Genomic DNA, 144,179 nt, shown 5'->3' on the forward strand with positions numbered 1-144,179 from the left:
AGAAACACATATATCACTCCAAAGAAAACCATCAATCTTAGAAGCTGCAACATCGAGCTGTTGCCTCCCCATGTGAATCAATTAAGGATTCGAAAAGAATACCTCCTGTAACAAAGGGGTTTCACGGTGGAGATAGGCTCTGTTTGCTGCAACTAGACCTATTCAGCTGAGTGGAAAAAACTCATGAATCTGTCCAAAGTAAACCATCTTTGCTACATGCCGCAGCATCCCTCATGTTGTTTTCCTTTGAAAATCAATTGAGATTTTGAAAGGAATACTGCCTGCTTCTCAAGTGTTTTAAGGTAGAAATAGGTTCTGTTTCCTCCAAACAGGCCTAGTCAGACACCCTGAATAAACACATAAATCTCTGCAAATAATCCATCTCTGTTTGAAGCAGAAGCATCTAGCGCATTGTTTCCCTGTGAGAATTCAGTTAGTTGTGAGAGCAATACTTTCTGCAACTTAGGTGTTTCAAGGTGAAGGTACGGTCCTCTCCTCCAATTAGGCCTATTCAGCCGACTTGAAGAAACACATATATCTCACAATAAACCAACTACATTAGAAGTTGTAGCAGTTAGCATATTGTTTCTGTGTGAGAAACGAATTACATTTTTATAGTGCTGTTCCTAGAACTTACATGTTTCAAGGTGGACATAAGCTCAGTTAGCTCCAAATAGGCCTATTTGTCTCAGCTGAAGAATAACATGGATCTCTCAAAGGAAAACCATCGGTATTAGAGGAATGAGAGTCTAGCTTATTGTTCATTTTTGAGAATTGAGTTAGTTTTTCGAGGAATACTTCCTGCAAATCACAGTTTGCAAGGTGGAGAAAGGCTCATTTCTTTCAAAAATGGCCTACCGAGCTCACTTGTACAAATGCTACCTACCTGTCCAAAGGAAACGAGCGATGTCAACGGCTGTAGCATCCTGCACATTGTTCCCCTCTGAGAGTTTCGTTCATTTTGGAATGGAAAACTTGGTGCACTGTGCATTTTTCAAGTTGTTGATAGGCTCTCTTTCTTATAAATGTGCCTATTCATGAGAATTGAAGTAACTCATGGATCTCTCCAAAGACAACCATCTGTGTTAGAAGCAGAATCATGTAGAACATGGTTTGCCTTTGGGAAGTGTGTTACTTTTTGAACTAATACTTGCTGCAACTTAGGTGTTTAAAGGTGGGGATAGTTACCGTTTGCTGCATGTAGCCATGTTCTGCTAAGTTGTAGAAACACGTGTATCTCTCGACATGAAATCTTCTGTGTTATAAGTGGTAGCATGTAGCACATTGTTGTCCAGTTAAAATTGTGTTAGTTTTTAAAAGGAATACTTAATGAAAATCTTAGTGTTCTAGAGGGAGAAAGGCTCATTTCATTGCAAAATGCCCAATTGCGCTTAGGGAAGTAATGCATGTATCCCTCCAAAAAAAACACCAGTCTGTGTTCGAGGCTGCAGCATCTTGCAACTGGTTTCCCTGTGTGAGTTCACTTAGTTTTTGATCGAATTCTTTCTGGAATATGGGTTTCTCAAGGTTGTGATAGGCTCTCTAAATTGCAAAGAGGCTTATGCAGCTGAGTTGAGGAAACACATGTATCTCTCTAAAGACAGCCATCTATGTTAAAAGCAGTAGCATGTAGATCATTGTTTCCCTGGGAGAACTGAGTTAAATTTTAAAAGGAATGCTTCAAGAAAATCATAGTTTCCAAGGTGGAGAAAGGCTCATTTAGTTCCAAATAGGCCTATTCACCGGAGTTGAAGGAAAACATGGACCTCTGCAAAGAAAACCATCCCTGTTAGAAACATTGGCATGAGAAACATTGCATCCACACCAGAATGGAGTTAGTTGTTGAAAGGAATACTTCCTGCAATATAGGTGTTTCAGGTTGGGGATAGGATGTGTTAGCTCCAAAAAGGCCTATTCAGCTAACATGAAGGAAAACATAAATTACTTCAAAGTAAAAATCTTTGGTTAGAAACTGAAACATGTTGCAGATTGTGCCTTGTGACAGTTAATTTATCTTTTCAAAGAACTACTTCCTGCAACGTATATGTTTCAAGGAGAAAATAAGCTCTGTTTGCCTCAAATAGGCATGTTCAACTAAGATGAAGAAACACATAGATCTGGCAAAGGAAAACCATCTGAGTTCCAAGCATGAGCATCTAAATCATTGCTACCTTGCTGAATTTCCTTAGTTTTTGACAACAATTCATCCTCTAAATCATGGATTTAAACAGGGAGAAAGGCTCTGTGTCATCCAGATAGGCCTTTTCAGCTAATTTGAAAGAACACATGTATACCTAGGTAGAAAATCATGTTTGTAAGAAGCACGAGTATTAGGATCTTGTGGCATAGTGAGAATTGAGTTCGTTTTTCAAAGGAATACTTCCTGAATATCACAGTTTTCATGGTGCGGAGAGCTCACGTTTTTCCAAGTAGAGCTATTCAGCTGAGCTGAAGGAACACATGTATCTGTCCAAGGACAATCAACTGTGTTAGAAGGACTGGCATGTAGAACCTTCTTTCCAAGTGATAATTTAGTTTATTTTTGATAGGAAAACTTCCTGGAAATCATAGTTTTAAAGGTGGAGAAAGGCTTATTTTATTCCACATGGTCTGTTCAACTGAGTTGAAAAAACACTTGTATCACTCCAAAAAATCATCTATGTTAGATGTTACAGCATCCTGCACATTGTTTCCCACGGAGTTGTGTTAGTCTTTGAAAGGAATACTTCTTGCAGCATGGGTTTTCCAAGGTCGGGATAGTCTCTGTGTGCTTCCCATTGGCCAGTTTAGTTAAGGTGAGGAAAGACATGTATCCCTTGGAAGGAAATCTTCAGTGTTAGAAGCAGGAGCTTCAACCACATTTTTTCCCTGTACGAAATTGTGTAAGTTTTGGAAGGGAATAGTTCCCTAAAATCATAATTTTCAATGTTTAGAAAGGCTCATTTTGTTCCATATAGGCCTAAACAGTTGAGTTGAAGAAACACAAGTATCTCTCAAAAGACACCCATGTGTTTAGGACAGGAGTATCTAGAGCATTGTTTCCTTTTAGAATTGACTTAGTTTTTCAATGTATACTTCCTGCAACTTAGGGGGTTCAAGTTGGACATAGTCTCTTTTTCTGCCCACTAGGCCAAGTGAGCTTCAATGAAGAAACACATGTCTCGCTCCAAGAAAACGTTTTGTTAGAAGCAGGAGGCTCCAGAACACTGTTTCCCTGTGAGAATTGAGTTAATGTACCAAGGAATACTGTCTGAAAATCATACTTTTCATTGTGGAGAAATGGTCACGTTGTTGCAAAAAGGCCTATTGAGCTGAGTTGGAGAAACACATGTATCTCTCCACAGACACCCATGTGTCCTTGAAGCAGGATGATCGGGAGCCCTGATTTCCTTGAGAATTGTGGTAGGTTTTCAAGGAATGCTTCCTACCAATTTGGAGTTTCAAGGTCGAGATAGGCTCTGCTTCCTCCAATTAGGCCTCTTCAGTGAATTTCAAGACACACATTTATCTCTCGGAGGACAACCATCTGTGTATGAATCAGAAGCAGATAGCATATTGGGGCATAGTGAGAATTGAGTTAAGTTTGAAAGAAACCCTTCCTGAAAATCGATGTTTTCAAGTGGTCTGTAGGTTCTGCTTATTCCAAATAGGCCATGTCAGCTAAGGTAAGGATACAAATGTATCTCTCGACAGGAAGACATTGGTGTTTGAAGCAGGAGCTTCAAGCACATTGTTTCCAGGGTATAATTCATTGAGTTTTTGAAAGGAAAGCTACCTGAAAATCCTAATTCACAAGATGGAGAAAGGCTCATTTTGTGCCAAATAGCAGTCTTCAGGTGATTTGGAGAAACACATGTGTCTCACCAAGACAACCTGGTGTGTAAGAAGCAGTAGCATCAAGAACATTGTTTTCAAGAGATAAGTGTGTTAGTTTTTGAAGGAATACATCATGCAAATCATCGTTCTCCAGGTGCATATGAGCTAAGATTGCTTCTGATAGCCCTACTCAGCACACCTGAAGAAACACATATATCACTCCAAAGAAAACCATCAATCTTAGAAGCTGCAACATCGAGCTGTTGCCTCCCCATGTGAATCAATTAAGGATTCGAAAAGAATACCTCCTGTAACAAAGGGGTTTCACGGTGGAGATAGGCTCTGTTTGCTGCAACTAGACCTATTCAGCTGAGTGGAAAAAACTCATGAATCTGTCCAAAGTAAACCATCTTTGCTACATGCCGCAGCATCCCTCATGTTGTTTTCCTTTGAAAATCAATTGAGATTTTGAAAGGAATACTGCCTGCTTCTCAAGTGTTTTAAGGTAGAAATAGGTTCTGTTTCCTCCAAACAGGCCTAGTCAGACACCCTGAATAAACACATAAATCTCTGCAAATAATCCATCTCTGTTTGAAGCAGAAGCATCTAGCGCATTGTTTCCCTGTGAGAATTCAGTTAGTTGTGAGAGCAATACTTTCTGCAACTTAGGTGTTTCAAGGTGAAGGTACGGTCCTCTCCTCCAATTAGGCCTATTCAGCCGACTTGAAGAAACACATATATCTCACAATAAACCAACTACATTAGAAGTTGTAGCAGTTAGCATATTGTTTCTGTGTGAGAAACGAATTACATTTTTATAGTGCTGTTCCTAGAACTTACATGTTTCAAGGTGGACATAAGCTCAGTTAGCTCCAAATAGGCCTATTTGTCTCAGCTGAAGAATAACATGGATCTCTCAAAGGAAAACCATCGGTATTAGAGGAATGAGAGTCTAGCTTATTGTTCATTTTTGAGAATTGAGTTAGTTTTTCGAGGAATACTTCCTGCAAATCACAGTTTGCAAGGTGGAGAAAGGCTCATTTCTTTCAAAAATGGCCTACCGAGCTCACTTGTACAAATGCTACCTACCTGTCCAAAGGAAACGAGCGATGTCAACGGCTGTAGCATCCTGCACATTGTTCCCCTCTGAGAGTTTCGTTCATTTTGGAATGGAAAACTTGGTGCACTGTGCATTTTTCAAGTTGTTGATAGGCTCTCTTTCTTATAAATGTGCCTATTCATGAGAATTGAAGTAACTCATGGATCTCTCCAAAGACAACCATCTGTGTTAGAAGCAGAATCATGTAGAACATGGTTTGCCTTTGGGAAGTGTGTTACTTTTTGAACTAATACTTGCTGCAACTTAGGTGTTTAAAGGTGGGGATAGTTACCGTTTGCTGCATGTAGCCATGTTCTGCTAAGTTGTAGAAACACGTGTATCTCTCGACATGAAATCTTCTGTGTTATAAGTGGTAGCATGTAGCACATTGTTGTCCAGTTAAAATTGTGTTAGTTTTTAAAAGGAATACTTAATGAAAATCTTAGTGTTCTAGAGGGAGAAAGGCTCATTTCATTGCAAAATGCCCAATTGCGCTTAGGGAAGTAATGCATGTATCCCTCCAAAAAAAACACCAGTCTGTGTTCGAGGCTGCAGCATCTTGCAACTGGTTTCCCTGTGTGAGTTCACTTAGTTTTTGATCGAATTCTTTCTGGAATATGGGTTTCTCAAGGTTGTGATAGGCTCTCTAAATTGCAAAGAGGCTTATGCAGCTGAGTTGAGGAAACACATGTATCTCTCTAAAGACAGCCATCTATGTTAAAAGCAGTAGCATGTAGATCATTGTTTCCCTGGGAGAACTGAGTTAAATTTTAAAAGGAATGCTTCAAGAAAATCATAGTTTCCAAGGTGGAGAAAGGCTCATTTAGTTCCAAATAGGCCTATTCACCGGAGTTGAAGGAAAACATGGACCTCTGCAAAGAAAACCATCCCTGTTAGAAACATTGGCATGAGAAACATTGCATCCACACCAGAATGGAGTTAGTTGTTGAAAGGAATACTTCCTGCAATATAGGTGTTTCAGGTTGGGGATAGGATGTGTTAGCTCCAAAAAGGCCTATTCAGCTAACATGAAGGAAAACATAAATTACTTCAAAGTAAAAATCTTTGGTTAGAAACTGAAACATGTTGCAGATTGTGCCTTGTGACAGTTAATTTATCTTTTCAAAGAACTACTTCTTGCAACGTATATGTTTCAAGGAGAAAATAAGCTCTGTTTGCCTCAAATAGGCATGTTCAACTAAGATGAAGAAACACATAGATCTGGCAAAGGAAAACCATCTGAGTTCCAACCATGAGCATCTAAATCATTGCTACCTTGCTGAATTTCCTTAGTTTTTGACAACAATTCATCCTCTAAATCATGGATTTAAACAGGGAGAAAGGCTCTGTGTCATCCAGATAGGCCTTTTCAGCTAATTTGAAAGAACACATGTATACCTAGGTAGAAAATCATGTTTGTAAGAAGCACGAGTATTAGGATCTTGTGGCATAGTGAGAATTGAGTTCGTTTTTCAAAGGAATACTTCCTGAATATCACAGTTTTCATGGTGCGGAGAGCTCACGTTTTTCCAAGTAGAGCTATTCAGCTGAGCTGAAGGAACACATGTATCTGTCCAAGGACAATCAACTGTGTTAGAAGGACTGGCATGTAGAACCTTCTTTCCAAGTGATAATTTAGTTTATTTTTGATAGGAAAACTTCCTGGAAATCATAGTTTTAAAGGTGGAGAAAGGCTTATTTTATTCCACATGGTCTGTTCAACTGAGTTGAAAAAACACTTGTATCACTCCAAAAAATCATCTATGTTAGATGTTACAGCATCCTGCACATTGTTTCCCACGGAGTTGTGTTAGTCTTTGAAAGGAATACTTCTTGCAGCATGGGTTTTCCAAGGTCGGGATAGTCTCTGTGTGCTTCCCATTGGCCAGTTTAGTTAAGGTGAGGAAAGACATGCATCCCTTGGAAGGAAATCTTCAGTGTTAGAAGCAGGAGCTTCAACCACATTTTTTCCCTGTACGAAATTGTGTAAGTTTTGGAAGGGAATAGTTCCCTAAAATCATAATTTTCAATGTTTAGAAAGGCTCATTTTGTTCCATATAGGCCTAAACAGTTGAGTTGAAGAAACACAAGTATCTCTCAAAAGACACCCATGTGTTTAGGACAGGAGTATCTAGAGCATTGTTTCCTTTTAGAATTGACTTAGTTTTTCAATGTATACTTCCTGCAACTTAGGGGGTTCAAGTTGGACATAGTCTCTTTTTCTGCCCACTAGGCCAAGTGAGCTTCAATGAAGAAACACATGTCTCGCTCCAAGAAAACGTTTTGTTAGAAGCAGGAGGCTCCAGAACACTGTTTCCCTGTGAGAATTGAGTTAATGTACCAAGGAATACTGTCTGAAAATCATACTTTTCATTGTGGAGAAATGGTCACGTTGTTGCAAAAAGGCCTATTGAGCTGAGTTGGAGAAACACATGTATCTCTCCACAGACACCCATGTGTCCTTGAAGCAGGATGATCGGGAGCCCTGATTTCCTTGAGAATTGTGGTAGGTTTTCAAGGAATGCTTCCTACCAATTTGGAGTTTCAAGGTCGAGATAGGCTCTGCTTCCTCCAATTAGGCCTCTTCAGTGAATTTCAAGACACACATTTATCTCTTGGAGGACAACCATCTGTGTATGAATCAGAAGCAGATAGCACATTGGGGCATAGTGAGAATTGAGTTAAGTTTGAAAGAAACCCTTCCTGAAAATCGATGTTTTCAAGTGGTCTGTAGGTTCTGCTTATTCCAAATAGGCCATGTCAGCTAAGGTAAGGATACAAATGTATCTCTCGACAGGAAGACATAGGTGTTTGAAGCAGGAGCTTCAAGCACATTGTTTCCAGGGTATAATTCATTGAGTTTTTGAAAGGAAAGCTACCTGAAAATCATAATTCACAAGATGGAGAAAGGCTCATTTTGTGCCAAATAGCAGTCTTCAGGTGATTTGGAGAAACACATGTGTCTCACCAAGACAACCTGGTGTGTAAGAAGCAGTAGCATCAAGAACATTGTTTTCAAGAGATAAGTGTGTTAGTTTTTGAAGGAATACATCATGCAAATCATCGTTCTCCAGGTGCATATGAGCTAAGATTGCTTCTGATAGCCCTACTCAGCACACCTGAAGAAACACATATATCACTCCAAAGAAAACCATCAATCTTAGAAGCTGCAACATCGAGCTGTTGCCTCCCCATGTGAATCAATTAAGGATTCGAAAAGAATACCTCCTGTAACAAAGGGGTTTCACGGTGGAGATAGGCTCTGTTTGCTGCAACTAGACCTATTCAGCTGAGTGGAAAAAACTCATGAATCTGTCCAAAGTAAACCATCTTTGCTACATGCCGCAGCATCCCTCATGTTGTTTTCCTTTGAAAATCAATTGAGATTTTGAAAGGAATACTGCCTGCTTCTCAAGTGTTTTAAGGTAGAAATAGGTTCTGTTTCCTCCAAACAGGCCTAGTCAGACACCCTGAATAAACACATAAATCTCTGCAAATAATCCATCTCTGTTTGAAGCAGAAGCATCTAGCGCATTGTTTCCCTGTGAGAATTCAGTTAGTTGTGAGAGCAATACTTTCTGCAACTTAGGTGTTTCAAGGTGAAGGTACGGTCCTCTCCTCCAATTAGGCCTATTCAGCCGACTTGAAGAAACACATATATCTCACAATAAACCAACTACATTAGAAGTTGTAGCAGTTAGCATATTGTTTCTGTGTGAGAAACGAATTACATTTTTATAGTGCTGTTCCTAGAACTTACATGTTTCAAGGTGGACATAAGCTCAGTTAGCTCCAAATAGGCCTATTTGTCTCAGCTGAAGAATAACATGGATCTCTCAAAGGAAAACCATCGGTATTAGAGGAATGAGAGTCTAGCTTATTGTTCATTTTTGAGAATTGAGTTAGTTTTTCGAGGAATACTTCCTGCAAATCACAGTTTGCAAGGTGGAGAAAGGCTCATTTCTTTCAAAAATGGCCTACCGAGCTCACTTGTACAAATGCTACCTACCTGTCCAAAGGAAACGAGCGATGTCAACGGCTGTAGCATCCTGCACATTGTTCCCCTCTGAGAGTTTCGTTCATTTTGGAATGGAAAACTTGGTGCACTGTGCATTTTTCAAGTTGTTGATAGGCTCTCTTTCTTATAAATGTGCCTATTCATGAGAATTGAAGTAACTCATGGATCTCTCCAAAGACAACCATCTGTGTTAGAAGCAGAATCATGTAGAACATGGTTTGCCTTTGGGAAGTGTGTTACTTTTTGAACTAATACTTGCTGCAACTTAGGTGTTTAAAGGTGGGGATAGTTACCGTTTGCTGCATGTAGCCATGTTCTGCTAAGTTGTAGAAACACGTGTATCTCTCGACATGAAATCTTCTGTGTTATAAGTGGTAGCATGTAGCACATTGTTGTCCAGTTAAAATTGTGTTAGTTTTTAAAAGGAATACTTAATGAAAATCTTAGTGTTCTAGAGGGAGAAAGGCTCATTTCATTGCAAAATGCCCAATTGCGCTTAGGGAAGTAATGCATGTATCCCTCCAAAAAAAACACCAGTCTGTGTTCGAGGCTGCAGCATCTTGCAACTGGTTTCCCTGTGTGAGTTCACTTAGTTTTTGATCGAATTCTTTCTGGAATATGGGTTTCTCAAGGTTGTGATAGGCTCTCTAAATTGCAAAGAGGCTTATGCAGCTGAGTTGAGGAAACACATGTATCTCTCTAAAGACAGCCATCTATGTTAAAAGCAGTAGCATGTAGATCATTGTTTCCCTGGGAGAACTGAGTTAAATTTTAAAAGGAATGCTTCAAGAAAATCATAGTTTCCAAGGTGGAGAAAGGCTCATTTAGTTCCAAATAGGCCTATTCACCGGAGTTGAAGGAAAACATGGACCTCTGCAAAGAAAACCATCCCTGTTAGAAACATTGGCATGAGAAACATTGCATCCACACCAGAATGGAGTTAGTTGTTGAAAGGAATACTTCCTGCAATATAGGTGTTTCAGGTTGGGGATAGGATGTGTTAGCTCCAAAAAGGCCTATTCAGCTAACATGAAGGAAAACATAAATTACTTCAAAGTAAAAATCTTTGGTTAGAAACTGAAACATGTTGCAGATTGTGCCTTGTGACAGTTAATTTATCTTTTCAAAGAACTACTTCCTGCAACGTATATGTTTCAAGGAGAAAATAAGCTCTGTTTGCCTCAAATAGGCATGTTCAACTAAGATGAAGAAACACATAGATCTGGCAAAGGAAAACCATCTGAGTTCCAAGCATGAGCATCTAAATCATTGCTACCTTGCTGAATTTCCTTAGTTTTTGACAACAATTCATCCTCTAAATCATGGATTTAAACAGGGAGAAAGGCTCTGTGTCATCCAGATAGGCCTTTTCAGCTAATTTGAAAGAACACATGTATACCTAGGTAGAAAATCATGTTTGTAAGAAGCACGAGTATTAGGATCTTGTGGCATAGTGAGAATTGAGTTCGTTTTTCAAAGGAATACTTCCTGAATATCACAGTTTTCATGGTGCGGAGAGCTCACGTTTTTCCAAGTAGAGCTATTCAGCTGAGCTGAAGGAACACATGTATCTGTCCAAGGACAATCAACTGTGTTAGAAGGACTGGCATGTAGAACCTTCTTTCCAAGTGATAATTTAGTTTATTTTTGATAGGAAAACTTCCTGGAAATCATAGTTTTAAAGGTGGAGAAAGGCTTATTTTATTCCACATGGTCTGTTCAACTGAGTTGAAAAAACACTTGTATCACTCCAAAAAATCATCTATGTTAGATGTTACAGCATCCTGCACATTGTTTCCCACGGAGTTGTGTTAGTCTTTGAAAGGAATACTTCTTGCAGCATGGGTTTTCCAAGGTCGGGATAGTCTCTGTGTGCTTCCCATTGGCCAGTTTAGTTAAGGTGAGGAAAGACATGCATCCCTTGGAAGGAAATCTTCAGTGTTAGAAGCAGGAGCTTCAACCACATTTTTTCCCTGTACGAAATTGTGTAAGTTTTGGAAGGGAATAGTTCCCTAAAATCATAATTTTCAATGTTTAGAAAGGCTCATTTTGTTCCATATAGGCCTAAACAGTTGAGTTGAAGAAACACAAGTATCTCTCAAAAGACACCCATGTGTTTAGGACAGGAGTATCTAGAGCATTGTTTCCTTTTAGAATTGACTTAGTTTTTCAATGTATACTTCCTGCAACTTAGGGGGTTCAAGTTGGACATAGTCTCTTTTTCTGCCCACTAGGCCAAGTGAGCTTCAATGAAGAAACACATGTCTCGCTCCAAGAAAACGTTTTGTTAGAAGCAGGAGGCTCCAGAACACTGTTTCCCTGTGAGAATTGAGTTAATGTACCAAGGAATACTGTCTGAAAATCATACTTTTCATTGTGGAGAAATGGTCACGTTGTTGCAAAAAGGCCTATTGAGCTGAGTTGGAGAAACACATGTATCTCTCCACAGACACCCATGTGTCCTTGAAGCAGGATGATCGGGAGCCCTGATTTCCTTGAGAATTGTGGTAGGTTTTCAAGGAATGCTTCCTACCAATTTGGAGTTTCAAGGTCGAGATAGGCTCTGCTTCCTCCAATTAGGCCTCTTCAGTGAATTTCAAGACACACATTTATCTCTTGGAGGACAACCATCTGTGTATGAATCAGAAGCAGATAGCACATTGGGGCATAGTGAGAATTGAGTTAAGTTTGAAAGAAACCCTTCCTGAAAATCGATGTTTTCAAGTGGTCTGTAGGTTCTGCTTATTCCAAATAGGCCATGTCAGCTAAGGTAAGGATACAAATGTATCTCTCGACAGGAAGACATAGGTGTTTGAAGCAGGAGCTTCAAGCACATTGTTTCCAGGGTATAATTCATTGAGTTTTTGAAAGGAAAGCTACCTGAAAATCATAATTCACAAGATGGAGAAAGGCTCATTTTGTGCCAAATAGCAGTCTTCAGGTGATTTGGAGAAACACATGTGTCTCACCAAGACAACCTGGTGTGTAAGAAGCAGTAGCATCAAGAACATTGTTTTCAAGAGATAAGTGTGTTAGTTTTTGAAGGAATACATCATGCAAATCATCGTTCTCCAGGTGCATATGAGCTAAGATTGCTTCTGATAGCCCTACTCAGCACACCTGAAGAAACACATATATCACTCCAAAGAAAACCATCAATCTTAGAAGCTGCAACATCGAGCTGTTGCCTCCCCATGTGAATCAATTAAGGATTCGAAAAGAATACCTCCTGTAACAAAGGGGTTTCACGGTGGAGATAGGCTCTGTTTGCTGCAACTAGACCTATTCAGCTGAGTGGAAAAAACTCATGAATCTGTCCAAAGTAAACCATCTTTGCTACATGCCGCAGCATCCCTCATGTTGTTTTCCTTTGAAAATCAATTGAGATTTTGAAAGGAATACTGCCTGCTTCTCAAGTGTTTTAAGGTAGAAATAGGTTCTGTTTCCTCCAAACAGGCCTAGTCAGACACCCTGAATAAACACATAAATCTCTGCAAATAATCCATCTCTGTTTGAAGCAGAAGCATCTAGCGCATTGTTTCCCTGTGAGAATTCAGTTAGTTGTGAGAGCAATACTTTCTGCAACTTAGGTGTTTCAAGGTGAAGGTACGGTCCTCTCCTCCAATTAGGCCTATTCAGCCGACTTGAAGAAACACATATATCTCACAATAAACCAACTACATTAGAAGTTGTAGCAGTTAGCATATTGTTTCTGTGTGAGAAACGAATTACATTTTTATAGTGCTGTTCCTAGAACTTACATGTTTCAAGGTGGACATAAGCTCAGTTAGCTCCAAATAGGCCTATTTGTCTCAGCTGAAGAATAACATGGATCTCTCAAAGGAAAACCATCGGTATTAGAGGAATGAGAGTCTAGCTTATTGTTCATTTTTGAGAATTGAGTTAGTTTTTCGAGGAATACTTCCTGCAAATCACAGTTTGCAAGGTGGAGAAAGGCTCATTTCTTTCAAAAATGGCCTACCGAGCTCACTTGTACAAATGCTACCTACCTGTCCAAAGGAAACGAGCGATGTCAACGGCTGTAGCATCCTGCACATTGTTCCCCTCTGAGAGTTTCGTTCATTTTGGAATGGAAAACTTGGTGCACTGTGCATTTTTCAAGTTGTTGATAGGCTCTCTTTCTTATAAATGTGCCTATTCATGAGAATTGAAGTAACTCATGGATCTCTCCAAAGACAACCATCTGTGTTAGAAGCAGAATCATGTAGAACATGGTTTGCCTTTGGGAAGTGTGTTACTTTTTGAACTAATACTTGCTGCAACTTAGGTGTTTAAAGGTGGGGATAGTTACCGTTTGCTGCATGTAGCCATGTTCTGCTAAGTTGTAGAAACACGTGTATCTCTCGACATGAAATCTTCTGTGTTATAAGTGGTAGCATGTAGCACATTGTTGTCCAGTTAAAATTGTGTTAGTTTTTAAAAGGAATACTTAATGAAAATCTTAGTGTTCTAGAGGGAGAAAGGCTCATTTCATTGCAAAATGCCCAATTGCGCTTAGGGAAGTAATGCATGTATCCCTCCAAAAAAAACACCAGTCTGTGTTCGAGGCTGCAGCATCTTGCAACTGGTTTCCCTGTGTGAGTTCACTTAGTTTTTGATCGAATTCTTTCTGGAATATGGGTTTCTCAAGGTTGTGATAGGCTCTCTAAATTGCAAAGAGGCTTATGCAGCTGAGTTGAGGAAACACATGTATCTCTCTAAAGACAGCCATCTATGTTAAAAGCAGTAGCATGTAGATCATTGTTTCCCTGGGAGAACTGAGTTAAATTTTAAAAGGAATGCTTCAAGAAAATCATAGTTTCCAAGGTGGAGAAAGGCTCATTTAGTTCCAAATAGGCCTATTCACCGGAGTTGAAGGAAAACATGGACCTCTGCAAAGAAAACCATCCCTGTTAGAAACATTGGCATGAGAAACATTGCATCCACACCAGAATGGAGTTAGTTGTTGAAAGGAATACTTCCTGCAATATAGGTGTTTCAGGTTGGGGATAGGATGTGTTAGCTCCAAAAAGGCCTATTCAGCTAACATGAAGGAAAACATAAATTACTTCAAAGTAAAAATCTTTGGTTAGAAACTGAAACATGTTGCAGATTGTGCCTTGTGACAGTTAATTTATCTTTTCAAAGAACTACTTCCTGCAACGTATATGTTTCAAGGAGAAAATAAGCTCTGTTTGCCTCAAATAGGCATGTTCAACTAAGATGAAGAAACACATAGATCTGGCAAAGGAAAACCATCTGAGTTCCAAGCATGAGCATCTAAATCATTGCTACCTTGCTGAATTTCCTTAGTTTTTGACAACAATTCATCCTCTAAATCATGGATTTAAACAGGGAGAAAGGCTCTGTGTCATCCAGATAGGCCTTTTCAGCTAATTTGAAAGAACACATGTATACCTAGGTAGAAAATCATGTTTGTAAGAAGCACGAGTATTAGGATCTTGTGGCATAGTGAGAATTGAGTTCGTTTTTCAAAGGAATACTTCCTGAATATCACAGTTTTCATGGTGCGGAGAGCTCACGTTTTTCCAAGTAGAGCTATTCAGCTGAGCTGAAGGAACACATGTATCTGTCCAAGGACAATCAACTGTGTTAGAAGGACTGGCATGTAGAACCTTCTTTCCAAGTGATAATTTAGTTTATTTTTGATAGGAAAACTTCCTGGAAATCATAGTTTTAAAGGTGGAGAAAGGCTTATTTTATTCCACATGGTCTGTTCAACTGAGTTGAAAAAACACTTGTATCACTCCAAAAAATCATCTATGTTAGATGTTACAGCATCCTGCACATTGTTTCCCACGGAGTTGTGTTAGTCTTTGAAAGGAATACTTCTTGCAGCATGGGTTTTCCAAGGTCGGGATAGTCTCTGTGTGCTTCCCATTGGCCAGTTTAGTTAAGGTGAGGAAAGACATGCATCCCTTGGAAGGAAATCTTCAGTGTTAGAAGCAGGAGCTTCAACCACATTTTTTCCCTGTACGAAATTGTGTAAGTTTTGGAAGGGAATAGTTCCCTAAAATCATAATTTTCAATGTTTAGAAAGGCTCATTTTGTTCCATATAGGCCTAAACAGTTGAGTTGAAGAAACACAAGTATCTCTCAAAAGACACCCATGTGTTTAGGACAGGAGTATCTAGAGCATTGTTTCCTTTTAGAATTGACTTAGTTTTTCAATGTATACTTCCTGCAACTTAGGGGGTTCAAGTTGGACATAGTCTCTTTTTCTGCCCACTAGGCCAAGTGAGCTTCAATGAAGAAACACATGTCTCGCTCCAAGAAAACGTTTTGTTAGAAGCAGGAGGCTCCAGAACACTGTTTCCCTGTGAGAATTGAGTTAATGTACCAAGGAATACTGTCTGAAAATCATACTTTTCATTGTGGAGAAATGGTCACGTTGTTGCAAAAAGGCCTATTGAGCTGAGTTGGAGAAACACATGTATCTCTCCACAGACACCCATGTGTCCTTGAAGCAGGATGATCGGGAGCCCTGATTTCCTTGAGAATTGTGGTAGGTTTTCAAGGAATGCTTCCTACCAATTTGGAGTTTCAAGGTCGAGATAGGCTCTGCTTCCTCCAATTAGGCCTCTTCAGTGAATTTCAAGACACACATTTATCTCTTGGAGGACAACCATCTGTGTATGAATCAGAAGCAGATAGCACATTGGGGCATAGTGAGAATTGAGTTAAGTTTGAAAGAAACCCTTCCTGAAAATCGATGTTTTCAAGTGGTCTGTAGGTTCTGCTTATTCCAAATAGGCCATGTCAGCTAAGGTAAGGATACAAATGTATCTCTCGACAGGAAGACATAGGTGTTTGAAGCAGGAGCTTCAAGCACATTGTTTCCAGGGTATAATTCATTGAGTTTTTGAAAGGAAAGCTACCTGAAAATCATAATTCACAAGATGGAGAAAGGCTCATTTTGTGCCAAATAGCAGTCTTCAGGTGATTTGGAGAAACACATGTGTCTCACCAAGACAACCTGGTGTGTAAGAAGCAGTAGCATCAAGAACATTGTTTTCAAGAGATAAGTGTGTTAGTTTTTGAAGGAATACATCATGCAAATCATCGTTCTCCAGGTGCATATGAGCTAAGATTGCTTCTGATAGCCCTACTCAGCACACCTGAAGAAACACATATATCACTCCAAAGAAAACCATCAATCTTAGAAGCTGCAACATCGAGCTGTTGGCTCCCCATGTGAATCAATTAAGGATTCGAAAAGAATACCTCCTGTAACAAAGGGGTTTCACGGTGGAGATAGGCTCTGTTTGCTGCAACTAGACCTATTCAGCTGAGTGGAAAAAACTCATGAATCTGTCCAAAGTAAACCATCTTTGCTACATGCCGCAGCATCCCTCATGTTGTTTTCCTTTGAAAATCAATTGAGATTTTGAAAGGAATACTGCCTGCTTCTCAAGTGTTTTAAGGTAGAAATAGGTTCTGTTTCCTCCAAACAGGCCTAGTCAGACACCCTGAATAAACACATAAATCTCTGCAAATAATCCATCTCTGTTTGAAGCAGAAGCATCTAGCGCATTGTTTCCCTGTGAGAATTCAGTTAGTTGTGAGAGCAATACTTTCTGCAACTTAGGTGTTTCAAGGTGAAGGTACGGTCCTCTCCTCCAATTAGGCCTATTCAGCCGACTTGAAGAAACACATATATCTCACAATAAACCAACTACATTAGAAGTTGTAGCAGTTAGCATATTGTTTCTGTGTGAGAATCGAATTACATTTTTATAGGGCTGTTCCTAGAACTTACATGTTTCAAGGTGGACATAAGCTCAGTTAGCTCCAAATAGGCCTATTTGTCTCAGCTGAAGAATAACATGGATCTCTCAAAGGAAAACCATCGGTATTAGAGGAATGAGAGTCTAGCTTATTGTTCATTTTTGAGAATTGAGTTAGTTTTTCGAGGAATACTTCCTGCAAATCACAGTTTGCAAGGTGGAGAAAGGCTCATTTCTTTCAAAAATGGCCTACCGAGCTCACTTGTAGAAATGCTACCTACCTGTCCAAAGGAAACGAGCGATGTCAACGGCTGTAGCATCCTGCACATTGTTCCCCTCTGAGAGTTTCGTTCATTTTGGAATGGAAGACTTGGTGCACTGTGCATTTTTCAAGTTGTTGATAGGCTCTCTTTCTTATAAATGTGCCTATTCATGCGAACTGAAGTAACTCATGGATCTCTCCAAAGACAACCATCTGTGTTAGAAGCAGAATCATGTAGAACATGGTTTGCCTTTGGGAAGTGTGTTACTTTTTGAACTAATACTTGCTGCAACTTAGGTGTTTAAAGGTGGGGATAGTTACCGTTTGCTGCATGTAGCCATGTTCTGCTAAGTTGAAGAAACACGTGTATCTCTCGACATGAAATCTTCTGTGTTATAAGTGGTAGCATGTAGCACATTGTTGTCCAGTTAAAATTGTGTTAGTTTTTAAAAGGAATACTTAATGAAAATCTTAGTGTTCTAGAGGGAGAAAGGCTCATTTCATTGCAAAATGCCCAATTGCGCTTAGGGAAATAATGCATGTATCCCTCCAAAAAAAAAAACCAGTCTGTGTTCGAGGCTGCAGCATCTTGCAACTGGTTTCCCTGTGTGAGTTCACTAGTTTTTGATCGAATTCTTTCTGGAATATGGGTTTCTCAAGGTTGTGATAGGCTCTCTAAATTCCAAAGAGGCTTATGCAGCTGAGTAGAGGAAACACATGTATCTCTCTAAAGACAGCCATCTATGTTAAAAGCAGTAGCATGTAGATCATTGTTTCCCTGGGAGAACTGAGTTAAATTTTAAAAGGAATGCTTCAAGAAAATCATAGTTTCCAAGGTGGAGAAAGGCTCATTTAGTTCCAAATAGGCCTATTCACCGGAGTTGAAGGAAAACATGGACCTCTGCAAAGAAAACCATCCCTGTTAGAAACATTGGCATGAGAAACATTGCATCCACACCAGAATGGAGTTAGTTGTTGAAAGGAATACTTCCTGCAATATAGGTGTTTCAGGTTGGGGATAGGATGTGTTAGCTCCAAAAAGGCCTATTCAGCTAACATGAAGGAAAACATAAATTACTTCAAAGTAAAAATCTTTGGTTAGAAACTGAAACATGTTGCAGATTGTGCCTTGTGACAGTTAATTTATCTTTTCAAAGAACTACTTCCTGCAACGTATATGTTTCAAGGAGAAAATAAGCTCTGTTTGCCTCAAATAGGCATGTTCAACTAAGATGAAGAAACACATAGAACTGGCAAAGGAAAACCATCTGAGTTCCAAGCATGAGCATCTAAATCATTGCTACCTTGTTGAATTTCCTTAGTTTTTGACAACAATTCATCCTCTAAATCATGGATTTAAACAGGGAGAAAGGCTCTGTGTCATCCAGATAGGCCTTTTCAGCTCATTTGAAAGAACACATGTATACCTAGGTAGAAAATCATGTTTGTAAGAAGCACGAGTATTAGGATCTTGTGGCCTAGTGAGAATTGAGTTCGTTTTTCAAAGGAATACTTCCTGAATATCACAGTTTTCATGGTGCGGAGAGCTCACGTTTTTCCAAGTAGAGCTATTCAGCTGAGCTGAAGGAACACATGTATCTGTCCAAGGACAATCAACTGTGTTAGAAGGACTGGCATGTAGAACCTTCTTTCCAAGTGATAATTTAGTTTATTTTTGATAGGAAAACTTCCTGGAAATCATAGTTTTAAAGGTGGAGACAGGCTTATTTTATTCCACATGGTCTGTTCAACCGAGTTGAAAAAACACTTGTATCACTCCAAAAAATCATCTATGTTAGATGTTACAGCATCCTGCACATTGTTTCCCACGGAGTTGTGTTAGTCTTTGAAAGGAATACTTCTTGCAGCATGGGTTTTCCAAGGTCGGGATAGTCTCTGTGTTCTTCCCATTGGCCAGTTTAGTCAAGGTGAGGAAAGACATGTATCCCTTGGAAGGAAATCTTCAGTGTTAGAAGCAGGAGCTTCAACCACATTTTTTCCCTGTACGAAATTGTGTAAGTTTTGGAAGGGAATAGTTCCCTAAAATCATAATTTTCAATGTTTAGAAAGGCTCATTTTGTTCCATATAGGCCTAAACAGTTGAGTTGAAGAAACACAAGTATCTCTCAAAAGACACCCATGTGTTTAGGACAGGAGTATCTAGAGCATTGTTTCCTTTTAGAATTGACTTAGTTTTTCAATGTATACTTCCTGCAACTTAGGGGGTTCAAGTTGGACATAGTCTCTTTTTCTGCCCACTAGGCCAAGTGAGCTTCAATGAAGAAACACATGTCTCGCTCCAAGAAAACGTTTTGTTAGAAGCAGGAGGCTCCAGAACACTGTTTCCCTGTGAGAATTGAGTTAATGTACCAAGGAATACTGTCTGAAAATCATACTTTTCATTGTGGAGAAATGGTCACGTTGTTGCAAAAAGGCCTATTGAGCTGAGTTGGAGAAACACATGTATCTCTCCACAGACACCCATGTGTCCTTGAAGCAGGATGATCGGGAGCCCTGATTTCCTTGAGAATTGTGGTAGGTTTTCAAGGAATGCTTCCTACCAATTTGGAGTTTCAAGGTCGAGATAGGCTCTGCTTCCTCCAATTAGGCCTCTTCAGTGAATTTCAAGACACACATTTATCTCTCGGAGGACAACCATCTGTGTATGAATCAGAAGCAGATAGCACATTGGGGCATAGTGAGAATTGAGTTAAGTTTGAAAGAAACCCTTCCTGAAAATCGATGTTTTCAAGTGGTCTGTAGGTTCTGCTTATTCCAAATAGGCCATGTCAGCTAAGGTAAGGATACAAATGTATCTCTCGACAGGAAGACATTGGTGTTTGAAGCAGGAGCTTCAAGCACATTGTTTCCAGGGTATAATTCATTGAGTTTTTGAAAGGAAAGCTACCTGAAAATCATAATTCACAAGATGGAGAAAGGCTCATTTTGTGCCAAATAGCAGTCTTCAGGTGATTTGGAGAAACACATGTGTCTCACCAAGACAACCTGGTGTGTAAGAAGCAGTAGCATCAAGAACATTGTTTTCAAGAGATAAGTGTGTTAGTTTTTGAAGGAATACATCATGCAAATCATCGTTCTCCAGGTGCATATGAGCTAAGATTGCTTCTAATAGCCCTACTCAGCACACCTGAAGAAACACATATATCACTCCAAAGAAAACCATCAATCTTAGAAGCTGCAACATCGAGCTGTTGCCTCCCCATGTGAATCAATTAAGGATTCGAAAAGAATACCTCCTGTAACAAAGGGGTTTCACGGTGGAGATAGGCTCTGTTTGCTGCAACTAGACCTATTCAGCTGAGTGGAAAAAACTCATGAATCTGTCCAAAGTAAACCATCTTTGCTACATGCCGCAGCATCCCTCATGTTGTTTTCCTTTGAAAATCAATTGAGATTTTGAAAGGAATACTGCCTGCTTCTCAAGTGTTTTAAGGTAGAAATAGGTTCTGTTTCCTCCAAACAGGCCTAGTCAGACACCCTGAATAAACACATAAATCTCTGCAAATAATCCATCTCTGTTTGAAGCAGAAGCATCTAGCGCATTGTTTCCCTGTGAGAATTCAGTTAGTTGTGAGAGCAATACTTTCTGCAACTTAGGTGTTTCAAGGTGAAGGTACGGTCCTCTCCTCCAATTAGGCCTATTCAGCCGACTTGAAGAAACACATATATCTCACAATAAACCAACTACATTAGAAGTTGTAGCAGTTAGCATATTGTTTCTGTGTGAGAAACGAATTACATTTTTATAGTGCTGTTCCTAGAACTTACATGTTTCAAGGTGGACATAAGCTCAGTTAGCTCCAAATAGGCCTATTTGTCTCAGCTGAAGAATAACATGGATCTCTCAAAGGAAAACCATCGGTATTAGAGGAATGAGAGTCTAGCTTATTGTTCATTTTTGAGAATTGAGTTAGTTTTTCGAGGAATACTTCCTGCAAATCACAGTTTGCAAGGTGGAGAAAGGCTCATTTCTTTCAAAAATGGCCTACCGAGCTCACTTGTACAAATGCTACCTACCTGTCCAAAGGAAACGAGCGATGTCAACGGCTGTAGCATCCTGCACATTGTTCCCCTCTGAGAGTTTCGTTCATTTTGGAATGGAAAACTTGGTGCACTGTGCATTTTTCAAGTTGTTGATAGGCTCTCTTTCTTATAAATGTGCCTATTCATGAGAATTGAAGTAACTCATGGATCTCTCCAAAGACAACCATCTGTGTTAGAAGCAGAATCATGTAGAACATGGTTTGCCTTTGGGAAGTGTGTTACTTTTTGAACTAATACTTGCTGCAACTTAGGTGTTTAAAGGTGGGGATAGTTACCGTTTGCTGCATGTAGCCATGTTCTGCTAAGTTGAAGAAACACGTGTATCTCTCGACATGAAATCTTCTGTGTTATAAGTGGTAGCATGTAGCACATTGTTGTCCAGTTAAAATTGTGTTAGTTTTTAAAAGGAATACTTAATGAAAATCTTAGTGTTCTAGAGGGAGAAAGGCTCATTTCATTGCAAAATGCCCAATTGCGCTTAGGGAAGTAATGCATGTATCCCTCCAAAAAAAACACCAGTCTGTGTTCGAGGCTGCAGCATCTTGCAACTGGTTTCCCTGTGTGAGTTCACTTAGTTTTTGATCGAATTCTTTCTGGAATATGGGTTTCTCAAGGTTGTGATAGGCTCTCTAAATTGCAAAGAGGCTTATGCAGCTGAGTTGAGGAAACACATGTATCTCTCTAAAGACAGCCATCTATGTTAAAAGCAGTAGCATGTAGATCATTGTTTCCCTGGGAGAACTGAGTTAAATTTTAAAAGGAATGCTTCAAGAAAATCATAGTTTCCAAGGTGGAGAAAGGCTCATTTAGTTCCAAATAGGCCTATTCACCGGAGTTGAAGGAAAACATGGACCTCTGCAAAGAAAACCATCCCTGTTAGAAACATTGGCATGAGAAACATTGCATCCACACCAGAATGGAGTTAGTTGTTGAAAGGAATACTTCCTGCAATATAGGTGTTTCAGGTTGGGGATAGGATGTGTTAGCTCCAAAAAGGCCTATTCAGCTAACATGAAGGAAAACATAAATTACTTCAAAGTAAAAATCTTTGGTTAGAAACTGAAACATGTTGCAGATTGTGCCTTGTGACAGTTAATTTATCTTTTCAAAGAACTACTTCCTGCAACGTATATGTTTCAAGGAGAAAATAAGCTCTGTTTGCCTCAAATAGGCATGTTCAACTAAGATGAAGAAACACATAGATCTGGCAAAGGAAAACCATCTGAGTTCCAAGCATGAGCATCTAAATCATTGCTACCTTGCTAAATTTCCTTAGTTTTTGACAACAATTCATCCTCTAAATCATGGATTTAAACAGGGAGAAAGGCTCTGTGTCATCCAGATAGGCCTTTTCAGCTCATTTGAAAGAACACATGTATACCTAGGTAGAAAATCATGTTTGTAAGAAGCACGAGTATTAGGATCTTGTGGCCTAGTGAGAATTGAGTTCGTTTTCCAAAGGAATACTTCCTGAATATCACAGTTTTCATGGTGCGGAGAGCTCACGTTTTTCCAAGTAGAGCTATTCAGCTGAGCTGAAGGAACACATGTATCTGTCCAAGGACAATCAACTGTGTTAGAAGGACTGGCATGTAGAACCTTCTTTCCAAGTGATAATTTAGTTTATTTTTGATAGGAAAACTTCCTGGAAATCATAGTTTTAAAGGTGGAGAAAGGCTTATTTTATTCCACATGGTCTGTTCAACTGAGTTGAAAAAACACTTGTATCACTCCAAAAAATCATCTATGTTAGATGTTACAGCATCCTGCACATTGTTTCCCACGGAGTTGTGTTAGTCTTTGAAAGGAATACTTCTTGCAGCATGGGTTTTCCAAGGTCGGGATAGTCTCTGTGTGCTTCCCATTGGCCAGTTTAGTTAAGGTGAGGAAAGACATGTATCCCTTGGAAGGAAATCTTCAGTGTTAGAAGCAGGAGCTTCAACCACATTTTTTCCCTGTACGAAATTGTGTAAGTTTTGGAAGGGAATAGTTCCCTAAAATCATAATTTTCAATGTTTAGAAAGGCTCATTTTGTTCCATATAGGCCTAAACAGTTGAGTTGAAGAAACACAAGTATCTCTCAAAAGACACCCATGTGTTTAGGACAGGAGTATCTAGAGCATTGTTTCCTTTTAGAATTGACTTAGTTTTTCAATGTATACTTCCTGCAACTTAGGGGGTTCAAGTTGGACATAGTCTCTTTTTCTGCCCACTAGGCCAAGTGAGCTTCAATGAAGAAACACATGTCTCGCTCCAAGAAAACGTTTTGTTAGAAGCAGGAGGCTCCAGAACACTGTTTCCCTGTGAGAATTGAGTTAATGTACCAAGGAATACTGTCTGAAAATCATACTTTTCATTGTGGAGAAATGGTCACGTTGTTGCAAAAAGGCCTATTGAGCTGAGTTGGAGAAACACATGTATCTCTCCACAGACACCCATGTGTCCTTGAAGCAGGATGATCGGGAGCCCTGATTTCCTTGAGAATTGTGGTAGGTTTTCAAGGAATGCTTCCTACCAATTTGGAGTTTCAAGGTCGAGATAGGCTCTGCTTCCTCCAATTAGGCCTCTTCAGTGAATTTCAAGACACACATTTATCTCTCGGAGGACAACCATCTGTGTATGAATCAGAAGCAGATAGCACATTGGGGCATAGTGAGAATTGAGTTAAGTTTGAAAGAAACCCTTCCTGAAAATCGATGTTTTCAAGTGGTCTGTAGGTTCTGCTTATTCCAAATAGGCCATGTCAGCTAAGGTAAGGATACAAATGTATCTCTCGACAGGAAGACATTGGTGTTTGAAGCAGGAGCTTCAAGCACATTGTTTCCAGGGTATAATTCATTGAGTTTTTGAAAGGAAAGCTACCTGAAAATCATAATTCACAAGATGGAGAAAGGCTCATTTTGTGCCAAATAGCAGTCTTCAGGTGATTTGGAGAAACACATGTGTCTCACCAAGACAACCTGGTGTGTAAGAAGCAGTAGCATCAAGAACATTGTTTTCAAGAGATAAGTGTGTTAGTTTTTGAAGGAATACATCATGCAAATCATCGTTCTCCAGGTGCATATGAGCTAAGATTGCTTCTAATAGCCCTACTCAGCACACCTGAAGAAACACATATATCACTCCAAAGAAAACCATCAATCTTAGAAGCTGCAACATCGAGCTGTTGGCTCCCCATGTGAATCAATTAAGGATTCGAAAAGAATACCTCCTGTAACAAAGGGGTTTCACGGTGGAGATAGGCTCTGTTTGCTGCAACTAGACCTATTCAGCTGAGTGGAAAAAACTCATGAATCTGTCCAAAGTAAACCATCTTTGCTACATGCCGCAGCATCCCTCATGTTGTTTTCCTTTGAAAATCAATTGAGATTTTGAAAGGAATACTGCCTGCTTCTCAAGTGTTTTAAGGTAGAAATAGGTTCTGTTTCCTCCAAACAGGCCTAGTCAGACACCCTGAATAAACACATAAATCTCTGCAAATAATCCATCTCTGTTTGAAGCAGAAGCATCTAGCGCATTGTTTCCCTGTGAGAATTCAGTTAGTTGTGAGAGCAATACTTTCTGCAACTTAGGTGTTTCAAGGTGAAGGTACGGTCCTCTCCTCCAATTAGGCCTATTCAGCCGACTTGAAGAAACACATATATCTCACAATAAACCAACTACATTAGAAGTTGTAGCAGTTAGCATATTGTTTCTGTGTGAGAAACGAATTACATTTTTATAGTGCTGTTCCTAGAACTTACATGTTTCAAGGTGGACATAAGCTCAGTTAGCTCCAAATAGGCCTATTTGTCTCAGCTGAAGAATAACATGGATCTCTCAAAGGAAAACCATCGGTATTAGAGGAATGAGAGTCTAGCTTATTGTTCATTTTTGAGAATTGAGTTAGTTTTTCGAGGAATACTTCCTGCAAATCACAGTTTGCAAGGTGGACAAAGGCTCATTTCTTTCAAAAATGGCCTACCGAGCTCACTTGTACAAATGCTACCTACCTGTCCAAAGGAAACGAGCGATGTCAACGGCTGTAGCATCCTGCACATTGTTCCCCTCTGAGAGTTTCGTTCATTTTGGAATGGAAAACTTGGTGCACTGTGCATTTTTCAAGTTGTTGATAGGCTCTCTTTCTTATAAATGTGCCTATTCATGAGAATTGAAGTAACTCATGGATCTCTCCAAAGACAACCATCTGTGTTAGAAGCAGAATCATGTAGAACATGGTTTGCCTTTGGGAAGTGTGTTACTTTTTGAACTAATACTTGCTGCAACTTAGGTGTTTAAAGGTGGGGATAGTTACCGTTTGCTGCATGTAGCCATGTTCTGCTAAGTTGAAGAAACACGTGTATCTCTCGACATGAAATCTTCTGTGTTATAAGTGTTAGCATGTAGCACATTGTTGTCCAGTTAAAATTGTGTTAGTTTTTAAAAGGAATACTTAATGAAAATCTTCGTGTTCTAGAGGGAGAAAGGCTCATTTCATTGCAAAATGCCCAATTGCGCTTAGGGAAGTAATGCATGTATCCCTCCAAAAAAAAAACCAGTCTGTGTTCGAGGCTGCAGCATCTTGCAACTGGTTTCCCTGTGTGAGTTCACTTAGTTTTTGATCGAATTCTTTCTGGAATATGGGTTTCTCAAGGTTGTGATAGGCTCTCTAAATTGCAAAGAGGCTTATGCAGCTGAGTTGAGGAAACACATGTATCTCTCTAAAGACAGCCATCTATGTTAAAAGCAGTAGCATGTAGATCATTGTTTCCCTGGGAGAACTGAGTTAAATTTTAAAAGGAATGCTTCAAGAAAATCATAGTTTCCAAGGTGGAGAAAGGCTCATTTAGTTCCAAATAGGCCTATTCACCGGAGTTGAAGGAAAACATGGACCTCTGCAAAGAAAACCATCCCTGTTAGAAACATTGGCATGAGAAACATTGCATCCACACCAGAATGGAGTTAGTTGTTGAAAGGAATACTTCCTGCAATATAGGTGTTTCAGGTTGGGGATAGGATGTGTTAGCTCCAAAAAGGCCTATTCAGCTAACATGAAGGAAAACATAAATTACTTCAAAGTAAAAATCTTTGGTTAGAAACTGAAACATGTTGCAGATTGTGCCTTGTGACAGTTCATTTATCTTTTCAAAGAACTACTTCCTGCAACGTATATGTTTCAAGGAGAAAATAAGCTCTGTTTGCCTCAAATAGGCATGTTCAACTAAGATGAAGAAACACATAGATCTGGCAAAGGAAAACCATCTGAGTTCCAAGCATGAGCATCTAAATCATTGCTACCTTGCTGAATTTCCTTAGTTTTTGACAACAATTCATCCTCTAAATCATGGATTTAAACAGGGAGAAAGGCTCTGTGTCATCCAGATAGGCCTTTTCAGCTAATTTGAAAGAACACATGTATACCTAGGTAGAAAATCATGTTTGTAAGAAGCACGAGTATTAGGATCTTGTGGCCTAGTGAGAATTGAGTTCGTTTTCCAAAGGAATACTTCCTGAATATCACAGTTTTCATGGTGCGGAGAGCTCACGTTTTTCCAAGTAGAGCTATTCAGCTGAGCTGAAGGAACACATGTATCTGTCCAAGGACAATCAACTGTGTTAGAAGGACTGGCATGTAGAACCTTCTTTCCAAGTGATAATTTAGTTTATTTTTGATAGGAAAACTTCCTGGAAATCATAGTTTTAAAGGTGGAGAAAGGCTTATTTTATTCCACATGGTCTGTTCAACTGAGTTGAAAAAACACTTGTATCACTCCAAAAAATCATCTATGTTAGATGTTACAGCATCCTGCACATTGTTTCCCACGGAGTTGTGTTAGTCTTTGAAAGGAATACTTCTTGCAGCATGGGTTTTCCAAGGTCGGGATAGTCTCTGTGTGCTTCCCATTGGCCAGTTTAGTTAAGGTGAGGAAAGACATGTATCCCTTGGAAGGAAATCTTCAGTGTTAGAAGCAGGAGCTTCAACCACATTTTTTCCCTGTACGAAATTGTGTAAGTTTTGGAAGGGAATAGTTCCCTAAAATCATAATTTTCAATGTTTAGAAAGGCTCATTTTGTTCCATATAGGCCTAAACAGTTGAGTTGAAGAAACACAAGTATCTCTCAAAAGACACCCATGTGTTTAGGACAGGAGTATCTAGAGCATTGTTTCCTTTTAGAATTGACTTAGTTTTTCAATGTATACTTCCTGCAACTTAGGGGGTTCAAGTTGGACATAGTCTCTTTTTCTGCCCACTAGGCCAAGTGAGCTTCAATGAAGAAACACATGTCTCGCTCCAAGAAAACGTTTTGTTAGAAGCAGGAGGCTCCAGAACACTGTTTCCCTGTGAGAATTGAGTTAATGTACCAAGGAATACTGTCTGAAAATCATACTTTTCATTGTGGAGAAATGGTCACGTTGTTGCAAAAAGGCCTATTGAGCTGAGTTGGAGAAACGCATGTATCTCTCCACAGACACCCATGTGTCCTTGAAGCAGGATGATCGGGAGCCCTGATTTCCTTGAGAATTGTGGTAGGTTTTCAAGGAATGCTTCCTACCAATTTGGAGTTTCAAGGTCGAGATAGGCTCTGCTTCCTCCAATTAGGCCTCTTCAGTGAATTTCAAGACACACATTTATCTCTCGGAGGACAACCATCTGTGTATGAATCAGAAGCAGATAGCACATTGGGGCATAGTGAGAATTGAGTTAAGTTTGAAAGAAACCCTTCCTGAAAATCGATGTTTTCAAGTGGTCTGTAGGTTCTGCTTATTCCAAATAGGCCATGTCAGCTAAGGTAAGGATACAAATGTATCTCTCGACAGGAAGACATTGGTGTTTGAAGCAGGAGCTTCAAGCACATTGTTTCCAGGGTATAATTCATTGAGTTTTTGAAAGGAAAGCTACCTGAAAATCATAATTCACAAGATGGAGAAAGGCTCATTTTGTGCCAAATAGCAGTCTTCAGGTGATTTGGAGAAACACATGTGTCTCACCAAGACAACCTGGTGTGTAAGAAGCAGTAGCATCAAGAACATTGTTTTCAAGAGATAAGTGTGTTAGTTTTTGAAGGAATACATCATGCAAATCATCGTTCTCCAGGTGCATATGAGCTAAGATTGCTTCTAATAGCCCTACTCAGCACACCTGAAGAAACACATATATCACTCCAAAGAAAACCATCAATCTTAGAAGCTGCAACATCGAGCTGTTGCCTCCCCATGTGAATCAATTAAGGATTCGAAAAGAATACCTCCTGTAACAAAGGGGTTTCACGGTGGAGATAGGCTCTGTTTGCTGCAACTAGACCTATTCAGCTGAGTGGAAAAAACTCATGAATCTGTCCAAAGTAAACCATCTTTGCTACATGCCGCAGCATCCCTCATGTTGTTTTCCTTTGAAAATCAATTGAGATTTTGAAAGGAATACTGCCTGCTTCTCAAGTGTTTTAAGGTAGAAATAGGTTCTGTTTCCTCCAAACAGGCCTAGTCAGACACCCTGAATAAACACATAAATCTCTGCAAATAATCCATCTCTGTTTGAAGCAGAAGCATCTAGCGCATTGTTTCCCTGTGAGAATTCAGTTAGTTGTGAGAGCAATACTTTCTGCAACTTAGGTGTTTCAAGGTGAAGGTACGGTCCTCTCCTCCAATTAGGCCTATTCAGCCGACTTGAAGAAACACATATATCTCACAATAAACCAACTACATTAGAAGTTGTAGCAGTTAGCATATTGTTTCTGTGTGAGAAACGAATTACATTTTTATAGTGCTGTTCCTAGAACTTACATGTTTCAAGGTGGACATAAGCTCAGTTAGCTCCAAATAGGCCTATTTGTCTCAGCTGAAGAATAACATGGATCTCTCAAAGGAAAACCATCGGTATTAGAGGAATGAGAGTCTAGCTTATTGTTCATTTTTGAGAATTGAGTTAGTTTTTCGAGGAATACTTCCTGCAAATCACAGTTTGCAAGGTGGAGAAAGGCTCATTTCTTTCAAAAATGGCCTACCGAGCTCACTTGTACAAATGCTACCTACCTGTCCAAAGGAAACGAGCGATGTCAACGGCTGTAGCATCCTGCACATTGTTCCCCTCTGAGAGTTTCGTTCATTTTGGAATGGAAAACTTGGTGCACTGTGCATTTTTCAAGTTGTTGATAGGCTCTCTTTCTTATAAATGTGCCTATTCATGAGAATTGAAGTAACTCATGGATCTCTCCAAAGACAACCATCTGTGTTAGAAGCAGAATCATGTAGAACATGGTTTGCCTTTGGGAAGTGTGTTACTTTTTGAACTAATACTTGCTGCAACTTAGGTGTTTAAAGGTGGGGATAGTTACCGTTTGCTGCATGTAGCCATGTTCTGCTAAGTTGAAGAAACACGTGTATCTCTCGACATGAAATCTTCTGTGTTATAAGTGGTAGCATGTAGCACATTGTTGTCCAGTTAAAATTGTGTTAGTTTTTAAAAGGAATACTTAATGAAAATCTTAGTGTTCTAGAGGGAGAAAGGCTCATTTCATTGCAAAATGCCCAATTGCGCTTAGGGAAGTAATGCATGTATCCCTCCAAAAAAAACACCAGTCTGTGTTCGAGGCTGCAGCATCTTGCAACTGGTTTCCCTGTGTGAGTTCACTTAGTTTTTGATCGAATTCTTTCTGGAATATGGGTTTCTCAAGGTTGTGATAGGCTCTCTAAATTGCAAAGAGGCTTATGCAGCTGAGTTGAGGAAACACATGTATCTCTCTAAAGACAGCCATCTATGTTAAAAGCAGTAGCATGTAGATCATTGTTTCCCTGGGAGAACTGAGTTAAATTTTAAAAGGAATGCTTCAAGAAAATCATAGTTTCCAAGGTGGAGAAAGGCTCATTTAGTTCCAAATAGGCCTATTCACCGGAGTTGAAGGAAAACATGGACCTCTGCAAAGAAAACCATCCCTGTTAGAAACATTGGCATGAGAAACATTGCATCCACACCAGAATGGAGTTAGTTGTTGAAAGGAATACTTCCTGCAATATAGGTGTTTCAGGTTGGGGATAGGATGTGTTAGCTCCAAAAAGGCCTATTCAGCTAACATGAAGGAAAACATAAATTACTTCAAAGTAAAAATCTTTGGTTAGAAACTGAAACATGTTGCAGATTGTGCCTTGTGACAGTTAATTTATCTTTTCAAAGAACTACTTCCTGCAACGTATATGTTTCAAGGAGAAAATAAGCTCTGTTTGCCTCAAATAGGCATGTTCAACTAAGATGAAGAAACACATAGATCTGGCAAAGGAAAACCATCTGAGTTCCAAGCATGAGCATCTAAATCATTGCTACCTTGCTAAATTTCCTTAGTTTTTGACAACAATTCATCCTCTAAATCATGGATTTAAACAGGGAGAAAGGCTCTGTGTCATCCAGATAGGCCTTTTCAGCTCATTTGAAAGAACACATGTATACCTAGGTAGAAAATCATGTTTGTAAGAAGCACGAGTATTAGGATCTTGTGGCCTAGTGAGAATTGAGTTCGTTTTCCAAAGGAATACTTCCTGAATATCACAGTTTTCATGGTGCGGAGAGCTCACGTTTTTCCAAGTAGAGCTATTCAGCTGAGCTGAAGGAACACATGTATCTGTCCAAGGACAATCAACTGTGTTAGAAGGACTGGCATGTAGAACCTTCTTTCCAAGTGATAATTTAGTTTATTTTTGATAGGAAAACTTCCTGGAAATCATAGTTTTAAAGGTGGAGAAAGGCTTATTTTATTCCACATGGTCTGTTCAACTGAGTTGAAAAAACACTTGTATCACTCCAAAAAATCATCTATGTTAGATGTTACAGCATCCTGCACATTGTTTCCCACGGAGTTGTGTTAGTCTTTGAAAGGAATACTTCTTGCAGCATGGGTTTTCCAAGGTCGGGATAGTCTCTGTGTGCTTCCCATTGGCCAGTTTAGTTAAGGTGAGGAAAGACATGTATCCCTTGGAAGGAAATCTTCAGTGTTAGAAGCAGGAGCTTCAACCACATTTTTTCCCTGTACGAAATTGTGTAAGTTTTGGAAGGGAATAGTTCCCTAAAATCATAATTTTCAATGTTTAGAAAGGCTCATTTTGTTCCATATAGGCCTAAACAGTTGAGTTGAAGAAACACAAGTATCTCTCAAAAGACACCCATGTGTTTAGGACAGGAGTATCTAGAGCATTGTTTCCTTTTAGAATTGACTTAGTTTTTCAATGTATACTTCCTGCAACTTAGGGGGTTCAAGTTGGACATAGTCTCTTTTTCTGCCCACTAGGCCAAGTGAGCTTCAATGAAGAAACACATGTCTCGCTCCAAGAAAACGTTTTGTTAGAAGCAGGAGGCTCCAGAACACTGTTTCCCTGTGAGAATTGAGTTAATGTACCAAGGAATACTGTCTGAAAATCATACTTTTCATTGTGGAGAAATGGTCACGTTGTTGCAAAAAGGCCTATTGAGCTGAGTTGGAGAAACACATGTATCTCTCCACAGACACCCATGTGTCCTTGAAGCAGGATGATCGGGAGCCCTGATTTCCTTGAGAATTGTGGTAGGTTTTCAAGGAATGCTTCCTACCAATTTGGAGTTTCAAGGTCGAGATAGGCTCTGCTTCCTCCAATTAGGCCTCTTCAGTGAATTTCAAGACACACATTTATCTCTCGGAGGACAACCATCTGTGTATGAATCAGAAGCAGATAGCACATTGGGGCATAGTGAGAATTGAGTTAAGTTTGAAAGAAACCCTTCCTGAAAATCGATGTTTTCAAGTGGTCTGTAGGTTCTGCTTATTCCAAATAGGCCATGTCAGCTAAGGTAAGGATACAAATGTATCTCTCGACAGGAAGACATTGGTGTTTGAAGCAGGAGCTTCAAGCACATTGTTTCCAGGGTATAATTCATTGAGTTTTTGAAAGGAAAGCTACCTGAAAATCATAATTCACAAGATGGAGAAAGGCTCATTTTGTGCCAAATAGCAGTCTTCAGGTGATTTGGAGAAACACATGTGTCTCACCAAGACAACCTGGTGTGTAAGAAGCAGTAGCATCAAGAACATTGTTTTCAAGAGATAAGTGTGTTAGTTTTTGAAGGAATACATCATGCAAATCATCGTTCTCCAGGTGCATATGAGCTAAGATTGCTTCTAATAGCCCTACTCAGCACACCTGAAGAAACACATATATCACTCCAAAGAAAACCATCAATCTTAGAAGCTGCAACATCGAGCTGTTGGCTCCCCATGTGAATCAATTAAGGATTCGAAAAGAATACCTCCTGTAACAAAGGGGTTTCACGGTGGAGATAGGCTCTGTTTGCTGCAACTAGACCTATTCAGCTGAGTGGAAAAAACTCATGAATCTGTCCAAAGTAAACCATCTTTGCTACATGCCGCAGCATCCCTCATGTTGTTTTCCTTTGAAAATCAATTGAGATTTTGAAAGGAATACTGCCTGCTTCTCAAGTGTTTTAAGGTAGAAATAGGTTCTGTTTCCTCCAAACAGGCCTAGTCAGACACCCTGAATAAACACATAAATCTCTGCAAATAATCCATCTCTGTTTGAAGCAGAAGCATCTAGCGCATTGTTTCCCTGTGAGAATTCAGTTAGTTGTGAGAGCAATACTTTCTGCAACTTAGGTGTTTCAAGGTGAAGGTACGGTCCTCTCCTCCAATTAGGCCTATTCAGCCGACTTGAAGAAACACATATATCTCACAATAAACCAACTACATTAGAAGTTGTAGCAGTTAGCATATTGTTTCTGTGTGAGAAACGAATTACATTTTTATAGTGCTGTTCCTAGAACTTACATGTTTCAAGGTGGACATAAGCTCAGTTAGCTCCAAATAGGCCTATTTGTCTCAGCTGAAGAATAACATGGATCTCTCAAAGGAAAACCATCGGTATTAGAGGAATGAGAGTCTAGCTTATTGTTCATTTTTGAGAATTGAGTTAGTTTTTCGAGGAATACTTCCTGCAAATCACAGTTTGCAAGGTGGACAAAGGCTCATTTCTTTCAAAAATGGCCTACCGAGCTCACTTGTACAAATGCTACCTACCTGTCCAAAGGAAACGAGCGATGTCAACGGCTGTAGCATCCTGCACATTGTTCCCCTCTGAGAGTTTCGTTCATTTTGGAATGGAAAACTTGGTGCACTGTGCATTTTTCAAGTTGTTGATAGGCTCTCTTTCTTATAAATGTGCCTATTCATGAGAATTGAAGTAACTCATGGATCTCTCCAAAGACAACCATCTGTGTTAGAAGCAGAATCATGTAGAACATGGTTTGCCTTTGGGAAGTGTGTTACTTTTTGAACTAATACTTGCTGCAACTTAGGTGTTTAAAGGTGGGGATAGTTACCGTTTGCTGCATGTAGCCATGTTCTGCTAAGTTGAAGAAACACGTGTATCTCTCGACATGAAATCTTCTGTGTTATAAGTGTTAGCATGTAGCACATTGTTGTCCAGTTAAAATTGTGTTAGTTTTTAAAAGGAATACTTAATGAAAATCTTCGTGTTCTAGAGGGAGAAAGGCTCATTTCATTGCAAAATGCCCAATTGCGCTTAGGGAAGTAATGCATGTATCCCTCCAAAAAAAAAAACCAGTCTGTGTTCGAGGCTGCAGCATCTTGCAACTGGTTTCCCTGTGTGAGTTCACTTAGTTTTTGATCGAATTCTTTCTGGAATATGGGTTTCTCAAGGTTGTGATAGGCTCTCTAAATTGCAAAGAGGCTTATGCAGCTGAGTTGAGGAAACACATGTATCTCTCTAAAGACAGCCATCTATGTTAAAAGCAGTAGCATGTAGATCATTGTTTCCCTGGGAGAACTGAGTTAAATTTTAAAAGGAATGCTTCAAGAAAATCATAGTTTCCAAGGTGGAGAAAGGCTCATTTAGTTCCAAATAGGCCTATTCACCGGAGTTGAAGGAAAACATGGACCTCTGCAAAGAAAACCATCCCTGTTAGAAACATTGGCATGAGAAACATTGCATCCACACCAGAATGGAGTTAGTTGTTGAAAGGAATACTTCCTGCAATATAGGTGTTTCAGGTTGGGGATAGGATGTGTTAGCTCCAAAAAGGCCTATTCAGCTAACATGAAGGAAAACATAAATTACTTCAAAGTAAAAATCTTTGGTTAGAAACTGAAACATGTTGCAGATTGTGCCTTGTGACAGTTCATTTATCTTTTCAAAGAACTACTTCCTGCAACGTATATGTTTCAAGGAGAAAATAAGCTCTGTTTGCCTCAAATAGGCATGTTCAACTAAGATGAAGAAACACATAGATCTGGCAAAGGAAAACCATCTGAGTTCCAAGCATGAGCATCTAAATCATTGCTACCTTGCTGAATTTCCTTAGTTTTTGACAACAATTCATCCTCTAAATCATGGATTTAAACAGGGAGAAAGGCTCTGTGTCATCCAGATAGGCCTTTTCAGCTAATTTGAAAGAACACATGTATACCTAGGTAGAAAATCATGTTTGTAAGAAGCACGAGTATTAGGATCTTGTGGCCTAGTGAGAATTGAGTTCGTTTTCCAAAGGAATACTTCCTGAATATCACAGTTTTCATGGTGCGGAGAGCTCACGTTTTTCCAAGTAGAGCTATTCAGCTGAGCTGAAGGAACACATGTATCTGTCCAAGGACAATCAACTGTGTTAGAAGGACTGGCATGTAGAACCTTCTTTCCAAGTGATAATTTAGTTTATTTTTGATAGGAAAACTTCCTGGAAATCATAGTTTTAAAGGTGGAGAAAGGCTTATTTTATTCCACATGGTCTGTTCAACTGAGTTGAAAAAACACTTGTATCACTCCAAAAAATCATCTATGTTAGATGTTACAGCATCCTGCACATTGTTTCCCACGGAGTTGTGTTAGTCTTTGAAAGGAATACTTCTTGCAGCATGGGTTTTCCAAGGTCGGGATAGTCTCTGTGTGCTTCCCATTGGCCAGTTTAGTTAAGGTGAGGAAAGACATGTATCCCTTGGAAGGAAATCTTCAGTGTTAGAAGCAGGAGCTTCAACCACATTTTTTCCCTGTACGAAATTGTGTAAGTTTTGGAAGGGAATAGTTCCCTAAAATCATAATTTTCAATGTTTAGAAAGGCTCATTTTGTTCCATATAGGCCTAAACAGTTGAGTTGAAGAAACACAAGTATCTCTCAAAAGACACCCATGTGTTTAGGACAGGAGTATCTAGAGCATTGTTTCCTTTTAGAATTGACTTAGTTTTTCAATGTATACTTCCTGCAACTTAGGGGGTTCAAGTTGGACATAGTCTCTTTTTCTGCCCACTAGGCCAAGTGAGCTTCAATGAAGAAACACATGTCTCGCTCCAAGAAAACGTTTTGTTAGAAGCAGGAGGCTCCAGAGCACTGTTTCCCTGTGAGAATTGAGTTAATGTACCAAGGAATACTGTCTGAAAATCATACTTTTCATTGTGGAGAAATGGTCACGTTGTTGCAAAAAGGCCTATTGAGCTGAGTTGGAGAAACGCATGTATCTCTCCACAGACACCCATGTGTCCTTGAAGCAGGATGATCGGGAGCCCTGATTTCCTTGAGAATTGTGGTAGGTTTTCAAGGAATGCTTCCTACCAATTTGGAGTTTCAAGGTCGAGATAGGCTCTGCTTCCTCCAATTAGGCCTCTTCAGTGAATTTCAAGACACACATTTATCTCTCGGAGGACAACCATCTGTGTATGAATCAGAAGCAGATAGCACATTGGGGCATAGTGAGAATTGAGTTAAGTTTGAAAGAAACCCTTCCTGAAAATCGATGTTTTCAAGTGGTCTGTAGGTTCTGCTTATTCCAAATAGGCCATGTCAGCTAAGGTAAGGATACAAATGTATCTCTCGACAGGAAGACATTGGTGTTTGAAGCAGGAGCTTCAAGCACATTGTTTCCAGGGTATAATTCATTGAGTTTTTGAAAGGAAAGCTACCTGAAAATCATAATTCACAAGATGGAGAAAGGCTCATTTTGTGCCAAATAGCAGTCTTCAGGTGATTTGGAGAAACACATGTGTCTCACCAAGACAACCTGGTGTGTAAGAAGCAGTAGCATCAAGAACATTGTTTTCAAGAGATAAGTGTGTTAGTTTTTGAAGGAATACATCATGCAAATCATCGTTCTCCAGGTGCATATGAGCTAAGATTGCTTCTAATAGCCCTACTCAGCACACCTGAAGAAACACATATATCACTCCAAAGAAAACCATCAATCTTAGAAGCTGCAACATCGAGCTGTTGCCTCCCCATGTGAATCAATTAAGGATTCGAAAAGAATACCTCCTGTAACAAAGGGGTTTCACGGTGGAGATAGGCTCTGTTTGCTGCAACTAGACCTATTCAGCTGAGTGGAAAAAACTCATGAATCTGTCCAAAGTAAACCATCTTTGCTACATGCCGCAGCATCCCTCATGTTGTTTTCCTTTGAAAATCAATTGAGATTTTGAAAGGAATACTGCCTGCTTCTCAAGTGTTTTAAGGTAGAAATAGGTTCTGTTTCCTCCAAACAGGCCTAGTCAGACACCCTGAATAAACACATAAATCTCTGCAAATAATCCATCTCTGTTTGAAGCAGAAGCATCTAGCGCATTGTTTCCCTGTGAGAATTCAGTTAGTTGTGAGAGCAATACTTTCTGCAACTTAGGTGTTTCAAGGTGAAGGTACGGTCCTCTCCTCCAATTAGGCCTATTCAGCCGACTTGAAGAAACACATATATCTCACAATAAACCAACTACATTAGAAGTTGTAGCAGTTAGCATATTGTTTCTGTGTGAGAAACGAATTACATTTTTATAGTGCTGTTCCTAGAACTTACATGTTTCAAGGTGGACATAAGCTCAGTTAGCTCCAAATAGGCCTATTTGTCTCAGCTGAAGAATAACATGGATCTCTCAAAGGAAAACCATCGGTATTAGAGGAATGAGAGTCTAGCTTATTGTTCATTTTTGAGAATTGAGTTAGTTTTTCGAGGAATACTTCCTGCAAATCACAGTTTGCAAGGTGGAGAAAGGCTCATTTCTTTCAAAAATGGCCTACCGAGCTCACTTGTACAAATGCTACCTACCTGTCCAAAGGAAACGAGCGATGTCAACGGCTGTAGCATCCTGCACATTGTTCCCCTCTGAGAGTTTCGTTCATTTTGGAATGGAAAACTTGGTGCACTGTGCATTTTTCAAGTTGTTGATAGGCTCTCTTTCTTATAAATGTGCCTATTCATGAGAATTGAAGTAACTCATGGATCTCTCCAAAGACAACCATCTGTGTTAGAAGCAGAATCATGTAGAACATGGTTTGCCTTTGGGAAGTGTGTTACTTTTTGAACTAATACTTGCTGCAACTTAGGTGTTTAAAGGTGGGGATAGTTACCGTTTGCTGCATGTAGCCATGTTCTGCTAAGTTGAAGAAACACGTGTATCTCTCGACATGAAATCTTCTGTGTTATAAGTGGTAGCATGTAGCACATTGTTGTCCAGTTAAAATTGTGTTAGTTTTTAAAAGGAATACTTAATGAAAATCTTAGTGTTCTAGAGGGAGAAAGGCTCATTTCATTGCAAAATGCCCAATTGCGCTTAGGGAAGTAATGCATGTATCCCTCCAAAAAAAAAACCAGTCTGTGTTCGAGGCTGCAGCATCTTGCAACTGGTTTCCCTGTGTGAGTTCACTTAGTTTTTGATCGAATTCTTTCTGGAATATGGGTTTCTCAAGGTTGTGATAGGCTCTCTAAATTGCAAAGAGGCTTATGCAGCTGAGTTGAGGAAACACATGTATCTCTCTAAAGACAGCCATCTATGTTAAAAGCAGTAGCATGTAGATCATTGTTTCCCTGGGAGAACTGAGTTAAATTTTAAAAGGAATGCTTCAAGAAAATCATAGTTTCCAAGGTGGAGAAAGGCTCATTTAGTTCCAAATAGGCCTATTCACCGGAGTTGAAGGAAAACATGGACCTCTGCAAAGAAAACCATCCCTGTTAGAAACATTGGCATGAGAAACATTGCATCCACACCAGAATGGAGTTAGTTGTTGAAAGGAATACTTCCTGCAATATAGGTGTTTCAGGTTGGGGATAGGATGTGTTAGCTCCAAAAAGGCCTATTCAGCTAACATGAAGGAAAACATAAATTACTTCAAAGTAAAAATCTTTGGTTAGAAACTGAAACATGTTGCAGATTGTGCCTTGTGACAGTTCATTTATCTTTTCAAAGAACTACTTCCTGCAACGTATATGTTTCAAGGAGAAAATAAGCTCTGTTTGCCTCAAATAGGCATGTTCAACTAAGATGAAGAAACACATAGATCTGGCAAAGGAAAACCATCTGAGTTCCAAGCATGAGCATCTAAATCATTGCTACCTTGCTGAATTTCCTTAGTTTTTGACAACAATTCATCCTCTAAATCATGGATTTAAACAGGGAGAAAGGCTCTGTGTCATCCAGATAGGCCTTTTCAGCTAATTTGAAAGAACACATGTATACCTAGGTAGAAAATCATGTTTGTAAGAAGCACGAGTATTACGATCTTGTGGCCTAGTGAGAATTGAGTTCGTTTTTCAAAGGAATACTTCCTGAATATCACAGTTTTCATGGTGCGGAGAGCTCACGTTTTTCCAAGTAGAGCTATTCAGCTGAGCTGAAGGAACACATGTATCTGTCCAAGGACAATCAACTGTGTTAGAAGGACTGGCATGTAGAACCTTCTTTCCAAGTGATAATTTAGTTTATTTTTGATAGGAAAACTTCCTGGAAATCATAGTTTTAAAGGTGGAGAAAGGCTTATTTTATTCCACATGGTCTGTTCAACTGAGTTGAAAAAACACTTGTATCACTCCAAAAAATCATCTATGTTAGATGTTACAGCATCCTGCACATTGTTTCCCACGGAGTTGTGTTAGTCTTTGAAAGGAATACTTCTTGCAGCATGGGTTTTCCAAGGTCGGGATAGTCTCTGTGTGCTTCCCATTGGCCAGTTTAGTTAAGGTGAGGAAAGACATGTATCCCTTGGAAGGAAATCTTCAGTGTTAGAAGCAGGAGCTTCAACCACATTTTTTCCCTGTACGAAATTGTGTAAGTTTTGGAAGGGAATAGTTCCCTAAAATCATAATTTTCAATGTTTAGAAAGGCTCATTTTGTTCCATATAGGCCTAAACAGTTGAGTTGAAGAAACACAAGTATCTCTCAAAAGACACCCATGTGTTTAGGACAGGAGTATCTAGAGCATTGTTTCCTTTTAGAATTGACTTAGTTTTTCAATGTATACTTCCTGCAACTTAGGGGGTTCAAGTTGGACATAGTCTCTTTTTCTGCCCACTAGGCCAAGTGAGCTTCAATGAAGAAACACATGTCTCGCTCCAAGAAAACGTTTTGTTAGAAGCAGGAGGCTCCAGAACACTGTTTCCCTGTGAGAATTGAGTTAATGTACCAAGGAATACTGTCTGAAAATCATACTTTTCATTGTGGAGAAATGGTCACGTTGTTGCAAAAAGGCCTATTGAGCTGAGTTGGAGAAACACATGTATCTCTCCACAGACACCCATGTGTCCTTGAAGCAGGATGATCGGGAGACCTGATTTCCTTGAGAATTGTGGTAGGTTTTCAAGGAATGCTTCCTACCAATTTGGAGTTTCAAGGTCGAGATAGGCTCTGCTTCCTCCAATTAGGCCTCTTCAGTGAATTTCAAGACACACATTTATCTCTCGGAGGACAACCATCTGTGTATGAATCAGAAGCAGATAGCATATTGGGGCATAGTGAGAATTGAGTTAAGTTTGAAAGAAACCCTTCCTGAAAATCGATGTTTTCAAGTGGTCTGTAGGTTCTGCTCATTCCAAATAGGCCATGTCAGCTAAGGTAAGGATACAAATGTATCTCTCGACAGGAAGACATTGGTGTTTGAAGCAGGAGCTTCAAGCACATTGTTTCCAGGGTATAATTCATTGAGTTTTTGAAAGGAAAGCTACCTGAAAATCCTAATTCACAAGATGGAGAAAGGCTCATTTTGTGCCAAATAGCAGTCTTCAGGTGATTTGGAGAAACACATGTGTCTCACCAAGACAACCTGGTGTGTAAGAAGCAGTAGCATCAAGAACATTGTTTTCAAGAGATAAGTGTGTTAGTTTTTGAAGGAATACATCATGCAAATCATCGTTCTCCAGGTGCATATGAGCTAAGATTGCTTCTAATAGCCCTACTCAGCACACCTGAAGAAACACATATATCACTCCAAAGAAAACCATCAATCTTAGAAGCTGCAACATCGAGCTGTTGCCTCCCCATGTGAATCAATTAAGGATTCGAAAAGAATACCTCCTGTAACAAAGGGGTTTCACGGTGGAGATAGGCTCTGTTTGCTGCAACTAGACCTATTCAGCTGAGTGGAAAAAACTCATGAATCTGTCCAAAGTAAACCATCTTTGCTACATGCCGCAGCATCCCTCATGTTGTTTTCCTTTGAAAATCAATTGAGATTTTGAAAGGAATACTGCCTGCTTCTCAAGTGTTTTAAGGTAGAAATAGGTTCTGTTTCCTCCAAACAGGCCTAGTCAGACACCCTGAATAAACACATAAATCTCTGCAAATAATCCATCTCTGTTTGAAGCAGAAGCATCTAGCGCATTGTTTCCCTGTGAGAATTCAGTTAGTTGTGAGAGCAATACTTTCTGCAACTTAGGTGTTTCAAGGTGAAGGTACGGTCCTCTCCTCCAATTAGGCCTATTCAGCCGACTTGAAGAAACACATATATCTCACAATAAACCAACTACATTAGAAGTTGTAGCAGTTAGCATATTGTTTCTGTGTGAGAAACGAATTACATTTTTATAGTGCTGTTCCTAGAACTTACATGTTTCAAGGTGGACATAAGCTCAGTTAGCTCCAAATAGGCCTATTTGTCTCAGCTGAAGAATAACATGGATCTCTCAAAGGAAAACCATCGGTATTAGAGGAATGAGAGTCTAGCTTATTGTTCATTTTTGAGAATTGAGTTAGTTTTTCGAGGAATACTTCCTGCAAATCACAGTTTGCAAGGTGGAGAAAGGCTCATTTCTTTCAAAAATGGCCTACCGAGCTCACTTGTACAAATGCTACCTACCTGTCCAAAGGAAACGAGCGATGTCAACGGCTGTAGCATCCTGCACATTGTTCCCCTCTGAGAGTTTCGTTCATTTTGGAATGGAAAACTTGGTGCACTGTGCATTTTTCAAGTTGTTGATAGGCTCTCTTTCTTATAAATGTGCCTATTCATGAGAATTGAAGTAACTCATGGATCTCTCCAAAGACAACCATCTGTGTTAGAAGCAGAATCATGTAGAACATGGTTTGCCTTTGGGAAGTGTGTTACTTTTTGAACTAATACTTGCTGCAACTTAGGTGTTTAAAGGTGGGGATAGTTACCGTTTGCTGCATGTAGCCATGTTCTGCTAAGTTGAAGAAACACGTGTATCTCTCGACATGAAATCTTCTGTGTTATAAGTGGTAGCATGTAGCACATTGTTGTCCAGTTAAAATTGTGTTAGTTTTTAAAAGGAATACTTAATGAAAATCTTAGTGTTCTAGAGGGAGAAAGGCTCATTTCATTGCAAAATGCCCAATTGCGCTTAGGGAAGTAATGCATGTATCCCTCCAAAAAAAACACCAGTCTGTGTTCGAGGCTGCAGCATCTTGCAACTGGTTTCCCTGTGTGAGTTCACTTAGTTTTTGATCGAATTCTTTCTGGAATATGGATTTCTCAAGGTTGTGATAGGCTCTCTAAATTGCAAAGAGGCTTATGCAGCTGAGTTGAGGAAACACATGTATCTCTCTAAAGACAGCCATCTATGTTAAAAGCAGTAGCATGTAGATCATTGTTTCCCTGGGAGAACTGAGTTAAATTTTAAAAGGAATGCTTCAAGAAAATCATAGTTTCCAAGGTGGAGAAAGGCTCATTTAGTTCCAAATAGGCCTATTCACCGGAGTTGAAGGAAAACATGGACCTCTGCAAAGAAAACCATCCCTGTTAGAAACATTGGCATGAGAAACATTGCATCCACACCAGAATGGAGTTAGTTGTTGAAAGGAATACTTCCTGCAATATAGGTGTTTCAGGTTGGGGATAGGATGTGTTAGCTCCAAAAAGGCCTATTCAGCTAACATGAAGGAAAACATAAATTACTTCAAAGTAAAAATCTTTGGTTAGAAACTGAAACATGTTGCAGATTGTGCCTTGTGACAGTTCATTTATCTTTTCAAAGAACTACTTCCTGCAACGTATATGTTTCAAGGAGAAAATAAGCTCTGTTTGCCTCAAATAGGCATGTTCAACTAAGATGAAGAAACACATAGATCTGGCAAAGGAAAACCATCTGAGTTCCAAGCATGAGCATCTAAATCATTGCTACCTTGCTGAATTTCCTTAGTTTTTGACAACAATTCATCCTCTAAATCATGGATTTAAACAGGGAGAAAGGCTCTGTGTCATCCAGATAGGCCTTTTCAGCTAATTTGAAAGAACACATGTATACCTAGGTAGAAAATCATGTTTGTAAGAAGCACGAGTATTACGATCTTGTGGCCTAGTGAGAATTGAGTTCGTTTTTCAAAGGAATACTTCCTGAATATCACAGTTTTCATGGTGCGGAGAGCTCACGTTTTTCCAAGTAGAGCTATTCAGCTGAGCTGAAGGAACACATGTATCTGTCCAAGGACAATCAACTGTGTTAGAAGGACTGGCATGTAGAACCTTCTTTCCAAGTGATAATTTAGTTTATTTTCGATAGGAAAACTTCCTGGAAATCATAGTTTTAAAGGTGGAGAAAGGCTTATTTTATTCCACATGGTCTGTTCAACTGAGTTGAAAAAACACTTGTATCACTCCAAAAAATCATCTATGTTAGATGTTACAGCATCCTGCACATTGTTTCCCACGGAGTTGTGTTAGTCTTTGAAAGGAATACTTCTTGCAGCATGGGTTTTCCAAGGTCGGGATAGTCTCTGTGTGCTTCCCATTGGCCAGTTTAGTTAAGGTGAGGAAAGACATGTATCCCTTGGAAGGAAATCTTCAGTGTTAGAAGCAGGAGCTTCAACCACATTTTTTCCCTGTACGAAATTGTGTAAGTTTTGGAAGGGAATAGTTCCCTAAAATCATAATTTTCAATGTTTAGAAAGGCTCATTTTGTTCCATATAGGCCTAAACAGTTGAGTTGAAGAAACACAAGTATCTCTCAAAAGACACCCATGTGTTTAGGACAGGAGTATCTAGAGCATTGTTTCCTTTTAGAATTGACTTAGTTTTTCAATGTATACTTCCTGCAACTTAGGGGGTTCAAGTTGGACATAGTCTCTTTTTCTGCCCACTAGGCCAAGTGAGCTTCAATGAAGAAACACATGTCTCGCTCCAAGAAAACGTTTTGTTAGAAGCAGGAGGCTCCAGAACACTGTTTCCCTGTGAGAATTGAGTTAATGTACCAAGGAATACTGTCTGAAAATCATACTTTTCATTGTGGAGAAATGGTCACGTTGTTGCAAAAAGGCCTATTGAGCTGAGTTGGAGAAACACATGTATCTCTCCACAGACACCCATGTGTCCTTTAAGCAGGATGATCGGGAGCCCTGATTTCCTTGAGAATTGTGGTAGGTTTTCAAGGAATGCTTCCTACCAATTTGGAGTTTCAAGGTCGAGATAGGCTCTGCTTCCTCCAATTAGGCCTCTTCAGTGAATTTCAAGACACACATTTATCTCTTGGAGGACAACCATCTGTGTATGAATCAGAAGCAGATAGCACATTGGGGCATAGTGAGAATTGAGTTAAGTTTGAAAGAAACCCTTCCTGAAAATCGATGTTTTCAAGTGGTCTGTAGGTTCTGCTTATTCCAAATAGGCCATGTCAGCTAAGGTAAGGATACAAATGTATCTCTCGACAGGAAGACATAGGTGTTTGAAGCAGGAGCTTCAAGCACATTGTTTCCAGGGTATAATTCATTGAGTTTTTGAAAGGAAAGCTACCTGAAAATCATAATTCACAAGATGGAGAAAGGCTCATTTTGTGCCAAATAGCAGTCTTCAGGTGATTTGGAGAAACACATGTGTCTCACCAAGACAACCTGGTGTGTAAGAAGCAGTAGCATCAAGAACATTGTTTTCAAGAGATAAGTGTGTTAGTTTTTGAAGGAATACATCATGCAAATCATCGTTCTCCAGGTGCATATGAGCTAAGATTGCTTCTGATAGCCCTACTCAGCACACCTGAAGAAACACATATATCACTCCAAAGAAAACCATCAATCTTAGAAGCTGCAACATCGAGCTGTTGGCTCCCCATGTGAATCAATTAAGGATTCGAAAAGAATACCTCCTGTAACAAAGGGGTTTCACGGTGGAGATAGGCTCTGTTTGCTGCAACTAGACCTATTCAGCTGAGTGGAAAAAACTCATGAATCTGTCCAAAGTAAACCATCTTTGCTACATGCCGCAGCATCCCTCATGTTGTTTTCCTTTGAAAATCAATTGAGATTTTGAAAGGAATACTGCCTGCTTCTCAAGTGTTTTAAGGTAGAAATAGGTTCTGTTTCCTCCAAACAGGCCTAGTCAGACACCCTGAATAAACACATAAATCTCTGCAAATAATCCATCTCTGTTTGAAGCAGAAGCATCTAGCGCATTGTTTCCCTGTGAGAATTCAGTTAGTTGTGAGAGCAATACTTTCTGCAACTTAGGTGTTTCAAGGTGAAGGTACGGTCCTCTCCTCCAATTAGGCCTATTCAGCCGACTTGAAGAAACACATATATCTCACAATAAACCAACTACATTAGAAGTTGTAGCAGTTAGCATATTGTTTCTGTGTGAGAAACGAATTACATTTTTATAGGGCTGTTCCTAGAACTTACATGTTTCAAGGTGGACATAAGCTCAGTTAGCTCCAAATAGGCCTATTTGTCTCAGCTGAAGAATAACATGGATCTCTCAAAGGAAAACCATCGGTATTAGAGGAATGAGAGTCTAGCTTATTGTTCATTTTTGAGAATTGAGTTAGTTTTTCGAGGAATACTTCCTGCAAATCACAGTTTGCAAGGTGGAGAAAGGCTCATTTCTTTCAAAAATGGCCTACCGAGCTCACTTGTACAAATGCTACCTACCTGTCCAAAGGAAACGAGCGATGTCAACGGCTGTAGCATCCTGCACATTGTTCCCCTCTGAGAGTTTCGTTCATTTTGGAATGGAAGACTTGGTGCACTGTGCATTTTTCAAGTTGTTGATAGGCTCTCTTTCTTATAAATATGCCTATTCATGCGAACTGAAGTAACTCATGGATCTCTCCAAAGACAACCATCTGTGTTAGAAGCAGAATCATGTAGAACATGGTTTGCCTTTGGGAAGTGTGTTACTTTTTGAACTAATACTTGCTGCAACTTAGGTGTTTAAAGGTGGGGATAGTTACCGTTTGCTGCATGTAGCCATGTTCTGCTAAGTTGAAGAAACACGTGTATCTCTCGACATGAAATCTTCTGTGTTATAAGTGGTAGCATGTAGCACATTGTTGTCCAGTTAAAATTGTGTTAGTTTTTAAAAGGAATACTTAATGAAAATCTTAGTGTTCTAGAGGGAGAAAGGCTCATTTCATTGCAAAATGCCCAATTGCGCTTAGGGAAGTAATGCATATATCCCTCCAAAAAAAAAAACCAGTCTGTGTTCGAGGCTGCAGCATCTTGCAACTGGTTTCCCTGTGTGAGTTCACTAGTTTTTGATCGAATTCTTTCTGGAATATGGGTTTCTCAAGGTTGTGATAGGCTCTCTAAATTCCAAAGAGGCTTATGCAGCTGAGTAGAGGAAACACATGTATCTCTCTAAAGACAGCCATCTATGTTAAAAGCAGTAGCATGTAGATCATTGTTTCCCTGGGAGAACTGAGTTAAATTTTAAAAGGAATGCTTCAAGAAAATCATAGTTTCCAAGGTGGAGAAAGGCTCATTTAGTTCCAAATAGGCCTATTCACCGGAGTTGAAGGAAAACATGGAACTCTGCAAAGAAAACCATCCCTGTTAGAAACATTGGCATGAGAAACATTGCATCCACACCAGAATGGAGTTAGTTGTTGAAAGGAATACTTCCTGCAATATAGGTGTTTCAGGTTGGGGATAGGATGTGTTAGCTCCAAAAAGGCCTATTCAGCTAACATGAAGGAAAACATAAATTACTTCAAAGTAAAAATCTTTGGTTAGAAACTGAAACATGTTGCAGATTGTGCCTTGTGACAGTTCATTTATCTTTTCAAAGAACTACTTCCTGCAACGTATATGTTTCAAGGAGAAAATAAGCTCTGTTTGCCTCAAATAGGCATGTTCAACTAAGATGAAGAAACACATAGATCTGGCAAAGGAAAACCATCTGAGTTCCAAGCATGAGCATCTAAATCATTGCTACCTTGCTGAATTTCCTTAGTTTTTGACAACAATTCATCCTCTAAATCATGGATTTAAACAGGGAGAAAGGCTCTGTGTCATCCAGATAGGCCTTTTCAGCTCATTTGAAAGAACACATGTATACCTAGGTAGAAAATCATGTTTGTAAGAAGCACGAGTATTAGGATCTTGTGGCCTAGTGAGAATTGAGTTCGTTTTTCAAAGGAATACTTCCTGAATATCACAGTTTTCATGGTGCAGAGAGCTCACGTTTTTCCAAGTAGAGCTATTCAGCTGAGCTGAAGGAACACATGTATCTGTCCAAGGACAATCAACTGTGTTAGAAGGACTGGCATGTAGAACCTTCTTTCCAAGTGATAATTTAGTTTATTTTTGATAGGAAAACTTCCTGGAAATCATAGTTTTAAAGGTGGAGAAAGGCTTATTTTATTCCACATGGTCTGTTCAACTGAGTTGCAAAAACACTTGTATCACTCCAAAAAATCATCTATGTTAGATGTTACAGCATCCTGCACATTGTTTCCCACGGAGTTGTGTTAGTCTTTGAAAGGAATACTTCTTGCAGCATGGGTTTTCCAAGGTCGGGATAGTCTCTGTGTGCTTCCCATTGGCCAGTTTAGTTAAGGTGAGGAAAGACATGTATCCCTTGGAAGGAAATCTTCAGTGTTAGAAGCAGGAGCTTCAACCACATTTTTTCCCTGTACGAAATTGTGTAAGTTTTGGAAGGGAATAGTTCCCTAAAATCATAATTTTCAATGTTTAGAAAGGCTCATTTTGTTCCATGTAGGCCTAAACAGTTGAGTTGAAGAAACACAAGTATCTCTCAAAAGACACCCATGTGTTTAGGACAGGAGTATCTAGAGCATTGTTTCCTTTTAGAATTGACTTAGTTTTTCAATGTATACTTCCTGCAACTTAGGGGGTTCAGGTTGGACATAGTCTCTTTTTCTGCCCACTAGGCCAAGTGAGCTTCAATGAAGAAACACATGTCTCGCTCCAAGAAAACGTTTTGTTAGAAGCAGGAGGCTCCAGAACACTGCTTCCCTGTGAGAATTGAGTTAATGTACCAAGGAATACTGTCTGAAAATCACACTTTTCATTGTGGAGAAATGGTCACGTTGTTGCAAAAAGGCCTATTGAGCTGAGTTGGAGAAACACATGTATCTCTCCAGAGACACCCATGTGTCCTTGAAGCAGGATGATCGGGAGACCTGATTTCCTTGAGAATTGTGGTAGGTTTTCAAGGAATGCTTCCTACCAATTTGGAGTTTCAAGGTCGAGATAGGCTCTGCTTCCTCCAATTAGGCCTCTTCAGTGAATTTCAAGACACACATTTATCTCTCGGAGGACAACCATCTGTGTATGAATCAGAAGCAGATAGCATATTGGGGCATAGTGAGAATTGAGTTAAGTTTGAAAGAAACCCTTCCTGAAAATCGATGTTTTCAAGTGGTCTGTAGGTTCTGCTCATTCCAAATAGGCCATGTCAGCTAAGGTAAGGATACAAATGTATCTCTCGACAGGAAGACATTGGTGTTTCAAGCAGGAGCTTCAAGCACATTGTTTCCAGGGTATAATTCATTGAGTTTTTGAAAGGAAAGCTACCTGAAAATCCTAATTCACAAGATGGAGAAAGGCTCATTTTGTGCCAAATAGCAGTCTTCAGGTGATTTGGAGAAACACATGTGTCTCACCAAGACAACCTGGTGTGTAAGAAGCAGTAGCATCAAGAACATTGTTTTCAAGAGATAAGTGTGTTAGTTTTTGAAGGAATACATCATGCAAATCATCGTTCTCCAGGTGCATATGAGCTAAGATTGCTTCTAATAGCCCTACTCAGCACACCTGAAGAAACACATATATCACTCCAAAGAAAACCATCAATCTTAGAAGCTGCAACATCGAGCTGTTGCCTCCCCATGTGAATCAATTAAGGATTCGAAAAGAATACCTCCTGTAACAAAGGGGTTTCACGGTGGAGATAGGCTCTGTTTGCTGCAACTAGACCTATTCAGCTGAGTGGAAAAAACTCATGAATCTGTCCAAAGTAAACCATCTTTGCTACATGCCGCAGCATCCCTCATGTTGTTTTCCTTTGAAAATCAATTGAGATTTTGAAAGGAATACTGCCTGCTTCTCAACTGTTTTAAGGTAGAAATAGGTTCTGTTTCCTCCAAACAGGCCTAGTCAGACACCCTGAATAAACACATAAATCTCTGCAAATAATCCATCTCTGTTTGAAGCAGAAGCATCTAGCGCATTGTTTCCCTGTGAGAATTCAGTTAGTTGTGAGAGCAATACTTTCTGCAACTTAGGTGTTTCAAGGTGAAGGTACGGTCCTCTCCTCCAATTAGGCCTATTCAGCCGACTTGAAGAAACACATATATCTCACAATAAACCAACTACATTAGAAGTTGTAGCAGTTAGCATATTGTTTCTGTGTGAGAAACGAATTACATTTTTATAGTGCTGTTCCTAGAACTTACATGTTTCAAGGTGGACATAAGCTCAGTTAGCTCCAAATAGGCCTATTTGTCTCAGCTGAAGAATAACATGGATCTCTCAAAGGAAAACCATCGGTATTAGAGGAATGAGAGTCTAGCTTATTGTTCATTTTTGAGAATTGAGTTAGTTTTTCGAGGAATACTTCCTGCAAATCACAGTTTGCAAGGTGGAGAAAGGCTCATTTCTTTCAAAAATGGCCTACCGAGCTCACTTGTACAAATGCTACCTACCTGTCCAAAGGAAACGAGCGATGTCAACGGCTGTAGCATCCTGCACATTGTTCCCCTCTGAGAGTTTCGTTCATTTTGGAATGGAAAACTTGGTGCACTGTGCATTTTTCAAGTTGTTGATAGGCTCTCTTTCTTATAAATGTGCCTATTCATGAGAATTGAAGTAACTCATGGATCTCTCCAAAGACAACCATCTGTGTTAGAAGCAGAATCATGTAGAACATGGTTTGCCTTTGGGAAGTGTGTTACTTTTTGAACTAATACTTGCTGCAACTTAGGTGTTTAAAGGTGGGGATAGTTACCGTTTGCTGCATGTAGCCATGTTCTGCTAAGTTGAAGAAACACGTGTATCTCTCGACATGAAATCTTCTGTGTTATAAGTGGTAGCATGTAGCACATTGTTGTCCAGTTAAAATTGTGTCAGTTTTTAAAAGGAATACTTAATGAAAATCTTAGTGTTCTAGAGGGAGAAAGGCTCATTTCATTGCAAAATGCCCAATTGCGCTTAGGGAAGTAATGCATGTATCCCTCCAAAAAAAACACCAGTCTGTGTTCGAGGCTGCAGCATCTTGCAACTGGTTTCCCTGTGTGAGTTCACTTAGTTTTTGATCGAATTCTTTCTGGAATATGGGTTTCTCAAGGTTGTGATAGGCTCTCTAAATTGCAAAGAGGCTTATGCAGCTGAGTTGAGGAAACACATGTATCTCTCTAAAGACAGCCATCTATGTTAAAAGCAGTAGCATGTAGATCATTGTTTCCCTGGGAGAACTGAGTTAACTTTTAAAAGGAATGCTTCAAGAAAATCATAGTTTCCAAGGTGGAGAAAGGCTCATTTAGTTCCAAATAGGCCTATTCACCGGAGTTGAAGGAAAACATGGACCTCTGCAAAGAAAACCATCCCTGTTAGAAACATTGGCATGAGAAACATTGCATCCACACCAGAATGGAGTTAGTTGTTGAAAGGAATACTTCCTGCAATATAGGTGTTTCAGGTTGGGGATAGGATGTGTTAGCTCCAAAAAGGCCTATTCAGCTAACATGAAGGAAAACATAAATTACTTCAAAGTAAAAATCTTTGGTTAGAAACTGAAACATGTTGCAGATTGTGCCTTGTGACAGTTAATTTATCTTTTCAAAGAACTACTTCCTGCAACGTATATGTTTCAAGGAGAAAATAAGCTCTGTTTGCCTCAAATAGGCATGTTCAACTAAGATGAAGAAACACATAGATCTGGCAAAGGAAAACCATCTGAGTTCCAAGCATGAGCATCTAAATCATTGCTACCTTGCTGAATTTCCTTAGTTTTTGACAACAATTCATCCTCTAAATCATGGATTTAAACAGGGAGAAAGGCTCTGTGTCATCCAGATAGGCCTTTTCAGCTCATTTGAAAGAACACATGTATACCTAGGTAGAAAATCATGTTTGTAAGAAGCACGAGTATTAGGATCTTGTGGCCTAGTGAGAATTGAGTTCGTTTTCCAAAGGAATACTTCCTGAATATCACAGTTTTCATGGTGCGGAGAGCTCACGTTTTTCCAAGTAGAGCTATTCAGCTGAGCTGAAGGAACACATGTATCTGTCCAAGGACAATCAACTGTGTTAGAAGGACTGGCATGTAGAACCTTCTTTCCAAGTGATAATTTAGTTTATTTTTGATAGGAAAACTTCCTGGAAATCATAGTTTTAAAGGTGGAGAAAGGCTTATTTTATTCCACATGGTCTGTTCAACTGAGTTGAAAAAACACTTGTATCACTCCAAAAAATCATCTATGTTAGATGTTACAGCATCCTGCACATTGTTTCCCACGGAGTTGTGTTAGTCTTTGAAAGGAATACTTCTTGCAGCATGGGTTTTCCAAGGTCGGGATAGTCTCTGTGTGCTTCCCATTGGCCAGTTTAGTTAAGGTGAGGAAAGACATGTATCCCTTGGAAGGAAATCTTCAGTGTTAGAAGCAGGAGCTTCAACCACATTTTTTCCCTGTACGAAATTGTGTAAGTTTTGGAAGGGAATAGTTCCCTAAAATCATAATTTTCAATGTTTAGAAAGGCTCATTTTGTTCCATATAGGCCTAAACAGTTGAGTTGAAGAAACACAAGTATCTCTCAAAAGACACCCATGTGTTTAGGACAGGAGTATCTAGAGCATTGTTTCCTTTTAGAATTGACTTAGTTTTTCAATGTATACTTCCTGCAACTTAGGGGGTTCAAGTTGGACATAGTCTCTTTTTCTGCCCACTAGGCCAAGTGAGCTTCAATGAAGAAACACATGTCTCGCTCCAAGAAAACGTTTTGTTAGAAGCAGGAGGCTCCAGAACACTGTTTCCCTGTGAGAATTGAGTTAATGTACCAAGGAATACTGTCTGAAAATCATACTTTTCATTGTGGAGAAATGGTCACGTTGTTGCAAAAAGGCCTATTGAGCTGAGTTGGAGAAACACATGTATCTCTCCACAGACACCCATGTGTCCTTGAAGCAGGATGATCGGGAGCCCTGATTTCCTTGAGAATTGTGGTAGGTTTTCAAGGAATGCTTCCTACCAATTTGGAGTTTCAAGGTCGAGATAGGCTCTGCTTCCTCCAATTAGGCCTCTTCAGTGAATTTCAAGACACACATTTATCTCTCGGAGGACAACCATCTGTGTATGAATCAGAAGCAGATAGCACATTGGGGCATAGTGAGAATTGAGTTAAGTTTGAAAGAAACCCTTCCTGAAAATCGATGTTTTCAAGTGGTCTGTAGGTTCTGCTTATTCCAAATAGGCCATGTCAGCTAAGGTAAGGATACAAATGTATCTCTCGACAGGAAGACATTGGTGTTTGAAGCAGGAGCTTCAAGCACATTGTTTCCAGGGTATAATTCATTGAGTTTTTGAAAGGAAAGCTACCTGAAAATCATAATTCACAAGATGGAGAAAGGCTCATTTTGTGCCAAATAGCAGTCTTCAGGTGATTTGGAGAAACACATGTGTCTCACCAAGACAACCTGGTGTGTAAGAAGCAGTAGCATCAAGAACATTGTTTTCAAGAGATAAGTGTGTTAGTTTTTGAAGGAATACATCATGCAAATCATCGTTCTCCAGGTGCATATGAGCTAAGATTGCTTCTAATAGCCCTACTCAGCACACCTGAAGAAACACATATATCACTCCAAAGAAAACCATCAATCTTAGAAGCTGCAACATCGAGCTGTTGCCTCCCCATGTGAATCAATTAAGGATTCGAAAAGAATACCTCCTGTAACAAAGGGGTTTCACGGTGGAGATAGGCTCTGTTTGCTGCAACTAGACCTATTCAGCTGAGTGGAAAAAACTCATGAATCTGTCCAAAGTAAACCATCTTTGCTACATGCCGCAGCATCCCTCATGTTGTTTTCCTTTGAAAATCAATTGAGATTTTGAAAGGAATACTGCCTGCTTCTCAACTGTTTTAAGGTAGAAATAGGTTCTGTTTCCTCCAAACAGGCCTAGTCAGACACCCTGAATAAACACATAAATCTCTGCAAATAATCCATCTCTGTTTGAAGCAGAAGCATCTAGCGCATTGTTTCCCTGTGAGAATTCAGTTAGTTGTGAGAGCAATACTTTCTGCAACTTAGGTGTTTCAAGGTGAAGGTACGGTCCTCTCCTCCAATTAGGCCTATTCAGCCGACTTGAAGAAACACATATATCTCACAATAAACCAACTACATTAGAAGTTGTAGCAGTTAGCATATTGTTTCTGTGTGAGAAACGAATTACATTTTTATAGTGCTGTTCCTAGAACTTACATGTTTCAAGGTGGACATAAGCTCAGTTAGCTCCAAATAGGCCTATTTGTCTCAGCTGAAGAATAACATGGATCTCTCAAAGGAAAACCATCGGTATTAGAGGAATGAGAGTCTAGCTTATTGTTCATTTTTGAGAATTGAGTTAGTTTTTCGAGGAATACTTCCTGCAAATCACAGTTTGCAAGGTGGAGAAAGGCTCATTTCTTTCAAAAATGGCCTACCGAGCTCACTTGTACAAATGCTACCTACCTGTCCAAAGGAAACGAGCGATGTCAACGGCTGTAGCATCCTGCACATTGTTCCCCTCTGAGAGTTTCGTTCATTTTGGAATGGAAAACTTGGTGCACTGTGCATTTTTCAAGTTGTTGATAGGCTCTCTTTCTTATAAATGTGCCTATTCATGAGAATTGAAGTAACTCATGGATCTCTCCAAAGACAACCATCTGTGTTAGAAGCAGAATCATGTAGAACATGGTTTGCCTTTGGGAAGTGTGTTACTTTTTGAACTAATACTTGCTGCAACTTAGGTGTTTAAAGGTGGGGATAGTTACCGTTTGCTGCATGTAGCCATGTTCTGCTAAGTTGAAGAAACACGTGTATCTCTCGACATGAAATCTTCTGTGTTATAAGTGGTAGCATGTAGCACATTGTTGTCCAGTTAAAATTGTGTTAGTTTTTAAAAGGAATACTTAATGAAAATCTTCGTGTTCTAGAGGGAGAAAGGCTCATTTCATTGCAAAATGCCCAATTGCGCTTAGGGAAGTAATGCATGTATCCCTCCAAAAAAAAAACCAGTCTGTGTTCGAGGCTGCAGCATCTTGCAACTGGTTTCCCTGTGTGAGTTCACTTAGTTTTTGATCGAATTCTTTCTGGAATATGGGTTTCTCAAGGTTGTGATAGGCTCTCTAAATTGCAAAGAGGCTTATGCAGCTGAGTTGAGGAAACACATGTATCTCTCTAAAGACAGCCATCTATGTTAAAAGCAGTAGCATGTAGATCATTGTTTCCCTGGGAGAACTGAGTTAAATTTTAAAAGGAATGCTTCAAGAAAATCATAGTTTCCAAGGTGGAGAAAGGCTCATTTAGTTCCAAATAGGCCTATTCACCGGAGTTGAAGGAAAACATGGACCTCTGCAAAGAAAACCATCCCTGTTAGAAACATTGGCATGAGAAACATTGCATCCACACCAGAATGGAGTTAGTTGTTGAAAGGAATACTTCCTGCAATATAGGTGTTTCAGGTTGGGGATAGGATGTGTTAGCTCCAAAAAGGCCTATTCAGCTAACATGAAGGAAAACATAAATTACTTCAAAGTAAAAATCTTTGGTTAGAAACTGAAACATGTTGCAGATTGTGCCTTGTGACAGTTCATTTATCTTTTCAAAGAACTACTTCCTGCAACGTATATGTTTCAAGGAGAAAATAAGCTCTGTTTGCCTCAAATAGGCATGTTCAACTAAGATGAAGAAACACATAGATCTGGCAAAGGAAAACCATCTGAGTTCCAAGCATGAGCATCTAAATCATTGCTACCTTGCTGAATTTCCTTAGTTTTTGACAACAATTCATCCTCTAAATCATGGATTTAAACAGGGAGAAAGGCTCTGTGTCATCCAGATAGGCCTTTTCAGCTAATTTGAAAGAACACATGTATACCTAGGTAGAAAATCATGTTTGTAAGAAGCACGAGTATTAGGATCTTGTGGCCTAGTGAGAATTGAGTTCGTTTTTCAAAGGAATACTTCCTGAATATCACAGTTTTCATGGTGCGGAGAGCTCACGTTTTTCCAAGTAGAGCTATTCAGCTGAGCTGAAGGAACACATGTATCTGTCCAAGGACAATCAACTGTGTTAGAAGGACTGCCATTTAGAACTTTCTTTCCAAGTGATAATTTAGTTTATTTTTGATAGGAAAACTTCCTGGAGATCATAGTTTTAAAGGTGGAGAAAGGCTTATTTTATTCCACATGGTCTGTTCAACTGAGTTGAAAAAACACTTGTATCACTCCAAAAAATCATCTATATTAGATGTTACAGCATCCTGCACATTGTTTCCCACGGAGTTGTGTTAGTCTTTGAAAGGAATACTTCTTGCAGCATGGGTTTTCCAAGGTCGGGATAGTCTCTGTGTGCTTCCCATTGGCCAGTTTAGTTAAGGTGAGGAAAGACATGTATCCCTTGGAAGGAAATCTTCAGTGTTAGAAGCAGGAGCTTCAACCACATTTTTTCCCTGTACGAAATTGTGTAAGTTTTGGAAGGGAATAGTTCCCTAAAATCATAATTTTCAATGTTTAGAAAGGCTCATTTTGTTCCATGTAGGCCTAAACAGTTGAGTTGAAGAAACACAAGTATCTCTCAAAAGACACCCATGTGTTTAGGACAGGAGTATCTAGAGCATTGTTTCCTTTTAGAATTGACTTAGTTTTTCAATGTATACTTCCTGCAACTTAGGGGGTTCAAGTTGGACATAGTCTCTTTTTCTGCCCACTGGGCCAAGTGAGCTTCAATGAAGAAACACATGTCTCGCTCCAAGAAAACGTTTTGTTAGAAGCAGGAGGCTCCAGAACACTGTTTCCCTGTGAGAATTGAGTTAATGTACCAAGGAATACTGTCTGAAAATCATACTTTTCATTGTGGAGAAATGGTCACGTTGTTGCAAAAAGGCCTATTGAGCTGAGTTGGAGAAACACATGTATCTCTCCACAGACACCCATGTGTCCTTGAAGCAGGATGATCGGGAGCCCTGATTTCCTTGAGAATTGTGGTAGGTTTTCAAGGAATGCTTCCTACCAATTTGGAGTTTCAAGGTCGAGATAGGCTCTGCTTCCTCCAATTAGGCCTCTTCAGTGAATTTCAAGACACACATTTATCTCTCGGAGGACAACCATCTGTGTATGAATCAGAAGCAGATAGCACATTGGGGCATAGTGAGAATTGAGTTAAGTTTGAAAGAAACCCTTCCTGAAAATCGATGTTTTCAAGTGGTCTGTAGGTTCTGCTCATTCCAAATAGGCCATGTCAGCTAAGGTAAGGATACAAATGTATCTCTCGACAGGAAGACATTGGTGTTTGAAGCAGGAGCTTCAAGCACATTGTTTCCAGGGTATAATTCATTGAGTTTTTGAAAGGAAAGCTACCTGAAAATCCTAATTCACAAGATGGAGAAAGGCTCATTTTGTGCCAAATAGCAGTCTTCAGGTGATTTGGAGAAACACATGTGTCTCACCAAGACAACCTGGTGTGTAAGAAGCAGTAGCATCAAGAACATTGTTTTCAAGAGATAAGTGTGTTAGTTTTTGAAGGAATACATCATGCAAATCATCGTTCTCCAGGTGCATATGAGCTAAGATTGCTTCTAATAGCCCTACTCAGCACACCTGAAGAAACACATATATCACTCCAAAGAAAACCATCAATCTTAGAAGCTGCAACATCGAGCTGTTGCCTCCCCATGTGAATCAATTAAGGATTCGAAAAGAATACCTCCTGTAACAAAGGGGTTTCACGGTGGAGATAGGCTCTGTTTGCTGCAACTAGACCTATTCAGCTGAGTGGAAAAAACTCATGAATCTGTCCAAAGTAAACCATCTTTGCTACATGCCGCAGCATCCCTCATGTTGTTTTCCTTTGAAAATCAATTGAGATTTTGAAAGGAATACTGCCTGCTTCTCAAGTGTTTTAAGGTAGAAATAGGTTCTGTTTCCTCCAAACAGGCCTAGTCAGACACCCTGAATAAACACATAAATCTCTGCAAATAATCCATCTCTGTTTGAAGCAGAAGCATCTAGCGCATTGTTTCCCTGTGAGAATTCAGTTAGTTGTGAGAGCAATACTTTCTGCAACTTAGGTGTTTCAAGGTGAAGGTACGGTCCTCTCCTCCAATTAGGCCTATTCAGCCGACTTGAAGAAACACATATATCTCACAATAAACCAACTACATTAGAAGTTGTAGCAGTTAGCATATTGTTTCTGTGTGAGAAACGAATTACATTTTTATAGTGCTGTTCCTAGAACTTACATGTTTCAAGGTGGACATAAGCTCAGTTAGCTCCAAATAGGCCTATTTGTCTCAGCTGAAGAATAACATGGATCTCTCAAAGGAAAACCATCGGTATTAGAGGAATGAGAGTCTAGCTTATTGTTCATTTTTGAGAATTGAGTTAGTTTTTCGAGGAATACTTCCTGCAAATCACAGTTTGCAAGGTGGAGAAAGGCTCATTTCTTTCAAAAATGGCCTACCGAGCTCACTTGTACAAATGCTACCTACCTGTCCAAAGGAAACGAGCGATGTCAACGGCTGTAGCATCCTGCACATTGTTCCCCTCTGAGAGTTTCGTTCATTTTGGAATGGAAAACTTGGTGCACTGTGCATTTTTCAAGTTGTTGATAGGCTCTCTTTCTTATAAATGTGCCTATTCATGAGAATTGAAGTAACTCATGGATCTCTCCAAAGACAACCATCTGTGTTAGAAGCAGAATCATGTAGAACATGGTTTGCCTTTGGGAAGTGTGTTACTTTTTGAACTAATACTTGCTGCAACTTAGGTGTTTAAAGGTGGGGATAGTTACCGTTTGCTGCATGTAGCCATGTTCTGCTAAGTTGAAGAAACACGTGTATCTCTCGACATGAAATCTTCTGTGTTATAAGTGGTAGCATGTAGCACATTGTTGTGCAGTTAAAATTGTGTCAGTTTTTAAAAGGAATACTTAATGAAAATCTTAGTGTTCTAGAGGGAGAAAGGCTCATTTCATTGCAAAATGCCCAATTGCGCTTAGGGAAGTAATGCATGTATCCCTCCAAAAAAAACACCAGTCTGTGTTCGAGGCTGCAGCATCTTGCAACTGGTTTCCCTGTGTGAGTTCACTTAGTTTTTGATCGAATTCTTTCTGGAATATGGGTTTCTCAAGGTTGTGATAGGCTCTCTAAATTGCAAAGAGGCTTATGCAGCTGAGTTGAGGAAACACATGTATCTCTCTAAAGACAGCCATCTATGTTAAAAGCAGTAGCATGTAGATCATTGTTTCCCTGGGAGAACTGAGTTAAATTTTAAAAGGAATGCTTCAAGAAAATCATAGTTTCCAAGGTGGAGAAAGGCTCATTTAGTTCCAAATAGGCCTATTCACCGGAGTTGAAGGAAAACATGGACCTCTGCAAAGAAAACCATCCCTGTTAGAAACATTGGCATGAGAAACATTGCATCCACACCAGAATGGAGTTAGTTGTTGAAAGGAATACTTCCTGCAATATAGGTGTTTCAGGTTGGGGATAGGATGTGTTAGCTCCAAAAAGGCCTATTCAGCTAACATGAAGGAAAACATAAATTACTTCAAAGTAAAAATCTTTGGTTAGAAACTGAAACATGTTGCAGATTGTGCCTTGTGACAGTTAATTTATCTTTTCAAAGAACTACTTCCTGCAACGTATATGTTTCAAGGAGAAAATAAGCTCTGTTTGCCTCAAATAGGCATGTTCAACTAAGATGAAGAAACACATAGATCTGGCAAAGGAAAACCATCTGAGTTCCAAGCATGAGCATCTAAATCATTGCTACCTTGCTGAATTTCCTTAGTTGTTGACAACAATTCATCCTCTAAATCATGGATTTAAACAGGGAGAAAGGCTCTGTGTCATCCAGATAGGCCTTTTCAGCTAATTTGAAAGAACACATGTATACCTAGGTAGAAAATCATGTTTGTAAGAAGCACGAGTATTAGGATCTTGTGGCCTAGTGAGAATTGAGTTCGTTTTCCAAAGGAATACTTCCTGAATATCACAGTTTTCATGGTGCGGAGAGCTCACGTTTTTCCAAGTAGAGCTATTCAGCTGAGCTGAAGGAACACATGTATCTGTCCAAGGACAATCAACTGTGTTAGAAGGACTGGCATGTAGAACCTTCTTTCCAAGTGATAATTTAGTTTATTTTTGATAGGAAAACTTCCTGGAAATCATAGTTTTAAAGGTGGAGAAAGGCTTATTTTATTCCACATGGTCTGTTCAACTGAGTTGAAAAAACACTTGTATCACTCCAAAAAATCATCTATGTTAGATGTTACAGCATCCTGCACATTGTTTCCCACGGAGTTGTGTTAGTCTTTGAAAGGAATACTTCTTGCAGCATGGGTTTTCCAAGGTCGGGATAGTCTCTGTGTGCTTCCCATTGGCCAGTTTAGTTAAGGTGAGGAAAGACATGTATCCCTTGGAAGGAAATCTTCAGTGTTAGAAGCAGGAGCTTCAACCACATTTTTTCCCTGTACGAAATTGTGTAAGTTTTGGAAGGGAATAGTTCCCTAAAATCATAATTTTCAATGTTTAGAAAGGCTCATTTTGTTCCATATAGGCCTAAACAGTTGAGTTGAAGAAACACAAGTATCTCTCAAAAGACACCCATGTGTTTAGGACAGGAGTATCTAGAGCATTGTTTCCTTTTAGAATTGACTTAGTTTTTCAATGTATACTTCCTGCAACTTAGGGGGTTCAAGTTGGACATAGTCTCTTTTTCTGCCCACTAGGCCAAGTGAGCTTCAATGAAGAAACACATGTCTCGCTCCAAGAAAACGTTTTGTTAGAAGCAGGAGGCTCCAGAACACTGTTTCCCTGTGAGAATTGAGTTAATGTACCAAGGAATACTGTCTGAAAATCATACTTTTCATTGTGGAGAAATGGTCACGTTGTTGCAAAAAGGCCTATTGAGCTGAGTTGGAGAAACACATGTATCTCTCCACAGACACCCATGTGTCCTTGAAGCAGGATGATCGGGAGCCCTGATTTCCTTGAGAATTGTGGTAGGTTTTCAAGGAATGCTTCCTACCAATTTGGAGTTTCAAGGTCGAGATAGGCTCTGCTTCCTCCAATTAGGCCTCTTCAGTGAATTTCAAGACACACATTTATCTCTCGGAGGACAACCATCTGTGTATGAATCAGAAGCAGATAGCACATTGGGGCATAGTGAGAATTGAGTTAAGTTTGAAAGAAACCCTTCCTGAAAATCGATGTTTTCAAGTGGTCTGTAGGTTCTGCTTATTCCAAATAGGCCATGTCAGCTAAGGTAAGGATACAAATGTATCTCTCGACAGGAAGACATTGGTGTTTGAAGCAGGAGCTTCAAGCACATTGTTTCCAGGGTATAATTCATTGAGTTTTTGAAAGGAAAGCTACCTGAAAATCATAATTCACAAGATGGAGAAAGGCTCATTTTGTGCCAAATAGCAGTCTTCAGGTGATTTGGAGAAACACATGTGTCTCACCAAGACAACCTGGTGTGTAAGAAGCAGTAGCATCAAGAACATTGTTTTCAAGAGATAAGTGTGTTAGTTTTTGAAGGAATACATCATGCAAATCATCGTTCTCCAGGTGCATATGAGCTAAGATTGCTTCTAATAGCCCTACTCAGCACACCTGAAGAAACACATATATCACTCCAAAGAAAACCATCAATCTTAGAAGCTGCAACATCGAGCTGTTGGCTCCCCATGTGAATCAATTAAGGATTCGAAAAGAATACCTCCTGTAACAAAGGGGTTTCACGGTGGAGATAGGCTCTGTTTGCTGCAACTAGACCTATTCAGCTGAGTGGAAAAAACTCATGAATCTGTCCAAAGTAAACCATCTTTGCTACATGCCGCAGCATCCCTCATGTTGTTTTCCTTTGAAAATCAATTGAGATTTTGAAAGGAATACTGCCTGCTTCTCAAGTGTTTTAAGGTAGAAATAGGTTCTGTTTCCTCCAAACAGGCCTAGTCAGACACCCTGAATAAACACATAAATCTCTGCAAATAATCCATCTCTGTTTGAAGCAGAAGCATCTAGCGCATTGTTTCCCTGTGAGAATTCAGTTAGTTGTGAGAGCAATACTTTCTGCAACTTAGGTGTTTCAAGGTGAAGGTACGGTCCTCTCCTCCAATTAGGCCTATTCAGCCGACTTGAAGAAACACATATATCTCACAATAAACCAACTACATTAGAAGTTGTAGCAGTTAGCATATTGTTTCTGTGTGAGAAACGAATTACATTTTTATAGTGCTGTTCCTAGAACTTACATGTTTCAAGGTGGACATAAGCTCAGTTAGCTCCAAATAGGCCTATTTGTCTCAGCTGAAGAATAACATGGATCTCTCAAAGGAAAACCATCGGTATTAGAGGAATGAGAGTCTAGCTTATTGTTCATTTTTGAGAATTGAGTTAGTTTTTCGAGGAATACTTCCTGCAAATCACAGTTTGCAAGGTGGAGAAAGGCTCATTTCTTTCAAAAATGGCCTACCGAGCTCACTTGTACAAATGCTACCTACCTGTCCAAAGGAAACGAGCGATGTCAACGGCTGTAGCATCCTGCACATTGTTCCCCTCTGAGAGTTTCGTTCATTTTGGAATGGAAAACTTGGTGCACTGTGCATTTTTCAAGTTGTTGATAGGCTCTCTTTCTTATAAATGTGCCTATTCATGAGAATTGAAGTAACTCATGGATCTCTCCAAAGACAACCATCTGTGTTAGAAGCAGAATCATGTAGAACATGGTTTGCCTTTGGGAAGTGTGTTACTTTTTGAACTAATACTTGCTGCAACTTAGGTGTTTAAAGGTGGGGATAGTTACCGTTTGCTGCATGTAGCCATGTTCTGCTAAGTTGAAGAAACACGTGTATCTCTCGACATGAAATCTTCTGTGTTATAAGTGGTAGCATGTAGCACATTGTTGTCCAGTTAAAATTGTGTCAGTTTTTAAAAGGAATACTTAATGAAAATCTTAGTGTTCTAGAGGGAGAAAGGCTCATTTCATTGCAAAATGCCCAATTGCGCTTAGGGAAGTAATGCATGTATCCCTCCAAAAAAAACACCAGTCTGTGTTCGAGGCTGCAGCATCTTGCAACTGGTTTCCCTGTGTGAGTTCACTTAGTTTTTGATCGAATTCTTTCTGGAATATGGGTTTCTCAAGGTTGTGATAGGCTCTCTAAATTGCAAAGAGGCTTATGCAGCTGAGTTGAGGAAACACATGTATCTCTCTAAAGACAGCCATCTATGTTAAAAGCAGTAGCATGTAGATCATTGTTTCCCTGGGAGAACTGAGTTAAATTTTAAAAGGAATGCTTCAAGAAAATCATAGTTTCCAAGGTGGAGAAAGGCTCATTTAGTTCCAAATAGGCCTATTCACCGGAGTTGAAGGAAAACATGGACCTCTGCAAAGAAAACCATCCCTGTTAGAAACATTGGCATGAGAAACATTGCATCCACACCAGAATGGAGTTAGTTGTTGAAAGGAATACTTCCTGCAATATAGGTGTTTCAGGTTGGGGATAGGATGTGTTAGCTCCAAAAAGGCCTATTCAGCTAACATGAAGGAAAACATAAATTACTTCAAAGTAAAAATCTTTGGTTAGAAACTGAAACATGTTGCAGATTGTGCCTTGTGACAGTTAATTTATCTTTTCAAAGAACTACTTCCTGCAACGTATATGTTTCAAGGAGAAAATAAGCTCTGTTTGCCTCAAATAGGCATGTTCAACTAAGATGAAGAAACACATAGATCTGGCAAAGGAAAACCATCTGAGTTCCAAGCATGAGCATCTAAATCATTGCTACCTTGCTGAATTTCCTTAGTTGTTGACAACAATTCATCCTCTAAATCATGGATTTAAACAGGGAGAAAGGCTCTGTGTCATCCAGATAGGCCTTTTCAGCTAATTTGAAAGAACACATGTATACCTAGGTAGAAAATCATGTTTGTAAGAAGCACGAGTATTAGGATCTTGTGGCCTAGTGAGAATTGAGTTCGTTTTCCAAAGGAATACTTCCTGAATATCACAGTTTTCATGGTGCGGAGAGCTCACGTTTTTCCAAGTAGAGCTATTCAGCTGAGCTGAAGGAACACATGTATCTGTCCAAGGACAATCAACTGTGTTAGAAGGACTGGCATGTAGAACCTTCTTTCCAAGTGATAATTTAGTTTATTTTTGATAGGAAAACTTCCTGGAAATCATAGTTTTAAAGGTGGAGAAAGGCTTATTTTATTCCACATGGTCTGTTCAACTGAGTTGAAAAAACACTTGTATCACTCCAAAAAATCATCTATGTTAGATGTTACAGCATCCTGCACATTGTTTCCCACGGAGTTGTGTTAGTCTTTGAAAGGAATACTTCTTGCAGCATGGGTTTTCCAAGGTCGGGATAGTCTCTGTGTGCTTCCCATTGGCCAGTTTAGTTAAGGTGAGGAAAGACATGTATCCCTTGGAAGGAAATCTTCAGTGTTAGAAGCAGGAGCTTCAACCACATTTTTTCCCTGTACGAAATTGTGTAAGTTTTGGAAGAGAATAGTTCCCTAAAATCATAATTTTCAATGTTTAGAAAGGCTCATTTTGTTCCATATAGGCCTAAACAGTTGAGTTGAAGAAACACAAGTATCTCTCAAAAGACACCCATGTGTTTAGGACAGGAGTATCTAGAGCATTGTTTCCTTTTAGAATTGACTTAGTTTTTCAATGTATACTTCCTGCAACTTAGGGGGTTCAAGTTGGACATAGTCTCTTTTTCTGCCCACTAGGCCAAGTGAGCTTCAATGAAGAAACACATGTCTCGCTCCAAGAAAACGTTTTGTTAGAAGCAGGAGGCTCCAGAACACTGCTTCCCTGTGAGAATTGAGTTAATGTACCAAGGAATACTGTCTGAAAATCATACTTTTCATTGTGGAGAAATGGTCACGTTGTTGCAAAAAGGCCTATTGAGCTGAGTTGGAGAAACACATGTATCTCTCCACAGACACCCATGTGTCCTTGAAGCAGGATGATCGGGAGCCCTGATTTCCTTGAGAATTGTGGTAGGTTTTCAAGGAATGCTTCCTACCAATTTGGAGTTTCAAGGTCGAGATAGGCTCTGCTTCCTCCAATTAGGCCTCTTCAGTGAATTTCAAGACACACATTTATCTCTCGGAGGACAACCATCTGTGTATGAATCAGAAGCAGATAGCACATTGGGGCATAGTGAGAATTGAGTTAAGTTTGAAAGAAACCCTTCCTGAAAATCGATGTTTTCAAGTGGTCTGTAGGTTCTGCTTATTCCAAATAGGCCATGTCAGCTAAGGTAAGGATACAAATGTATCTCTCGACAGGAAGACATTGGTGTTTGAAGCAGGAGCTTCAAGCACATTGTTTCCAGGGTATAATTCATTGAGTTTTTGAAAGGAAAGCTACCTGAAAATCATAATTCACAAGATGGAGAAAGGCTCATTTTGTGCCAAATAGCAGTCTTCAGGTGATTTGGAGAAACACATGTGTCTCACCAAGACAACCTGGTGTGTAAGAAGCAGTAGCATCAAGAACATTGTTTTCAAGAGATAAGTGTGTTAGTTTTTGAAGGAATACATCATGCAAATCATCGTTCTCCAGGTGCATATGAGCTAAGATTGCTTCTAATAGCCCTACTCAGCACACCTGAAGAAACACATATATCACTCCAAAGAAAACCATCAATCTTAGAAGCTGCAACATCGAGCTGTTGGCTCCCCATGTGAATCAATTAAGGATTCGAAAAGAATACCTCCTGTAACAAAGGGGTTTCACGGTGGAGATAGGCTCTGTTTGCTGCAACTAGACCTATTCAGCTGAGTGGAAAAAACTCATGAATCTGTCCAAAGTAAACCATCTTTGCTACATGCCGCAGCATCCCTCATGTTGTTTTCCTTTGAAAATCAATTGAGATTTTGAAAGGAATACTGCCTGCTTCTCAAGTGTTTTAAGGTAGAAATAGGTTCTGTTTCCTCCAAACAGGCCTAGTCAGACACCCTGAATAAACACATAAATCTCTGCAAATAATCCATCTCTGTTTGAAGCAGAAGCATCTAGCGCATTGTTTCCCTGTGAGAATTCAGTTAGTTGTGAGAGCAATACTTTCTGCAACTTAGGTGTTTCAAGGTGAAGGTACGGTCCTCTCCTCCAATTAGGCCTATTCAGCCGACTTGAAGAAACACATATATCTCACAATAAACCAACTACATTAGAAGTTGTAGCAGTTAGCATATTGTTTCTGTGTGAGAAACGAATTACATTTTTATAGTGCTGTTCCTAGAACTTACATGTTTCAAGGTGGACATAAGCTCAGTTAGCTCCAAATAGGCCTATTTGTCTCAGCTGAAGAATAACATGGATCTCTCAAAGGAAAACCATCGGTATTAGAGGAATGAGAGTCTAGCTTATTGTTCATTTTTGAGAATTGAGTTAGTTTTTCGAGGAATACTTCCTGCAAATCACAGTTTGCAAGGTGGAGAAAGGCTCATTTCTTTCAAAAATGGCCTACCGAGCTCACTTGTACAAATGCTACCTACCTGTCCAAAGGAAACGAGCGATGTCAACGGCTGTAGCATCCTGCACATTGTTCCCCTCTGAGAGTTTCGTTCATTTTGGAATGGAAAACTTGGTGCACTGTGCATTTTTCAAGTTGTTGATAGGCTCTCTTTCTTATAAATGTGCCTATTCATGAGAATTGAAGTAACTCATGGACCTCTCCAAAGACAACCATCTGTGTTAGAAGCAGAATCATGTAGAACATGGTTTGCCTTTGGGAAGTGTGTTACTTTTTGAACTAATACTTGCTGCAACTTAGGTGTTTAAAGGTGGGGATAGTTACCGTTTGCTGCATGTAGCCATGTTCTGCTAAGTTGAAGAAACACGTGTATCTCTCGACATGAAATCTTCTGTGTTATAAGTGGTAGCATGTAGCACATTGTTGTCCAGTTAAAATTGTGTTAGGTTTTAAAAGGAATACTTAATGAAAATCTTAGTGTTCTAGAGGGAGAAAGGCTCATTTCATTGCAAAATGCCCAATTGCGCTTAGGGAAGTAATGCATGTATCCCTCCAAAAAAAACACCAGTCTGTGTTCGAGGCTGCAGCATCTTGCAACTGGTTTCCCTGTGTGAGTTCACTTAGTTTTTGATCGAATTCTTTCTGGAATATGGGTTTCTCAAGGTTGTGATAGGCTCTCTAAATTGCAAAGAGGCTTATGCAGCTGAGTTGAGGAAACACATGTATCTCTCTAAAGACAGCCATCTATGTTAAAAGCAGTAGCATGTAGATCATTGTTTCCCTGGGAGAACTGAGTTAAATTTTAAAAGGAATGCTTCAAGAAAATCATAGTTTCCAAGGTGGAGAAAGGCTCATTTAGTTCCAAATAGGCCTATTCACCGGAGTTGAAGGAAAACATGGACCTCTGCAAAGAAAACCATCCCTGTTAGAAACATTGGCATGAGAAACATTGCATCCACACCAGAATGGAGTTAGTTGTTGAAAGGAATACTTCCTGCAATATAGGTGTTTCAGGTTGGGGATAGGATGTGTTAGCTCCAAAAAGGCCTATTCAGCTAACATGAAGGAAAACATAAATTACTTCAAAGTAAAAATCTTTGGTTAGAAACTGAAACATGTTGCAGATTGTGCCTTGTGACAGTTAATTTATCTTTTCAAAGAACTACTTCCTGCAACGTATATGTTTCAAGGAGAAAATAAGCTCTGTTTGCCTCAAATAGGCATGTTCAACTAAGATGAAGAAACACATAGATCTGGCAAAGGAAAACCATCTGAGTTCCAAGCATGAGCATCTAAATCATTGCTACCTTGCTGAATTTCCTTAGTTGTTGACAACAATTCATCCTCTAAATCATGGATTTAAACAGGGAGAAAGGCTCTGTGTCATCCAGATAGGCCTTTTCAGCTAATTTGAAAGAACACATGTATACCTAGGTAGAAAATCATGTTTGTAAGAAGCACGAGTATTAGGATCTTGTGGCCTAGTGAGAATTGAGTTCGTTTTCCAAAGGAATACTTCCTGAATATCACAGTTTTCATGGTGCGGAGAGCTCACGTTTTTCCAAGTAGAGCTATTCAGCTGAGCTGAAGGAACACATGTATCTGTCCAAGGACAATCAACTGTGTTAGAAGGACTGGCATGTAGAACCTTCTTTCCAAGTGATAATTTAGTTTATTTTTGATAGGAAAACTTCCTGGAAATCATAGTTTTAAAGGTGGAGAAAGGCTTATTTTATTCCACATGGTCTGTTCAACTGAGTTGAAAAAACACTTGTATCACTCCAAAAAATCATCTATGTTAGATGTTACAGCATCCTGCACATTGTTTCCCACGGAGTTGTGTTAGTCTTTGAAAGGAATACTTCTTGCAGCATGGGTTTTCCAAGGTCGGGATAGTCTCTGTGTGCTTCCCATTGGCCAGTTTAGTTAAGGTGAGGAAAGACATGTATCCCTTGGAAGGAAATCTTCAGTGTTAGAAGCAGGAGCTTCAACCACATTTTTTCCCTGTACGAAATTGTGTAAGTTTTGGAAGGGAATAGTTCCCTAAAATCATAATTTTCAATGTTTAGAAAGGCTCATTTTGTTCCATATAGGCCTAAACAGTTGAGTTGAAGAAACACAAGTATCTCTCAAAAGACACCCATGTGTTTAGGACAGGAGTATCTAGAGCATTGTTTCCTTTTAGAATTGACTTAGTTTTTCAATGTATACTTCCTGCAACTTAGGGGGTTCAAGTTGGACATAGTCTCTTTTTCTGCCCACTAGGCCAAGTGAGCTTCAATGAAGAAACACATGTCTCGCTCCAAGAAAACGTTTTGTTAGAAGCAGGAGGCTCCAGAACACTGTTTCCCTGTGAGAATTGAGTTAATGTACCAAGGAATACTGTCTGAAAATCATACTTTTCATTGTGGAGAAATGGTCACGTTGTTGCAAAAAGGCCTATTGAGCTGAGTTGGAGAAACACATGTATCTCTCCACAGACACCCATGTGTCCTTGAAGCAGGATGATCGGGAGCCCTGATTTCCTTGAGAATTGTGGTAGGTTTTCAAGGAATGCTTCCTACCAATTTGGAGTTTCAAGGTCGAGATAGGCTCTGCTTCCTCCAATTAGGCCTCTTCAGTGAATTTCAAGACACACATTTATCTCTCGGAGGACAACCATCTGTGTATGAATCAGAAGCAGATAGCACATTGGGGCATAGTGAGAATTGAGTTAAGTTTGAAAGAAACCCTTCCTGAAAATCGATGTTTTCAAGTGGTCTGTAGGTTCTGCTTATTCCAAATAGGCCATGTCAGCTAAGGTAAGGATACAAATGTATCTCTCGACAGGAAGACATTGGTGTTTGAAGCAGGAGCTTCAAGCACATTGTTTCCAGGGTATAATTCATTGAGTTTTTGAAAGGAAAGCTACCTGAAAATCATAATTCACAAGATGGAGAAAGGCTCATTTTGTGCCAAATAGCAGTCTTCAGGTGATTTGGAGAAACACATGTGTCTCACCAAGACAACCTGGTGTGTAAGAAGCAGTAGCATCAAGAACATTGTTTTCAAGAGATAAGTGTGTTAGTTTTTGAAGGAATACATCATGCAAATCATCGTTCTCCAGGTGCATATGAGCTAAGATTGCTTCTAATAGCCCTACTCAGCACACCTGAAGAAACACATATATCACTCCAAAGAAAACCATCAATCTTAGAAGCTGCAACATCGAGCTGTTGGCTCCCCATGTGAATCAATTAAGGATTCGAAAAGAATACCTCCTGTAACAAAGGGGTTTCACGGTGGAGATAGGCTCTGTTTGCTGCAACTAGACCTATTCAGCTGAGTGGAAAAAACTCATGAATCTGTCCAAAGTAAACCATCTTTGCTACATGCCGCAGCATCCCTCATGTTGTTTTCCTTTGAAAATCAATTGAGATTTTGAAAGGAATACTGCCTGCTTCTCAAGTGTTTTAAGGTAGAAATAGGTTCTGTTTCCTCCAAACAGGCCTAGTCAGACACCCTGAATAAACACATAAATCTCTGCAAATAATCCATCTCTGTTTGAAGCAGAAGCATCTAGCGCATTGTTTCCCTGTGAGAATTCAGTTAGTTGTGAGAGCAATACTTTCTGCAACTTAGGTGTTTCAAGGTGAAGGTACGGTCCTCTCCTCCAATTAGGCCTATTCAGCCGACTTGAAGAAACACATATATCTCACAATAAACCAACTACATTAGAAGTTGTAGCAGTTAGCATATTGTTTCTGTGTGAGAAACGAATTACATTTTTATAGTGCTGTTCCTAGAACTTACATGTTTCAAGGTGGACATAAGCTCAGTTAGCTCCAAATAGGCCTATTTGTCTCAGCTGAAGAATAACATGGATCTCTCAAAGGAAAACCATCGGTATTAGAGGAATGAGAGTCTAGCTTATTGTTCATTTTTGAGAATTGAGTTAGTTTTTCGAGGAATACTTCCTGCAAATCACAGTTTGCAAGGTGGAGAAAGGCTCATTTCTTTCAAAAATGGCCTACCGAGCTCACTTGTACAAATGCTACCTACCTGTCCAAAGGAAACGAGCGATGTCAACGGCTGTAGCATCCTGCACATTGTTCCCCTCTGAGAGTTTCGTTCATTTTGGAATGGAAAACTTGGTGCACTGTGCATTTTTCAAGTTGTTGATAGGCTCTCTTTCTTATAAATGTGCCTATTCATGAGAATTGAAGTAACTCATGGACCTCTCCAAAGACAACCATCTGTGTTAGAAGCAGAATCATGTAGAACATGGTTTGCCTTTGGGAAGTGTGTTACTTTTTGAACTAATACTTGCTGCAACTTAGGTGTTTAAAGGTGGGGATAGTTACCGTTTGCTGCATGTAGCCATGTTCTGCTAAGTTGAAGAAACACGTGTATCTCTCGACATGAAATCTTCTGTGTTATAAGTGGTAGCATGTAGCACATTGTTGTCCAGTTAAAATTGTGTTAGGTTTTAAAAGGAATACTTAATGAAAATCTTAGTGTTCTAGAGGGAGAAAGGCTCATTTCATTGCAAAATGCCCAATTGCGCTTAGGGAAGTAATGCATGTATCCCTCCAAAAAAAACACCAGTCTGTGTTCGAGGCTGCAGCATCTTGCAACTGGTTTCCCTGTGTGAGTTCACTTAGTTTTTGATCGAATTCTTTCTGGAATATGGGTTTCTCAAGGTTGTGATAGGCTCTCTAAATTGCAAAGAGGCTTATGCAGCTGAGTTGAGGAAACACATGTATCTCTCTAAAGACAGCCATCTATGTTAAAAGCAGTAGCATGTAGATCATTGTTTCCCTGGGAGAACTGAGTTAAATTTTAAAAGGAATGCTTCAAGAAAATCATAGTTTCCAAGGTGGAGAAAGGCTCATTTAGTTCCAAATAGGCCTATTCACCGGAGTTGAAGGAAAACATGGACCTCTGCAAAGAAAACCATCCCTGTTAGAAACATTGGCATGAGAAACATTGCATCCACACCAGAATGGAGTTAGTTGTTGAAAGGAATACTTCCTGCAATATAGGTGTTTCAGGTTGGGGATAGGATGTGTTAGCTCCAAAAAGGCCTATTCAGCTAACATGAAGGAAAACATAAATTACTTCAAAGTAAAAATCTTTGGTTAGAAACTGAAACATGTTGCAGATTGTGCCTTGTGACAGTTAATTTATCTTTTCAAAGAACTACTTCCTGCAACGTATATGTTTCAAGGAGAAAATAAGCTCTGTTTGCCTCAAATAGGCATGTTCAACTAAGATGAAGAAACACATAGATCTGGCAAAGGAAAACCATCTGAGTTCCAAGCATGAGCATCTAAATCATTGCTACCTTGCTGAATTTCCTTAGTTGTTGACAACAATTCATCCTCTAAATCATGGATTTAAACAGGGAGAAAGGCTCTGTGTCATCCAGATAGGCCTTTTCAGCTAATTTGAAAGAACACATGTATACCTAGGTAGAAAATCATGTTTGTAAGAAGCACGAGTATTAGGATCTTGTGGCCTAGTGAGAATTGAGTTCGTTTTCCAAAGGAATACTTCCTGAATATCACAGTTTTCATGGTGCGGAGAGCTCACGTTTTTCCAAGTAGAGCTATTCAGCTGAGCTGAAGGAACACATGTATCTGTCCAAGGACAATCAACTGTGTTAGAAGGACTGGCATGTAGAACCTTCTTTCCAAGTGATAATTTAGTTTATTTTTGATAGGAAAACTTCCTGGAAATCATAGTTTTAAAGGTGGAGAAAGGCTTATTTTATTCCACATGGTCTGTTCAACTGAGTTGAAAAAACACTTGTATCACTCCAAAAAATCATCTATGTTAGATGTTACAGCATCCTGCACATTGTTTCCCACGGAGTTGTGTTAGTCTTTGAAAGGAATACTTCTTGCAGCATGGGTTTTCCAAGGTCGGGATAGTCTCTGTGTGCTTCCCATTGGCCAGTTTAGTTAAGGTGAGGAAAGACATGTATCCCTTGGAAGGAAATCTTCAGTGTTAGAAGCAGGAGCTTCAACCACATTTTTTCCCTGTACGAAATTGTGTAAGTTTTGGAAGGGAATAGTTCCCTAAAATCATAATTTTCAATGTTTAGAAAGGCTCATTTTGTTCCATATAGGCCTAAACAGTTGAGTTGAAGAAACACAAGTATCTCTCAAAAGACACCCATGTGTTTAGGACAGGAGTATCTAGAGCATTGTTTCCTTTTAGAATTGACTTAGTTTTTCAATGTATACTTCCTGCAACTTAGGGGGTTCAAGTTGGACATAGTCTCTTTTTCTGCCCACTAGGCCAAGTGAGCTTCAATGAAGAAACACATGTCTCGCTCCAAGAAAACGTTTTGTTAGAAGCAGGAGGCTCCAGAACACTGTTTCCCTGTGAGAATTGAGTTAATGTACCAAGGAATACTGTCTGAAAATCATACTTTTCATTGTGGAGAAATGGTCACGTTGTTGCAAAAAGGCCTATTGAGCTGAGTTGGAGAAACACATGTATCTCTCCACAGACACCCATGTGTCCTTGAAGCAGGATGATCGGGAGCCCTGATTTCCTTGAGAATTGTGGTAGGTTTTCAAGGAATGCTTCCTACCAATTTGGAGTTTCAAGGTCGAGATAGGCTCTGCTTCCTCCAATTAGGCCTCTTCAGTGAATTTCAAGACACACATTTATCTCTCGGAGGACAACCATCTGTGTATGAATCAGAAGCAGATAGCACATTGGGGCATAGTGAGAATTGAGTTAAGTTTGAAAGAAACCCTTCCTGAAAATCGATGTTTTCAAGTGGTCTGTAGGTTCTGCTTATTCCAAATAGGCCATGTCAGCTAAGGTAAGGATACAAATGTATCTCTCGACAGGAAGACATTGGTGTTTGAAGCAGGAGCTTCAAGCACATTGTTTCCAGGGTATAATTCATTGAGTTTTTGAAAGGAAAGCTACCTGAAAATCATAATTCACAAGATGGAGAAAGGCTCATTTTGTGCCAAATAGCAGTCTTCAGGTGATTTGGAGAAACACATGTGTCTCACCAAGACAACCTGGTGTGTAAGAAGCAGTAGCATCAAGAACATTGTTTTCAAGAGATAAGTGTGTTAGTTTTTGAAGGAATACATCATGCAAATCATCGTTCTCCAGGTGCATATGAGCTAAGATTGCTTCTAATAGCCCTACTCAGCACACCTGAAGAAACACATATATCACTCCAAAGAAAACCATCAATCTTAGAAGCTGCAACATCGAGCTGTTGGCTCCCCATGTGAATCAATTAAGGATTCGAAAAGAATACCTCCTGTAACAAAGGGGTTTCACGGTGGAGATAGGCTCTGTTTGCTGCAACTAGACCTATTCAGCTGAGTGGAAAAAACTCATGAATCTGTCCAAAGTAAACCATCTTTGCTACATGCCGCAGCATCCCTCATGTTGTTTTCCTTTGAAAATCAATTGAGATTTTGAAAGGAATACTGCCTGCTTCTCAAGTGTTTTAAGGTAGAAATAGGTTCTGTTTCCTCCAAACAGGCCTAGTCAGACACCCTGAATAAACACATAAATCTCTGCAAATAATCCATCTCTGTTTGAAGCAGAAGCATCTAGCGCATTGTTTCCCTGTGAGAATTCAGTTAGTTGTGAGAGCAATACTTTCTGCAACTTAGGTGTTTCAAGGTGAAGGTACGGTCCTCTCCTCCAATTAGGCCTATTCAGCCGACTTGAAGAAACACATATATCTCACAATAAACCAACTACATTAGAAGTTGTAGCAGTTAGCATATTGTTTCTGTGTGAGAAACGAATTACATTTTTATAGTGCTGTTCCTAGAACTTACATGTTTCAAGGTGGACATAAGCTCAGTTAGCTCCAAATAGGCCTATTTGTCTCAGCTGAAGAATAACATGGATCTCTCAAAGGAAAACCATCGGTATTAGAGGAATGAGAGTCTAGCTTATTGTTCATTTTTGAGAATTGAGTTAGTTTTTCGAGGAATACTTCCTGCAAATCACAGTTTGCAAGGTGGAGAAAGGCTCATTTCTTTCAAAAATGGCCTACCGAGCTCACTTGTACAAATGCTACCTACCTGTCCAAAGGAAACGAGCGATGTCAACGGCTGTAGCATCCTGCACATTGTTCCCCTCTGAGAGTTTCGTTCATTTTGGAATGGAAAACTTGGTGCACTGTGCATTTTTCAAGTTGTTGATAGGCTCTCTTTCTTATAAATGTGCCTATTCATGAGAATTGAAGTAACTCATGGATCTCTCCAAAGACAACCATCTGTGTTAGAAGCAGAATCATGTAGAACATGGTTTGCCTTTGGGAAGTGTGTTACTTTTTGAACTAATACTTGCTGCAACTTAGGTGTTTAAAGGTGGGGATAGTTACCGTTTGCTGCATGTAGCCATGTTCTGCTAAGTTGAAGAAACACGTGTATCTCTCGACATGAAATCTTCTGTGTTATAAGTGGTAGCATGTAGCACATTGTTGTCCAGTTAAAATTGTGTCAGTTTTTAAAAGGAATACTTAATGAAAATCTTAGTGTTCTAGAGGGAGAAAGGCTCATTTCATTGCAAAATGCCCAATTGCGCTTAGGGAAGTAATGCATGTATCCCTCCAAAAAAAACACCAGTCTGTGTTCGAGGCTGCAGCATCTTGCAACTGGTTTCCCTGTGTGAGTTCACTTAGTTTTTGATCGAATTCTTTCTGGAATATGGGTTTCTCAAGGTTGTGATAGGCTCTCTAAATTGCAAAGAGGCTTATGCAGCTGAGTTGAGGAAACACATGTATCTCTCTAAAGACAGCCATCTATGTTAAAAGCAGTAGCATGTAGATCATTGTTTCCCTGGGAGAACTGAGTTAAATTTTAAAAGGAATGCTTCAAGAAAATCATAGTTTCCAAGGTGGAGAAAGGCTCATTTAGTTCCAAATAGGCCTATTCACCGGAGTTGAAGGAAAACATGGACCTCTGCAAAGAAAACCATCCCTGTTAGAAACATTGGCATGAGAAACATTGCATCCACACCAGAATGGAGTTAGTTGTTGAAAGGAATACTTCCTGCAATATAGGTGTTTCAGGTTGGGGATAGGATGTGTTAGCTCCAAAAAGGCCTATTCAGCTAACATGAAGGAAAACATAAATTACTTCAAAGTAAAAATCTTTGGTTAGAAACTGAAACATGTTGCAGATTGTGCCTTGTGACAGTTCATTTATCTTTTCAAAGAACTACTTCCTGCAACGTATATGTTTCAAGGAGAAAATAAGCTCTGTTTGCCTCAAATAGGCATGTTCAACTAAGATGAAGAAACACATAGATCTGGCAAAGGAAAACCATCTGAGTTCCAAGCATGAGCATCTAAATCATTGCTACCTTGCTGAATTTCCTTAGTTTTTGACAACAATTCATCCTCTAAATCATGGATTTAAACAGGGAGAAAGGCTCTGTGTCATCCAGATAGGCCTTTTCAGCTAATTTGAAAGAACACATGTATACCTAGGTAGAAAATCATGTTTGTAAGAAGCACGAGTATTAGGATCTTGTGGCCTAGTGAGAATTGAGTTCGTTTTTCAAAGGAATACTTCCTGAATATCACAGTTTTCATGGTGCGGAGAGCTCACGTTTTTCCAAGAAGAGCTATTCAGCTGAGCTGAAGGAACACATGTATCTGTCCAAGGACAATCAACTGTGTTAGAAGGACTGGCATGTAGAACCTTCTTTCCAAGTGATAATTTAGTTTATTTTTGATAGGAAAACTTCCTGGAAATCATAGTTTTAAAGGTGGAGAAAGGCTTATTTTATTCCACATGGTCTGTTCAACTGAGTTGAAAAAACACTTGTATCACTCCAAAAAATCATCTATGTTAGATGTTACAGCATCCTGCACATTGTTTCCCACGGAGTTGTGTTAGTCTTTGAAAGGAATACTTCTTGCAGCATGGGTTTTCCAAGGTCGGGATAGTCTCTGTGTGCTTCCCATTGGCCAGTTTAGTTAAGGTGAGGAAAGACATGTATCCCTTGGAAGGAAATCTTCAGTGTTAGAAGCAGGAGCTTCAACCACATTTTTTCCCTGTACGAAATTGTGTAAGTTTTGGAAGGGAATAGTTCCCTAAAATCATAATTTTCAATGTTTAGAAAGGCTCATTTTGTTCCATATAGGCCTAAACAGTTGAGTTGAAGAAACACAAGTATCTCTCAAAAGACACCCATGTGTTTAGGACAGGAGTATCTAGAGCATTGTTTCCTTTTAGAATTGACTTAGTTTTTCAATGTATACTTCCTGCAACTTAGGGGGTTCAAGTTGGACATAGTCTCTTTTTCTGCCCACTAGGCCAAGTGAGCTTCAATGAAGAAACACATGTCTCGCTCCAAGAAAACGTTTTGTTAGAAGCAGGAGGCTCCAGAACACTGCTTCCCTGTGAGAATTGAGTTAATGTACCAAGGAATACTGTCTGAAAATCATACTTTTCATTGTGGAGAAATGGTCACGTTGTTGCAAAAAGGCCTATTGAGCTGAGTTGGAGAAACACATGTATCTCTCCACAGACACCCATGTGTCCTTGAAGCAGGATGATCGGGAGACCTGATTTCCTTGAGAATTGTGGTAGGTTTTCAAGGAATGCTTCCTACCAATTTGGAGTTTCAAGGTCGAGATAGGCTCTGCTTCCTCCAATTAGGCCTCTTCAGTGAATTTCAAGACACACATTTATCTCTCGGAGGACAACCATCTGTGTATGAATCAGAAGCAGATAGCATATTGGGGCATAGTGAGAATTGAGTTAAGTTTGAAAGAAACCCTTCCTGAAAATCGATGTTTTCAAGTGGTCTGTAGGTTCTGCTCATTCCAAATAGGCCATGTCAGCTAAGGTAAGGATACAAATGTATCTCTCGACAGGAAGACATTGGTGTTTGAAGCAGGAGCTTCAAGCACATTGTTTCCAGGGTATAATTCATTGAGTTTTTGAAAGGAAAGCTACCTGAAAATCCTAATTCACAAGATGGAGAAAGGCTCATTTTGTGCCAAATAGCAGTCTTCAGGTGATTTGGAGAAACACATGTGTCTCACCAAGACAACCTGGTGTGTAAGAAGCAGTAGCATCAAGAACATTGTTTTCAAGAGATAAGTGTGTTAGTTTTTGAAGGAATACATCATGCAAATCATCGTTCTCCAGGTGCATATGAGCTAAGATTGCTTCTAATAGCCCTACTCAGCACACCTGAAGAAACACATATATCACTCCAAAGAAAACCATCAATCTTAGAAGCTGCAACATCGAGCTGTTGCCTCCCCATGTGAATCAATTAAGGATTCGAAAAGAATACCTCCTGTAACAAAGGGGTTTCACGGTGGAGATAGGCTCTGTTTGCTGCAACTAGACCTATTCAGCTGAGTGGAAAAAACTCATGAATCTGTCCAAACTAAACCATCTTTGCTACATGCCGCAGCATCCCTCATGTTGTTTTCCTTTGAAAATCAATTGAGATTTTGAAAGGAATACTGCCTGCTTCTCAAGTGTTTTAAGGTAGAAATAGGTTCTGTTTCCTCCAAACAGGCCTAGTCAGACACCCTGAATAAACACATAAATCTCTGCAAATAATCCATCTCTGTTTGAAGCAGAAGCATCTAGCGCATTGTTTCCCTGTGAGAATTCAGTTAGTTGTGAGAGCAATACTTTCTGCAACTTAGGTGTTTCAAGGTGAAGGTACGGTCCTCTCCTCCAATTAGGCCTATTCAGCCGACTTGAAGAAACACATATATCTCACAATAAACCAACTACATTAGAAGTTGTAGCAGTTAGCATATTGTTTCTGTGTGAGAAACGAATTACATTTTTATAGTGCTGTTCCTAGAACTTACATGTTTCAAGGTGGACATAAGCTCAGTTAGCTCCAAATAGGCCTATTTGTCTCAGCTGAAGAATAACATGGATCTCTCAAAGGAAAACCATCGGTATTAGAGGAATGAGAGTCTAGCTTATTGTTCATTTTTGAGAATTGAGTTAGTTTTTCGAGGAATACTTCCTGCAAATCACAGTTTGCAAGGTGGAGAAAGGCTCATTTCTTTCAAAAATGGCCTACCGAGCTCACTTGTACAAATGCTACCTACCTGTCCAAAGGAAACGAGCGATGTCAACGGCTGTAGCATCCTGCACATTGTTCCCCTCTGAGAGTTTCGTTCATTTTGGAATGGAAAACTTGGTGCACTGTGCATTTTTCAAGTTGTTGATAGGCTCTCTTTCTTATAAATGTGCCTATTCATGAGAATTGAAGTAACTCATGGATCTCTCCAAAGACAACCATCTGTGTTAGAAGCAGAATCATGTAGAACATGGTTTGCCTTTGGGAAGTGTGTTACTTTTTGAACTAATACTTGCTGCAACTTAGGTGTTTAAAGGTGGGGATAGTTACCGTTTGCTGCATGTAGCCATGTTCTGCTAAGTTGAAGAAACACGTGTATCTCTCGACATGAAATCTTCTGTGTTATAAGTGGTAGCATGTAGCACATTGTTGTCCAGTTAAAATTGTGTCAGTTTTTAAAAGGAATACTTAATGAAAATCTTAGTGTTCTAGAGGGAGAAAGGCTCATTTCATTGCAAAATGCCCAATTGCGCTTAGGGAAGTAATGCATGTATCCCTCCAAAAAAAAAACCAGTCTGTGTTCGAGGCTGCAGCATCTTGCAACTGGTTTCCCTGTGTGAGTTCACTTAGTTTTTGATCGAATTCTTTCTGGAATATGGGTTTCTCAAGGTTGTGATAGGCTCTCTAAATTGCAAAGAGGCTTATGCAGCTGAGTTGAGGAAACACATGTATCTCTCTAAAGACAGCCATCTATGTTAAAAGCAGTAGCATGTAGATCATTGTTTCCCTGGGAGAACTGAGTTAAATTTTAAAAGGAATGCTTCAAGAAAATCATAGTTTCCAAGGTGGAGAAAGGCTCATTTAGTTCCAAATAGGCCTATTCACCGGAGTTGAAGGAAAACATGGACCTCTGCAAAGAAAACCATCCCTGTTAGAAACATTGGCATGAGAAACATTGCATCCACACCAGAATGGAGTTAGTTGTTGAAAGGAATACTTCCTGCAATATAGGTGTTTCAGGTTGGGGATAGGATGTGTTAGCTCCAAAAAGGCCTATTCAGCTAACATGAAGGAAAACATAAATTACTTCAAAGTAAAAATCTTTGGTTAGAAACTGAAACATGTTGCAGATTGTGCCTTGTGACAGTTCATTTATCTTTTCAAAGAACTACTTCCTGCAACGTATATGTTTCAAGGAGAAAATAAGCTCTGTTTGCCTCAAATAGGCATGTTCAACTAAGATGAAGAAACACATAGATCTGGCAAAGGAAAACCATCTGAGTTCCAAGCATGAGCATCTAAATCATTGCTACCTTGCTGAATTTCCTTAGTTGTTGACAACAATTCATCCTCTAAATCATGGATTTAAACAGGGAGAAAGGCTCTGTGTCATCCAGATAGGCCTTTTCAGCTCATTTGAAAGAACACATGTATACCTAGGTAGAAAATCATGTTTGTAAGAAGCACGAGTATTAGGATCTTGTGGCCTAGTGAGAATTGAGTTCGTTTTCCAAAGGAATACTTCCTGAATATCACAGTTTTCATGGTGCGGAGAGCTCACGTTTTTCCAAGTAGAGCTATTCAGCTGAGCTGAAGGAACACATGTATCTGTCCAAGGACAATCAACTGTGTTAGAAGGACTGGCATGTAGAACCTTCTTTCCAAGTGATAATTTAGTTTATTTTTGATAGGAAAACTTCCTGGAAATCATAGTTTTAAAGGTGGAGAAAGGCTTATTTTATTCCACATGGTCTGTTCAACTGAGTTGAAAAAACACTTGTATCACTCCAAAAAATCATCTATGTTAGATGTTACAGCATCCTGCACATTGTTTCCCACGGAGTTGTGTTAGTCTTTGAAAGGAATACTTCTTGCAGCATGGGTTTTCCAAGGTCGGGATAGTCTCTGTGTGCTTCCCATTGGCCAGTTTAGTTAAGGTGAGGAAAGACATGTATCCCTTGGAAGGAAATCTTCAGTGTTAGAAGCAGGAGCTTCAACCACATTTTTTCCCTGTACGAAATTGTGTAAGTTTTGGAAGGGAATAGTTCCCTAAAATCATAATTTTCAATGTTTAGAAAGGCTCATTTTGTTCCATATAGGCCTAAACAGTTGAGTTGAAGAAACACAAGTATCTCTCAAAAGACACCCATGTGTTTAGGACAGGAGTATCTAGAGCATTGTTTCCTTTTAGAATTGACTTAGTTTTTCAATGTATACTTCCTGCAACTTAGGGGGTTCAAGTTGGACATAGTCTCTTTTTCTGCCCACTAGGCCAAGTGAGCTTCAATGAAGAAACACATGTCTCGCTCCAAGAAAACGTTTTGTTAGAAGCAGGAGGCTCCAGAACACTGTTTCCCTGTGAGAATTGAGTTAATGTACCAAGGAATACTGTCTGAAAATCATACTTTTCATTGTGGAGAAATGGTCACGTTGTTGCAAAAAGGCCTATTGAGCTGAGTTGGAGAAACACATGTATCTCTCCACAGACACCCATGTGTCCTTGAAGCAGGATGATCGGGAGCCCTGATTTCCTTGAGAATTGTGGTAGGTTTTCAAGGAATGCTTCCTACCAATTTGGAGTTTCAAGGTCGAGATAGGCTCTGCTTCCTCCAATTAGGCCTCTTCAGTGAATTTCAAGACACACATTTATCTCTCGGAGGACAACCATCTGTGTATGAATCAGAAGCAGATAGCACATTGGGGCATAGTGAGAATTGAGTTAAGTTTGAAAGAAACCCTTCCTGAAAATCGATGTTTTCAAGTGGTCTGTAGGTTCTGCTTATTCCAAATAGGCCATGTCAGCTAAGGTAAGGATACAAATGTATCTCTCGACAGGAAGACATTGGTGTTTGAAGCAGGAGCTTCAAGCACATTGTTTCCAGGGTATAATTCATTGAGTTTTTGAAAGGAAAGCTACCTGAAAATCCTAATTCACAAGATGGAGAAAGGCTCATTTTGTGCCAAATAGCAGTCTTCAGGTGATTTGGAGAAACACATGTGTCTCACCAAGACAACCTGGTGTGTAAGAAGCAGTAGCATCAAGAACATTGTTTTCAAGAGATAAGTGTGTTAGTTTTTGAAGGAATACATCATGCAAATCATCGTTCTCCAGGTGCATATGAGCTAAGATTGCTTCTAATAGCCCTACTCAGCACACCTGAAGAAACACATATATCACTCCAAAGAAAACCATCAATCTTAGAAGCTGCAACATCGAGCTGTTGGCTCCCCATGTGAATCAATTAAGGATTCGAAAAGAATACCTCCTGTAACAAAGGGGTTTCACGGTGGAGATAGGCTCTGTTTGCTGCAACTAGACCTATTCAGCTGAGTGGAAAAAACTCATGAATCTGTCCAAAGTAAACCATCTTTGCTACATGCCGCAGCATCCCTCATGTTGTTTTCCTTTGAAAATCAATTGAGATTTTGAAAGGAATACTGCCTGCTTCTCAAGTGTTTTAAGGTAGAAATAGGTTCTGTTTCCTCCAAACAGGCCTAGTCAGACACCCTGAATAAACACATAAATCTCTGCAAATAATCCATCTCTGTTTGAAGCAGAAGCATCTAGCGCATTGTTTCCCTGTGAGAATTCAGTTAGTTGTGAGAGCAATACTTTCTGCAACTTAGGTGTTTCAAGGTGAAGGTACGGTCCTCTCCTCCAATTAGGCCTATTCAGCCGACTTGAAGAAACACATATATCTCACAATAAACCAACTACATTAGAAGTTGTAGCAGTTAGCATATTGTTTCTGTGTGAGAAACGAATTACATTTTTATAGTGCTGTTCCTAGAACTTACATGTTTCAAGGTGGACATAAGCTCAGTTAGCTCCAAATAGGCCTATTTGTCTCAGCTGAAGAATAACATGGATCTCTCAAAGGAAAACCATCGGTATTAGAGGAATGAGAGTCTAGCTTATTGTTCATTTTTGAGAATTGAGTTAGTTTTTCGAGGAATACTTCCTGCAAATCACAGTTTGCAAGGTGGAGAAAGGCTCATTTCTTTCAAAAATGGCCTACCGAGCTCACTTGTACAAATGCTACCTACCTGTCCAAAGGAAACGAGCGATGTCAACGGCTGTAGCATCCTGCACATTGTTCCCCTCTGAGAGTTTCGTTCATTTTGGAATGGAAAACTTGGTGCACTGTGCATTTTTCAAGTTGTTGATAGGCTCTCTTTCTTATAAATGTGCCTATTCATGAGAATTGAAGTAACTCATGGATCTCTCCAAAGACAACCATCTGTGTTAGAAGCAGAATCATGTAGAACATGGTTTGCCTTTGGGAAGTGTGTTACTTTTTGAACTAATACTTGCTGCAACTTAGGTGTTTAAAGGTGGGGATAGTTACCGTTTGCTGCATGTAGCCATGTTCTGCTAAGTTGAAGAAACACGTGTATCTCTCGACATGAAATCTTCTGTGTTATAAGTGGTAGCATGTAGCACATTGTTGTCCAGTTAAAATTGTGTCAGTTTTTAAAAGGAATACTTAATGAAAATCTTAGTGTTCTAGAGGGAGAAAGGCTCATTTCATTGCAAAATGCCCAATTGCGCTTAGGGAAGTAATGCATGTATCCCTCCAAAAAAAACACCAGTCTGTGTTCGAGGCTGCAGCATCTTGCAACTGGTTTCCCTGTGTGAGTTCACTTAGTTTTTGATCGAATTCTTTCTGGAATATGGGTTTCTCAAGGTTGTGATAGGCTCTCTAAATTGCAAAGAGGCTTATGCAGCTGAGTTGAGGAAACACATGTATCTCTCTAAAGACAGCCATCTATGTTAAAAGCAGTAGCATGTAGATCATTGTTTCCCTGGGAGAACTGAGTTAAATTTTAAAAGGAATGCTTCAAGAAAATCATAGTTTCCAAGGTGGAGAAAGGCTCATTTAGTTCCAAATAGGCCTATTCACCGGAGTTGAAGGAAAACATGGACCTCTGCAAAGAAAACCATCCCTGTTAGAAACATTGGCATGAGAAACATTGCATCCACACCAGAATGGAGTTAGTTGTTGAAAGGAATACTTCCTGCAATATAGGTGTTTCAGGTTGGGGATAGGATGTGTTAGCTCCAAAAAGGCCTATTCAGCTAACATGAAGGAAAACATAAATTACTTCAAAGTAAAAATCTTTGGTTAGAAACTGAAACATGTTGCAGATTGTGCCTTGTGACAGTTAATTTATCTTTTCAAAGAACTACTTCCTGCAACGTATATGTTTCAAGGAGAAAATAAGCTCTGTTTGCCTCAAATAGGCATGTTCAACTAAGATGAAGAAACACATAGATCTGGCAAAGGAAAACCATCTGAGTTCCAAGCATGAGCATCTAAATCATTGCTACCTTGCTAAATTTCCTTAGTTTTTGACAACAATTCATCCTCTAAATCATGGATTTAAACAGGGAGAAAGGCTCTGTGTCATCCAGATAGGCCTTTTCAGCTAATTTGAAAGAACACATGTATACCTAGGTAGAAAATCATGTTTGTAAGAAGCACGAGTATTAGGATCTTGTGGCCTAGTGAGAATTGAGTTCGTTTTCCAAAGGAATACTTCCTGAATATCACAGTTTTCATGGTGCGGAGAGCTCACGTTTTTCCAAGTAGAGCTATTCAGCTGAGCTGAAGGAACACATGTATCTGTCCAAGGACAATCAACTGTGTTAGAAGGACTGGCATGTAGAACCTTCTTTCCAAGTGATAATTTAGTTTATTTTTGATAGGAAAACTTCCTGGAAATCATAGTTTTAAAGGTGGAGAAAGGCTTATTTTATTCCACATGGTCTGTTCAACTGAGTTGAAAAAACACTTGTATCACTCCAAAAAATCATCTATGTTAGATGTTACAGCATCCTGCACATTGTTTCCCACGGAGTTGTGTTAGTCTTTGAAAGGAATACTTCTTGCAGCATGGGTTTTCCAAGGTCGGGATAGTCTCTGTGTGCTTCCCATTGGCCAGTTTAGTTAAGGTGAGGAAAGACATGTATCCCTTGGAAGGAAATCTTCAGTGTTAGAAGCAGGAGCTTCAACCACATTTTTTCCCTGTACGAAATTGTGTAAGTTTTGGAAGGGAATAGTTCCCTAAAATCATAATTTTCAATGTTTAGAACGGCTCATTTTGTTCCATATAGGCCTAAACAGTTGAGTTGAAGAAACACAAGTATCTCTCAAAAGACACCCATGTGTTTAGGACAGGAGTATCTAGAGCATTGTTTCCTTTTAGAATTGACTTAGTTTTTCAATGTATACTTCCTGCAACTTAGGGGGTTCAAGTTGGACATAGTCTCTTTTTCTGCCCACTAGGCCAAGTGAGCTTCAATGAAGAAACACATGTCTCGCTCCAAGAAAACGTTTTGTTAGAAGCAGGAGGCTCCAGAACACTGTTTCCCTGTGAGAATTGAGTTAATGTACCAAGGAATACTGTCTGAAAATCATACTTTTCATTGTGGAGAAATGGTCACGTTGTTGCAAAAAGGCCTATTGAGCTGAGTTGGAGAAACACATGTATCTCTCCAAAGACACCCATGTGTCCTTGAAGCAGGATGATCGGGAGCCCTGATTTCCTTGAGAATTGTGGTAGGTTTTCAAGGAATGCTTCCTACCAATTTGGAGTTTCAAGGTCGAGATAGGCTCTGCTTCCTCCAATTAGGCCTCTTCAGTGAATTTCAAGACACACATTTATCTCTCGGAGGACAACCATCTGTGTATGAATCAGAAGCAGATAGCACATTGGGGCATAGTGAGAATTGAGTTAAGTTTGAAAGAAACCCTTCCTGAAAATCGATGTTTTCAAGTGGTCTGTAGGTTCTGCTTATTCCAAATAGGCCATGTCAGCTAAGGTAAGGATACAAATGTATCTCTCGACAGGAAGACATTGGTGTTTGAAGCAGGAGCTTCAAGCACATTGTTTCCAGGGTATAATTCATTGAGTTTTTGAAAGGAAAGCTACCTGAAAATCCTAATTCACAAGATGGAGAAAGGCTCATTTTGTGCCAAATAGCAGTCTTCAGGTGATTTGGAGAAACACATGTGTCTCACCAAGACAACCTGGTGTGTAAGAAGCAGTAGCATCAAGAACATTGTTTTCAAGAGATAAGTGTGTTAGTTTTTGAAGGAATACATCATGCAAATCATCGTTCTCCAGGTGCATATGAGCTAAGATTGCTTCTAATAGCCCTACTCAGCACACCTGAAGAAACACATATATCACTCCAAAGAAAACCATCAATCTTAGAAGCTGCAACATCGAGCTGTTGGCTCCCCATGTGAATCAATTAAGGATTCGAAAAGAATACCTCCTGTAACAAAGGGGTTTCACGGTGGAGATAGGCTCTGTTTGCTGCAACTAGACCTATTCAGCTGAGTGGAAAAAACTCATGAATCTGTCCAAAGTAAACCATCTTTGCTACATGCCGCAGCATCCCTCATGTTGTTTTCCTTTGAAAATCAATTGAGATTTTGAAAGGAATACTGCCTGCTTCTCAAGTGTTTTAAGGTAGAAATAGGTTCTGTTTCCTCCAAACAGGCCTAGTCAGACACCCTGAATAAACACATAAATCTCTGCAAATAATCCATCTCTGTTTGAAGCAGAAGCATCTAGCGCATTGTTTCCCTGTGAGAATTCAGTTAGTTGTGAGAGCAATACTTTCTGCAACTTAGGTGTTTCAAGGTGAAGGTACGGTCCTCTCCTCCAATTAGGCCTATTCAGCCGACTTGAAGAAACACATATATCTCACAATAAACCAACTACATTAGAAGTTGTAGCAGTTAGCATATTGTTTCTGTGTGAGAAACGAATTACATTTTTATAGTGCTGTTCCTAGAACTTACATGTTTCAAGGTGGACATAAGCTCAGTTAGCTCCAAATAGGCCTATTTGTCTCAGCTGAAGAATAACATGGATCTCTCAAAGGAAAACCATCGGTATTAGAGGAATGAGAGTCTAGCTTATTGTTCATTTTTGAGAATTGAGTTAGTTTTTCGAGGAATACTTCCTGCAAATCACAGTTTGCAAGGTGGAGAAAGGCTCATTTCTTTCAAAAATGGCCTACCGAGCTCACTTGTACAAATGCTACCTACCTGTCCAAAGGAAACGAGCGATGTCAACGGCTGTAGCATCCTGCACATTGTTCCCCTCTGAGAGTTTCGTTCATTTTGGAATGGAAAACTTGGTGCACTGTGCATTTTTCAAGTTGTTGATAGGCTCTCTTTCTTATAAATGTGCCTATTCATGAGAACTGAAGTAACTCATGGATCTCTCCAAAGACAACCATCTGTGTTAGAAGCAGAATCATGTAGAACATGGTTTGCCTTTGGGAAGTGTGTTACTTTTTGAACTAATACTTGCTGCAACTTAGGTGTTTAAAGGTGGGGATAGTTACCGTTTGCTGCATGTAGCCATGTTCTGCTAAGTTGAAGAAACACGTGTATCTCTCGACATGAAATCTTCTGTGTTATAAGTGGTAGCATGTAGCACATTGTTGTCCAGTTAAAATTGTGTTAGTTTTTAAAAGGAATACTTAATGAAAATCTTAGTGTTCTAGAGGGAGAAAGGCTCATTTCATTGCAAAATGCCCAATTGCGCTTAGGGAAGTAATGCATGTATCCCTCCAAAAAAAACACCAGTCTGTGTTCGAGGCTGCAGCATCTTGCAACTGGTTTCCCTGTGTGAGTTCACTTAGTTTTTGATCGAATTCTTTCTGGAATATGGGTTTCTCAAGGTTGTGATAGGCTCTCTAAATTGCAAAGAGGCTTATGCAGCTGAGTTGAGGAAACACATGTATCTCTCTAAAGACAGCCATCTATGTTAAAAGCAGTAGCATGTAGATCATTGTTTCCCTGGGAGAACTGAGTTAAATTTTAAAAGGAATGCTTCAAGAAAATCATAGTTTCCAAGGTGGAGAAAGGCTCATTTAGTTCCAAATAGGCCTATTCACCGGAGTTGAAGGAAAACATGGACCTCTGCAAAGAAAACCATCCCTGTTAGAAACATTGGCATGAGAAACATTGCATCCACACCAGAATGGAGTTAGTTGTTGAAAGGAATACTTCCTGCAATATAGGTGTTTCAGGTTGGGGATAGGATGTGTTAGCTCCAAAAAGGCCTATTCAGCTAACATGAAGGAAAACATAAATTACTTCAAAGTAAAAATCTTTGGTTAGAAACTGAAACATGTTGCAGATTGTGCCTTGTGACAGTTAATTTATCTTTTCAAAGAACTACTTCCTGCAACGTATATGTTTCAAGGAGAAAATAAGCTCTGTTTGCCTCAAATAGGCATGTTCAACTAAGATGAAGAAACACATAGATCTGGCAAAGGAAAACCATCTGAGTTCCAAGCATGAGCATCTAAATCATTGCTACCTTGCTGAATTTCCTTAGTTGTTGACAACAATTCATCCTCTAAATCATGGATTTAAACAGGGAGAAAGGCTCTGTGTCATCCAGATAGGCCTTTTCAGCTAATTTGAAAGAACACATGTATACCTAGGTAGAAAATCATGTTTGTAAGAAGCACGAGTATTAGGATCTTGTGGCCTAGTGAGAATTGAGTTCGTTTTCCAAAGGAATACTTCCTGAATATCACAGTTTTCATGGTGCGGAGAGCTCACGTTTTTCCAAGTAGAGCTATTCAGCTGAGCTGAAGGAACACATGTATCTGTCCAAGGACAATCAACTGTGTTAGAAGGACTGGCATGTAGAACCTTCTTTCCAAGTGATAATTTAGTTTATTTTTGATAGGAAAACTTCCTGGAAATCATAGTTTTAAAGGTGGAGAAAGGCTTATTTTATTCCACATGGTCTGTTCAACTGAGTTGAAAAAACACTTGTATCACTCCAAAAAATCATCTATGTTAGATGTTACAGCATCCTGCACATTGTTTCCCACGGAGTTGTGTTAGTCTTTGAAAGGAATACTTCTTGCAGCATGGGTTTTCCAAGGTCGGGATAGTCTCTGTGTGCTTCCCATTGGCCAGTTTAGTTAAGGTGAGGAAAGACATGTATCCCTTGGAAGGAAATCTTCAGTGTTAGAAGCAGGAGCTTCAACCACATTTTTTCCCTGTACGAAATTGTGTAAGTTTTGGAAGGGAATAGTTCCCTAAAATCATAATTTTCAATGTTTAGAAAGGCTCATTTTGTTCCATATAGGCCTAAACAGTTGAGTTGAAGAAACACAAGTATCTCTCAAAAGACACCCATGTGTTTAGGACAGGAGTATCTAGAGCATTGTTTCCTTTTAGAATTGACTTAGTTTTTCAATGTATACTTCCTGCAACTTAGGGGGTTCAAGTTGGACATAGTCTCTTTTTCTGCCCACTAGGCCAAGTGAGCTTCAATGAAGAAACACATGTCTCGCTCCAAGAAAACGTTTTGTTAGAAGCAGGAGGCTCCAGAGCACTGTTTCCCTGTGAGAATTGAGTTAATGTACCAAGGAATACTGTCTGAAAATCATACTTTTCATTGTGGAGAAATGGTCACGTTGTTGCAAAAAGGCCTATTGAGCTGAGTTGGAGAAACGCATGTATCTCTCCACAGACACCCATGTGTCCTTGAAGCAGGATGATCGGGAGCCCTGATTTCCTTGAGAATTGTGGTAGGTTTTCAAGGAATGCTTCCTACCAATTTGGAGTTTCAAGGTCGAGATAGGCTCTGCTTCCTCCAATTAGGCCTCTTCAGTGAATTTCAAGACACACATTTATCTCTCGGAGGACAACCATCTGTGTATGAATCAGAAGCAGATAGCACATTGGGGCATAGTGAGAATTGAGTTAAGTTTGAAAGAAACCCTTCCTGAAAATCGATGTTTTCAAGTGGTCTGTAGGTTCTGCTTATTCCAAATAGGCCATGTCAGCTAAGGTAAGGATACAAATGTATCTCTCGACAGGAAGACATTGGTGTTTGAAGCAGGAGCTTCAAGCACATTGTTTCCAGGGTATAATTCATTGAGTTTTTGAAAGGAAAGCTACCTGAAAATCCTAATTCACAAGATGGAGAAAGGCTCATTTTGTGCCAAATAGCAGTCTTCAGGTGATTTGGAGAAACACATGTGTCTCACCAAGACAACCTGGTGTGTAAGAAGCAGTAGCATCAAGAACATTGTTTTCAAGAGATAAGTGTGTTAGTTTTTGAAGGAATACATCATGCAAATCATCGTTCTCCAGGTGCATATGAGCTAAGATTGCTTCTAATAGCCCTACTCAGCACACCTGAAGAAACACATATATCACTCCAAAGAAAACCATCAATCTTAGAAGCTGCAACATCGAGCTGTTGCCTCCCCATGTGAATCAATTAAGGATTCGAAAAGAATACCTCCTGTAACAAAGGGGTTTCACGGTGGAGATAGGCTCTGTTTGCTGCAACTAGACCTATTCAGCTGAGTGGAAAAAACTCATGAATCTGTCCAAAGTAAACCATCTTTGCTACATGCCGCAGCATCCCTCATGTTGTTTTCCTTTGAAAATCAATTGAGATTTTGAAAGGAATACTGCCTGCTTCTCAAGTGTTTTAAGGTAGAAATAGGTTCTGCTTTCTCCAAACAGGCCTAGTCAGACACCCTGAATAAACACATAAATCTCTGCAAATAATCCATCTCTGTTTGAAGCAGAAGCATCTAGCGCATTGTTTCCCTGTGAGAATTCAGTTAGTTGTGAGAGCAATACTTTCTGCAACTTAGGTTTTCAAAGTGAAGGTACGGTCCTCTCCTCCAATTAGGCCTATTCAGCCGACTTGAAGAAACACATATATCTCACAATAAACCAACTACATTAGAAGTTGTAGCAGTTAGCATATTGTTTCTGTGTGAGAATCGAATTACATTTTTATAGGGCTGTTCCTAGAACTTACATGTTTCAAGGTGGACATAAGCTCAGTTAGCTCCAAATAGGCCTATTTGTCTCAGCTGAAGAATAACATGGATCTCTCAAAGGAAAACCATCGGTATTAGAGGAATGAGAGTCTAGCTTATTGTTCATTTTTGAGAATTGAGTTAGTTTTTCGAGGAATACTTCCTGCAAATCACAGTTTGCAAGGTGGAGAAAGGCTCATTTCTTTCAAAAATGGCCTACCGAGCTCACTTGTAGAAATGCTACCTACCTGTCCAAAGGAAACGAGCGATGTCAACGGCTGTAGCATCCTGCACATTGTTCCCCTCTGAGAGTTTCGTTCATTTTGGAATGGAAGACTTGGTGCACTGTGCATTTTTCAAGTTGTTGATAGGCTCTCTTTCTTATAAATGTGCCTATTCATGCGAACTGAAGTAACTCATGGATCTCTCCAAAGACAACCATCTGTGTTAGAAGCAGAATCATGTAGAACATGGTTTGCCTTTGGGAAGTGTGTTACTTTTTGAACTAATACTTGCTGCAACTTAGGTGTTTAAAGGTGGGGATAGTTACCGTTTGCTGCATGTAGCCATGTTCTGCTAAGTTGAAGAAACACGTGTATCTCTCGACATGAAATCTTCTGTGTTATAAGTGGTAGCATGTAGCACATTGTTGTCCAGTTAAAATTGTGTTAGTTTTTAAAAGGAATACTTAATGAAAATCTTAGTGTTCTAGAGGGAGAAAGGCTCATTTCATTGCAAAATGCCCAATTGCGCTTAGGGTAGTAATGCATGTATCCCTCCAAAAAAAAAAAACCAGTCTGTGTTCGAGGCTGCAGCATCTTGCAACTGGTTTCCCTGTGTGAGTTCACTAGTTTTTGATCGAATTCTTTCTGGAATATGGGTTTCTCAAGGTTGTGATAGGCTCTCTAAATTCCAAAGAGGCTTATGCAGCTGAGTAGAGGAAACACATGTATCTCTCTAAAGACAGCCATCTATGTTAAAAGCAGTAGCATGTAGATCATTGTTTCCCTGGGAGAACTGAGTTAAATTTTAAAAGGAATGCTTCAAGAAAATCATAGTTTCCAAGGTGGAGAAAGGCTCATTTAGTTCCAAATAGGCCTATTCACCGGAGTTGAAGGAAAACATGGACCTCTGCAAAGAAAGCCATCCCTGTTAGAAACATTGGCATGAGAAACATTGCATCCACACCAGAATGGAGTTAGTTGTTGAAAGGAATACTTCCTGCAATATAGGTGTTTCAGGTTGGGGATAGGATGTGTTAGCTCCAAAAAGGCCTATTCAGCTAACATGAAGGAAAACATAAATTACTTCAAAGTAAAAATCTTTGGTTAGAAACTGAAACATGTTGCAGATTGTGCCTTGTGACAGTTCATTTATCTTTTCAAAGAACTACTTCCTGCAACGTATATGTTTCAAGGAGAAAATAAGCTCTGTTTGCCTCAAATAGGCATGTTCAACTAAGATGAAGAAACACATAGATCTGGCAAAGGAAAACCATCTGAGTTCCAAGCATGAGCATCTAAATCATTGCTACCTTGCTGAATTTCCTTAGTTTTTGACAACAATTCATCCTCTAAATCATGGATTTAAACAGGGAGAAAGGCTCTGTGTCATCCAGATAGGCCTTTTCAGCTAATTTGAAAGAACACATGTATACCTAGGTAGAAAATCATGTTTGTAAGAAGCACGAGTATTAGGATCTTGTGGCCTAGTGAGAATTGAGTTCGTTTTTCAAAGGAATACTTCCTGAATATCACAGTTTTCATGGTGCGGAGAGCTCACGTTTTTCCAAGTAGAGCTATTCAGCTGAGCTGAAGGAACACATGTATCTGTCCAAGGACAATCAACTGTGTTAGAAGGACTGGCATGTAGAACCTTCTTTCCAAGTGATAATTTAGTTTATTTTTGATAGGAAAACTTCCTGGAAATCATAGTTTTAAAGGTGGAGAAAGGCTTATTTTATTCCACATGGTCTGTTCAACTGAGTTGAAAAAACACTTGTATCACTCCAAAAAATCATCTATGTTAGATGTTACAGCATCCTGCACATTGTTTCCCACGGAGTTGTGTTAGTCTTTGAAAGGAATACTTCTTGCAGCATGGGTTTTCCAAGGTCGGGATAGTCTCTGTGTGCTTCCCATTGGCCAGTTTAGTTAAGGTGAGGAAAGACATGTATCCCTTGGAAGGAAATCTTCAGTGTTAGAAGCAGGAGCTTCAACCACATTTTTTCCCTGTACGAAATTGTGTAAGTTTTGGAAGGGAATAGTTCCCTAAAATCATAATTTTCAATGTTTAGAAAGGCTCATTTTGTTCCATATAGGCCTAAACAGTTGAGTTGAAGAAACACAAGTATCTCTCAAAAGACACCCATGTGTTTAGGACAGGAGTATCTAGAGCATTGTTTCCTTTTAGAATTGACTTAGTTTTTCAATGTATACTTCCTGCAACTTAGGGGGTTCAAGTTGGACATAGTCTCTTTTTCTGCCCACTAGGCCAAGTGAGCTTCAATGAAGAAACACATGTCTCGCTCCAAGAAAACGTTTTGTTAGAAGCAGGAGGCTCCAGAGCACTGTTTCCCTGTGAGAATTGAGTTAATGTACCAAGGAATACTGTCTGAAAATCATACTTTTCATTGTGGAGAAATGGTCACGTTGTTGCAAAAAGGCCTATTGAGCTGAGTTGGAGAAACGCATGTATCTCTCCACAGACACCCATGTGTCCTTGAAGCAGGATGATCGGGAGCCCTGATTTCCTTGAGAATTGTGGTAGGTTTTCAAGGAATGCTTCCTACCAATTTGGAGTTTCAAGGTCGAGATAGGCTCTGCTTCCTCCAATTAGGCCTCTTCAGTGAATTTCAAGACACACATTTATCTCTCGGAGGACAACCATCTGTGTATGAATCAGAAGCAGATAGCACATTGGGGCATAGTGAGAATTGAGTTAAGTTTGAAAGAAACCCTTCCTGAAAATCGATGTTTTCAAGTGGTCTGTAGGTTCTGCTTATTCCAAATAGGCCATGTCAGCTAAGGTAAGGATACAAATGTATCTCTCGACAGGAAGACATTGGTGTTTGAAGCAGGAGCTTCAAGCACATTGTTTCCAGGGTATAATTCATTGAGTTTTTGAAAGGAAAGCTACCTGAAAATCCTAATTCACAAGATGGAGAAAGGCTCATTTTGTGCCAAATAGCAGTCTTCAGGTGATTTGGAGAAACACATGTGTCTCACCAAGACAACCTGGTGTGTAAGAAGCAGTAGCATCAAGAACATTGTTTTCAAGAGATAAGTGTGTTAGTTTTTGAAGGAATACATCATGCAAATCATCGTTCTCCAGGTGCATATGAGCTAAGATTGCTTCTAATAGCCCTACTCAGCACACCTGAAGAAACACATATATCACTCCAAAGAAAACCATCAATCTTAGAAGCTGCAACATCGAGCTGTTGCCTCCCCATGTGAATCAATTAAGGATTCGAAAAGAATACCTCCTGTAACAAAGGGGTTTCACGGTGGAGATAGGCTCTGTTTGCTGCAACTAGACCTATTCAGCTGAGTGGAAAAAACTCATGAATCTGTCCAAAGTAAACCATCTTTGCTACATGCCGCAGCATCCCTCATGTTGTTTTCCTTTGAAAATCAATTGAGATTTTGAAAGGAATACTGCCTGCTTCTCAAGTGTTTTAAGGTAGAAATAGGTTCTGCTTCCTCCAAACAGGCCTAGTCAGACACCCTGAATAAACACATAAATCTCTGCAAATAATCCATCTCTGTTTGAAGCAGAAGCATCTAGCGCATTGTTTCCCTGTGAGAATTCAGTTAGTTGTGAGAGCAATACTTTCTGCAACTTAGGTTTTCAAAGTGAAGGTACGGTCCTCTCCTCCAATTAGGCCTATTCAGCCGACTTGAAGAAACACATATATCTCACAATAAACCAACTACATTAGAAGTTGTAGCAGTTAGCATATTGTTTCTGTGTGAGAATCGAATTACATTTTTATAGGGCTGTTCCTAGAACTTACATGTTTCAAGGTGGACATAAGCTCAGTTAGCTCCAAATAGGCCTATTTGTCTCAGCTGAAGAATAACATGGATCTCTCAAAGGAAAACCATCGGTATTAGAGGAATGAGAGTCTAGCTTATTGTTCATTTTTGAGAATTGAGTTAGTTTTTCGAGGAATACTTCCTGCAAATCACAGTTTGCAAGGTGGAGAAAGGCTCATTTCTTTCAAAAATGGCCTACCGAGCTCACTTGTAGAAATGCTACCTACCTGTCCAAAGGAAACGAGCGATGTCAACGGCTGTAGCATCCTGCACATTGTTCCCCTCTGAGAGTTTCGTTCATTTTGGAATGGAAGACTTGGTGCACTGTGCATTTTTCAAGTTGTTGATAGGCTCTCTTTCTTATAAATGTGCCTATTCATGCGAACTGAAGTAACTCATGGATCTCTCCAAAGACAACCATCTGTGTTAGAAGCAGAATCATGTAGAACATGGTTTGCCTTTGGGAAGTGTGTTACTTTTTGAACTAATACTTGCTGCAACTTAGGTGTTTAAAGGTGGGGATAGTTACCGTTTGCTGCATGTAGCCATGTTCTGCTAAGTTGAAGAAACACGTGTATCTCTCGACATGAAATCTTCTGTGTTATAAGTGGTAGCATGTAGCACATTGTTGTCCAGTTAAAATTGTGTTAGTTTTTAAAAGGAATACTTAATGAAAATCTTAGTGTTCTAGAGGGAGAAAGGCTCATTTCATTGCAAAATGCCCAATTGCGCTTAGGGAAGTAATGCATGTATCCCTCCAAAAAAAAAAAACCAGTCTGTGTTCGAGGCTGCAGCATCTTGCAACTGGTTTCCCTGTGTGAGTTCACTAGTTTTTGATCGAATTCTTTCTGGAATATGGGTTTCTCAAGGTTGTGATAGGCTCTCTAAATTCCAAAGAGGCTTATGCAGCTGAGTAGAGGAAACACATGTATCTCTCTAAAGACAGCCATCTATGTTAAAAGCAGTAGCATGTAGATCATTGTTTCCCTGGGAGAACTGAGTTAAATTTTAAAAGGAATGCTTCAAGAAAATCATAGTTTCCAAGGTGGAGAAAGGCTCATTTAGTTCCAAATAGGCCTATTCACCGGAGTTGAAGGAAAACATGGACCTCTGCAAAGAAAGCCATCCCTGTTAGAAACATTGGCATGAGAAACATTGCATCCACACCAGAATGGAGTTAGTTGTTGAAAGGAATACTTCCTGCAATATAGGTGTTTCAGGTTGGGGATAGGATGTGTTAGCTCCAAAAAGGCCTATTCAGCTAACATGAAGGAAAACATAAATTACTTCAAAGTAAAAATCTTTGGTTAGAAACTGAAACATGTTGCAGATTGTGCCTTGTGACAGTTCATTTATCTTTTCAAAGAACTACTTCCTGCAACGTATATGTTTCAAGGAGAAAATAAGCTCTGTTTGCCTCAAATAGGCATGTTCAACTAAGATGAAGAAACACATAGATCTGGCAAAGGAAAACCATCTGAGTTCCAAGCATGAGCATCTAAATCATTGCTACCTTGCTGAATTTCCTTAGTTTTTGACAACAATTCATCCTCTAAATCATGGATTTAAACAGGGAGAAAGGCTCTGTGTCATCCAGATAGGCCTTTTCAGCTAATTTGAAAGAACACATGTATACCTAGGTAGAAAATCATGTTTGTAAGAAGCACGAGTATTAGGATCTTGTGGCCTAGTGAGAATTGAGTTCGTTTTTCAAAGGAATACTTCCTGAATATCACAGTTTTCATGGTGCGGAGAGCTCACGTTTTTCCAAGTAGAGCTATTCAGCTGAGCTGAAGGAACACATGTATCTGTCCAAGGACAATCAACTGTGTTAGAAGGACTGGCATGTAGAACCTTCTTTCCAAGTGATAATTTAGTTTATTTTTGATAGGAAAACTTCCTGGAAATCGTAGTTTTAAAGGTGGAGAAAGGCTTATTTTATTCCACATGGTCTGTTCAACTGAGTTGAAAAAACACTTGTATCACTCCAAAAAATCATCTATGTTAGATGTTACAGCATCCTGCACATTGTTTCCCACGGAGTTGTGTTAGTCTTTGAAAGGAATACTTCTTGCAGCATGGGTTTTCCAAGGTCGGGATAGTCTCTGTGTGCTTCCCATTGGCCAGTTTAGTTAAGGTGAGGAAAGACATGTATCCCTTGGAAGGAAATCTTCAGTGTTAGAAGCAGGAGCTTCAACCACATTTTTTCCCTGTACGAAATTGTGTAAGTTTTGGAAGGGAATAGTTCCCTAAAATCATAATTTTCAATGTTTAGAAAGGCTCATTTTGTTCCATATAGGCCTAAACAGTTGAGTTGAAGAAACACAAGTATCTCTCAAAAGACACCCATGTGTTTAGGACAGGAGTATCTAGAGCATTGTTTCCTTTTAGAATTGACTTAGTTTTTCAATGTATACTTCCTGCAACTTAGGGGGTTCAAGTTGGACATAGTCTCTTTTTCTGCCCACTAGGCCAAGTGAGCTTCAATGAAGAAACACATGTCTCGCTCCAAGAAAACGTTTTGTTAGAAGCAGGAGGCTCCAGAGCACTGTTTCCCTGTGAGAATTGAGTTAATGTACCAAGGAATACTGTCTGAAAATCATACTTTTCATTGTGGAGAAATGGTCACGTTGTTGCAAAAAGGCCTATTGAGCTGAGTTGGAGAAACGCATGTATCTCTCCACAGACACCCATGTGTCCTTGAAGCAGGATGATCGGGAGCCCTGATTTCCTTGAGAATTGTGGTAGGTTTTCAAGGAATGCTTCCTACCAATTTGGAGTTTCAAGGTCGAGATAGGCTCTGCTTCCTCCAATTAGGCCTCTTCAGTGAATTTCAAGACACACATTTATCTCTCGGAGGACAACCATCTGTGTATGAATCAGAAGCAGATAGCACATTGGGGCATAGTGAGAATTGAGTTAAGTTTGAAAGAAACCCTTCCTGAAAATCGATGTTTTCAAGTGGTCTGTAGGTTCTGCTTATTCCAAATAGGCCATGTCAGCTAAGGTAAGGATACAAATGTATCTCTCGACAGGAAGACATTGGTGTTTGAAGCAGGAGCTTCAAGCACATTGTTTCCAGGGTATAATTCATTGAGTTTTTGAAAGGAAAGCTACCTGAAAATCATAATTCACAAGATGGAGAAAGGCTCATTTTGTGCCAAATAGCAGTCTTCAGGTGATTTGGAGAAACACATGTGTCTCACCAAGACAACCTGGTGTGTAAGAAGCAGTAGCATCAAGAACATTGTTTTCAAGAGATAAGTGTGTTAGTTTTTGAAGGAATACATCATGCAAATCATCGTTCTCCAGGTGCATATGAGCTAAGATTGCTTCTAATAGCCCTACTCAGCACACCTGAAGAAACACATATATCACTCCAAAGAAAACCATCAATCTTAGAAGCTGCAACATCGAGCTGTTGCCTCCCCATGTGAATCAATTAAGGATTCGAAAAGAATACCTCCTGTAACAAAGGGGTTTCACGGTGGAGATAGGCTCTGTTTGCTGCAACTAGACCTATTCAGCTGAGTGGAAAAAACTCATGAATCTGTCCAAAGTAAACCATCTTTGCTACATGCCGCAGCATCCCTCATGTTGTTTTCCTTTGAAAATCAATTGAGATTTTGAAAGGAATACTGCCTGCTTCTCAAGTGTTTTAAGGTAGAAATAGGTTCTGCTTCCTCCAAACAGGCCTAGTCAGACACCCTGAATAAACACATAAATCTCTGCAAATAATCCATCTCTGTTTGAAGCAGAAGCATCTAGCGCATTGTTTCCCTGTGAGAATTCAGTTAGTTGTGAGAGCAATACTTTCTGCAACTTAGGTTTTCAAGGTGAAGGTACGGTCCTCTCCTCCAATTAGGCCTATTCAGCCGACTTGAAGAAACACATATATCTCACAATAAACCAACTACATTAGAAGTTGTAGCAGTTAGCATATTGTTTCTGTGTGAGAATCGAATTACATTTTTATAGGGCTGTTCCTAGAACTTACATGTTTCAAGGTGGACATAAGCTCAGTTAGCTCCAAATAGGCCTATTTGTCTCAGCTGAAGAATAACATGGATCTCTCAAAGGAAAACCATCGGTATTAGAGGAATGAGAGTCTAGCTTATTGTTCATTTTTGAGAATTGAGTTAGTTTTTCGAGGAATACTTCCTGCAAATCACAGTTTGCAAGGTGGAGAAAGGCTCATTTCTTTCAAAAATGGCCTACCGAGCTCACTTGTAGAAATGCTACCTACCTGTCCAAAGGAAACGAGCGATGTCAACGGCTGTAGCATCCTGCACATTGTTCCCCTCTGAGAGTTTCGTTCATTTTGGAATGGAAGACTTGGTGCACTGTGCATTTTTCAAGTTGTTGATAGGCTCTCTTTCTTATAAATGTGCCTATTCATGCGAACTGAAGTAACTCATGGATCTCTCCAAAGACAACCATCTGTGTTAGAAGCAGAATCATGTAGAACATGGTTTGCCTTTGGGAAGTGTGTTACTTTTTGAACTAATACTTGCTGCAACTTAGGTGTTTAAAGGTGGGGATAGTTACCGTTTGCTGCATGTAGCCATGTTCTGCTAAGTTGAAGAAACACGTGTATCTCTCGACATGAAATCTTCTGTGTTATAAGTGGTAGCATGTAGCACATTGTTGTCCAGTTAAAATTGTGTTAGTTTTTAAAAGGAATACTTAATGAAAATCTTAGTGTTCTAGAGGGAGAAAGGCTCATTTCATTGCAAAATGCCCAATTGCGCTTAGGGAAGTAATGCATGTATCCCTCCAAAAAAAAAAACCAGTCTGTGTTCGAGGCTGCAGCATCTTGCAACTGGTTTCCCTGTGTGAGTTCACTAGTTTTTGATCAAATTCTTTCTGGAATATGGGTTTCTCAAGGTTGTGATAGGCTCTCTAAATTCCAAAGAGGCTTATGCAGCTGAGTTGAGGAAACACATGTATCTCTCTAAAGACAGCCATCTATGTTAAAAGCAGTAGCATGTAGATCATTGTTTCCCTGGGAGAACTGAGTTAAATTTTAAAAGGAATGCTTCAAGAAAATCATAGTTTCCAAGGTGGAGAAAGGCTCATTTAGTTCCAAATAGGCCTATTCACCGGAGTTGAAGGAAAACATGGACCTCTGCAAAGAAAGCCATCCCTGTTAGAAACATTGGCATGAGAAACATTGCATCCACACCAGAATGGAGTTAGTTGTTGAAAGGAATACTTCCTGCAATATAGGTGTTTCAGGTTGGGGATAGGATGTGTTAGCTCCAAAAAGGCCTATTCAGCTAACATGAAGGAAAACATAAATTACTTCAAAGTAAAAATCTTTGGTTAGAAACTGAAACATGTTGCAGATTGTGCCTTGTGACAGTTCATTTATCTTTTCAAAGAACTACTTCCTGCAACGTATATGTTTCAAGGAGAAAATAAGCTCTGTTTGCCTCAAATAGGCATGTTCAACTAAGATGAAGAAACACATAGATCTGGCAAAGGAAAACCATCTGAGTTCCAAGCATGAGCATCTAAATCATTGCTACCTTGCTGAATTTCCTTAGTTTTTGACAACAATTCATCCTCTAAATCATGGATTTAAACAGGGAGAAAGGCTCTGTGTCATCCAGATAGGCCTTTTCAGCTAATTTGAAAGAACACATGTATACCTAGGTAGAAAATCATGTTTGTAAGAAGCACGAGTATTAGGATCTTGTGGCCTAGTGAGAATTGAGTTCGTTTTTCAAAGGAATACTTCCTGAATATCACAGTTTTCATGGTGCGGAGAGCTCACGTTTTTCCAAGTAGAGCTATTCAGCTGAGCTGAAGGAACACATGTATCTGTCCAAGGACAATCAACTGTGTTAGAAGGACTGGCATGTAGAACCTTCTTTCCAAGTGATAATTTAGTTTATTTTTGATAGGAAAACTTCCTGGAAATCATAGTTTTAAAGGTGGAGAAAGGCTTATTTTATTCCACATGGTCTGTTCAACTGAGTTGAAGAAACACTTGTATCACTCCAAAAAATCATCTATGTTAGATGTTACAGCATCCTGCACATTGTTTCCCACGGAGTTGTGTTAGTCTTTGAAAGGAATACTTCTTGCAGCATGGGTTTTCCAAGGTCGGGATAGTCTCTGTGTGCTTCCCATTGGCCAGTTTAGTTAAGGTGAGGAAAGACATGTATCCCTTGGAAGGAAATCTTCAGTGTTAGAAGCAGGAGCTTCAACCACATTTTTTCCCTGTACGAAATTGTGTAAGTTTTGGAAGGGAATAGTTCCCTAAAATCATAATTTTCAATGTTAAGAAGGGCTCATTTTGTTCCATATAGGCCTAAACAGTTGAGTTGAAGAAACACAAGTATCTCTCAAAAGACACCCATGTGTTTAGGACAGGAGTATCTAGAGCATTGTTTCCTTTTAGAATTGACTTAGTTTTTCAATGTATACTTCCTGCAACTTAGGGGGTTCAAGTTGGACATAGTCTCTTTTTCTGCCCACTAGGCCAAGTGAGCTTCAATGAAGAAACACATGTTTCGCTCCAAGAAAACGTTTTGTTAGAAGCAGGAGGCTCCAGAACACTGTTTCCCTGTGAGAATTGAGTTAATGTACCAAGGAATACTGTCTGAAAATCATACTTTTCATTGTGGAGAAATGGTCACGTTGTTGCAAAAAATCCTATTGAGCTGAGTTGGAGAAACACATGTATCTCTCCACAGACACCCATCTGTTCTTGAAGCAGGATGATCGGGAGCCCTGATTTCCTTGAGAATTGTGGGAGGTTTTCAAGGAATGCTTCCTACCAATTTGGAGTTTCAAGGTCGAGATAGGCTCTGCTTCCTCCAATTAGGCCTCTTCAGTGAATTTCAAGACACACATTTATCTCTCGGAGGACAACCATCTGTGTATGAATCAGAAGCAGATAGCACATTGGGGCATAGTGAGAATTGAGTTAAGTTTGAAAGAAACCCTTCCTGAAAATCGATGTTTTCAAGTGGTCTGTAGGTTCTGCTTATTCCAAATAGGCCATGTCAGCTAAGGTAAGGATACAAATGTATCTCTCGACAGGAAGACATTGGTGTTTGAAGCAGGAGCTTCAAGCACATTGTTTGCAGGGTATAATTCATTGAGTTTTTGAAAGGAAAGCTACCTGAAAATCATAATTCACAAGATGGAGAAAGGCTCATTTTGTGCCAAATAGCAGTCTTCAGGTGATTTGGAGAAACACATGTGTCTCACCAAGACAACCTGGTGTGTAAGAAGCAGTAGCATCAAGAACATTGTTTTCAAGAGATAAGTGTGTTAGTTTTTGAAGGAATACATCATGCAAATCATCGTTCTCCAGGTGCATATGAGCTAAGATTGCTTCTAATAGCCCTACTCAGCACACCTGAAGAAACACATATATCACTCCAAAGAAAACCATCAATCTTAGAAGCTGCAACATCGAGCTGTTGCCTCCCCATGTGAATCAATTAAGGATTCGAAAAGAATACCTCCTGTAACAAAGGGGTTTCACGGTGGAGATAGGCTCTGTTTGCTGCAACTAGACCTATTCAGCTGAGTGGAAAAAACTCATGAATCTGTCCAAACTAAACCATCTTTGCTACATGCCGCAGCATCCCTCATGTTGTTTTCCTTTGAAAATCAATTGAGATTTTGAAAGGAATACTGCCTGCTTCTCAAGTGTTTTAAGGTAGAAATAGGTTCTGTTTCCTCCAAACAGGCCTAGTCAGACACCCTGAATAAACACATAAATCTCTGCAAATAATCCATCTCTGTTTGAAGCAGAAGCATCTAGCGCATTGTTTCCCTGTGAGAATTCAGTTAGTTGTGAGAGCAATACTTTCTGCAACTTAGGTGTTTCAAGGTGAAGGTACGGTCCTCTCCTCCAATTAGGCCTATTCAGCCGACTTGAAGAAACACATATATCTCACAATAAACCAACTACATTAGAAGTTGTAGCAGTTAGCATATTGTTTCTGTGTGAGAATCGAATTACATTTTTATAGGGCTGTTCCTAGAACTTACATGTTTCAAGGTGGACATAAGCTCAGTTAGCTCCAAATAGGCCTATTTGTCTCAGCTGAAGAATAACATGGATCTCTCAAAGGAAAACCATCGGTATTAGAGGAATGAGAGTCTAGCTTATTGTTCATTATGAGAATTGAGTTAGTTTTTCGAGGAATACTTCCTGCAAATCACAGTTTGCAAGGTGGAGAAAGGCTCATTTCTTTCAAAAATGGCCTACCGAGCTCACTTGTAGAAATGCTACCTACCTGTCCAAAGGAAACGAGCGATGTCAACGGCTGTAGCATCCTGCACATTGTTCCCCTCTGAGAGTTTCGTTCATTTTGGAATGGAAGACTTGGTGCACTGTGCATTTTTCAAGTTGTTGATAGGCTCTCTTTCTTATAAATGTGCCTATTCATGCGAACTGAAGTAACTCATGGATCTCTCCAAAGACAACCATCTGTGTTAGAAGCAGAATCATGTAGAACATGGTTTGCCTTTGGGAAGTGTGTTACTTTTTGAACTAATACTTGCTGCAACTTAGGTGTTTAAAGGTGGGGATAGTTACCGTTTGCTGCATGTAGCCATGTTCTGCTAAGTTGAAGAAACACGTGTATCTCTCGACATGAAATCTTCTGTGTTATAAGTGGTAGCATGTAGCACATTGTTGTCCAGTTAAAATTGTGTTAGTTTTTAAAAGGAATACTTAATGAAAATCTTAGTGTTCTAGAGGGAGAAAGGCTCATTTCATTGCAAAATGCCCAATTGCGCTTAGGGAAGTAATGCATGTATCCCTCCAAAAAATAAAAACCAGTCTGTGTTCGAGGCTGCAGCATCTTGCAACTGGTTTCCCTGTGTGAGTTCACTAGTTTTTGATCGAATTCTTTCTGGAATATGGGTTTCTCAAGGTTGTGATAGGCTCTCTAAATTCCAAAGAGGCTTATGCAGCTGAGTAGAGGAAACACATGTATCTCTCTAAAGACAGCCATCTATGTTAAAAGCAGTAGCATGTAGATCATTGTTTCCCTGGGAGAACTGAGTTAAATTTTAAAAGGAATGCTTCAAGAAAATCATAGTTTCCAAGGTGGAGAAAGGCTCATTTAGTTCCAAATAGGCCTATTCACCGGAGTTGAAGGAAAACATGGACCTCTGCAAAGAAAACCATCCCTGTTAGAAACATTGGCATGAGAAACATTGCATCCACACCAGAATGGAGTTAGTTGTTGAAAGGAATACTTCCTGCAATATAGGTGTTTCAGGTTGGGGATAGGATGTGTTAGCTCCAAAAAGGCCTATTCAGCTAACATGAAGGAAAACATAAATTACTTCAAAGTAAAAATCTTTGGTTAGAAACTGAAAAATGTTGCAGATTGTGCCTTGTGACAGTTAATTTATCTTTTCAAAGAACTACTTCCTGCAACGTATATGTTTCAAGGAGAAAATAAGCTCTGTTTGCCTCAAATAGGCATGTTCAACTAAGATGAAGAAACACATAGATCTGGCAAAGGAAAACCATCTGAGTTCCAAGCATGAGCATCTAAATCATTGCTACCTTGTTGAATTTCCTTAGTTGTTGACAACAATTCATCCTCTAAATCATGGATTTAAACAGGGAGAAAGGCTCTGTGTCATCCAGATAGGCCTTTTCAGCTAATTTGAAAGAACACATGTATACCTAGGTAGAAAATCATGTTTGTAAGAAGCACGAGTATTAGGATCTTGTGGCCTAGTGAGAATTGAGTTCGTTTTTCAAAGGAATACTTCCTGAATATCACAGTTTTCATGGTGCGGAGAGCTCACGTTTTTCCAAGTAGAGCTATTCAGCTGAGCTGAAGGAACACATGTATCTGTCCAAGGACAACCAACTGTGTTAGAAGGACTGCCATTTAGAACTTTCTTTCCAAGTGATAATTTAGTTTATTTTTGATAGGAAAACTTCCTGGAAATCATAGTTTTAAAGGTGGAGAAAGGCTGATTTTATTCCACATGGTCTGTTCAACTGAGTTGAAGAAACACTTGTATCACTCCAAAAAATCATCTATGTTAGATGTTACAGCATCCTGCACATTGTTTCCCACGGAGTTGTGTTAGTCTTTGAAAGGAATACTTCTTGCAGCATGGGTTTTCCAAGGTCGGGATAGTCTCTGTGTGCTTCCCATTGGCCAGTTTAGTTAAGGTGAGGAAAGACATGTATCCCTTGGAAGGAAATCTTCAGTGTTAGAAGCAGGAGCTTCAACCACATTTTTTCCCTGTAGGAAATTGTGTAAGTTTTGGAAGGGAATAGTTCCCTAAAATCATAATTTTCAATGTTTAGAAGGGCTCATTTTGTTCCATATAGGCCTAAACAGTTGAGTTGAAGAAACACAAGTATCTCTCAAAAGACACCCATGTGTTTAGGACAGGAGTATCTAGAGCATTGTTTCCTTTTAGAATTGACTTAATTTTTCAATGTATACTTCCTGCAACTTAGGGGGTTCAAGTTGGACATAGTCTCTTTTTCTGCCCACTAGGCCAAGTGAGCTTCAATGAAGAAACACATGTCTCGCTCCAAGAAAACGTTTTGTTAGAAGCAGGAGGCTCCAGAACACTGTTTCCCTGTGAGAATTGAGTTAATGTACCAAGGAATACTGTCTGAAAATCATACTTTTCATTGTGGAGAAATGGTCACGTTGTTGCAAAAAATCCTATTGAGCTGAGTTGGAGAAACGCATGTATCTCTCCACAGACACCCATCTGTTCTTGAAGCAGGATGATCGGGAGCCCTGATTTCCTTGAGAATTGTGGGAGGTTTTCAAGGAATGCTTCCTACCAATTTGGAGTTTCAAGGTCGAGATAGGCTCTGCTTCCTCCAATTAGGCCTCTTCAGTGAATTTCAAGACACACATTTATCTCTCGGAGGACAACCATCTGTGTATGAATCAGAAGCAGATAGCACATTGGGGCATAGTGAGAATTGAGTTAAGTTTGAAAGAAACCCTTCCTGAAAATCGATGTTTTCAAGTGGTCTGTAGGTTCTGCTCATTCCAAATAGGCCTTGTCAGCTAAGGTAAGGATACAAATGTATCTCTCGACAGGAAGACATTGGTGTTTCAAGCAGGAGCTTCAAGCACATTGTTTGCAGGGTATAATTCATTGAGTTTTTGAAAGGAAAGCTACCTGAAAATCATAATTCACAAGATGGAGAAAGGCTCATTTTGTGCCAAATAGCAGTCTTCAGGTGATTTGGAGAAACACATGTGTCTCACCAAGACAACCTGGTGTGTAAGAAGCAGTAGCATCAAGAACATTGTTTTCAAGAGATAAGTGTGTTAGTTTTTGAAGGAATACATCATGCAAATCATCGTTCTCCAGGGGCATATGAGCTAAGATTGCTTCTAATAGCCCTACTCAGCACACCTGAAGAAACCCATATATCACTCCAAAGAAAACCATCAATCTTAGAAGCTGCAACATCGAGCTGTTGCCTCCCCATGTGAATCAATTAAGGATTCGAAAAGAATACCTCCTGTAACAAAGGGGTTTCACGGTGGAGATAGGCTCTGTTTGCTGCAACTAGACCTATTCAGCTGAGTGGAAAAAACTCATGAATCTGTCCAAAGTAAACCATCTTTGCTACATGCCGCAGCATCCCTCATGTTGTTTTCCTTTGAAAATCAATTGAGATTTTGAAAGGAATACTGCCTGCTTCTCAAGTGTTTTAAGGTAGAAATAGGTTCTGTTTCCTCCAAAAAGGCCTAGTCAGACACCCTGAATAAACACATAAATCTCTGCAAATAATCCATCTCTGTTTGAAGCAGAAGCATCTAGTGCATTGTTTCCCTGTGAGAATTCAGTTAGTTGTGAGAGCAATACTTTCTGCAACTTAGGTGTTTCAAGGTGAAGGTACGGTCCTCTCCTCCAATTAGGCCTATTCAGCCGACTTGAAGAAACACATATATCTCACAATAAACCAACTACATTAGAAGTTGTAGCAGTTAGCATATTGTTTCTGTGTGAGAATCGAATTACATTTTTATAGGGCTGTTCCTAGAACTTACATGTTTCAAGGTGGACATAAGCTCAGTTAGCTCCAAATAGGCCTATTTGTCTCAGCTGAAGAATAACATGGATCTCTCAAAGGAAAACCATCGGTATTAGAGGAATGAGAGTCTAGCTTATTGTTCATTTTTGAGAATTGAGTTAGTTTTTCGAGGAATACTTCTTGCAAATCACAGTTTGCAAGGTGGAGAAAGGCTCATTTCTTTCAAAAATGGCCTACCTAGCTCACTTGTACAAATGCTACCTACCTGTCCAAAGGAAACGAGCGATGTCAACGGCTGTAGCATCCTGCACATTGTTCCCCTCTGAGAGTTTCGTTCATTTTGGAATGGAAAACTTGGTGCACTGTGCATTTTTCAAGTTGTTGATAGGCTCTGTTTCTTATAAATGTGCCTATTCATCCGAATTGAAGTAACTCATGGATCTCTCCAAAGACAACCATCTGTGTTAGAAGCAGAATCATGTAGAACATGGTTTGCCTTTGGGAAGTGTGTTACTTTTTGAACTAATACTTGCTGCAACTTAGGTGTTTAAAGGTGGGGATAGTTACCGTTTGCTGCATGTAGCCATGTTCTGCTAAGTTGAAGAAACACGTGTATCTCTCGACATAAAATCTTCTGTGTTATAAGTGGTAGCATGTAGCACATTGTTGTCCAGTTAAAATTGTGTTAGTTTTTGAAAGGAATACTTAATGAAAATCTTAGTGTTCTAGAGGGAGAAAGGCTCATTTCATTGCAAAATGCCCAATTGCGCTTAGGGAAGTAATGCATGTATCCCTCCAAAAAAAAAAACCAGTCTGTGTTCGAGGCTGCAGCATCTTGCAACTGGTTTCCCTGTGTGAGTTCACTTAGTTTTTGATCGAATTCTTTCTGGAATACGGGTTTCTCAAGGTTGTGATAGGCTCTCTAAATTCCAAAGAGGCTTATGCAGCTGAGTTGAGGAAACACATGTATCTCTCTAAAGACAGCCATCTATGTTAAAAGCAGTAGCATGTAGATCATTGTTTCCCTGGGAGAACTGAGTTAAATTTTAAAAGGAATGCTTCAAGAAAATCATAGTTTCCAAGGTGGAGAAAGGCTCATTTAGTTCCAAATAGGCCTATTCACCGGAGTTGAAGGAAAACATGGACCTCTGCAAAGAAAACCATCCCTGTTAGAAACATTGGCATGAGAAACATTGCATCCACACCAGAATGGAGTTAGTTGTTGAAAGGAATACTTCCTGCAATATAGGTGTTTCAGGTTGGGGATAGGATGTGTTAGCTCCAAAAAGGCCTATTCAGCTAACATGAAGGAAAACATAAATTACTTCAAAGTAAAAATCTTTGGTTAGAAACTGAAACATGTTGCAGATTGTGCCTTGTGACAGTTAATTTATCTTTTCAAAGAACTACTTCCTGCAACGTATATGTTTCAAGGAGAAAATAAGCTCTGTTTGCCTCAAATAGGCATGTTCAACTAAGATGAAGAAACACATAGATCTGGCAAAGGAAAACCATCTGAGTTCCAAGCATGAGCATCTAAATCATTGCTACCTTGTTGAATTTCCTTAGTTGTTGACAACAATTCATCCTCTAAATCATGGATTTAAACAGGGAGAAAGGCTCTGTGTCATCCAGATAGGCCTTTTCAGCTAATTTGAAAGAACACATGTATACCTAGGTAGAAAATCATGTTTGTAAGAAGCACGAGTATTAGGATCTTGTGGCATAGTGAGAATTGAGTTCGTTTTTCAAAGGAATACTTCCTGAATATCACAGTTTTCATGGTGCGGAGAGCTCACGTTTTTCCAAGTAGAGCTATTCAGCTGAGCTGAAGGAAAACATGTATCTGTCCAAGGACAATCAACTGTGTTAGAAGGACTGGCATGTAGAACCTTCTTTCCAAGTGATAATTTAGTTTATTTTTGATAGGAAAACTTCCTGGAAATCATAGTTTTAAAGGTGGAGAAAGGCTTATTTTATTCCACATGGTCTGTTCAACTGAGTTGAAGAAACACTTGTATCACTCCAAAAAATCATCTATGTTAGATGTTACAGCATCCTGCACATTGTTTCCCACGGAGTTGTGTTAGTCTTTGAAAGGAATACTTCTTGCAGCATGGGTTTTCCAAGGTCGGGATAGTCTCTGTGTGCTTCCCATTGGCCAGTTTAGTTAAGGTGAGGAAAGACATGTATCCCTTGGAAGGAAATCTTCAGTGTTAGAAGCAGGAGCTTCAACCACATTTTTTCCCTGTACGAAATTGTGTAAGTTTTGGAAGGGAATAGTTCCCTAAAATCATAATTTTCAATGTTTAGAAAGGCTCATTTTGTTCCATATAGGCCTAAACAGTTGAGTTGAAGAAACACAAGTATCTCTCAAAAGACACCCATGTGTTTAGGACAGGAGTATCTAGAGCATTGTTTCCTTTTAGAATTGACTTAGTTTTTCAATGTATACTTCCTGCAACTTAGGGGGTTCAAGTTGGACATAGTCTCTTTTTCTGCCCACTAGGCCAAGTGAGCTTCAATGAAGAAACACATGTCTCGCTCCAAGAAAACGTTTTGTTAGAAGCAGGAGGCTCCAGAACACTGTTTCCCTGTGAGAATTGAGTTAATGTACCAAGGAATACTGTCTGAAAATCATACTTTTCATTGTGGAGAAATGGTCACGTTGTTGCAAAAAGGCCTATTGAGCTGAGTTGGAGAAACACATGTATCTCTCCACAGACACCCATGTGTCCTTGAAGCAGGATGATCGGGAGCCCTGATTTCCTTGAGAATTGTGGTAGGTTTTCAAGGAATGCTTCCTACCAATTTGGAGTTTCAAGGTCGAGATAGGCTCTGCTTCCTCCAATTAGGCCTCTTCAGTGAATTTCAAGACACACATTTATCTCTCGGAGGACAACCATCTGTGTATGAATCAGAAGCAGATAGCACATTGGGGCATAGTGAGAATTGAGTTAAGTTTGAAAGAAACCCTTCCTGAAAATCGATGTTTTCAAGTGGTCTGTAGGTTCTGCTTATTCCAAATAGGCCATGTCAGCTAAGGTAAGGATACAAATGTATCTCTCGACAGGAAGACATTGGTGTTTGAAGCAGGAGCTTCAAGCACATTGTTTCCAGGGTATAATTCATTGAGTTTTTGAAAGGAAAGCTACCTGAAAATCATAATTCACAAGATGGAGAAAGGCTCATTTTGTGCCAAATAGCAGTCTTCAGGTGATTTGGAGAAACACATGTGTCTCACCAAGACAACCTGGTGTGTAAGAAGCAGTAGCATCAAGAACATTGTTTTCAAGAGATAAGTGTGTTAGTTTTTGAAGGAATACATCATGCAAATCATCGTTCTCCAGGTGCATATGAGCTAAGATTGCTTCTAATAGCCCTACTCAGCACACCTGAAGAAACACATATATCACTCCAAAGAAAACCATCAATCTTAGAAGCTGCAACATCGAGCTGTTGGCTCCCCATGTGAATCAATTAAGGATTCGAAAAGAATACCTCCTGTAACAAAGGGGTTTCACGGTGGAGATAGGCTCTGTTTGCTGCAACTAGACCTATTCAGCTGAGTGGAAAAAACTCATGAATCTGTCCAAAGTAAACCATCTTTGCTACATGCCGCAGCATCCCTCATGTTGTTTTCCTTTGAAAATCAATTGAGATTTTGAAAGGAATACTGCCTGCTTCTCAAGTGTTTTAAGGTAGAAATAGGTTCTGTTTCCTCCAAACAGGCCTAGTCAGACACCCTGAATAAACACATAAATCTCTGCAAATAATCCATCTCTGTTTGAAGCAGAAGCATCTAGCGCATTGTTTCCCTGTGAGAATTCAGTTAGTTGTGAGAGCAATACTTTCTGCAACTTAGGTGTTTCAAGGTGAAGGTACGGTCCTTTCCTCCAATTAGGCCTATTCACCGACTTGAAGAAACACATATATCTCACAATAAACCAACTACATTAGAAGTTGTAGCAGTTAGCATATTGTTTCTGTGTGAGAATCGAATTACATTTTTATAGGGCTGTTCCTAGAACTTACATGTTTCAAGGTGGACATAAGCTCAGTTAGCTCCAAATAGGCCTATTTGTCTCAGCTGAAGAATAACATGGACCTCTCAAAGGAAAACCATCGGTATTAGAGGAATGAGAGTCTAGCTTATTGTTCATTTTTGAGAATTGAGTTAGTTTTTCGAGGAATACTTCCTGCAAATCACAGTTTGCAAGGTGGAGAAAGGCTCATTTCTTTCAAAAATGGCCTACCAAGCTCACTTGTAGAAATGCTACCTACCTGTCCAAATTAAACGAGCGATGTCAACGGCTGTAGCATCCTGCACATTGTTTCCCTCTGAGAGTTTAGTTCATTTTGGAATGGAAAACTTGGTGCACTGTGCATTTTTCAAGTTGTTGATAGGCTCTCTTTCTTATAAATGTGCCTATTCATCCAAATTGAAGTAACTCATGGATCTCTCCAAAGACAACCATCTGTGTTAGAAGCAGAATCATGTAGAACATGGTTTGCCTTTGGGAAGTGTGTTACTTTTTGAACTAATACTTGCTGCAACTTAGGTGTTTAAAGGTGGGGATAGTTACCGTTTGCTGCATGTAGCCATGTTCTGCTAAGTTGAAGAAACACGTGTATCTCTCGACATAAAATCTTCCGTGTTATAAGTGGTAGCATGTAGCACATTGCTGTCCAGTTAAAATTGTGTTAGTTTTTGAAAGGAATACTTAATGAAAATCTTAGTGTTCTAGAGGGAGAAAGGCTCATTTCATTGCAAAATGCCCAATTGCGCTTAGGGAAGTAATGCATGTATCCCTCCAAAAAAAAAAACCAGTCTGTGTTCGAGGCTGCAGCATCTTGCAACTGGTTTCCCTGTGTGAGTTCACTTAGTTTTTGATCGAATTCTTTCTGGAATATGGGTTTCTCAAGGTTGTGATAGGCTCTCTAAATTCCAAAGAGGCTTATGCAGCTGAGTTGAGGAAACACATGTATCTCTCTAAAGACAGCCATCTATGTTAAAAGCAGTAGCATGTAGATCATTGTTTCACTGGGAGAACTGAGTTAAATTTTAAAAGGAATGCTTCAAGAAAATCATAGTTTCCAAGGTGGAGAAAGGCTCATTTAGTTCCAAATAGGCCTATTCACCGGAGTTGAAGGAAAACATGGACCTCTGCAAAGAAAACCATCCCTGTTAGAAACATTGGCATGAGAAACATTGCATCCACACCAGAATGGAGTTAGTTGTTGAAAGGAATACTTCCTGCAATATAGGTGTTTCAGGTTGGGGATATGATGTGTTAGCTCCAAAAAGGCCTATTCAGCTAACATGAAGGAAAACATAAATTACTTCAAAGTAAAAATCTTTGGTTAGAAACTGAAACATGTTGCAGATTGTGCCTTGTGACAGTTAATTTATCTTTTCAGAGAACTACTTCCTGCAACGTATATGTTTCAAGGAGAAAATAAGCTCTGTTTGCCTCAAATAGGCATGTTCAACTAAGATGAAGAAACACATAGATCTGGCAAAGGAAAACCATCTGAGTTCCAAGCATGAGCATCTAAATCATTGCTACCTTGTTGAATTTCCTTAGTTTTTGACAACAATTCATCCTCTAAATCATGGATTTAAACAGGGAGAAAGGCTCTGTGTCATCCAGATAGGCCTTTTCAGCTAATTTGAAAGAACACATGTATACCTAGGTAGAAAATCATGTTTGTAAGAAGCACGAGTATTAGGATCTTGTGGCCTAGTGAGAATTGAGTTCGTTTTTCAAAGGAATACTTCCTGAATATCACAGTTTTCATGGTGCGGAGAGCTCACGTTTTTCCAAGTAGAGCTATTCAGCTGAGCTGAAGGAACACATGTATCTGTCCAAGGACAATCAACTGTGTTAGAAGGACTGGCATGTAGAACCTTCTTTCCAAGTGATAATTTAGTTTATTTTTGATAGGAAAACTTCCTGGAAATCATAGTTTTAAAGGTGGAGAAAGGCTTATTTTATTCCACATGGTCTGTTCAACTGAGTTGAAGAAACACTTGTATCACTCCAAAAAATCATCTATGTTAGATGTTACAGCATCCTGCACATTGTTTCCCACGGAGTTGTGTTAGTCTTTGAAAGGAATACTTCTTGCAGCATGGGTTTTCCAAGGTCGGGATAGTCTCTGTGTGCTTCCCATTGGCCAGTTTAGTTAAGGTGAGGAAAGACATGTATCCCTTGGAAGGAAATCTTCAGTGTTAGAAGCAGGAGCTTCAACCACATCTTTTCCCTGTACGAAATTGTGTAAGTTTTGGAAGGGAATAGTTCCCTAAAATCATAATTTTCAATGTTTAGAAGGGCTCATTTTGTTCCATATAGGCCTAAACAGTTGAGTTGAAGAAACACAAGTATCTCTCAAAAGACACCCATGTGTTTAGGACAGGAGTATCTAGAGCATTGTTTCCTGTTAGAATTGACTTAGTTTTTCAATGTATACTTCCTGCAACTTAGGGGGTTCACGTTGGACACAGTATCTTTTTCCTCCCACTAGGCCAAGTGAGCTTCAATGAAGAAACACATGTCTCGCTCCAAGAAAACGTTCTTTGTTAGAAGCAGGAGGCTCCAGAACACTGTTTCCCTGTGAGAATTGAGTTAATGTACAAAGGAATACTGTCGGAAAATCATACTTTTCATTGTGGAGAAATGGTCACGTTGTTGCAAAAAGGCCTATTGAGCTGAGTTGGAGAAACACATGTATCTCTCCACAGACACCCATCTGTCCTTGAAGCAGGATGATCGGGAGCCCTGATTTCCTTGAGAATTGTGCGAGGTTTTCAAGGAATGCTTCCTACCAATTTGGAGTTTCAAGGTCGAGATAGGCTCTGCTTCCTCCAATTAGGCCTCTTCAGTGAATTTCAAGACACACATTTATCTCTCGGAGGACAACCATCTGTGTATGAATCAGAAGCAGATAGCACATTGGGGCATAGTGAGAATTGAGTTAAGTTTGAAAGAAACCCTTCCTGAAAATCGATGTTTTCAACTGGTCTGTAGGTTCTGCTCATTCCAAATAGGCCATGTCAGCTAAGGTAAGGATACAAATGTATCTCTCGACAGGAAGACATTGGTGTTTGAAGCAGGAGCTTCAAGCACATTGTTTGCAGGGTATAATTCATTGAGTTTTTGAAAGGAAAGCTACCTGAAAATCATAATTCACAAGATGGAGAAAGGCTCATTTTGTGCCAAATAGCAGTCTTCAGGTGATTTGGAGAACCACATGTGTCTCACCAAGACAACCTGGTGTGTAAGAAGCAGTAGCATCAAGAACATTGTTTTCAAGAGATAACTGTGTTAGTTTTTGAAGGAATACATCATGCAAATCATCGTTCTCCAGGTGCATATGAGCTAAGATTGCTTCTAATAGCCCTACTCAGCACACCTGAAGAAACACATATATCACTCCAAAGAAAACCATCAATCTTAGAAGCTGCAACATCGAGCTGTTGGCTCCCCATGTGAATCAATTAAGGATTCGAAAAGAATACCTCCTGTAACAAAGGGGTTTCACGGTGGAGATAGGCTCTGTTTGCTGCAACTAGACCTATTCAGCTGAGTGGAAAAAACTCATGAATCTGTCCAAAGTAAACCATCTTTGCTACATGCCGCAGCATCCCTATGTTGTTTTCCTTTGAAAATCAATTGAGATTTTGAAAGGAATACTGCCTGCTTCTCAAGTGTTTTAAGGTAGAAATAGGTTCTGTTTCCTCCAAACAGGCCTAGTCAGACACCCTGAATAAACACATAAATCTCTGCAAATAATCCATCTCTGTTTGAAGCAGAAGCATCTAGCACATTGTTTCCCTGTGAGAATTCAGTTAGTTGTGAGAGCAATACTTTCTGCAACTTAGGTGTTTCAAGGTGAAGGTACGGTCCTCTCCTCCAATTAGGCCTATTCAGCCGACTTGAAGAAACACATATATCTCACAATAAACCAACTACATTAGAAGCTGTAGCAGTTAGCATATTGTTTCTGTGTGAGAATCGAATTACATTTTTATAGGGCTGTTCCTAGAACTTACATGTTTCAAGGTGGACATAAGCTCAGTTAGCTCGAAATAGGAATATTTGTCTCAGCTGAAGAATAACATGGATCTCTCAAAGGAAAACCATCGGTATTAGAGGAATGAGAGTCTAGCTTATTGTTCATTTTTGAGAATTGAGTTAGTTTTTCGAGGAATACTTCCTGCAAATCACAGTTTGCAAGGTGGAGAAAGGCTCATTTCTTTCAAAAATGGCCTACCGAGCTCACTTGTAGAAATGCTACCTACCTGTCCAAAGGAAACGAGCGATGTCAACGGCTGTAGCATAATGCACATTGTTCCCCTCTGAGAGTTTAGTTCATTTTGGAATGGAAAACTTGGTGCACTGTGCATTTTTCAAGTTGTTGCTAGGCTCTCTTTCTTATAAATGTGCCTATTCATCCGAATTGAAGTAACTCATGGATCTCTCCAAAGACAACCATCTGTGTTAGAAGCAGAATCATGTAGAACATGGTTTGCCTTTGGGAAGTGTGTTACTTTTTGAACTAATACTTGCTGCGACTTAGGTGTTTAAAGGTGGGGATAGTTACCGTTTGCTGCATGTAGCCATGTTTTGCTAAGTAGAACACGTGTATCTCTCGACATAAAATCTTCCGTGTTATAAGTGGTAGCATGTAGCACATTGTTGTCCAGTTAAAATTGTGTTAGTTTTTGAAAGGAATACTTAATGAAAATCTTAGTGTTCTAGAGGGAGAAAGGCTCATTTCATTCCAAAATGCCCAATTGCGCTTAGGGAAGTAATGCATGTATCCCTCCAAAAAAAAAAAACAGTCTGTGTTCGAGGCTGCAGCATCTTGCAACTGGTTTCCCTGTGTGAGTTCACTTAGTTTTTGATCGAATTCTTTCTGGAATATGGGTTTCTCAAGGTTGTGATAGGCTCTCTAAATTCCAAAGAGGCTTATGCAGCTGAGTTGAGGAAACACATGTATCTCTCTAAAGACAGCCATCTATGTTAAAAGCAGTAGCATGTAGATCATTGTTTCCCTGGGAGAACTGAGTTAAATTTTAAAAGGAATGCTTCAAGAAAATCATAGTTTCCAAGGTGGAGAAAGGCTCATTTAGTTCCAAATAGGCCTATTCACCGGAGTTGAAGGAAAACATGGACCTCTGCAAAGAAAACCATCCCTGTTAGAAACATTGGCATGAGAAACATTGCATCCACACCAGAATGGAGTTAGTTGTTGAAAGGAATACTTCCTGCAATATAGGTGTTTCAGGTTGGGGATAGGATGTGTTAGCTCCAAAAAGGCCTATTCTGCTAACATGAAGGAAAACATAAATTACTTCAAAGTAAAAATCTTTGGTTAGAAACTGAAACATGTTGCAGATTGTGCCTTGTGACAGTTAATTTATCTTTTCAAAGAACTACTTCCTGCAACGTATATGTTTCAAGGAGAAAATAAGCTCTGTTTGCCTCAAATAGGCATGTTCAACTAAGATGAAGAAACACATAGATCTGGCAAAGGAAAACCATCTGAGTTCCAAGCATGAGCATCTAAATCATTGCTACCTTGTTGAATTTCCTTAGTTGTTGACAACAATTCATCCTCTAAATCATGGATTTAAACAGGGAGAAAGGCTCTGTGTCATCCAGATAGGCCTTTTCAGCTAATTTGAAAGAACACATGTATACCTAGGTAGAAAATCATGTTTGTAAGAAGCACGAGTATTAGGATCTTGTGGCCTAGTGAGAATTGAGTTCGTTTTTCAAAGGAATACTTCCTGAATATCACAGTTTTCATGGTGCGGAGAGCTCACGTTATTCCAAGTAGAGCTATTCAGCTGAGCTGAAGGAACACATGTATCTGTCCAAGGACAACCAAGTGTGTTAGAAGGACTGCCATTTAGAACTTTCTTTCCAAGTGATAATTTAGTTTATTTTTGATAGGAAAACTTCCTGGAAATCATAGTTTTAAAGGTGGAGAAAGGCTTATTTTATTCCACATGGTCTGTTCAACTGAGTTGAAGAAACACTTGTATCACTCCAAAAAATCATCTATGTTAGATGTTACAGCATCCTGCACATTGTTTCCCACGGAGTTGTGTTAGTCTTTGAAAGGAATACTTCTTGCAGCATGGGTTTTCCAAGGTCGGGATAGTCTCTGTGTGCTTCCCATTGGCCAGTTTAGTTAAGGTGAGGAAAGACATGTATCCCTTGGAAGGAAATCTTCAGTGTTAGAAGCAGGAGCTTCAACCACATCTTTTCCCTGTACGAAATTGTGTAAGTTTTGGAAGGGAATAGTTCCCTAAAATCATAATTTTCAATGTTTAGAAGGGCTCATTTTGTTCCATATACGCCTAAACAGTTGAGTTGAAGAAACACAAGTATCTCTCAAAAGACACCCATGTGTTTAGGACAGGAGTATCTAGAGCATTGTTTCCTTTAAGAATTGACTTAGTTTTCCAATGTATACTTCCTGCAACTTAGGGGGTTCAAGTTGGACATAGTCTCTTTTTCTGCCCACTAGGCCAAGTGAGCTTCAATGAAGAAACACATGTCTCGCTCCAAGAAAACGTTTTGTTAGAAGCAGGAGGCTCCAGAACACTGTTTCCCTGTGAGAATTGAGTTAATGTACCAAGGAATACTGTCTGAAAATCATACTTTTCATTGTGGAGAAATGGTCACGTTGTTGCAAAAAGGCCTATTGAGCTGAGTTGGAGAAACGCATGTATCTCTCCACAGACACCCATCTGTCCTTGAAGCAGGATGATCGGGAGCCCTGATTTCCTTGAGAATTGTGGGAGGTTTTCAAGGAATGCTTCCTGGCAATTTGGAGTTTCAAGGTCGAGATAGGCTCTGCTTCCTCCAATTAGGCCTCTTCAGTGAATTTCAAGACACACATTTATCTCTCGGAGGACAACCATCTGTGTATGAATCAGAAGCAGATAGCACATTGGGGCATAGTGAGAATTGAGTTAAGTTTGAAAGAAACCCTTCCTGAAAATCGATGTTTTCAACTGGTCTGTAGGTTCTGCTCATTCCAAATAGGCCATGTCAGCTAAGGTAAGGATACAAATGTATCTCTCGACAGGAAGACATTGGTGTTTGAAGCAGGAGCTTCAAGCACATTGTTTGCAGGGTATAATTCATTGAGTTTTTGAAAGGAAAGCTACCTGAAAATCATAATTCACAAGATGGAGAAAGGCTCATTTTGTGCCAAATAGCAGTCTTCAGGTGATTTGGAGAAACACATGTGTCTCACCAAGACAACCTGGTGTGTAAGAAGCAGTAGCATCAAGAACATTGTTTTCAAGAGATAAGTGTGTTAGTTTTTGAAGGAATACATCATGCAAATCATCGTTCTCCAGGTGCATATGAGCTAAGATTGCTTCTAATAGCCCTACTCAGCACACCTGAAGAAACACATATATCACTCCAAAGAAAACCATCAATCTTAGAAGCTGCAACATCGAGCTGTTGGCTCCCCATGTGAATCAATTAAGGATTCGAAAAGAATACCTCCTGTAACAAAGGGGTTTCACGGTGGAGATAGGCTCTGTTTGCTGCAACTAGACCTATTCAGCTGAGTGGAAAAAACTCATGAATCTGTCCAAAGTAAACCATCTTTGCTACATGCCGCAGCATCCCTCATGTTGTTTTCCTTTGAAAATCAATTGAGATTTTGAAAGGAATACTGCCTGCTTCTCAAGTGTTTTAAGGTAGAAATAGGTTCTGTTTCCTCCAAACAGGCCTAGTCAGACACCCTGAATAAACACATAAATCTCTGCAAATAATCCATCTCTGTTTGAAGCAGAAGCATCTAGCGCATTGTTTCCCTGTGAGAATTCAGTTAGTTGTGAGAGCAATACTTTCTGCAACTTAGGTGTTTCAAGGTGAAGGTACGGTCCTTTCCTCCAATTAGGCCTATTCAGCCGACTTGAAGAAACACATATATCTCACAATAAACCAACTACATTAGAAGTTGTAGCAGTTAGCATATTGTTTCTGTGTGAGAATCGAATTACATTTTTATAGGGCTGTTCCTAGAACTTACATGTTTCAAGGTGGACATAAGCTCAGTTAGCTCCAAATAGGCCTATTTGTCTCAGCTGAAGAATAACATGGACCTCTCAAAGGAAAACCATCGGTATTAGAGGAATGAGAGTCTAGCTTATTGTTCATTTTTGAGAATTGAGTTAGTTTTTCGAGGAATACTTCCTGCAAATCACAGTTTGCAAGGTGGAGAAAGGCTCATTTCTTTCAAAAATGGCCTACCAAGCTCACTTGTAGAAATGCTACCTACCTGTCCAAATTAAACGAGCGATGTCAACGGCTGTAGCATCCTGCACATTGTTTCCCTCTGAGAGTTTAGTTCATTTTGGAATGGAAAACTTGGTGCACTGTGCATTTTTCAAGTTGTTGATAGGCTCTCTTTCTTATAAATGTGCCTATTCATCCAAATTGAAGTAACTCATGGATCTCTCCAAAGACAACCATCTGTGTTAGAAGCAGAATCATGTAGAACATGGTTTGCCTTTGGGAAGTGTGTTACTTTTTGAACTAATACTTGCTGCAACTTAGGTGTTTAAAGGTGGGGATAGTTACCGTTTGCTGCATGTAGCCATGTTCTGCTAAGTTGAAGAAACACGTGTATCTCTCGACATAAAATCTTCTGTGTTATAAGTGGTAGCATGTAGCACATTGCTGTCCAGTTAAAATTGTGTTAGTTTTTGAAAGGAATACTTAATGAAAATCTTAGTGTTCTAGAGGGAGAAAGGCTCATTTCATTGCAAAATGCCCAATTGCGCTTAGGGAAGTAATGCATGTATCCCTCCAAAAAAAAAAACCAGTCTGTGTTCGAGGCTGCAGCATCTTGCAACTGGTTTCCCTGTGTGAGTTCACTTAGTTTTTGATCGAATTCTTTCTGGAATACGGGTTTCTCAAGGTTGTGATAGGCTCTCTAAATTCCAAAGAGGCTTATGCAGCTGAGTTGAGGAAACACATGTATCTCTCTAAAGACAGCCATCTATGTTAAAAGCAGTAGCATGTAGATCATTGTTTCCCTGGGAGAACTGAGTTAAATTTTAAAAGGAATGCTTCAAGAAAATCATAGTTTCCAAGGTGGAGAAAGGCTCATTTAGTTCCAAATAGGCCTATTCACCGGAGTTGAAGGAAAACATGGACCTCTGCAAAGAAAACCATCCCTGTTAGAAACATTGGCATGAGAAACATTGCATCCACACCAGAATGGAGTTAGTTGTTGAAAGGAATACTTCCTGCAATATAGGTGTTTCAGGTTGGGGATAGGATGTGTTAGCTCCAAAAAGGCCTATTCAGCTAACATGAAGGAAAACATAAATTACTTCAAAGTAAAAATCTTTGGTTAGAAACTGAAACATGTTGCAGATTGTGCCTTGTGACAGTTAATTTATCTTTTCAATGAACTACTTCCTGCAACGTATATGTTTCAAGGAGAAAATAAGCTCTGTTTGCCTCAAATGGGCATGTTCAACTAAGATGAAGAAACACATAGATCTGGCAAAGGAAAACCATCTGAGTTCCAAGCATGAGCATCTAAATCATTGCTACCTTGTTGAATTTCCTTAGTTTTTGACAACAATTCATCCTCTAAATCATGGATTTAAACAGGGAGAAAGGCTCTGTGTCATCCAGATACTCTTTTTCAGCTAATTTGAAAGAACACATGTATACCTAGGTAGAAAATCATGTTTGTAAGAAGCACGAGTATTAGGATCTTGTGGCCTAGTGAGAATTGAGTTCGTTTTTCAAAGGAATACTTCCTGAATATCACAGTTTTCATGGTGCAGAGAGCTCACGTTTTTCCAAGTAGAGCTATTCAGCTGAGCTGAAGGTACACATGTATCTGTCCAAGGACAATCAACTGTGTTAGAAGGACTGGCATGTAGAACCTTCTTTCCAAGTGATAATTTAGTTTATTTTTGATAGGAAAACTTCCTGGAAATCATAGTTTTAAAGGTGGAGAAAGGCTTATTTTATTCCACATGGTCTGTTCAACTGAGTTGAAGAAACACTTGTATCACTCCAAAAAATCATCTATGTTAGATGTTACAGCATCCTGCACATTGTTTCCCACGGAGTTGTGTTAGTCTTTGAAAGGAATACTTCTTGCAGCATGGGTTTTCCAAGGTCAGGATAGTCTCTGTGTGCTTCCCATTGGCCAGTTTAGTTAAGGTGAGGAAAGACATGTATCCCTTGGAAGGAAATCTTCAGTGTTAGAAGCAGGAGCTTCAACCACATTTTTTCCCTGTACGAAATTGTGTAAGTTTTGGAAGGGAATAGTTCCCTAAAATCATAATTTTCAAAGTTTAGAAGGGCTCATTTGGTTCCATATAGGCCTAAACAGTTGAGTTGAAGAAACACAAGTATCTCTCAAAAGACACCCATGTGTTTAGGACAGGAGTATCTAGAGCATTGTTTCCTTTAAGAATTGACTTAGTTTTTCAATGTATACTTCCTGCAACTTAGGGGGTTCAAGTTGGACATAGTTTCTTTTTCTGCCCACTAGGCCAAGTGAGCTTTAATGAAGAAACACATGTCTCGCTCCAAGAAAACGTTTTGTTAGAAGCACGAGGCTCCAGAACACTGTTTCCCTGTGAGAATTGAGTTAATGTACCAAGGAATACTGTCTGAAAATCATACTTTTCATTGTGGAGAAATGGTCACGTTGTTGCAAAAAGGCCTATTGAGCTGAGTTGGAGAAACGCATGTATCTCTCCACAGACACCCATCTGTCCTTGAAGCAGGATGATCGGGAGCCCTGATTTCCTTGAGAATTGTGGGAGGTTTTCAAGGAATGCTTCCTGGCAATTTGGAGTTTCAAGGTCGAGATAGGCTCTGCTTCCTCCAATTAGGCCTCTTCAGTGAATTTCAAGACACACATTTATCTCTCGGAGGACAACCATCTGTGTATGAATCAGAAGCAGATAGCACATTGGGGCATAGTGAGAATTGAGTTAAGTTTGAAAGAAACCCTTCCTGAAAATCGATGTTTTCAAGTGGTCTGTAGGTTCTGCTCATTCCAAATACGCCATGTCAGCTAAGGTAAGGATACAAATGTATCTCTCGACAGGAAGACATTGGTGTTTGAAGCAGGAGCTTCAAGCACATTGTTTGCAGGGTATAATTCATTGAGTTTTTGAAAGGAAAGCTACCTGAAAATCATAATTCACAAGATGGAGAAAGGCTCATTTTGTGCCAAATAGCAGTCTTCAGGTGATTTGGAGAAACACATGTGTCTCACCAAGACAACCTGGTGTGTAAGAAGCAGTAGCATCAAGAACATTGTTTTCAAGAGATAAGTGTGTTAGTTTTTGAAGGAATACATCATGCAAATCATCGTTCTCCAGGTGCATATGAGCTAAGATTGCTTCTAATAGCCCTACTCAGCACACCTGAAGAAACACATATATCACTCCAAAGAAAACCATCAATCTTAGAAGCTGCAACATCGAGCTGTTGGCTCCCCATGTGAATCAATTAAGGATTCGAAAAGAATACCTCCTGTAACAAAGGGGTTTCACGGTGGAGATAGGCTCTGTTTGCTGCAACTAGACCTATTCAGCTGAGTGGAAAAAACTCATGAATCTGTCCAAAGTAAACCATCTTTGCTACATGCCGCAGCATCCCTCATGTTGTTTTCCTTTGAAAATCAATTGAGATTTTGAAAGGAATACTGCCTGCTTCTCAAGTGTTTTAAGGTAGAAATAGGTTCTGTTTCCTCCAAACAGGCCTAGTCAGACACCCTGAATAAACACATAAATCTCTGCAAATAATCCATCTCTGTTTGAAGCAGAAGCATCTAGCGCATTGTTTCACTGTGAGAATTCAGTTAGTTGTGAGAGCAATACTTTCTGCAACTTAGGTGTTTCAAGGTGAAGGTTCGGTCCTCTCCTCCAATTAGGCCTATTCAGCCGACTTGAAGAAACACATATATCTCACAATAAACCAACTACATTAGAAGTTGTAGCAGTTAGCATATTGTTTCTGTGTGAGAATCGAATTACACTTTTATAGGGCTGTTCCTAGAACTTACATGTTTCAAGGTAGACATAAGCTCAGTTAGCTCCAAATAGGCCTATTTGTCTCAGCTGAAGAATAACATGGATCTCTCAAAGGAAAACCATCGGTATTAGAGGAATGAGAGTCTAGCTTATTGTTCATTTTTGAGAATTGAGTTAGTTTTTCGAGGAATACTTCCTGCAAATCACAGTTTGCAAGGTGGAGAAAGGCTCATTTCTTTCAAAAATGGCCTACCGAGCTCACTTGTAGAAATGCTACCTACCTGTCCAAAGGAAACGAGCGATGTCAACGGCTGTAGCATCCTGCACATTGTTCCCCTCTGAGAGTTTCGTTCATTTTGAAATGGAAAACTTGGTGCACTGTGCATTTTTCAAGTTGTTGATAGGCTCTCTTTCTTATAAATGTGCCTATTCATCCAAATTGAAGTAACTCATGGATCTCTCCAAAGACAACCATCTGTGTTAGAAGCAGAATCATGTAGAGTATGGTTTGCCTTTGGGAAGTGTGTTACTTTTTGAACTAATACTTGCTGCGACTTAGGTGTTTAAAGGTGGGGATAGTTACCGTTTGCTGCATGTAGCCATGTTTTGCTAAGTAGAAGAAACACGTGTATCTCACGACATAAAATCTTCCGTGTTATAAGTGGTAGCATGTAGCACATTGTTGTCCAGTTAAAATTGTGTTAGTTTTTGAAAGGAATACTTAATGAAAATCTTAGTGTTCTAGAGGGAGAAAGGCTCCTTTCATTGCAAAATGCGCAATTGCGCTTAGGGAAGTAATGCATGTATCCCTCCAAAAAAAAAATACAGTCTGTGTTCGAGGCTGCAGCATCTTGCAACTGGTTTCCCTGTGTGAGTTCACTTAGTTTTTGATCGAATTCTTTCTGGAATATGGGTTTCTCAAGGTTGTGATAGGCTCTCTAAATTCCAAAGAGGCTTATGCAGCTGAGTTGAGGAAACACATGTATCTCTCTAAAGACAGCCATCTATGTTAAAAGCAGTAGCATGTAGATCATTGTTTCCCTGGGAGAACTGAGTTAAATTCTAAAAGGAATGCTTCAAGAAAATCATAGTTTCCAAGGTGGAGAAAGGCTCATTTAGTTCCAAATAGGCCTATTCACCGGAGTTGAAGGAAAACATGGAACTCTGCAAAGAAAACCATCCCTGTTAGAAACATTGGCATGAGAAACATTGCATCCACACCAGAATGGAGTTAGTTGTTGAAAGGAATACTTCCTGCAATATAGGTGTTTCAGGTTGGGGATAGGATGTGTTAGCTCCAAAAAGGCCTATTCTGCTAACATGAAGGAAAACATAAATTACTTCAAAGTAAAAATCTTTGGTTAGAAACTGAAACATGTTGCAGATTGTGCCTTGTGACAGTTAATTTATCTTTTCAAAGAACTACTTCCTGCAACGTATATGTTTCAAGGAGAAAATAAGCTCTGTTTGCCTCAAATAGGCATGTTCAACTAAGATGAAGAAACACATAGATCTGGCAAAGGAAAACCATCTGAGTTCCAAGCATGAGCATCTAAATCATTGCTACCTTGTTGAATTTCCTTAGGTTTTGACAACAATTCATCCTCTAAATCATGGATTTAAACAGGGAGAAAGGCTCTGTGTCATCCAGATAGGCCTTTTCAGCTAATTTGAAAGAACACATGTATACCTAGGTAGAAAATCATGTTTGTAAGAAGCACGAGTATTAGGATCTTGTGGCCTAGTGAGAATTGAGTTCGTTTTTCAAAGGAATACTTCCTGAATATCACAGTTTTCATGGTGCGGAGAGCTCACGTTTTTCCAAGTAGAGCTATTCAGCTGAGCTGAAGGAACACATGTATCTGTCCAAGGACAACCAAGTGTGTTAGAAGGACTGCCATTTAGAACTTTCTTTCCAAGTGATAATTTAGTTTATTTTTGATAGGAAAACTTCCTGGAAATCATAGTTTTAAAGGTGGAGAAAGGCTTATTTTATTCCACATGGTCTGTTCAACTGAGTTGAAGAAACACTTGTATCACTCCAAAAAACCATCTATGTTAGATGTTACAGCATCCTGCACATTGTTTCCCACGGAGTTGTGTTAGTCTTTGAAAGGAATACTTCTTGCAGCATGGGTTTTCCAAGGTCGGGATAGTCTCTGTGTGCTTCCCATCGGCCAGTTTAGCCAAGCTGAGGAAAGACATGTATCCCTTGGTAGGAAATCTTGAGTGTTAGAAGCAGGAGCTTCAACCACATTTTTTCCCTGTACGAAATTGTGTAAGTTTTGGAAGGGAATAGTTCCCTAAAATCATAATTTTCAATGTTTAGAAAGGCTCATTTTGTTCCATATAGGCCTAAACAGTTGAGTTGAAGAAACACAAGTATCTCTCAAAAGACACCCATGTTTTTAGGACAGGAGTATCTAGAGCATTGTTTCCTGTTAGAATTGACTTAGTTTTTCAATGTATACTTCCTGCAACTTAGGGGGTTCAAGTTGGACACAGTGTCTTTTTCCTCCCACTAGGCCAAGTGAGCTTCAATGAAGAAACACATGTCTCGCTCCAAGAAAACGTTCTTTGTTAGAAGCAGGAGGCTCCAGAACACTGTTTCCCTGTGAGAATTGAGTTAATGTACCAAGGAATACTGTCTGAAAATCATACTTTTCATTGTGGAGAAATGGTCACGTTGTTGCAAAAAGGCCTATTGAGCTGAGTTGGAGAAACGCATGTATCTCTCCACAGACACCCATCTGTCCTTGAAGCAGGATGATCGGGAGCCCTGATTTCCTTGAGAATTGTGGGAGGTTTTCAAGGAATGCTTCCTGGCAATTTGGAGTTTCAAGGTCGAGATAGGCTCTGCTTCCTCCAATTAGGCCTCTTCAGTGAATTTCAAGACACACATTTATCTCTCGGAGGACAACCATCTGTGTATGAATCAGAAGCAGATAGCACATTGGGGCATAGTGAGAATTGAGTTAAGTTTGAAAGAAACCCTTCGTGAAAATCGATGTTTTCAACTGGTCTGTAGGTTCTGCTCATTCCAAATAGGCCATGTCAGCTAAGGTAAGGATACAAATGTATCTCTCGACAGGAAGACATTGGTGTTTGAAGCAGGAGCTTCAAGCACATTGTTTGCAGGGTATAATTCATTGAGTTTTTGAAAGGAAAGCTACCTGAAAATCATAATTCACAAGATGGAGAAAGGCTCATTTTGTGCCAAATAGCAGTCTTCAGGTGATTTGGAGAAACACATGTGTCTCACCAAGACAACCTGGTGTGTAAGAAACAGTAGCATCAAGAACATTGTTTTCAAGAGATAAGTGTGTTAGTTTTTGAAGGAATACATCATGCAAATCATCGTTCTCCAGGTGCATATGAGCTAAGATTGCTTCTAATAGCCCTACTCAGCACACCTGAAGAAACACATATATCACTCCAAAGAAAACCATCAATCTTAGAAGCTGCAACATCGAGCTGTTGCCTCCCCATGTGAATCAATTAAGGATTCGAAAAGAATACCTCCTGTAACAAAGGGGTTTCACGGTGGAGATAAGCTGTTTGCTGCAACTAGACCTATTCAGCTGAGTGGAAAAAACTCATGAATCTGTCCAAAGTAAACCATCTTTGCTACATGCCGCAGCATCCCTCATGTTGTTTTCCTTTGAAAATCAATTGAGATTTTGAAAGGAATACTGCCTGCTTCTCAAGTGTTTTAAGGTAGAAATAGGTTCTGTTTCCTCCAAACAGGCCTAGTCAGACACCCTGAATAAACACATAAATCTCTGCAAATAATCCATCTCTGTTTGAAGCAGAAGCATCTAGCGCATTGTTTCCCTGTGAGAATTCAGTTAGTTGTGAGAGCAATACTTTCTGCAACTTAGGTGTTTCAAGGTGAAGGTACGGTCCTCTCCTCCAATTAGGCCTATTCAGCCGACTTGAAGAAACACATATATCTCACAATAAACCAACTACATTAGAAGTTGTAGCAGTTAGCATATTGTTTCTGTGTGAGAATCGAATTACATTTTTATAGGGCTGTTCCTAGAACTTACATGTTTCAAGGTGGACATAAGCTCAGTTAGCTCCAAATAGGCCTATTTGTCTCAGCTGAAGAATAACATGGATCTCTCAAAGGAAAACCATCGGTATTAGAGGAATGAGAGTCTAGCTTATTGTTCATTTTGAGAATTGAGTTAGTTTTTCGAGGAATACTTCCTGCAAATCACAGTTTGCAAGGTGGAGAAAGGCTCATTTCTTTCAAAAATGGCCTACCAAGCTCACTTGTACAAATGCTACCTACCTGTCCAAAGGAAACGAGCGATGTCAACGGCTGTAGCATCCTGCACATTGTTCCCCTCTGAGAGTTTCGTTCATTTTGGAATGGAAAACTTGGTGCACTGTGCATTTTTCAAGTTGTTGATAGGCTCTCTTTCTTATAAATGTGCCTATTCATCCGAATTGAAGTAACTCATGGATCTCTCCAAAGACAACCATCTGTGTTAGAAGCAGAATCATGTAGAACATGGTTTGCCTTTGGGAAGTGTGTTACTTTTTGAACTAATACTTGCTGCAACTTAGGTGTTTAAAGGTGGGGATAGTTACCGTTTGCTGCATGTAGCCATGTTCTGCTAAGTTGAAGAAACACGTGTATCTCTCGACATAAAATCTTCTGTGTTATAAGTGGTAGCATGTAGCACATTGTTGTCCCGTTAAAATTGTGTTAGTTTTTGAAAGGAATACTTAATGAAAATCTTAGTGTTCTAGAGGGAGAAAGGCTCATTTCATTGCAAAATGCCCAATTGCGCTTAGGGAAGTAATGCATGTATCCCTCCAAAAAACAAAACCAGTCTGTGTTCGAGGCTGCAGCATCTTGCAACTGGTTTCCCTGTGTGAGTTCACTTAGTTTTTGATCGAATTCTTTCTGGAATATGGGTTTCTCAAGGTTGTGATAGGCTCTCTAAATTCCAAAGAGGCTTATGCAGCTGAGTTGAGGAAACACATGTATCTCTCTAAAGACAGCCATCTATGTTAAAAGCAGTAGCATGTAGATCATTGTTTCCCTGGGAGAACTGAGTTAAATTTTAAAAGGAATGCTTCAAGAAAATCATAGTTTCCAAGGTGGAGAAAGGCTCATTTAGTTCCAAATAGGCCTATTCACCGGAGTTGAAGGAAAACATGGACCTCTGCAAAGAAAACCATCCCTGTTAGAAACATTGGCATGAGAAACATTGCATCCACACCAGAATGGAGTTAGTTGTTGAAAGGAATACTTCCTGCAATATAGGTGTTTCAGGTTGGGGATAGGATGTGTTAGCTCCAAAAAGGCCTATTCAGCTAACATGAAGGAAAACATAAATTACTTCAAAGTAAAAATCTTTGGTTAGAAACTGAAACATGTTGCAGATTGTGCCTTGTGACAGTTAATTTATCTTTTCAAAGAACTACTTCCTGCAACGTATATGTTTCAAGGAGAAAATAAGCTCTGTTTGCCTCAAATAGGCATGTTCAACTAAGATGAAGAAACACATAGATCTGGCAAAGGAAAATCATCTGAGTTCCAAGCATGAGCATCTAAATCATTGCTACCTTGTTGAATTTCCTTAGTTGTTGACAACAATTCATCCTCTAAATCATGGATTTAAACAGGGAGAAAGGCTCTGTGTCATCCAGATAGGCCTTTTCAGCTAATTTGAAAGAACACATGTATACCTAGGTAGAAAATCATGTTTGTAAGAAGCACGAGTATTAGGATCTTGTGGCCTAGTGAGAATTGAGTTCGTTTTTCAAAGGAATACTTCCTGAATATCACAGTTTTCATGGTGCGGAGAGCTCACGTTTTTCCAAGTAGAGCTATTCAGCTGAGCTGAAGGAACACATGTATCTGTCCAAGGACAACCAACTGTGTTAGAAGGACTGCCATTTAGAACTTTCTTTCCAAGTGATAATTTAGTTTATTTTTGATAGGAAAACTTCCTGGAAATCATAGTTTTAAAGGTGGAGAAAGGCTGATTTTATTCCACATGGTCTGTTCAACTGAGTTGAAGAAACGCTTGTATCACTCCAAAAAATCATCTATGTTAGATGTTACAGCATCCTGCACATTGTTTCCCACGGAGTTGTGTTAGTCTTTGAAAGGAATACTTCTTGCAGCATGGGTTTTCCAAGGTCGGGATAGTCTCTGTGTGCTTCCCATTGGCCAGTTTAGTTAAGGTGAGGAAAGACATGTATCCCTTGGAAGGAAATCTTCAGTGTTAGAAGCAGGAGCTTCAACCACATTTTTTCCCTGTAGGAAATTGTGTAAGTTTTGGAAGGGAATAGTTCCCTAAAATCATAATTTTCAATGTTTAGAAGGGCTCATTTTGTTCCATATAGGCCTAAACAGTTGAGTTGAAGAAACACAAGTATCTCTCAAAAGACAACCATGTGTTTAGGACAGGAGTATCTAGAGCATTGTTTCCTTTTAGAATTGACTTAGTTTTTCAATGTATACTTCCTGCAACTTAGGGGGTTCAAGTTGGACATAGTCTCTTTTTCTGCCCACTAGGCCAAGTGAGCTTCAATGAAGAAACACATGTCTCGCTCCAAGAAAACGTTTTGTTAGAAGCAGGAGGCTCCAGAACACTGTTTCCCTGTGAGAATTGAGTTAATGTACCAAGGAATACTGTCTGAAAATCATACTTTTCATTGTGGAGAAATGGTCACGTTGTTGCAAAAAATCCTATTGAGCTGAGTTGGAGAAACGCATGTATCTCTCCACAGACACCCATCTGTTCTTGAAGCAGGATGATCGGGAGCCCTGATTTCCTTGAGAATTGTGCGAGGTTTTCAAGGAATGCTTCCTACCAATTTGGAGTTTCAAGGTCGAGATAGGCTCTGCTTCCTCCAATTAGGCCTCTTCAGTGAATTTCAAGACACACATTTATCTCTCGGAGGACAACCATCTGTGTATGAATCAGAAGCAGATAGCACATTGGGGCATAGTGAGAATTGAGTTAAGTTTGAAAGAAACCCTTCCTGAAAATCGATGTTTTCAACTGGTCTGTAGGTTCTGCTCATTCCAAATAGGCCATGTCAGCTAAGGTAAGGATACAAATGTATCTCTCGACAGGAAGACATTGGTGTTTCAAGCAGGAGCTTCAAGCACATTGTTTGCAGGGTATAATTCATTGAGTTTTTGAAAGGAAAGCTACCTGAAAATCATAATTCACAAGATGGAGAAAGGCTCATTTTGTGCCAAATAGCAGTCTTCAGGTGATTTGGAGAAACACATGTGTCTCACCAAGACAACCTGGTGTGTAAGAAGCAGTAGCATCAAGAACATTGTTTTCAAGAGATAAGTGTGTTAGTTTTTGAAGGAATACATCATGCAAATCATCGTTCTCCAGGTGCATATGAGCTAAGATTGCTTCTAATAGCCCTACTCAGCACACCTGAAGAAACACATATATCACTCCAAAGAAAACCATCAATCTTAGAAGCTGCAACATCGAGCTGTTGCCTCCCCATGTGAATCAATTAAGGATTCGAAAAGAATACCTCCTGTAACAAAGGGGTTTCACGGTGGAGATAGGCTCTGTTTGCTGCAACTAGACCTATTCAGCTGAGTGGAAAAAACTCATGAATCTGTCCAAATTAAACCATCTTTGCTACATGCCGCAGCATCCCTCATGTTGTTTTCCTTTGAAAATCAATTGAGATTTTGAAAGGAATACTGCCTGCTTCTCAAGTGTTTTAAGGTAGAAATAGGTTCTGTTTCCTCCAAAAAGGCCTAGTCAGACACCCTGAATAAACACATAAATCTCTGCAAATAATCCATCTCTGTTTGAAGCAGAAGCATCTAGCGCATTGTTTCCCTGTGAGAATTCAGTTAGTTGTGAGAGCAATACTTTCTGCAACTTAGGTGTTTCAAGGTGAAGGTACGGTCCTCTCCTCCAATTAGGCCTATTCAGCCGACTTGAAGAAACACATATATCTCACAATAAACCAACTACATTAGAAGTTGTAGCAGTTAGCATATTGTTTCTGTGTGAGAATCGAATTACATTTTTATAGGGCTGTTCCTAGAACTTACATGTTTCAAGGTGGACATAAGCTCAGTTAGCTCCAAATAGGCCTATTTGTCTCAGCTGAAGAATAACATGGATCTCTCAAAGGAAAACCATCGGTATTAGAGGAATGAGAGTCTAGCTTATTGTTCATTTTTGAGAATTGAGTTAGTTTTTCGAGGAATACTTCCTGCAAATCACAGTTTGCAAGGTGGAGAAAGGCTCATTTCTTTCAAAAATGGCCTACCTAGCTCACTTGTACAAATGCTACCTACCTGTCCAAAGGAAACGAGCGATGTCAACGGCTGTAGCATCCTGCACATTGTTCCCCTCTGAGAGTTTCGTTCATTTTGGAATGGAAAACTTGGTGCACTGTGCATTTTTCAAGTTGTTGATAGGCTCTGTTTCTTATAAATGTGCCTATTCATCCGAATTGAAGTAACTCATGGATCTCTCCAAAGACAACCATCTGTGTTAGAAGCAGAATCATGTAGAACATGGTTTGCCTTTGGGAAGTGTGTTACTTTTTGAACTAATACTTGCTGCAACTTAGGTGTTTAAAGGTGGGGATAGTTACCGTTTGCTGCATGTAGCCATGTTCTGCTAAGTTGAAGAAACACGTGTATCTCTCGACATAAAATCTTCTGTGTTATAAGTGGTAGCATGTAGCACATTGTTGTCCAGTTAAAATTGTGTTAGTTTTTGAAAGGAATACTTAATGAAAATCTTAGTGTTCTAGAGGGAGAAAGGCTCATTTCATTGCAAAATGCCCAATTGCGCTTAGGGAAGTAATGCATGTATCCCTCCAAAAAAAAAAACCAGTCTGTGTTCGAGGCTGCAGCATCTTGCAACTGGTTTCCCTGTGTGAGTTCACTTAGTTTTTGATCGAATTCTTTCTGGAATACGGGTTTCTCAAGGTTGTGATAGGCTCTCTAAATTCCAAAGAGGCTTATGCAGCTGAGTTGAGGAAACACATGTATCTCTCTAAAGACAGCCATCTATGTTAAAAGCAGTAGCATGTAGATCATTGTTTCCCTGGGAGAACTGAGTTAAATTTTAAAAGGAATGCTTCAAGAAAATCATAGTTTCCAAGGTGGAGAAAGGCTCATTTAGTTCCAAATAGGCCTATTCACCGGAGTTGAAGGAAAACATGGACCTCTGCAAAGAAAACCATCCCTGTTAGAAACATTGGCATGAGAAACATTGCATCCACACCAGAATGGAGTTAGTTGTTGAAAGGAATACTTCCTGCAATATAGGTGTTTCAGGTTGGGGATAGGATGTGTTAGCTCCAAAAAGGCCTATTCAGCTAACATGAAGGAAAACATAAATTACTTCAAAGTAAAAATCTTTGGTTAGAAACTGAAACATGTTGCAGATTGTGCCTTGTGACAGTTAATTTATCTTTTCAAAGAACTACTTCCTGCAACGTATATGTTTCAAGGAGAAAATAAGCTCTGTTTGCCTCAAATAGGCATGTTCAACTAAGATGAAGAAACACATAGATCTGGCAAAGGAAAACCATCTGAGTTCCAAGCATGAGCATCTAAATCATTGCTACCTTGTTGAATTTCCTTAGTTGTTGACAACAATTCATCCTCTAAATCATGGATTTAAACAGGGAGAAAGGCTCTGTGTCATCCAGATAGGCCTTTTCAGCTAATTTGAAAGAACACATGTATACCTAGGTAGAAAATCATGTTTGTAAGAAGCACGAGTATTAGGATCTTGTGGCCTAGTGAGAATTGAGTTCGTTTTTCAAAGGAATACTTCCTGAATATCACAGTTTTCATGGTGCGGAGAGCTCACGTTTTTCCAAGTAGAGCTATTCAGCTGAGCTGAAGGAACACATGTATCTGTCCAAGGACAACCAACTGTGTTAGAAGGACTGCCATTTAGAACTTTCTTTCCAAGTGATAATTTAGTTTATTTTCGATAGGAAAACTTCCTGGAAATCATAGTTTTAAAGGTGGAGAAAGGCTGATTTTATTCCACATGGTCTGTTCAACTGAGTTGAAGAAACGCTTGTATCACTCCAAAAAATCATCTATGTTAGATGTTACAGCATCCTGCACATTGTTTCCCACGGAGTTGTGTTAGTCTTTGAAAGGAATACTTCTTGCAGCATGGGTTTTCCAAGGTCGGGATAGTCTCTGTGTGCTTCCCATTGGCCAGTTTAGTTAAGGTGAGGAAAGACATGTATCCCTTGGAAGGAAATCTTCAGTGTTAGAAGCAGGAGCTTCAACCACATTTTTTCCCTGTAGGAAATTGTGTAAGTTTTGGAAGGGAATAGTTCCCTAAAATCATAATTTTCAATGTTTAGAAGGGCTCATTTTGTTCCATATAGGCCTAAACAGTTGAGTTGAAGAAACACAAGTATCTCTCAAAAGACAACCATGTGTTTAGGACAGGAGTATCTAGAGCATTGTTTCCTTTTAGAATTGACTTAGTTTTTCAATGTATACTTCCTGCAACTTAGGGGGTTCAAGTTGGACATAGTCTCTTTTTCTGCCCACTAGGCCAAGTGAGCTTCAATGAAGAAACACATGTCTCGCTCCAAGAAAACGTTTTGTTAGAAGCAGGAGGCTCCAGAACACTGTTTCCCTGTGAGAATTGAGTTAATGTACCAAGGAATACTGTCTGAAAATCATACTTTTCATTGTGGAGAAATGGTCACGTTGTTGCAAAAAATCCTATTGAGCTGAGTTGGAGAAACGCATGTATCTCTCCACAGACACCCATCTGTTCTTGAAGCAGGATGATCGGGAGCCCTGATTTCCTTGAGAATTGTGGGAGGTTTTCAAGGAATGCTTCCTACCAATTTGGAGTTTCAAGGTCGAGATAGGCTCTGCTTCCTCCAATTAGGCCTCTTCAGTGAATTTCAAGACACACATTTATCTCTCGGAGGACAACCATCTGTGTATGAATCAGAAGCAGATAGCACATTGGGGCATAGTGAGAATTGAGTTAAGTTTGAAAGAAACCCTTCCTGAAAATCGATGTTTTCAAGTGGTCTGTAGGTTCTGCTCATTCCAAATAGGCCATGTCAGCTAAGGTAAGGATACAAATGTATCTCTCGACAGGAAGACATTGGTGTTTCAAGCAGGAGCTTCAAGCACATTGTTTGCAGGGTATAATTCATTGAGTTTTTGAAAGGAAAGCTACCTGAAAATCATAATTCACAAGATGGAGAAAGGCTCATTTTGTGCCAAATAGCAGTCTTCAGGTGATTTGGAGAAACACATGTGTCTCACCAAGACAACCTGGTGTGTAAGAAGCAGTAGCATCAAGAACATTGTTTTCAAGAGATAAGTGTGTTAGTTTTTGAAGGAATACATCATGCAAATCATCGTTCTCCAGGTGCATATGAGCTAAGATTGCTTCTAATAGCCCTACTCAGCACACCTGAAGAAACACATATATCACTCCAAAGAAAACCATCAATCTTAGAAGCTGCAACATCGAGCTGTTGGCTCCCCATGTGAATCAATTAAGGATTCGAAAAGAATACCTCCTGTAACAAAGGGGTTTCACGGTGGAGATAGGCTCTGTTTGCTGCAACTAGACCTATTCAGCTGAGTGGAAAAAACTCATGAATCTGTCCAAAGTAAACCATCTTTGCTACATGCCGCAGCATCCCTCATGTTGTTTTCCTTTGAAAATCAATTGAGATTTTGAAAGGAATACTGCCTGCTTCTCAAGTGTTTTAAGGTAGAAATAGGTTCTGTTTCCTCCAAAAAGGCCTAGTCAGACACCCTGAATAAACACATAAATCTCTGCAAATAATCCATCTCTGTTTGAAGCAGAAGCATCTAGCGCATTGTTTCCCTGTGAGAATTCAGTTAGTTGTGAGAGCAATACTTTCTGCAACTTAGGTGTTTCAAGGTGAAGGTACAGTCCTCTCCTCCAATTAGGCCTATTCAGCCGACTTGAAGAAACACATATATCTCACAATAAACCAACTACATTAGAAGTTGTAGCAGTTAGCATATTGTTTCTGTGTGAGAATCGAATTACATTTTTATAGGGCTGTTCCTAGAACTTACATGTTTCAAGGTGGACATAAGCTCAGTTAGCTCCAAATAGGCCTATTTGTCTCAGCTGAAGAATAACATGGATCTCTCAAAGGAAAACCATCGGTATTAGAGGAATGAGAGTCTAGCTTATTGTTCATTTTTGAGAATTGAGTTAGTTTTTCGAGGAATACTTCCTGCAAATCACAGTTTGCAAGGTGGAGAAAGGCTCATTTCTTTCAAAAATGGCCTACCTAGCTCACTTGTACAAATGCTACCTACCTGTCCAAAGGAAACGAGCGATGTCAACGGCTGTAGCATCCTGCACATTGTTCCCCTCTGAGAGTTTCGTTCATTTTGGAATGGAAAACTTGGTGCACTGTGCATTTTTCAAGTTGTTGATAGGCTCTGTTTCTTATAAATGTGCCTATTCATCCGAATTGAAGTAACTCATGGATCTCTCCAAAGACAACCATCTGTGTTAGAAGCAGAATCATGTAGAACATGGTTTGCCTTTGGGAAGTGTGTTACTTTTTGAACTAATACTTGCTGCAACTTAGGTGTTTAAAGGTGGGGATAGTTACCGTTTGCTGCATGTAGCCATGTTCTGCTAAGTTGAAGAAACACGTGTATCTCTCGACATAAAATCTTCTGTGTTATAAGTGGTAGCATGTAGCACATTGTTGTCCAGTTAAAATTGTGTTAGTTTTTGAAAGGAATACTTAATGAAAATCTTAGTGTTCTAGAGGGAGAAAGGCTCATTTCATTGCAAAATGCGCAATTGCGCTTAGGGAAGTAATGCATGTATCCCTCCAAAAAAAAAAACCAGTCTGTGTTCGAGGCTGCAGCATCTTGCAACTGGTTTCCCTGTGTGAGTTCACTTAGTTTTTGATCGAATTCTTTCTGGAATATGGGTTTCTCAAGGTTGTGATAGGCTCTCTAAATTCCAAAGAGGCTTATGCAGCTGAGTTGAGGAAACACATGTATCTCTCTAAAGACAGCCATCTATGTTAAAAGCAGTAGCATGTAGATCATTGTTTCCCTGGGAGAACTGAGTTAAATTTTAAAAGGAATGCTTCAAGAAAATCATAGTTTCCAAGGTGGAGAAAGGCTCATTTAGTTCCAAATAGGCCTATTCACCGGAGTTGAAGGAAAACATGGACCTCTGCAAAGAAAACCATCCCTGTTAGAAACATTGGCATGAGAAACATTGCATCCACACCAGAATGGAGTTAGTTGTTGAAAGGAATACTTCCTGCAATATAGGTGTTTCAGGTTGGGGATAGGATGTGTTAGCTCCAAAAAGGCCTATTCAGCTAACATGAAGGAAAACATAAATTACTTCAAAGTAAAAATCTTTGGTTAGAAACTGAAACATGTTGCAGATTGTGCCTTGTGACAGTTAATTTATCTTTTCAAAGAACTACTTCCTGCAACGTATATGTTTCAAGGAGAAAATAAGCTCTGTTTGCCTCAAATAGGCATGTTCAACTAAGATGAAGAAACACATAGATCTGGCAAAGGAAAACCATCTGAGTTCCAAGCATGAGCATCTAAATCATTGCTACCTTGTTGAATTTCCTTAGTTGTTGACAACAATTCATCCTCTAAATCATGGATTTAAACAGGGAGAAAGGCTCTGTGTCATCCAGATAGGCCTTTTCAGCTAATTTGAAAGAACACATGTATACCTAGGTAGAAAATCATGTTTGTAAGAAGCACGAGTATTAGGATCTTGTGGCCTAGTGAGAATTGAGTTCGTTTTTCAAAGGAATACTTCCTGAATATCACAGTTTTCATGGTGCGGAGAGCTCACGTTTTTCCAAGTAGAGCTATTCAGCTGAGCTGAATGAACACATGTATCTGTCCAAGGGCAACCAACTGTGTTAGAAGGACTGCCATGTAGAACTTTCTTTCCAAGTGATAATTTAGTTTATTTTTGATAGGAAAACTTCCTGGAAATCATAGTTTTAAAGGTGGAGAAAGGCTGATTTTATTCCACATGGTCTGTTCAACTGAGTTGAAGAAACGCTTGTATCACTCCAAAAAATCATCTATGTTAGATGTTACAGCATCCTGCACATTGTTTCCCACGGAGTTGTGTTAGTCTTTGAAAGGAATACTTCTTGCAGCATGGGTTTTCCAAGGTTGGGATAGTCTCTGTGTGCTTCCCATTGGCCAGTTTAGTTAAGGTGAGGAAAGACATGTATCCCTTGGAAGGAAATCTTCAGTGTTAGAAGCAGGAGCTTCAACCACATTTTTTCCCTGTAGGAAATTGTGTAAGTTTTGGAAGGGAATAGTTCCCTAAAATCATAATTTTCAATGTTTAGAAGGGCTCATTTTGTTCCATATAGGCCTAAACAGTTGAGTTGAAGAAACACAAGTATCTCTCAAAAGACACCCATGTGTTTAGGACAGGAGTATCTAGAGCATTGTTTCCTTTTAGAATTGACTTAGTTTTTCAATGTATACTTCCTGCAACTTAGGGGGTTCAAGTTGGACATAGTCTCTTTTTCTGCCCACTAGGCCAAGTGAGCTTCAATGAAGAAACACATGTCTCGCTCCAAGAAAACGTTTTGTTAGAAGCAGGAGGCTCCAGAACACTGTTTCCCTGTGAGAATTGAGTTAATGTACCAAGGAATACTGTCTGAAAATCATACTTTTCATTGTGGAGAAATGGTCACGTTGTTGCAAAAAGGCCTATTGAGCTGAGTTGGAGAAACGCATGTATCTCTCCACAGACACCCATCTGTCCTTGAAGCAGGATGATCGGGAGCCCTGATTTCCTTGAGAATTGTGGGAGGTTTTCAAGGAATGCTTCCTGGCAATTTGGAGTTTCAAGGTCGAGATAGGCTCTGCTTCCTCCAATTAGGCCTCTTCAGTGAATTTCAAGACACACATTTATCTCTCGGAGGACAACCATCTGTGTATGAATCAGAAGCAGATAGCACATTGGGGCATAGTGAGAATTGAGTTAAGTTTGAAAGAAACCCTTCCTGAAAATCGATGTTTTCAAGTGGTCTGTAGGTTCTGCTCATTCCAAATAGGCCATGTCAGCTAAGGTAAGGATACAAATGTATCTCTCGACAGGAAGACATTGGTGTTTGAAGCAGGAGCTTCAAGCACATTGTTTGCAGGGTATAATTCATTGAGTTTTTGAAAGGAAAGCTACCTGAAAATCATAATTCACAAGATGGAGAAAGGCTCATTTTGTGCCAAATAGCAGTCTTCAGGTGATTTGGAGAAACACATGTGTCTCACCAAGACAACCTGGTGTGTAAGAAGCAGTAGCATCAAGAACATTGTTTTCAAGAGATAAGTGTGTTAGTTTTTGAAGGAATACATCATGCAAATCATCGTTCTCCAGGTGCATATGAGCTAAGATTGCTTCTAATAGCCCTACTCAGCACACCTGAAGAAACACATATATCACTCCAAAGAAAACCATCAATCTTAGAAGCTGCAACATCGAGCTGTTGGCTCCCCATGTGAATCAATTAAGGATTCGAAAAGAATACCTCCTGTAACAAAGGGGTTTCACGGTGGAGATAGGCTCTGTTTGCTGCAACTAGACCTATTCAGCTGAGTGGAAAAAACTCATGAATCTGTCCAAAGTAAACCATCTTTGCTACATGCCGCAGCATCCCTCATGTTGTTTTCCTTTGAAAATCAATTGAGATTTTGAAAGGAATACTGCCTGCTTCTCAAGTGTTTTAAGGTAGAAATAGGTTCTGTTTCCTCCAAACAGGCCTAGTCAGACACCCTGAATAAACACATAAATCTCTGCAAATAATCCATCTCTGTTTGAAGCAGAAGCATCTAGCGCATTGTTTCCCTGTGAGAATTCAGTTAGTTGTGAGAGCAATACTTTCTGCAACTTAGGTGTTTCAAGGTGAAGGTACGGTCCTCTCCTCCAATTAGGCCTATTCAGCCGACTTGAAGAAACACATATATCTCACAATAAACCAACTACATTAGAAGTTGTAGCAGTTAGCATATTGTTTCTGTGTGAGAATCGAATTACATTTTTATAGGGCTGTTCCTAGAACTTACATGTTTCAAGGTAGACATAAGCTCAGTTAGCTCCAAATAGGCCTATTTGTCTCAGCTGAAGAATAACATGGATCTCTCAAAGGAAAACCATCGGTATTAGAGGAATGAGAGTCTAGCTTATTGTTCATTTTTGAGAATTGAGTTAGTTTTTCGAGGAATACTTCCTGCAAATCACAGTTTGCAAGGTGGAGAAAGGCTCATTTCTTTCAAAAATGGCCTACCGAGCTCACTTGTAGAAATGCTACCTACCTGTCCAAAGGAAACGAGCGATGTCAACGGCTGTAGCATCCTGCAAATTGTTCCCCTCTGAGAGTTTCGTTCATTTTGGAATGGAAAACTTGGTGCACTGTGCATTTTTCAAGTTGTTGATAGGCTCTCTTTCTTATAAATGTGCCTATTCATCCAAATTGAAGTAACTCATGGATCTCTCCAAAGACAACCATCTGTGTTAGAAGCAGAATCATGTAGAACATGGTTTGCCTTTGGGAAGTGTGTTACTTTTTGAACTAATACTTGCTGCAACTTAGGTGTTTAAAGGTGGGGATAGTTACCGTTTGCTGCATGTAGCCATGTTCTGCTAAGTTGAAGAAACACGTGTATCTCTCGACATAAAATCTTCTGTGTTATAAGTGGTAGCATGTAGCACATTGTTGTCCAGTTAAAATTGTGTTAGTTTTTGAAAGGAATACTTAATGAAAATCTTAGTGTTCTAGAGGGAGAAAGGCTCATTTCATTGCAAAATGCCCAATTGCGCTTAGGGAAGTAATGCATGTATCCCTCCAAAAAAAAAAACCAGTCTGTGTTCGAGGCTGCAGCATCTTGCAACTGGTTTCCCTGTGTGAGTTCACTTAGTTTTTGATCGAATTCTTTCTGGAATATGGGTTTCTCAAGGTTGTGATAGGCTCTCTAAATTCCAAAGAGGATTATGCAGCTGAGTTGAGGAAACACATGTATCTCTCTAAAGACAGCCATCTATGTTAAAAGCAGTAGCATGTAGATCATTGTTTCCCTGGGAGAACTGAGTTAAATTTTAAAAGGAATGCTTCAAGAAAATCATAGTTTCCAAGGTGGAGAACGGCTCATTTAGTTCCAAATAGGCCTATTCACCGGAGTTGAAGGAAAACATGGACCTCTGCAAAGAAAACCATCCCTGTTAGAAACATTGGCATGAGAAACATTGCATCCACACCAGAATGGAGTTAGTTGTTGAAAGGAATACTTCCTGAAATATAGGTATTTCAGGTTGGGGATAGGATGTGTTAGCTCCAAAAAGGCCTATTCAGCTAACATGAAGGAAAACATAAATTACTTCAAAGTAAAAATCTTTGGTTAGAAACTGAAACATGTTGCAGATTGTGCCTTGTGACAGTTAATTTATCTTTTCAAAGAACTACTTCCTGCAACGTATATGTTTCAAGGAGAAAATAAGCTCTGTTTGCCTCAAATAGGCATGTTCAACTAAGATGAAGAAACACATAGATCTGCAAAGGAAAACCATCTGAGTTCCAAGCATGAGCATCTAAATCATTGCTACCTTGTTGAATTTCCTTAGTTTTTGACAACAATTCATCCTCTAAATCATGGATTTAAACAGGGAGAAAGGCTCTGTGTCATCCAGATAGGCCTTTTCAGCTAATTTGAAAGAACACATGTATACCTAGGTAGAAAATCATGTTTGTAAGAAGCACGAGTATTAGGATCTTGTGGCCTAGTGAGAATTGAGTTCGTTTTTCAAAGGAATACTTCCTGAATATCACAGTTTTCATGGTGCGGAGAGATCACGTTATTCCAAGTAGAGCTATTCAGCTGAGCTGAAGGAACACATGTATCTGTCCAAGGACAACCAACTGTGTTAGAAGGACTGCCATTTATAACTTTCTTTCCAAGTGATAATTTAGTTTATTTTTGATAGGAAAACTTCCTGGAAATCATAGTTTTAAAGGTGGAGAAAGGCTTATTTTATTCCACATGGTCTCTTCAACTGAGTTGAAGAAACACTTGTATCACTCCAAAAAACCATCTATGTTAGATGTTACAGCATCCTGCACATTGTTTCCCACGGAGTTGTGTTAGTCTTTGAAAGGAATACTTCTTGCAGCATGGGTTTTCCAAGGTCGGGATAGTCTCTGTGTGCTTCCCATCGGCCAGTTTAGCTAAGCTGAGGAAAGACATGTATCCCTTGGTAGGAAATCTTGAGTGTTAGAAGCAGGAGCTTCAACCACATTTTTTCCCTGTACGAAATTGTGTAAGTTTTGGAAGGGAATAGTTCCCTAAAATCATAATTTTCAATGTTTAGAAGGGCTCATTTTGTTCCATATACGCCTAAACAGTTGAGTTGAAGAAACACAAGTATCTCTCAAAAGACACCCATGTTTTTAGGACAGGAGTATCTAGAGCATTGTTTCCTGTTAGAATTGACTTAGTTTTTCAATGTATACTTCCTGCAACTTAGGGGGTTCACGTTGGACACAGTATCTTTTTCCTCCCACTAGGCCAAGTGAGCTTCAATGAAGAAACACATGTCTCGCTCCAAGAAAACGTTCTTTGTTAGAAGCAGGAGGCTCCAGAACACTGTTTCCCTGTGAGAATTGAGTTAATGTACAAAGGAATACTGTCTGAAAATCATACTTTTCATTGTGGAGAAATGGTCACGTTGTTGCAAAAAGGCCTATTGAGCTGAGTTGGAGAAACACATGTATCTCTCCACAGACACCCATCTGTCCTTGAAGCAGGATGATCGGGAGCCCTGATTTCCTTGAGAATTGTGCGAGGTTTTCAAGGAATGCTTCCTGCCAATTTGGAGTTTCAAGGTCGAGATAGGCTCTGCTTCCTCCAATTAGGCCTCTTCAGTGAATTTCAAGACACACATTTATCTCTCGGAGGACAACCATCTGTGTATGAATCAGAAGCAGATAGCACATTGGGGCATAGTGAGAATTGAGTTAAGTTTGAAAGAAACCCTTCCTGAAAATCGATGTTTTCAACTGGTCTGTAGGTTCTGCTCATTCCAAATAGGCCATGTCAGCTAAGGTAAGGATACAAATGTATCTCTCGACAGGAAGACATTGGTGTTTGAAGCAGGAGCTTCAAGCACATTGTTTGCAGGGTATAATTCATTGAGTTTTTGAAAGGAAAGCTACCTGAAAATCATAATTCACAAGATGGAGAAAGGCTCATTTTGTGCCAAATAGCAGTCTTCAGGTGATTTGGAGAAACACATGTGTCTCACCAAGACAACCTGGTGTGTAAGAAGCAGTAGCATCAAGAACATTGTTTTCAAGAGATAACTGTGTTAGTTTTTGAAGGAATACATCATGCAAATCATCGTTCTCCAGGTGCATATGAGCTAAGATTGCTTCTAATAGCCCTACTCAGCACACCTGAAGAAACACATATATCACTCCAAAGAAAACCATCAATCTTAGAAGCTGCAACATCGAGCTGTTGGCTCCCCATGTGAATCAATTAAGGATTCAAAAAGAATACCTCCTGTAACAAAGGGGTTTCACGGTGGAGATAGGCTCTGTTTGCTGCAACTAGACCTATTCAGCTGAGTGGAAAAAACTCATGAATCTGTCCAAAGTAAACCATCTTTGCTACATGCCGCAGCATCCCTCATGTTGTTTTCCTTTGAAAATCAATTGAGATTTTGAAAGGAATACTGCCTGCTTCTCAAGTGTTTTAAGGTAGAAATAGGTTCTGTTTCCTCCAAACAGGCCTAGTCAGACACCCTGAATAAACACATAAATCTCTGCAAATAATCCATCTCTGTTTGAAGCAGAAGCATCTAGCGCATTGTTTCCCTGTGAGAATTCAGTTAGTTGTGAGAGCAATACTTTCTGCAACTTAGGTGTTTCAAGGTGAAGGTACGGTCCTCTCCTCCAATTAGGCCTATTCAGCCGACTTGAAGAAACACATATATCTCACAATAAACCAACTACATTAGAAGCTGTAGCAGTTAGCATATTGTTTCTGTGTGAGAATCGAATTACATTTTTATAGGGCTGTTCCTAGAACTTACATGTTTCAAGGTGGACATAAGCTCAGTTAGCTCGAAATAGGAATATTTGTCTCAGCTGAAGAATAACATGGATCTCTCAAAGGAAAACCATCGGTATTAGAGGAATGAGAGTCTAGCTTATTGTTCATTTTTGAGAATTGAGTTAGTTTTTCGAGGAATACTTCCTGCAAATCACAGTTTGCAAGGTGGAGAAAGGCTCATTTCTTTCAAAAATGGCCTACCGAGCTCACTTGTAGAAATGCTACCTACCTGTCCAAAGGAAACGAGCGATGTCAACGGCTGTAGCATAATGCACATTGTTCCCCTCTGAGAGTTTAGTTCATTTTGGAATGGAAAACTTGGTGCACTGTGCATTTTTCAAGTTGTTGCTAGGCTCTCTTTCTTATAAATGTGCCTATTCATCCGAATTGAAGTAACTCATGGATCTCTCCAAAGACAACCATCTGTGTTAGAAGCAGAATCATGTAGAACATGGTTTGCCTTTGGGAAGTGTGTTACTTTTTGAACTAATACTTGCTGCGACTTAGGTGTTTAAAGGTGGGGATAGTTACCGTTTGCTGCATGTAGCCATGTTTTGCTAAGTAGAAGAAACACGTGTATCTCTCGACATAAAATCTTCCGTGTTATAAGTGATAGCATGTAGCACATTGTTGTCCAGTTAAAATTGTGTTAGTTTTTGAAAGGAATACTTAATGAAAATCTTAGTGTTCTAGAGGGAGAAAGGCTCATTTCATTCCAAAATGCCCAATTGCGCTTAGGGAAGTAATGCATGTATCCCTCCAAAAAAAAAAAACAGTCTGTGTTCGAGGCTGCAGCATCTTGCAACTGGTTTCCCTGTGTGAGTTCACTTAGTTTTTGATCGAATTCTTTCTGGAATATGGGTTTCTCAAGGTTGTGATAGGCTCTCTAAATTCCAAAGAGGCTTATGCAGCTGAGTTGAGGAAACACATGTATCTCTCTAAAGACAGCCATCTATGTTAAAAGCAGTAGCATGTAGATCATTGTTTCCCTGGGAGAACTGAGTTAAATTTTAAAAGGAATGCTTCAAGAAAATCATAGTTTCCAAGGTGGAGAAAGGCTCATTTAGTTCCAAATAGGCCTATTCACCGGAGTTGAAGGAAAACATGGACCTCTGCAAAGAAAACCATCCCTGTTAGAAACATTGGCATGAGAAACATTGCATCCACACCAGAATGGAGTTAGTTGTTGAAAGGAATACTTCCTGCAATATAGGTGTTTCAGGTTGGGGATAGGATGTGTTAGCTCCAAAAAGGCCTATTCTGCCAACATGAAGGAAAACATAAATTACTTCAAAGTAAAAATCTTTGGTTAGAAACTGAAACATGTTGCAGATTGTGCCTTGTGACAGTTAATTTATCTTTTCAAAGAACTACTTCCTGCAACGTATATGTTTCAAGGAGAAAATAAGCTCTGTTTGCCTCAAATAGGCATGTTCAACTAAGATGAAGAAACACATAGATCTGGCAAAGGAAAACCATCTGAGTTCCAAGCATGAGCATCTAAATCATTGCTACCTTGTTGAATTTCCTTAGTTTTTGACAACAATTCATCCTCTAAATCATGGATTTAAACAGGGAGAAAGGCTCTGTGTCATCCAGATAGGCCTTTTCAGCTAATTTGAAAGAACACATGTATACCTAGGTAGAAAATCATGTTTGTAAGAAGCACGAGTATTAGGATCTTGTGGCCTAGTGAGAATTGAGTTCGTTTTTCAAAGGAATACTTCCTGAATATCACAGTTTTCATGGTGCGGAGAGCTCACGTTATTCCAAGTAGAGCTATTCAGCTGAGCTGAAGGAACACATGTATCTGTCCAAGGACAACCAAGTGTGTTAGAAGGACTGCCATTTAGAACTTTCTTTCCAAGTGATAATTTAGTTTATTTTTGATAGGAAAACTTCCTGGAAATCATAGTTTTAAAGGTGGAGAAAGGCTTATTTTATTCCACATGGTCTGTTCAACTGAGTTGAAGAAACACTTGTATCACTCCAAAAAACCATCTATGTTAGATGTTACAGCATCCTGCACATTGTTTCCCACGGAGTTGTGTTAGTCTTTGAAAGGAATACTTCTTGCAGCATGGGTTTTCCAAGGTCGGGATAGTCTCTGTGTGCTTCCCATTGGCCAGTTTAGTTAAGGTGAGGAAAGACATGTATCCCTTGGAAGGAAATCTTCAGTGTTAGAAGCAGGAGCTTCAACCACATCTTTTCCCTGTACGAAATTGTGTAAGTTTTGGAAGGGAATAGTTCCCTAAAATCATAATTTTCAATGTTTAGAAGGGCTCATTTTGTTCCATATACGCCTAAACAGTTGAGTTGAAGAAACACAAGTATCTCTCAAAAGACACCCATGTGTTTAGGACAGGAGTATCTAGAGCATTGTTTCCTTTAAGAATTGACTTAGTTTTCCAATGTATACTTCCTGCAACTTAGGGGGTTCAAGTTGGACATAGTCTCTTTTTCTGCCCACTAGGCCAAGTGAGCTTCAATGAAGAAACACGTCTCGCTCCAAGAAAACGTTTTGTTAGAAGCAGGAGGCTCCAGAACACTGTTTCCCTGTGAGAATTGAGTTAATGTACCAAGGAATACTGTCTGAAAATCATACTTTTCATTGTGGAGAAATGGTCACGTTGTTGCAAAAAGGCCTATTGAGCTGAGTTGGAGAAACGCATGTATCTCTCCACAGACACCCATCTGTCCTTGAAGCAGGATGATCGGGAGCCCTGATTTCCTTGAGAATTGTGGGAGGTTTTCAAGGAATGCTTCCTGGCAATTTGGAGTTTCAAGGTCGAGATAGGCTCTGCTTCCTCCAATTAGGCCTCTTCAGTGAATTTCAAGACACACATTTATCT

This window comes from Castor canadensis, chromosome 10, assembly GCF_047511655.1.
Source record: "Castor canadensis chromosome 10, mCasCan1.hap1v2, whole genome shotgun sequence".
NCBI lineage: Eukaryota > Metazoa > Chordata > Mammalia > Rodentia > Castoridae > Castor > Castor canadensis.